Source organism: Nymphaea colorata, chromosome 7 (assembly GCF_008831285.2).
Source record: "Nymphaea colorata isolate Beijing-Zhang1983 chromosome 7, ASM883128v2, whole genome shotgun sequence".
In the NCBI taxonomy this organism is placed as follows: Eukaryota; Viridiplantae; Streptophyta; class Magnoliopsida; order Nymphaeales; family Nymphaeaceae; genus Nymphaea; species Nymphaea colorata.
Genome location: NC_045144.1, coordinates 8,035,509 through 8,148,027, shown reverse-complemented (window position 1 = coordinate 8,148,027; position 112,519 = coordinate 8,035,509). Strand labels below are relative to the sequence as shown.

The window sequence follows — 112,519 nt, the reverse complement described above, 5'->3', positions numbered from 1 at the left end:
TTGAGTCGAGCCCAAGCAAGTTCAACTCATTGTACAACGCTAGCTGTGCGGTGCTAGTCAAGCCGCTTCTTCTTTCTCTTTTCCTTCCTCCACTTGTTTTTTGTATTATTCTTCATTCCTTTTTGCTTCCTTCTATCTTTTCCTCTCATCTCTCGTTGGACCTGTTTTCACTTTCTTTCCTTTCACTTATTCACTGTTAAGTTGAAATACTAAATTTGGACCGACATATATTAATGTAAGTTTATTTTGCATCATTTTAAGACATTTGATTGGAATGCATTTTGGAGAAACGACGTCTTTTTTCCTATCTCTCTTGCTTGTTTGTGTAACAAAAGGTTTGATGTTGCTATGTTATCTTAAAAAATAGATCCCTTCTAGTTGTCATTATTTTTTTCTGTTAATTCCAATATATATGCTGCTTAATGTTTCTATTTCTTTCTCATCACCGTCATCAATGAACAACAATTTCTTTGCCCACATTAGCCAATGGAATTTGTTTTATGTACATACAAAAACTTTATTAATTTCCATTTTTTATGTATAAAAGCCCCTTTAAAATTTAAAATTCAATGTAATAGTGTTCCTTAATCAGAAATTTTGACTCCACCATGATGTCTATGTTGGATAGTGGTCATTGAGCCCTATCCGAATATCTAGTAACTGCAAAGCAGTTACTAGAAGTGCTCCTAAAGTATCTCCTAAGATATCTCTCAAGTAACCGCAGCTAGGGTTGGGGAAAACCTAAGGGGCTAGGCTTTAAATTCCTAGCAAGCTTTTCTTGAATGTATGAAAACGAGCCGTGAGCAGCCCTTTAGAAGTAAACCCCAAAACACTAACGTCTCCTTCTTCTTCATTCTCTTGTACTGGTTCCTTTTCTCTTCTTTACAGAAGTAACCGTTTGTGACTGCTGCACTTGTTTGTGGACAACACTTAAAAACGAAGGAGGCGGTTCAACACTTCCGCTGCTACAAGATCTGACTCAACAGTGGTATCAGAGCCTTGTTTGCGAGTTTCCAGAGACAAACATACAGATGAAGAGAAAAAGGCATATGAGTCATTTTCTTCTGATGATCTAATGGCTAAAACAATTATGTTAGCCTTCATGGAAGATGATCAAATCAGAGTCTTTGAGGATTGTCCAACTGCCAAGGATATGTTTGATACTATCGCTTCTAAATACAATACCATGACTGCGATGCACATACAGCTACTGCAAGAACAATACAATTCCTATAGGATGAAAGAGTCAGATAGTGTAATGGACCATGTCAACAAGATGTTGGTCATGGCTAAAGATTTAGCTGTGGTAGGGAATGTCATATCTGACAATATGCAGATCAGCACAATCCTGAACAGCCTACCTCCTTCTTGGGATATGGCAGTTACTGCTTTGAGTGTTCAATTTGATACACTTACTTTAGAAAAGCTTCCTATACAGTTAGCTCTACAACAACAACGTCTTACCAAGAGAAATAGAGCAGAGCTAATGACAGTCCAGGAAAAACCTGCTGGTAGCCATGTGCCTGTAAAACCAAAACAATTTAAAAATCGAAACGATGGCAAGTTCAAGGGCAATTATGCAGGTACTAAGAAATTTCAAGGAACTGTAGTGAAATGCTACAGATGCGGGAAGCCTGGACATATAAAGAAGAATTGCAGGACAAAATTCCCGAGTAAGAAAGACAACAATGGTCGGGGCAACTACAACAGAAGGAAGCCTCAAGAGGACTCTGACAGAGAAGTCATCTGTGTCGTATCAGAATGTCTGTTTGCAGATGGAGATCTAACTGGATGGTGGGTCGATTCAGGAGCAACTCGTCACATTGCGAAGACGAAAGAAGGAGTGATCCACATGGAAAATCTGAGTCCGGAAACCCACAAAGTCTATATGGGAAACAATTCTTATTGTGATGTCATGGGAATTGGAGCATATCGTTTAAATGTTGGGGGTATAAGTGTTGTACTTAACGAAGTTTTGTATGTCCCCTCCATGAGGAGGAATCTAGTGTCAGTTCCTGCACTAACTGGGAAAGGTTTTGAAGTACGTTTTATTCCAGGGAAAGTAACAGTAGGAAAACATGGAAGACTCATGTTTAGTGAAAAATTTGTAAAAGAACATGGTATGTTCAAATTGAATGACATGAATGAAGCTTCAAGTTCTGCTTATTTCGATTGTGCAATGAGTGTGAATGTAAACTTATGGCATGAAAGATTAAGCCATATAAGCATAAAAAAGATGCAGACTCTAGCACAACAAGGTTTAATACCTGACATAAATCTAAGTGATTTTACGAAATGCGAGTCATGTGTATATGGAAAAATGACAAGAAAACCATTTCCATCTGAAGTAATTCGAGCCACTGAATTATTAGAGATAATTCATACTGATATCTGTGGACCTTTCAGGGTCCAAACTCATAGTGGCAAGTTATATTTCATAACTTTTATTGACGACTTCTCAAGATTTGGTTACATATATTTAATCAGATATAAATCTGAAGCACTTGAGAAATTCAAGGAATACAAATCTGAAGTCGAGAGACAACTTGGAAGGAACATCAAAATCATAAGGTCTGATCGAGGAGGAGAATACACTTCTAGTGAATTCCTCGAATACTGCAAAGACCTTGGAATTAATAGGCAAAAGACAATGCCTAGGACACCACAACAAAATGGTGTGGCTGAGAGGTGTAATAGAACCCTCTTGAACATGGTGAGATCCATGTTGGCAGGAGCACAATTACCAAAAGTTTTTTGGGGAGAAGCTGTGTTGACAGCTATGTATACAATAAACCGAGGGCCCTGCAAAGCAGTCCCAACCACTCCTTATGAAAGATGGACTGGTATAAAACCAGATCTGAGATATTTAAGGAGATGGGGATCTGTAGCACACGTGAAAATTCTAGATCCAAAATTGGATAAACTAGATAATAGATCAGTGAGATGTATATTTATTGGATACCCAAAAGGATCCAAGGGCTACAGATTATATCATTCATCTATGGGACTTATAGAAAGCAGAGATGTAGAGTTCATAGAAGAACTCAATAATAAAGATTATGATCAAGTGGAATATTGAAATGATACACTGGATGATCTGATTTATTCAGATGAACAGTCTGGTAATGAACCGACTGGAGGTCAGTCAGGAAATGAACGGACTGGAGTTCAGTTTGGCAATAAACCAACTGAACAAGAATCGTCTGAGGAACAGTCAGGAAATGAACCGACTGAAGATCAGTTAGGCAATGAACCAACTGATATGAATACTTCATCATCTCAGACGTTATCAGGTCATAAAAGACCAAGAGCTCCTCCTTCATATTTAAATGATTATTATGTATATTTGGCTGAGGAGCTATGCTACCTAGCAGACATTGACGAAATGTCTGACAATCTGACATATGATGAAGCGGTAAGCTCACATGAATCGTCAGATTGGGTGAATGCTATGGATGAAGAAATTGAATCCATAGAAAAGAATAAAGTCTGGGAATTAGTAGATCTTCCTAATGATAGAAAACCCATTGGATGTAAATGGGTGCTAAGGAAGAAGTATAAAGCTGATGGATCAGTTGAAAAATTCAAAGCCAGACTAGTGGCGAAAGGTTTTTCCCAAAAGGAAGGAATTGATTACTCAGAGACCTATTCGCCAGTTGCAAAGTTCGCATCAATCAGAATAATTTTGGCTATCGCGGCATTCTATGACCTGGATATTTGTCAGATGGATGTGAAGACTACTTTTCTGAACGGTGAGTTAAAAGAAACTATATATATGACTCAACCGCAGGGATATGTCATCAAGGAAAAAGAAGACAAAGTGTACAAGTTGAATAAATCGTTATATGGACTGAAACAGTCTCCGAGACAGTGGTATTTTGCTTTTCACAAAGCAATTACAAAACTTGGGTTTGTTGCAAACCAACTAGACCACTGTGTGTACGTTTGGAAAAGTGGGAGTCTTTTCTGTATTCTATCATTATATGTTGATGACATATTACTAACAGGAAATGATAATGACATGATATACAAAACGAAGACTTGGCTAAACAAAAACTTCGAAATGAAGGACTTGGGTGAAGCATCCTATATATTAGGAATAAAAATCACTCGAGATAGAAACTCAAGAATTCTGAGTTTAAGCCAGGAACGGTATATTAATTATATGTTGAAGAAATTTCGTATGTTAGACTGCAAACCAATTGGAACTCCTATAGCTAAAGGAGCAAACTTAAGCAGGAGTGATTGTCTCAGTGAAGGACAACAAAAAATAAATGTTCCATATGCACAAGCAGTTGGTAGTCTGATGTATTTAATGCTTTGTACCAGACCAGACATAAGTTTTCCTATCGGTCTGGTAAGTCGTTATCAAAGTAATCCTGGATGGCCTCATTGGCAAGCAGTCAAAAGAATTTTTCGGTATATTAAAGGAACAAAAGGACTGAAATTATCTTATCAAGCAGATGAGCTAACTTTAGTTGGCTATTCTGATGCAGATTTTGCAGGTTGTAAAGATGATAGTAAATCCACTTCAGGGTATGTCTTTCTCTTTGGAGGTGGGGCGATAGCCTGGTCCTGTAAGAAACAGGGATGTGTTGCTCAGCACACACAAGAAGCAGAGTATGTAGCATGCAATATTGCAACTACTTTTGCTGTCTGGATAAATCGGTTCTTGAAAGACTTGAAATTAGATCTTGCTCATGAACCGGTTCAACTGTACTGTGATAATCAGGCAGCAATATCTCTGATGAAAAATGGAGCTGTTAGCTCAAAGAGTAAACATATAATGGTGAAATACTATTATGTTCATGAAATGATCGAGAAAAATGAAATCTCGGTTGATTACTTGCCTACCAATGATATGGTGGCTGATCCCTTAACTAAGGGGATATCTGAAGATTTGTTTTCAAAGCATGTAGCCCATATGGGGCTAAGATATATTTGAAGGTTGCGAAGGAAAAACCATTGAATGGAAAACCTCGCTGTAAACCTTGAAAAAGGTTTGAATTACGTTGGATAAGCCAATTAAGGAAAACCACGTAACAAACTGAGCAAAGAAAACCCACATATAGTGGAAGAAAACTGGCGGTCTCATGGCCAAGTGGGAGATGTTGGATAGTGGCCATTGAGCCCTATCCGAATATCTAGTAACTGCAAAGCAGTTACTAGAAGTGCTCCTAAAGTATCTCCTAAGATATCTCTCAAGTAACCGCAGCTAGGGTTGGGGAAAACCTAAGGGGCTAGGCTTTAAATTCCTAGCAAGCTTTTCTTGAATATATGAAAACGAGCCGTGAGCAGCCCTTTAGAAGTAAACCCCAAAACACTAACGTCTCCTTCTTCTTCATTCTCTTGTACTGGTTCCTTTTCTCTTCTTTACAGAAGTAACCGTTTGTGACTGCTGCACTTGTTTGTGGACAACACTTAAAAACGAAGGAGGCGGTTCAACACTTCCGCTGCTACAAGATCTGACTCAACAGTCTAAGCAACTTTTTTGAAACCATCTATATGAGAGCCATTATTTACAATTTTCCTAGGTGTGACACTAGTTTAACATATATCATTATACGACAATTTAATATGCAAAAGAAATCAATATACGACAATTTATTATTTACACAACTATGGAAGATTTACTATACATGCTATCCATACGATAGAGATTTATATCGACAACCATACAATCATTTATTTAAAGCTATATATAAGATGTAGTGACCTACGTATGTTATGTACACAATGACACATTATACAGTAGAAGCCATATATGCCGTAGAAAAATTTACCTAGACAAGGTTGTTCTTAGGAGAGCAATAACTTGTGACCAGTGGTGAAACTGGATTTTTTTCATGAGAGGATATAAGTATATGAATTTGTAATCTAATGAAAGCATTGTCGTGAAAATATATATATTTAAGCTCGCAGCCCCCTCCCCCTTTCACAATTTTAGAAAAACAAAATTTGACTTGTAAATTTTAAACTTTTAGTTTAACCTATTCAAAAAAAAATTGAAAAATTATATGTTGGTGTCTGCAACAAAAAAATTCCTAACTCCACCCAGACCTTTAAATTTCTAACAAAAGGGTACAATATTTCTTTAAATTTCAAATTTTAAGAAGCAGTTATATATAAAAAAAAATGAAAATTAATAAAGTTTGTATACATAAATAAAATAAATTCTATGAACTGGCAGCGGCACAACATGGCTCCCCTACCGTCTTCCTCTCCTTTTGTTTTGGTGGTGACACATGCTTTCAAGAACAAGATGTTCTTTGGACGGTACAGCAAACACCCTCTTAATTCTTGTTTGACTTTTCAACTTGTTCGTGTGCACTGATTTGAATTCCGATGCGAAATTACTAAAACACCCTCAGAAGAAGTTGTGATATTTTGACTATTCAATGCATACATCCCCTTTGTTCCTTCCCCTCGCTTTCTAAGTTCTGCAGCTTTCAGGATCAACCATCCACTCACCATTTGTTTGTTGTAAAGGAGACGGAAAAAACAAAAAAAAAAACAGAGTAAAAGGAAGGTTGCGCAACTCTACTAAAGATCATTCATCCTTGGAGTTCTTTTGAGATTTATGATCGCACTGTAATTTTTATACTTTAAATGAATTTTTTTTATTATTTCATAACATCAATCAACTTTCTAATTAATTAGCAAGTTGGGTGAACTGTTTGTGTGGGGATTGAAAAGTTTTTTTTTTTGTTAGACTTTTCCCGTCTTTCACAGCCACCAACATCAATAATTGTCCTTTTATTTTTTAGCACAAGTTTCACAACTTTAAAAGTTTATATGTAAATTAAACAAAATAGTTTAATATATATAAAAATTTTTAAAAAATTTATTTGACTCTTATTAAAATTTTAAAACTATAATTTAACCGTTGCTAGTCTGCACCAATCGATGCCCCATTGCAATTGCAATTGGTCCAGATCCTCTTTTTTATTATATATATATATATATATATATATTTTACCTTTTAAAATTTTTAATATTTTTCTAATTGTGCTGAATGGCTTTGGTTCCTATCGCTACGCTTCGATGCATTTTCAGGTCTCGGATCGGACCCGTTTTCCGCCTTGGACCCGAAATGCCTGAATGGCTTTGGTTCCTATCGCGCGGTTGGATGGATTTGGTATGTTTTGGTCAGACCCGCCCCGTTTGACACGTCCAGGAGTGGTCAATTTCTCATCCCCTGTAATATTAATTCTGTAGGGGTATTATTGGTATTTTATAATGTAAAATAGCGGCCTATAAAAAAAAGTCAACCTGCTGAACCCCTTTCCATTTCTTGACCAATACGAAAATCAAGCCATACCTTCTTCCTTAGCCACGTGGTCAAGCTCTGCCGGATTCACACGCGTCGCTGTACATAGAAGGCCTTTTCATTTATGTGCAACACAGTAGTTCGCTTATAATGGCTGCCTCTGACAAGTCAACCTTTTCGCCCCTCCTTCTTTTTCTTGAAGGTTTCTCTGATTGTATCCGAAGATCAAGCCTTTGTTTGCCTTCCGCCAAGTAGCAAAAGTTTGGTATTCCTTACACGCGTCGCGCAGCTAAAGGATGGGATTTTTTACATTGTGCATTCAATTGTCCTCTTTTGCTTTTTTAGTCCAGCTGGCAGACTATTTTCAAATACGTCTGTAAACACCAGCTAAAGGATGGGAACCGCAGAAATATGGAACGGCTGGACCCAGCTTCCTTCTTCAGTCGTCTTCTTCCAAAAGCCTTACCCCGAGGGGGAGAATTCCTGCGAGTCGTTCTTGGACTTCCCGGAGGTAGATCTCAGCGTCAGCTGGTCCGATCGCGCGAGAGTTGTGCGGTTGCTTCGACGAAATTGGAGAAGGTTGGCGGCGGCAATGAAGGGTCTGGGTCTTCTTATCTGTGGTGTCCTCTAGGACTCATCTAGTTTCTTTGTGGAGGCCGGAAGGTTGGCCTAATTCTTAAACTGAAGCTCTCTGAGAATATTACCTTTTTTGGAAGGTTTAGGCTTCTAAGGTTGGTGGCTCCTCCTCTTCTTCTTCATCTTCTTCTCCAAAGTTTCTTTTTCGACTTTGGGGGTGTCGTTAAGAGACTTGGGGTTTTGGTGGTTGCGTTGAATTTTCCTTCTATTCGGAAGGCCTGTTTTCCCGTTTTTATTTGATGAACGATTGCTTTGAGCGAGAAGTAGTTCGTGTTTCAGGGTTTACATTATAGTTTGTTCAAGAAGGATATCAGGATCTGTATTGTGAGAAACGGGCATGATTATCTTCTTTAGTGAATACTTGGAGTTCTAAGTTCTCGATTCATCGCTATAATGGCGTTGTTTCCTTGGCATGAACTGGTTTCCTTGTTTTTCTCTTTTAACCAACTTCTAGTTTTGGTGGATTCCACTTTCTAGTAAGAAAAATGTTTTTTTTAACATTCAAGAGCTTCGTGTAAGCATATCAGTTGATTAAAAAAAAATCTCTTTCTAAATACTTTATAATTTTCTGATGAGCAGCATCGGCTGCTTCTCTCTCTCTCTCCGAATGCATTTTTTCTGTTTGCTAATAATCTATTTAAAAGGTGGATTTGGGTCTGGGGACGTAGATGAATAAGCTTTTCCGGTGGGTTCTTGCAAATAGATGTTACTGTTGGTCTGACTTGCCATCGCACATTTTCTTGCCCACGAGTCTAATGAATTGAATGGTTGCAATATTTTTGACAGACTCCACAAGGTTTGATTTCAATAGGTGGGTCAGTTTGGGTTGCGGACGTGTAGGATAATTTGCTTCAAAATTGAAGGATTGCATACTTGCACGGGGTTTTCACCGGCATATGTCAGGTTGGTGGTCGTGCTTTGTCTCCTGCTTGTGATTTCTTTCCTTTTTTTTAATGGTGTCTTTCGTTCCTTCGAGGCGATAATGGGATGCATGAATTTTGGAAAACGGTTGTGCGCTAGGTTATAGGATTTTTTTCGATGGTTATACTACAAGATTTTGTTGTGATCAGTCTGCTGTAGCAATACCATTTGGTGTAGACTGGTTGGAGACTTGAATGGTCAAGAATTTCGCTCATGGCTGTCTTTGTCTGACTTCTAGTAGTTACGTCTTATCACAAAAATTGGAGATCTAAGCTTGAACGGCAAGGTTTTTCTACAGAATTTTGGTCATGATTGTTCTTTTCCTGCAAGTCTGGTCTAATGTTCTCGATAAGATGGTTCATATATGTGGTTGGATGATACCTGTCCTTACATGTCCAAATCTTATGTTGCTGATGCCTGTTCTATTTTTTATAATTTAAAATTCATCAGGTGAAAACTTCCTGCACATCAACAATCCGGTCCCATTCGTTTGATCAGGCTAAATCAGTTTAATATCTGAGGAGAAACCAGAGGAGCGTTTGAATTATGATCTGGTGGCAGTAGATATTGTTTTGTAGCTGCAAGTGGAAGCTTTTCACTTGTTTTTTAAGCTCTTCTGATTTTGGAGTTTGCTGTCTAAGAGCTGAGAAGTCCAAAGCTAAAGATTGCAGTGAAATTGTTGATCTGATTTCAAGTCCATAATTTTCTTACAAGGGAGCGCTTAATTTATCCTTCCTTTTCATTCCACAATAGCTGCTGAACCTGTACTGCTCAGGTAGATGCTACAGACGGTAAGCAGCAATCTGTTTGGCAGATCTCATCACATGGTAAAAGTTTCAGGTACAAATTCAAGCATGGCCAAAGATGCTGTCAACAATATCTTGCATCACAAGGGGATCGGTGAAATAGAAGAAAAGATTTCTTTCGCTGAGGAAACAATCTTGGGTTGGGGCACCGCCGCTTCTGTTTCTGCTGGGCAGTCCATGATATGGAACTCCAAACCGGAAGAAGCTTCTGAGTATCTACAGGTTGTTAGTGATGTTCAGAAGCTGATGAAAAGTTTGGAAAGCATGTCTCTCACTGCCGAGGTGAATGACATGGAGCTTCTCCGTCGTTCCAGCAGCGTTCTTGAGACAGCTATGGTTAGGCTTGAGGAAGAATTTAGTTACATTCTACAGCAGAACAAGCAACCTTTGGAGACTGAACTTTTGTCTTTCAGGTCGGGTGACGGTGATGTCAGTGAAGAAGATTCATCCAGTTCCTTTGATGATTATCCAGTTGATAATAGCCATGTTAAGGTTGAGGGATTGGGTGACTTCACGATTCATTTGATCAATCCAAGTGCAATTCTAGACCTAAGGTGCATTGCGGATCTTATGCTTCAGTCAGATTATGATCAAGAGTGCTGTAAAGCATACAGTAGGATCCGAAAAGATGCACTGGACGAAAGTCTCTTGATCCTTGGAGTGGAGAAGCTTAGTATTGATGAAGTTGAGAGGATGGAGTGGGAGATCCTTGATTCTCACATAAGAAAATGGATTCGTGCCATGAAGACATTTGTCCGTGTTGTTCTTGCCAGTGAAAAGCACCTGTGCAATCAGATCTTTGGGGAGCAAAGCTTGATTGGCAGCACTTGCTTTCTTGATGCTGCAAAAGGTGCAACTTTCCAGGTTCTCAAATTTGGTGATGCTATTGCGATCAGCCGCCGGTTACCAGAAAAGTTGCTTGGGATACTTGGCATGTATGATGTTCTGGAGGACCTGCTCCCAGATATAGATTCTTTATTCTGGGAGAAAGAAGCTTCTTTTATTAGCACTGAAGCTCATGAAGTTCTTCTCAGACTTGGTGAATCGGTAAAAGGTACCTTCATGGCATTTTCAAATGCTATTGAAAGAAATGTTTCAACCAGTCCATTCCCTAGGGGTGGGATTCATCCCTTAACCAAGTATGTCATGAATTACATAAAGGCTCTAATTGATTACAAAGACACCCTCGATTGCCTCCTTGAGATCAAAGAGGATGATGATGGTAGCAGCGTCACTTCTCTCTCTCCAACAGCTCAGAATCTTCTGGAGGTGGTCTCAATTCTGGAAGCCAATCTGGAAGCAAAATCCAGACTGTACAGGGATGATGCATTACGAAACTTCTTTCTAATGAATAACATCCATTACATGGTTGAGAAAGTAAGAGATTCTGATCTCTGTCTTCTCGGTGAGGACTGGATAAGAAGGCACAATAGGAAAGTGCAGCTGTATGCGACCACCTATGAGAGAGCCTCCTGGAGCACGATTCTCTCCTGTTTGAAGGATGAGGGTATCAACTTGTCCGGTTCGAGCTCTCATGCAAGGGCTGTCCTCAGAGAAAGATTCAAGGCATTTAACCTTTCGTTTGAAGATATTCACAAGGCACAGACATCATGGATAATTCCTAATCCTCAACTTCGTGACGAATTGCGGATTTCAATTTCGCTAAAGGTTCTTCAAGCTTACCGCATGTTCATAGGTCGGTATGGGCACCATTTGGAAGGTAGCAGACATGCTGATAGGTACATAAAATATACAGCTGACGACCTGGAGAATCTTCTGCTGGATCTCTTTGAAGGATCACCTCAGTCATTGAACAGCCAGCGCAGTAGAAGGTGACTCCTGCTAGGTGATCAAGAGCTGCTACCTCGCAATTGTCCCAAGCCTCTTCTCGATATGTTTGTTTCAGAACCATTGACATGTGATTATAAATTTTCAAATCAAGGTTTTGTTTGCATTTTAGTATCTTGTTCGTCTTCCACATGTTTGGGCATGTGAAATATTTGGGGCTGATGGCTTTGAGTTCTTTAGTTTTTCTTTTTTTCATATTGTAAACTCTGGAAGTTTGTATAGAGAACTGTTGCAATGTAAAATGTGGAGAAAATTTTGAGGTTTTCCTGCTTGCCAAGAACAGTGTCCGCTTGGTTACACGTCAGACATGCCTTGTGTCTTGCTAGTTGCTATTTGTTCAAATCAAATCAGTGCTCTGGATTTCTCTTTGTTTTCATTCGCGTGGCAATTTTCTTCTCTCCTTACTGTCATGCTTGAATGGAGTTCCTTCTTGATGCAATTATGAAACTCGAGGAATTCAGGTCCATGTATCAGGTTTCAATTCTGAAGAATCTGAACCATAGAGATTGCATGTTTTAAGAAAAAAAAAATGAACAAGACATTGAAAATTGATTTCTAAAGTCTAATTCCACATTTTGTTTAAAATTGCACTTGATTTTTCTCCAGGAAAATTGAATAGTGACACGTGGCTGGTACCCCCCCCCCCCCACACACACACACACACACATATATATATATATATATATAGAGAGAGAGAGAGAGAGAGAGCAGTATGCAGTAGGAAAGGGTGCGGTGCAGTGACAGGCTTACAAGTTTGAGGGTTCTGTCGAAAAGTTTGAACTTCTGGGTGCCCACCTCTTTCACAAGCCAAAACATGTTTTTACATTAGAAAGAGAAAAAGGGGTCACGTGGAAGCAACAATGTGAAGTGGCTTTCGCGTGTACAATCTAGAAAAAGGAAGAGATGGTCATGCGAGGCATGCACATTTGCACAAGCAACAACGTAAAAGAAAGAAATAGGCGAGCGAGCAACAAATGTCTCTGGCTCTCAATTAAAGTTGTGGCTTTCACAATCAGTAAAAAGAAAGAAAGGGTCATCTCAGCTTTGCACGTTCGGGTGAGCAACAATGTCTCTCAACCACAGTCATGGCTTTCATGAGTAAAATCAAGACAGAAGAAATGGGCCATGCTTGGTTCTGCAAATTTAGGCAAGCAACAATGTCTTCATACCAAAGTCGTGACTTTCGAAGTCGTAACTTTCACATGTAAAATCAAGAAAAGAAACATAGTTACAAAAAACTTTCTCGTGTTTCAAAATGCAAGGTTTTTCTATGGTTTAATACTGTGAGCTTTAAAAAAAAGGTACGAAAAAAAATATGGTAAGTTTTAAAAAATTTTAAAAAATAAAAATAAAGAATAAAATAAAATAAAAGGGATACCAATACCACAAGCACCAAAAAATAAATATATTTGCAACAAATCAAAATTAAAAAAATGAAAAAAAAAGAGTTTGGGATTAAAAAGTGCCAAAACAATGGAAAAAAAAAAGCATTTTCTCATTTTTAATGTTAAAAAACAGCATTTTTTTAAAGTTTCAAATGACTAATTCATTTATTTAAAAAACGTGTTTATTTGTGACTATGCTTTTAAAGAAAAAAAAAAGTGTTAACAAAGTCTCTCAATCAAAGTTGTAGCTTTCTGGCGCGTACATTTTGGGCGACCAACAAAGTCTTGTGGCTTTCACATGTAAACTGTAAACTCAAAAAAAAGAAAGGATCCGTGCATGTAGGCCAGCAACAGTGAGCCGTCGCTTTCGCATGTACAATCAAGAAAAGAAAGAAAGATTCAAGTTTTGTGCAGCAATGCCTCTCTCGAACAAAGTTGTGACTTTCACAATCAAGGGAAAAAAACATTTGGACGGCCAACAATGTCTGTGGCTTTCCCATTTTAAATCAAGAAAAGAAAGGGTCATGCCATGTCCTTTGAATTTAGGTGAGCAATAATATCTCTCCATCGTGATAGGAATTTTTCTTGTAGGAACCAAATAAAATTTTTCCAATTTTTTAGATACATTAAATTATTTTTTTTAAATTTACATATAAATTTTTAAACTCCTTAGAATCTTATGGGGGCCAAGGCCCTGACGGCACCCCATTTCCCCGCCCCTATTATCATCAAAAATAAAAAAAGGGGTCATGCCAGGTGTGCATCAAATGCATGTCAAATACAATATCAAGACCAAAGATGACAGACACTCTCAAGGAAAAGTGAAATTGGTTGGGTTAATATCCAATGACTCAATCCAAGATTGTCAAGGAAAAGTGAAATTGATTGGGTGTTTATCAAATGACTTTAAGGAGTAGTTTAGCAATAATAACCTTTTGTTATTGTTTCATGAATCTGTAAAAAAATAAAATAAAAAAAATAAATTTGTAAGACACTATAACAATTGTTTCATGAATCTACTCCAAATTTTAGGACATATTTATTTGCAACCAAGTGTTTTGAGAGTTTAGTTAGGCTGCCAGTATAGTGTTGGTCGATTTACTAATTCGAATATAGGAACAACTGACAAAGCGGATATACACAGTTACATTTGAATCAAATCTAATCCCTTGAGATCCCTAAACATTTTACCTTCCAAAGTGAGGCCCCAAGGATGAAAATTTATGCTCTAGAGGTACACTTTCTAATGTCACAAATTTATGCTTAAAAGTCCCAAGTTTTAATTGAGAAAAGCGTATCGTAGAGAGCAGTTTAGAGAAAAGTCCAAAGTCTTAACTAAGAAAAGCCGATCCTAAAGAGCAGTTAGGAGATGTCCAAGTGTGGCCGTGTTTGCTTGGGGCGCGTTCAGACTTGTTCACATCTAAGGCCGGGCCGATGCGCAGGCCTATTCACATCATGTTAAGAAATGCAGCCCGGGGGCTGTACACCATGTTTGACCTTGGCCCGGATGGGCTCAGCCCTTGTGGTTAGGTGGGTCAGTTAGGACAAGCTCAAGACTTTGACATTAATATACAATTTTTGTCCCTTGGCGCGAGACCAATGTATTTTCTTGCTGGATTGACGGAGAGACCCAATCATCAGCGGAGCTGCTTGTACGTGTATTTAGGCCTCAAACACACACACACACACACACAAAAGTGATATTTGGAAATTTGAAATGACCAAAATGCCTTTAATGTCAAAAAGCAACAACCCCTTATGCAAGGACAACGTGGGGAACCAATTTTTCCTCAAGGAAATAAAAAAATTTATATATATATATATATATATATATAGATATATATATATATATATATACACACAAAGGGATGGCTTTTGCCTGAGCTTCAAATCTAGAATTGTATATGCAAAATTCACAAACATGGTACCAATTGTCAAAGGGAAACCAGTAAGTCATCACAAATTGATCATAATAAAGAAATCAAATTAGAATTTTCTTCAGTTGGCACATTTTTCAAGGGGAAGATCAAACATAAGAAAAACGTTAATAAAACTGGATTCTACTACAATAAAAAGTTCATCATGAATTTGAGAGTAATAACGACCCAAAGACGACAGAAAAATCAATCCGAATACCAAATTCACAACTTGCACTAAGACACAATGAGGCAAAAGGTAACTTTTGACTTACAACGTTAAGAAAGTACTGTTTAGAGTTGTTTTTGACTTACAAATCTTCATCGACGCATGGAAGTGCGTCAATAAAACTTATTACCAACTTTAATCTAAACATCGAACAAAGATTTACCGATGTCGGAGCAAACATCGGTATAATTTTCAGTAATGTCCAGACGAGTGTCGTTAAAAATCTTTACCGATGTTCAGTTCAATGATGGTCAGACAATTATCACGGACGTTAGAATACTTGTTGTTAAAACTATTACCGACATCACATCAATAATAAGTTATTTAACTGTGTTTTCCAAGCGTCAGTAAAGACATTTACACTAATGCGTGCAGCAATGTGTGCAACGTAAATGTCATAGATAGTTTTCACCAACATTTTGTTTATCGACGTACAGTGTAAACGTCGGTGAACTCTTTTACTGAGGTTTTTCAGCCGTTGGTAAAATGCTAATTTTTTGCGAGCTATTTTTGCTGCCCAACATTTCCTTGAGTGGAATGGAGAAACAAAGCTGTATAGCACCACCGGCAGCATTTGGCAGCTTAAGAGTCACTTTAGTGTATTAGCTAAATGAACTAGAATTGAAAAAAGATTGATATCAAAAGTTATATTCCATTGTAGAGGTTACTTTAAATTTATAAATGCATTGTAAAAAAAAAAAGCATTGCCTTTTGACGAAGCAACATCATTTCGACAATGCCTTTTGAATTGGTTCATTCAGATGTTCACAATCGTGTTCTAATTATGCTTAAAGGTGACTACTTTTATTATGTTACATTTTATTGATCATTACACTAGATATCGTCAAATTTACTTTTTCAAGCTTCAATCTAATTGTATCCTTCAAAAACTTTCTTACTAAGATAAAAAAAAATGAACTTGAATCCAATTTCAAGATTATAAGAACCTACTCGGGAGGAGAATGCCTATCTCATGAATTTCAAAATTATTTGTAAAGAATCTTGTCCCAAAGAACCTCAATAAAATGGTTTATTTAAAAGCAAAAAATAGACATATTATTGAAATCATTTCAATAAATATTCCTAAAGGTCTTGAATGGAAGTCACTTGAATATTGGTTTATCTTATTAATAGAATGCTCTCAAGAGCTGTGTTAAATGAAACTTCTTTTTTAAAATGTTTCAGATATGATCTAGATTCCAAAATTTTTAGAATTTTTAAATGCAAATGGTAAGTCTTAGATGAGAAAGGAGAACAAGCTTTTCTCAAAGCTATTTTGTGTGCCTTTATTGATATCCTAAAACTCGAAAGGATAAAAAATGTTATGACGCTTAAGGAATAAGTTAATGATGTCTATAATTGTCATATTTATTCAGGGAAATTAATTTTGAAGGATGGCAAAGTCCATTGGTTACTCATTTTTGCCAGAATACTCTCTACTATAAAAATAATGATTATATTGATGTTAAGAATAACGATTTTAACTTACTAATGAAAGAAAATGTGGAAATGAATATTAAAAAAGAAGGAACAACCATTGAACCAATTGTTTATACTGAAAAAAATAGGTATTATCCTTTAGAAAAGTAAATGAAAACTGAATCAACATTTAGAGATTCAGATCAACGATCTATTCTTTGGAAAAAAGAAAAGGACACTAGGGTTACTCAATAGGCTTATTTTTTATGATTTGTTTTCCTGTAGATATGGAGTTTGTCTACTTGCCATACATTCTTATTTTGAACCAATTATAGTGAAGGTGAGGCTGATAGATAAAAGAAGCCATAAATCCTAGTATTAAGAGTTCTTAAAAAGTAAAATGGGTGGAAAATCTATAATTTGCCAATAAGAAAGAACTCATAGGTTGTAGATGAATTTATAAACTAAAAATAAAAAAATGAGAGTCATTAAATAAATACAAAGTTAGATTGATAGTCAAATGATACGTCCAAGGGACAAAGAGTATGGGTAGATTACAATGCAATTTTTACTCTTTTGGTTGGACACACCATCGCCGTAGCTATTATTTCAAACAAAAAGTGAAAATTTCTTCAAACGTTGAAGAACATATCTCAAACAAAGACCTTGGTGGGAAAGTTTATATAAGAGTTATTCTAAGTACAAAAGAAGTATTTAAATTGAGGAAATCATTGTATGCCTCAAGCAAACACCTAAAGTTCAGGGATGGGTCCAATAACATAATGTTATACATGGATTTAGATAAAGCAAATACTGTTTGGTTTGTTTGACATACTGGTGTATGGTCTGGGATAATGCAGTTACATGTGAATGGTACATTGATGAAAAAATAAAGCAAGATATTAAGGAGGCCAAAATTTTTCTGGAAACATATTTGAATGACCAATCTTAGATTTCTAACTTATTTGTTAGACATCCAGTTACCATATTGTACAAGATCGTGAATTATATCTCAAACTAAATTTGCCTCGAATATTATTGTTAGATCAAGTATAGAATATGACAAAGTAGCTCAGTATAAATATGTGCATACCACAGTGCATATCTTTTCCCATGAGTGAGTGTATACCATTACGGCCTATCACACCCAGTGATCCTTTGAACCATTTGAGCAACCTTTAAAATCAAGGTGAAGATTAATATTAAAAATATAAGATAAATTAATTGACATACAATCTTAATTTTGAAACCTTTACAATGAATAATTCTTGCCAATTTGAAAAGCCCAACAGTGTAAAGATGATAGTCAATAATGATACCTATAACAGATGCGAGATGGGGATGGGGCACACATCACTTCATCTAGCAGCAACAACACGACCAACAACAACAACAATTTGGCAAGAGCTTACTACATGATCTTCCTCAAGCAAACTTCTGCATGATTTCCTTAAGGCTCCACATATAAATTAAATTGAACATTGTGGGGAGATATCTCATGAGAAGTCCATAACAAATCAAGTACACTAACAAACATGACTTCTTGAGAAAGAAACCACACATGAAGGCCATTTCAGAAAAATAAAAGCCCCGCAATATTTGGAATAAAGTTGCTGGAGCTCTCTTGGCACTACAAAAGCACATTCCAAGAAGCTGCTTATCAAGAAGAAAACTGAAACTACACTTTCTGAAAGATGTATTCTGCTTTCAGTTTCTGGATTCGCTGTATGACTTCTTCAACTATCAAATTATTCATCAGACTTTCATGAGCAAAAAAATTAGCAGCTTTAGGCTTCGTAGTTCACTTTTAACCGTGAAGTATGTTGGCCCCTAAATCCACCACTGACATGTATGCTTTCTCACATGAACATCAACCTCTTGTGTTTGAAGTACCACAAGAATGACAAAAACATAAGTCCACCCACAACAGTCGAGATAATCAAAACCCAATTAAAGGCAGAAGAATAGTTAAACAAGTCGATTGGAATGTTCATCCCAAAAATTCCAGTCACTACACCAAATATAGCAATCACAAAAGTTCCCGCTGTTATCAGCAATTCAATCTGGATCAACTGGTTTCTGACATTGTCCTGCAAACCCGTAGCAAAAATAAGGATAAATATGAAAATGTTGTCATCAAAGCTAATCTGTCTCTATTTCCACATACCAATTTGATATTGATAAAATCTTCTGTGTCATCAATGTATTCTTTAAGCTGTAAACACATCATAGAGAAGGATTAGCCACATCAAGCTACATGTTTCAACTAAGAGAAATAGCTAATTTTGCATCATACCGAAGATAATTTATTAAGGGTATTGTCAATAACAACAAAGTATGCCTCAAGTAACATTTCCAGCTCCTGTATGTGCTCATTGTTTGTGCCTGAACTCCTTAAGCTTCCATGTTTACTTCGACTTGCAAAGCTGTATGAGTCTCTCTCTAGCTTTGGTGACCCAGAAGGAGAAGAAATAGGTGAAACAGGCGCAGAATGGAAAACACCTGGACCAGCAGCACAACTCAGGAAATGGTGATTGTTTAAGAAGTACGCTTCGTTCTGCTCTTTCTTCTCAGTAAGATACATCTCAGCCATGTCTCCATCGTCATTCATAAGCTGCTCAATTTCATCATGGATCTGCAAGATTCACCATGACAAGAAAAAGTTGAACATGAAGGGGTGGTGGTGGGGCGGTGTCTGTGTGAGAAAAAAGAGAGAAATAGCATGATCTTTGTGCAAGCAGTATTTTCCATGAACCAATCTGAGAATTCTTCCATAATGATTCAATGTAATAGCAAACAAACTATGCTAAATAGACCCAACCTAACATTTGATAATGCTAATGTTAAGATGTGTTTATATTCAGTTTTAGGTTTAAGAGGGTACTTTTGTAATAACTTTTCCTTTAGATGTTTCTCTTGTAACTTCTCTCTCTCCTCTAGTCTATATAAAGAGGAGTTAGGGCAGATTTCGATGTTAATCAAAGATTATTCTTTCTAATCTTATCATGGTATCAGAGCAGCAGCCGTCTCCTCCTCCTTGGCGCGCCGATTGAGCGGCGCCGCCCGCCGCCTGACCGCGCCCATCGCTGCGCTTCCTCCACCCGCTCGTGTCCACCCATCTCCGCCCGTCGCTGACCTCGCCACCCGACGCCTCTGCCAGTCGCTGTCCTGACCTCTCCGCCCGACGCCTCCGCCCGTTGCTGTCTTCTCCACCCGACGCCTCCGCCCGTTGCTGTCTTCTCCGCCCGACGCCTCCGCCCGTTGCTGTCTTCTCCGCCCGACGCCTCCGTCCGCTGTTGCAGTCATCTTCGCCGCTGCCCGCCGTGACTGTCACCTCCGCCCGCCGCCGCCGTCTGTCACTGTTGCTTCTCCGCTGCCGCTGCACGCTGCATCGCCCTTGCTGTCTCCACCATTCTCCTCTGCTCCGCCGCTGCCCTGCACGCTGATTTTCTTCTCAGCGTCTTCGCTGCATCGCCTCCTCTACTCCGCCGCTGCTCTGCACGCTGATTTTCCTCTCAGCGTCTTCGCTGTCGCCTTTGGTAATCTGTCTTCGTTCAGTTCTGTTGTTGCCTCTTCCAGCCGATCAGACTTATGGATTGCTGCCCGTGTTAACTGCTTCATGATCAGCATGTTGTCTTTCGATATGTGATTGTCTTCTTTTGCCTGCACTTCCTATTCCGTGGCTCGGTTTCCTCCATTGTGTTGAGCGATGTCTGAAATTAGCAGCGGCGCTAATACCTCTTCCTTTGTGTCGTCGGGAGAGATGAAGAGTTCCCCATTTTCCAGCTTTATCACCAAAATGGATGGGGGTAATTACGAGATGTGGGCCATGCAAGTAAAAAGAACCTTGATCGCTCATGAGAAGGAACATCTTATATTGGAGCCCGAGCCCGTACAGAAGGTAGGAAAATATACTACTTGGTTTAAAGATAATTCGTTGGTTATGGTATGGATTGTTGGTACTCTTACTCAAGACATTGCCAATGAAGTCCTCCATAAGGAAAGTGCAAAGGATATGTGGGATTCCCTTGCAGCCACCTATTCACAAGCAAGGAATGAAACCAGAATTATGCAGCTTCATCATGATATTCATCAGATGCGCCAAGATGGTCGCCCTCTACATACTTATTATTCTAGTCTCAAGTCCATGTTTGAGAGACTAAACAGCTACTTTCCTGCATGTAAGTGTGAGCAACAGAAGGCATACAGAGATATGCTTATGGTCGGAGTATTTCTGTCTGGATTAGACTCTGTTTATGAATCAGCAAAGAATCAGATGCTCACTAGTCCCTCGATTCCTCCTATTGATGAAGCTTATAGTAGGCTAAGCAGAATTCCAATCCCTTCATCGACTGTTCTTGATACCACTTCTGCTATGCTTGCTACTCGTGGCAGAGGTGGGTCCCTCTTTGCCAGAGGACGAGGATACCGTGGCCGTGGCAATACCCCTTCGCGCCCAGTATGTCAGTTTTGTCATCGCATTGGTCACACTGTGGATAAGTGTTGGCAGAAACATGGTCGTCCAGCTGTTGCCAATCAGACTGTTTTTACTGATTCTCCAGAGCAGCCTAAGACTCAACATCCTGTTTCCTCCAGTGAGTTACGTGCAGATGATATTATCTCTCAGTTGAGACACTTGATTGGAGATAGACCTCAACAAGCTCCTGATCCGACCACCTCTACTATCACTACTGCTGCCAGTGCATCTTCATCTGGTATGTATTCTGACACTACAGATTGGCTCATTGATTCAGGTGCATCGACACATCTCTGTGGAGACAAGGCACAGTTTACTTCTTATGTCCCTACTCCACCTGGTCGCTCGGTTATTCTAGCAGATGGCAAATATTCTCCCGTTGTTGGACTTGGAGAGGTCCAACTTACTTCATCATTACCATTGCAACATGTTCTTCATGCACCAGAATTCCCACATAGCCTACTATCTATCAGTCAGATTACCAGAGATTTAAACTGTCGTGCGATATTTGACTCCTCTTCTCTTGTGTTTCAGGATATACTGACGGGCAGGGTGATTGGCAGTGGCCGTGAACAGGGAGGTCTTTACAGGCTAGTGCATCCCTTTCCCTTTGCTGGATCTACCTCTGCAGGGTCGTCCTCATCCTCGGCTTATACTTGGCATTTACGTTTTGGACATCTACCGTTTCAGAAACTGCTGCATGTTCTTCCTCAGCTGTCTCCCAAGTCTTCTTTTCAATGCGAGTCTTGTCAGTTGGGCAAACACCATAGGTCATCCTTTCCTCCGCGGCCCAGTCGAAGTAGCCATTCTGTGTTTGAGTTACTTCATTTTGATGTTTGGGGTCCGAGTCGTACACCTGCTCTTCAAGGTCATCGATATTATCTTGTTGCTGTCGATGACTATAGTCGTGTTAGTTGGGTTTTTCTTATGAAGCATAAATCTGAAGTGGGTCATGTAATCAAAAATTTTATCAATGAAATTCTGACTCAGTTTGATACTTGTGTCAAAATTGTGCGCTCTGACAATGCTCTTGAGTTCTGTGCTTCCTCTTTGGAACAATTTTTCAGGGATAAGGGTATCATCCACCAAACTTCTTGTGCCTATACCTCCCAACAAAATGGGGTTGCTGAACGGAAACACCGTCATATTCTTGATGTTGCCAGAACCATTATCATACATAGCCATGTTCCCCATTCTTACTGGGGCGATGCTGTTCTCACAGCATGCTATCTTATTAATCGTATGCCGTCATCTGTGTTGGGAGACCTTATTCCTATCTCTGTCCTCTTTCCTGACAGAGACTTGTTTTCTGTTCCACCTCGTGTTTTTGGATGTGTTGCCTTTGTTCAGTTGCTTGGTCCTGGGCGAGATAAGTTGTCTCCTCGGGCCATCAAAACGATCTTTGTTGGTTATTCCCGCACTCAAAAGGGATATCGATGTTATGATCCTTCTACTCGTCGGTATTATGTGAGTGCTGATGTTACATTTTTTGAATCAACCTCTTTCTTCTCCCCAAATGGAACTCAATTAAGGGCGCCTGCATTAAATGATGAAGTCCAATTTCCTCTACCTCTCATGAGTTGTCCAAACCCAGTTGATCCACGTTTTGGGGCTGTCTACCATCGTCGTACTAAGCCTGCTGCGCCTGTTCAATGTGCACCTGTGCCTTCACCCAGCACGCCCAAGGTAATTCCTGACACAAACTCAACTGACAATGTTTTATGTAATGATGACATAGGAGTATGTCACGAGCATGTTCCTGCTCCTAATGAACTTGATGTGCCCATTGCTCAAAGGAAAGGCAAACGCAGTTGCACTTTGCATCCTATCTCTGGTCATTTATCCATGGATAGACTCACCCCTATGTACCGACAGTTTGTCAAGGGGCTGTCGGCTATTGCTCTTCCACAGAATCCCATGGATGCTCTCTCTGATCCCAAATGGGCAGCGGCTATGCAAGAAGAGATGGATGCTCTTCAGTCTAGAGGCACCTGGACCCTTGTTACTCCTTCAGTTGATGCAGCCATTGTTGGTTGCAGATGGGTCTTTACTATCAAATACCGAGCAGATGGCAGTATTGACAGATATAAGGCTCGTCTGGTTGCAAAAGGCTATACCCAAACTTATGGGGTTGATTATTATGATACCTTCTCTCCTGTGGCACGACATGCTTCCTTACGGATTCTCCTTGCTGTGGCTGTCAGCAAGAATTGGTCCCTCTCACAGCTTGATGTCAAAAATGCCTTTCTCTATGGTGACTTACATGAAGAAGTGTATATGCAGCAACCACCAGGGTTTGTTGCTGAGGGGGAGTGTCAGAAAGTGTGCAGATTGCGAAAGGCGATTTATGGTCTGAAACAGAGTCCTCGAGCTTGGTTTCAGAAATTGTCAGAGAATATTGAGAATGAGGGCTTCAGACGTTCTTCGGCCGACCATTCCCTCTTTGTCAAGAAGACTTCTACAGGTACGGGTGATAGTTCTTGTTTATGTTGATGATATCATTGTTACAGGGGATGATGATCAGGGGATTTCCAACATCAAGAATGTCCTTGGACAACACTTTGTCACCAAGGACCTTGGTGAACTACGTTATTTCCTTGGTATTGAGTTTGCCAGAAATCAAAAGGGCCTTATCATGTGCCAGAGGAAATACGTTACTGATGTTTTGCAAGAGACAGGGATGCTGGGGTGTCGGCCTGCATCCACGCCTATGGATATCAATACCCGCTTGTATGATGATGATACTGAAGATGTTGATGCAAGACAGTATAGAGGGATTGTTGGGAAGCTCCTATACATCACTGTTACTCGACCTGACATTGCCTATGCTGTTAGCAGAGTGAGTCAATTTATGGATAAGCCCAAGAAAGTTCATTGGGATGCTGCTATGATGATTCTTAGGTATCTAAAGAATTCACCAGGAACGGGACTCTTCTTTCAGAATGGTACCTCACTCACTATATCTGTGTATGTTGATGCCGACTATGCAGGATGCCCCTCAGACAGAAAATCCACTACTGGATTTTGTGTGTTTATTGGATCCAACTTGGTTACATGGAAGAGTAAGAAGCAAACTGTGGTTGCCAGATCAAGTGCAGAATCTGAGTATAGAGCTATGGCTCAGGGTACTGCTGAAGTTATGTGGGTTAGATCCCTGATGTTGGATCTTACTGTCGAAGTGCCTCTTCCTATGCAACTGTTATGTGATAACAAAGCTGCACTGTTTATTGCTAATAATCCGGCTTTTCATGAAAGAACCAAGCATGTTGAAGTAGATTGTCACTATACTAGAGACATGATTCAAAAGGGGTTTGTAAGTACCTCACACATTTCAACTACAGGGCAAACGGCTGATATCTTTACTAAGGCTCTTGCAAGGGGACCATTCCAAAGCTGCTGTTCCAAGTTGAGCCTATTTGACATATACGCTCCAACTTGAGGGGGAGTGTTAAGATGTGTTTATATTCAGTTTTAGGTTTAAGAGGGTACTTTTGTAATAACTTTTCCTTTAGATGTTTCTCTTGTAACTTCTCTCTCTCCTCTAGTCTATATAAAGAGGAGTTAGGGCAGATTTCGATGTTAATCAAAGATTATTCTTTCTAATCTTATCAGCTAACAAGAGCGTTCCACCATATCTTGTTGCTAAGTTGTAATATTTGAATCCTCATATATATATATATATATATATATGTATATGTATATGTATATGTATATAAGATGTCAGATGTTTCTAGATGGCTTAACACTAAAAATTCATCACTAAAAACATCATAAACCATTGCTAAAAGCACCATGACTCATCATTAATGCTCCTATGGCTACTGATTTTAGCAATAGATTTTTTATTTTTAGCTGAAAACATCAAGCGCCTAGCAGATTTGAACTTCAATATATATATATATATATGTAAAGAGAGAGAGAGAGAGAGACAATGGATAGCGCAAACTTTCCTAATGTAATCTAATCTCTCATTTATTTTCAATATATAGAGGGTAATCCCCCCCTTTATTTGGATGACTTTTATCTGTTTTTTCATTTTTGCTTTTTGTGATATATAAGTTCATATTCTTATCCATTGGTATTTTGTTTCTTATGCATATTTTGTGCTTTTTCTTGTGCCTTGATGGTTTGATCTTGTCAAGTTTTCTATTTTTTGATGACTCCATATTTTTTCAAAGTTTGGTTCTGATTTACCTGGTATCAAAGCAAGGTTCTTCTCATTGCTTTTTGCTGCCTGAAGAAGTATGCCAGTTTGTATAAACTATAAACTAAAGTATGCCAGTTTGTATAAACTATAAACTACATTTTTTTTTGAGCTGGCGTTTCTTTCCTCTTCATCTTCTTTTTCTATATTTTCATGAAAGATATGTAAGTTTCCAACTAAACACTTCTCATCAAGCTCACCCCAACTATGCAACACAGACATCAACCTTTGAACATCATATTGCAGGACAAGGTTTTTCGAGATTCACTGATGGCTACAAGAACCTTTACTAATCCTAACCAAGGCTAGATGGAAAGGCAAAGGAGTTAGAAGGGCGGTAGAAGAACAAGGCCATTGCAGAATATGAAAAGAAGTGGGAAGAATGGAAAAATGGCCATTACAAGGTATTGTCCTAGCTTATTGGTAGCACTGATACTTGTACTCATGCTAATTTACCTAAATTTAAGCTAATACATGAAGCAATGGGCCTAGTTTAGATATTGACCCACAATCTTCAAGAAAATGAAGTTCCTACAGTCGAGAATCCTTAGCCATTCAAAAGGTAGGCACACATGTGATATCTTGTGGAAACATGGTTAGTATAAAAATTTGAATGCCGAACAACAACTTTTTCTTGAAGCCACGGAGTTACAAGAACCCAGACATTTTTGTCATGTTTGTGAATCTAAAGAATGGGTTGAAGCACCAAATGAAAAAATGGCAGCCTTGTGTTAATGCCAAACACGAGAGGATTTAAGGAGACCTTTGAATAAGAACACAGTTCTAATTTTGGGCCCATCTGAATAATACCTATGGACTAATGGTTGTCTAGCACCTAGGATGAAACTAATCCTTAGGTAGACAACTAGGGCTGAACTATGATAAGACCTTTTAAAATGTTGTACAATTTTTATCATTGTGTGCTTGCTTGTTTAAATCAAATGGATCCTGAACTGTGTCACATGGACACTCCTAGAAGGGCATTGTACCAGTGTTGATATGGCTGAGCATGGGTGCAGGTACGGGACACAGCTTGGACATAGCAGACTCATATATTGTATATTTTTGGTTTACTTTAGTAATTTTTGCTAAGCAATCTATATTTTTACGAATATATACAATTAATCTGTGTTTGTTTGCTTAAAATTTTAGTGTTACAATATATATATATATATATATATACAGCCGTGCCCCTGCCTCCAGATTTTCTGAAAATGTTTTGCACTAATGCCTGTAATCCCCCCCCCCCCCCCCCCCCCCCCCCCCCCCCCGCACATACTTGCACTCATGTGACAGAGATCCTAAAAATGCATTCTCACATGCAAACTTATAAAAAAAAATTGTACATGGAACAACCAAGAAGATTTTTCAAAGGTTGTAGACGGTTTTTCCTTATATATGTAGAGGACATGAAAATCACATGGAGGTAAGAGGAAGGTATTCAAGGGAAAGGTTTTCTTAGTAAAAAAAATTCAAATGAAAGGCCTTAAAAGGTTGAAATATTCCTTTCAATTTGAGGTTGTCAATGAAAAGCTAACAACCCACCATAAGTATACTCTTGACTTACTTGTCAAGTATTGATTATAAGACTGCAGACTTGCAGCTGCACTATCTCATGTTCAGCCGGAGTTGAGTAATAACAGTGGGAAATAATACAGTGTATGTAGTTAATCAAGCATTACTTATGACCATTTGGAAGTTGTTAGGAGGATATCGTGATGGCTTAAGAGCACCAAAAGAGATTTTTGATCTATGAGAAAAGGAGACAAAAACATGAAATATTGATCTTAATGGCACACCTAAATGCAGATGGAGCTGGAGATCTTGAAGATTCATATCCAGCTATTATTTGTTTGTTGGTGGAAATTTAGTCTCATGGAGTAGTAAAAATCAAAGATCGGTCACAAAATCAAGCACCAAGCAAAGTTTCATCTTATGGCTTCCATCACATCTGAATTAATGGATTAGACACTTCTTTGCTCAGCTGGGAGAAGTCCGTTTTCCATGTTATGACAATCGAAGTCTCATCTCATTGAATCATATACAGCATGGAACTACAAAACATATTAAGATAGAAAAGCAGTTTACAAGCAAAAGATTAAAGAGCAAAGGGTAGAAGCAAGTAACATTGAGACAAGAAATTGTTCAAGATTAGGAGACAATGACTGGATTTTCTTATATTTGACTATCCTAAACAGAATTACAATCTTAAAGGGCATCATTCTCAGCCTTGAAAAGGAAAAAGGTACACTTAGATTAAGAAAAATCTTGATACAAAATTATCAGTACAGATATGACGTACGAGTAACATATCCCCAAGAATGAGAGGAAGATCTATGTACATTAAAATATAGTTCTTAACTCCCTCCACTCCCCCTCCCCCACCCCAAAAAAAAAAAATAAAAAGAAAAAAAAACAAAACAAAACTTGACATGGTGATAGATGAATCATGCCACGTTCGAGAAAAATGTCTTAAATCTGGTGGCTGCAAGCTTTTAGACTCATCAGAAATTTGTTCTCCAGAATTCACATGTTTAAGATATACTAGTCTTTCTTCAATGGCTCTTCTAGTAAAGAGCCATCTATCTGGATGCGTTGTGTTCTCTCAAAAAATTTTGGAATTTTAGCAGTATAAATAACACTCATGTTATCACAGCTCAAGATAGTCCTATTGTTAATAGAAACATCAAGTTCATCTACCAACCAGCAAATCCAAGTAATTTCAGCTGCGACTTGTGCCACAGCCAAGTACTCTAATTCAGCTCTGGAAAGGCTATTCTCTATTGTTTGTTACTTTCCCATAAGATGATGAAGTCTCCGAGAAAGACACAAAAACCAGAAGTGGACAGTCTACCATAAGGAGATCTTTCAAAATTTTGCATCATAATAATTTTTAAATTCTGCAAACTAGAAAAAAAAATCTAATAATATCTTTCACATGCAGAGGGATGAACTAACCTAGGAAATTTCATTAATTGACTTATCACATGGATTTCATATGAAATGTCTAGTCTAGTAATAGTCAAACATATCAAGCTACAACCAAGTTGTCCATACACCAAAAAATTTTCCATAGTGCTTCTCCATTTAGTTTCTCAACTCAATGTTTGCCTTTAGTGGAGATTCCACCTTGTTTTGTCATCAGCCAACCTTGCTCTGGTCACTAGAAGTCTAGACCAGTTTCATGCTTGTATTCTATAGGTGTAGTCCCTTTCTTGAATACGAAAGGTGAAGACCCAAAAAGTACTTCAAGTATCCAAGATCTTTCATCTCAAAAATCTGAGCCATTCTTCCTTTTGTATCATCAATTTTCATCAAGTCATCACCAGGAACAATCATCTACATACAGGAGATGTATATGATATTTTTACTTTGTTAAGGACATGAATAAAGCTCGATCATGGTATCTTTGTTCAAACCTGATCTCTTCCACTGAAGAGGTATATTTCTCTACCAAACTGCAAGAGCTTGCTTAAGGCCATAGATGTGAGAATCTTCACTAAAACATCACCGAATCACGTCTCTCCGTCTGAAAATAAGGAGGATGGAGAATAGAGAATAGAAGAAGGCAATGAAGGTAAGAGAACCGGCGGCCAATGCAGCCACACTATGCTTGATCTCTATTATTAAAACATAAACCTAATTAGGTTACAACAAAAAGAGGAATAAAACATGAAGTAATTACAAGAGGTGCCACCACTTAGACGTGAAGACATAAAAACGAAGTGGATCGGGTCTGAACAGACCCGATCCAGACCCGATCCCTTTACATTGATGCGTACAGACTTAACAGCCCCCCTCAAGTTGTGCATGAGATTTGATCATGCACAACTTGTTTTTCAAATCCCAAAAATGCTGCCCTGTAAGACCTTTGGTAAAAAGATCCGCTATTTGTTCACTGGTGGATATATAAGTAGGCAATATCTCGGCTTCTTCAACCTTCTGACGAATGAAGTGTTGATCAATCTCAATGTGCTTGGTACGATTATGCAAAATGGGGTTGAAGGCAATTTTGATGGCGCTTTGATTGTCGCATAGCAATGAGGACTGAACAATAGGTAGATGAAGCTCTCCAAGCAAATGTCGTAACCATGATGCCTCAGCTGTCCCTGCAGCCATTGCTCTATACTCTGCCTCAGTGCTAGATCGTGCAACGGCACGCTGCTTTTTACTGCTCCAACAAATGAGATTAGAATCAAGAAAAAGGCAGAAACCTGAAACTGAGCGTCGGTCATCAGGATCTCCTGCCCAGTCTGCATCAGTATAAGTATATATGCTATGTCCAAGAGAAACATTGAGACACTTTGTATAGATCAATCCATCCCCAAGAGTAGCTTTGAGATACCGTAAGATCCGCTTAGTAGCATCCATATGTCCTTCTGTGGGTGCATGCATAAATTGAGAGATCTGATTTACAGCATAGACTATGTCTGGGCGCGTAAAGGTAAGGTATTGTAACATACCAACAATGCTACGATAGAAGGTAGGATTTGAATAGGCAGCAGTTCCATCAGAGGCAGCCAATTTAGTGTTTAGAACACTAGGAGTAGTTATGGGTTTGCAATTAATCATACCTGCCCTGTCCAAAATATCAAGAGTATACTTATGCTGCGTAAGAGTCAATCGATCATTTGCTCTATCAAGTTCAACACCCAAGAAGTACCGAAGTTCGCCGAGATCTTTCATCTTGAATTCTTGCTGCAACAGATCCTTAACATAAGATATATGAGAAGAAGAATTCCCAGTTATAACAATATCATCTACATAGATAAGTAACCAAGTGGTAGCTTCTTCGGTATGATACATAAACAAGGAATGATCTAGAGAGCTTCGTAGAAAACCAGCTTGTTGTATATGATGAGAAAACCGATCGAACCATGATCTAGAAGCTTGCTTCAGCCCATATAAAGACTTGTGTAACTTACAAACCCATTTTTGAGGATCATGAGTATTGTAGCCGGGAGGTTGCTCCATGTATACCTCTTCCTTAAGAATCCCATGTAGAAAAGCATTTTTGACATCTAACTGATAAAGAGGCCACCCATATGAGACTGCAAGAGAAATAATCACACGTATTGTGCCCATCTTGATAACCGGACTGAATGTTTCATCATAATCTTCCCCATATTGTTGTGTGAAACCACGGGCCACAAGACGTGCTTTATGTCGATCAATGCTACCGTCTGGCTTATATTTCAGTTTGTAGACCCATTTGGAGCCCACAACATTCTTATCAGTTGGACGAGGGACAATCTGCCAAGTCTGACACTCATGCAATGCTGCCATTTCCTCATTCATAGCTTCAACCCAACATTTTTCCTTACTTGCATGGTGATAGGATTTTGGTTCGACCTTCTTGCTGACTTCTGTCATAAACAACTGAAAATCTAAAGAAAAGTTGTTATAACTTACCCACCGATCAATGGGATGTCGCACACGTTGGGACTGACGTGGGGCTGCATTAGGAGCTGATCGCCTAGAGTACACAAGGCCTGAGAACCGACTATGTATAGGTGAATCATGGGGTTGTGAGGATGAGGGCATGCTGTCCAAGGAATCTCTCACAAGTGTCTCAGCCTCATTAACATCTTGCTCCTCGTGCTCAATCAAACGGTCAGTCCCTTGTCTTAGGATTTCAGCATGCAGCCAAGTATCATAAATCTCATTTTTATCCTTGAGTGTCATGCAAGTAGCCTTGGGATCTTGTAACCTGTTTTCATCGAAAACAACATGCCGTGAAATATGAACACGCCCAGTTTTAGGGTTGTAACATCTATAACCCTTGTAGTTTTCTGCATACCCTACGAATCTGCACAAAATAGCACGATCTTGAAACTTGTTACGTAAGGAAACATCAACATGCACATAGCAAACACATCCAAAAACACGCAATTCCTCATAGCGTGGCTGCTCTTGATGTAATAAAAAATATGGGGATTTGCCATCAAGCAAAGCCAATGGCAGTCGATTTATAACATGCACAGCCGTATGAAAAGCCTCAGTCCACAATGTCATGGGTAAGTCTGTGTCATGCATCATGCTGAGCGCGCTTTCAACAATATGTCTATGTTTCCGTTCAGCAATTCCATTTTGCTGAGGAGTATGTGAGCATGAAATCTGTCTAGTGATCCCATTATCTAGTAGATACTCAGTAAATTCATTAGAAATAAATTCACCACCACCATCACATTGAAAATGCACAATATTACTGGAGTATTTATTTCGAACCAAGGCATGGAATTGAGTAAACAAACGGAAAACTTCAGATTTGTGTTTCATGAAGTGTATCCAAGTATGTCGAGAATATGAATCTATAAAAATGACATAGTACCTACTCCCAGAAGAAGAGGGAATTGGAGCAGGCCCCCAAACATCAGAATATATGGTGTCAAAAATCCTTGAAGCTCTTTTATTAATTGACTGAAAAGGAAGAGCATGGCTCTTACAAAGATGACAACTCGAGCACATGCTGGACTCACTGACTGAACTCAGACTGGACTTATCTAAGAGTCCGTCTGCAACAAGACTTCGAACAAAAGACTGACTACAATGAGCTAACCGACCATGCCAAATGGATGGCTTATTATATTCTGCGACATTGACTTCATTATGACTTGAAGAACATGAATCTGGAGGGTGAGGTTTGGACAGCTTTGGAGCTTCTTCAAGGACATACATATCTCCTTTGCGAGTGCCCTCAGCGAATGTCTTCTTGGTTTGAGCATCCTTGACATAAACAGAAGATGGTGTGAATTCAACAGAGGAGTGAGTATCATCAATAAGTTTGGACACTGAGATAACATTTTTCTTGACACTTGGAACAACAAGGACATTCTTTAATGGAATGGAAGAAGAACCCATGGATATTTGTGCATTTCCAATGTGCGATATTGTGTGATGGGAACCATCTCCCGTGACTACTGAGCCTTGATCTAAATAAGGGGAAACACTAGAGAGATTACCTGTGTCACCAGTAACGTGGGCTGCTGCTCCAGAGTCCACATACCACTCTCCTTGCTCATTTTGCTTCAAGTTAAGTTTGGATAAGGCTGTCATTAGAAGTTGCTGCACGTCTGCTGAAACCTTTGAAGTTGGATTTGATCCAGACGAGGATGGAGCTGACCCCGCTACTGTCCTATTCTCGCGCCTGACCTGACTATTCTTGTTCTGAGGATTGTGCCAACATTCTGATTTTACATGCCCCTTCTTGTTGCAATAGAAGCATGTCGGGATTCTCCTAGATGTGGCAGAGGTAGTATTCATGCCTGGCGGTGTTGGGAGAATCCCTCTTCCCATGCCTGTCTGAGGAGTCCAAGAACGAGTGCGATTTCCTTGCAGTGCGTGAGTTCCTGTGATCAATACATTGTGGCTGTTGGAAGGAACCAGATTATGTCGTTGAACTCGACTAGCTTCATGTTGAAAAAGCTTCGCCTTTAGATCTTCAAAAGATGGGAGAACAGGTAAGACTTCCAAGGCTGTGCAAAAAATATCAAATTCCGTTCCCAGTCCACTCAAGGCTTGTTGGACTTTGTCTTTGTCACTGACGGGATGTCCAATTGCAGCAAGCTGATCACTAACACTCTTGATTTCATTCAAATACTCCAAAACTGTACGCGTCCCACGCTTGATATCCTGAAATTGCCTTCTTAATTGTAGAAAACGTGCTTCCGAGACTTGAGAATATGTTGTAGCAAGGGTAGACCACAACTCTAGGGCAGTTAAATCATCATCAATACCTCCCAATACCTCTTCTGACAATGTAGAAGTGATATAAGCAACAAGAGACTGGTCGTGAGCCAGCCAAACTTCATATTCGGGATTGCTCTCAGGAAGAGTTTCATATTCAAAACTGATTTCACTTCCAGCCGAGGCCCCAACACCTTTATCTCCCACGACTGTCTTCTTTATTTCACGGTTAACATACTTTGGAGGTGCTGGAGTAGTCCCATCGATGTGCCCATACAGTCTATGGCTCTTAATAAATGGGACAATTTGGCGTTTCCAAGTCAAATAATTACTATGGTTCAGTTTTTGAGAGATGAGTTGTGAGAGAAAACTAGAGGATAGAAGAGAGGGAGCCGGCTGGTCCATGATTGAAAAAGAGGATTAGAACAGACGATTTGGGCAGAATTTTAGAGGTCACGATAGAAATTAGGGCAAATTAGGGCAAATTAGGGCAAACCGTGTGACTTAGGGCAAAAAACAGAATTTAGGGCAACAGAAATTAGGGCAAATCGTGGGATTAAGGGCAGAAACAGAGTTTGAGGATAACCACGGTAGAAAATAAGATTTAGGGCAGAATACTCCAAGCACGGCAGAAAATAAGATTTAGGGCAGAATACTCCAAGAAGAAATCACTCACCGGAGGACGATGTAACCTGGCTCTGATACCATGTGAGAATCTTCACTAAAACATCACCGAATCACGTCTCTCCGTCTGAAAATAAGGAGGATGGAGAATAGAGAATAGAAGAAGGCAATGAAGGTAAGAGAACCGGCGGCCAATGCAGCCACACTATGCTTGATCTCTATTATTAAAACATAAACCTAATTAGGTTACAACAAAAAGAGGAATAAAACATGAAGTAATTACAAGAGGTGCCACCACTTAGACGTGAAGACATAAAAACGAAGTGGATCGGGTCTGAACAGACCCGATCCAGACCCGATCCCTTTACATTGATGCGTACAGACTTAACAATAGAATGTTTAGGTTGCACACCGTTTCTTCTGAATCAAATTTCTCTAAGGAAGCTATATTACACTTCATAATCAAAATCACCATTTAAGAAAGCATTCTTCATATTTAGCTGATAGAAATTTCAATGCTTTAAGGAGGCCATTAAAAGCAACATTCATATGGCAGTCATGTGTGAACAGGAGAAAATGTTTTAAAGAACTGATTACAAACTGTTGATTATATACTTTGGCAACCAACCTTGCTTTATGAGGCTGAGTTTTTTAATCTACCTTTGTCATGATCTTATAGACCATTGCACCAAATCTCTCATTTTCATTATTTTTAAAGCATTTAACTCCTTTGGCGAGCATGAATCATAAGAAATAAATTGAGAGTGAGGGACTGAAACTCCTGAACTATGAATACCTGGAAAGGAGGAGAGGTGCTACAACAAGAGGTGATATGGGAATTTGTTCTTGAACCACACATTTAGGATCAATCTGAATCAGAATTAACATCTTACAGTTCAGCTTTTAGAGATTCAGAATGATCATGAAAAGGTATGTGTACAACCCTTTTGTCCCATCTTTTATATATTTGACTTGGTCCACTTTTTGTTTTTCATATTTGCTTTGAGAAACAGAATTATCACATTTGATCTCTCCAATGGGATAAGGCATTAGAAATAGAAATCTCATCAACTTGCCATTCTTTTCATTTGCATAAAATATGGTTCATATTCATGGAGATATGCCTTGAGAGACCCATTCATTCTCTCACCGAATCATAGCACTTATATGCACTGTTGTAAAAAACTTATCGTAAGCTGTGTTGGTCAGCCCAATAGATACGCCGTATCGTAAAGTATCGTATGTGTATCGTAAATTTATTTTTTTAATTCAAAAAATAGAAAAAAATAGAGAAAAATCAGATAAATCAAGAAAAATAAAGATTATGTTTTTTTAATGAAAAAACATGTTATACACAATGGCAGGCTTATTATAGCCTATAGGTATGAAGTTACTTCACAAACATTAATAAGTGGCCATAATATCATAAAGCAGAACATGAACTAAGACATCAAAAAACATAATTTATAAGATGATCTACATAATAAGTATGTCATAAGATCCATAACACATCAAAAAACCAAGTTTTACGTGCACTATACATCACATCACAAGACAAAATTGTTCGATGTTAATGCAAATAACAAATGAAAACAGTTTCATTCATAATCATTATCATCTCATTCTCATTTTCATCTTTAGTAGAAGATATAAACCCTCTTTATCTAAACAAGAATCAATCATCCACGCATAAATCTGCCCTCAAATTGATGATTTCATGGTGAAACTGATTATTCCTTTTGAAAATTGCCGCAATCTCCCCCTTCTTCAACTATTAGATATGTTAAAAAATGAAGAGGGAGGCAAGTTTTAAAAATTAGTTTGAAAAGGGTGGTTTTAACCCAATATTTTTCAAAATACACATGTATCTAGCAATACAAGGTGTATTGCCCTGTATCGTACGATACAGGTTGTGTATCGCACGATGCATGCGATACAGATACGATACACCACCTGTTTGCAATACAGGTGGTGTATCGTTTTCGTAAATTTAAAATGAGACAAAACGTATCGTACGATACATACAACACTGCTTATGTAAAAGATTGATTTTATAATATAATCTTAGGGTTCAACAGACAGTTACTGCTGCTACCGTCCTTATCCTTTGGCACTTCTCTTCTCCTTCTTTCTTGTTTTTCTGTGCATAAGTCTTCGGTGGATGACACCGTAATCTGATATTAGAAAATCTTAGATGGTATCAGCCAGGTTGCAGGTCGTTTACCAGAGGTATACTTCCTATTACTGACGATAATCTGATCTGTCATCTTTCCTGTCTTCTTATTTCTATTCTCTGTGATCTCTCATCATTCTTTACTTCCTATTACTGTTTCTGTTGGTATTCCTTTTAATCTATCTGATTCATGTCGTATAGTCCTCTCTTTAGTCTGTATTCTCTTCTCTCAGCACGTGTTTGAGATCTGCCCATAAGTCTGACCAGTCTCAGTAGGCCAACATCCCTTTTGACTAGTCAGTGGTTGACAGAAACAGGTTACCGTATTTGATCTTTTCCAGCAGGCCTCTCGTGCCCCTACCCCCCACCAAAAAAAAAAAAAAAAAAAAAGCCCCGCAGGTTTACAGAAAGCCTTCCTCTCTTTCCGCCACTTCCAGCAGGTTTTATCCCCTTCAGCAAGCTTGAAAAAAAAAAAAAAAAAACCCATGAGCTTTTGCTTTTTGCTTATGTTAGCTTACCTTGTTTGAAAGAGGCGTTGATAGGGGCTGATACTGTTTTATTGCTGATTAGAAATCTCCTTCTTCATATTCATCTTTTGTTTCTTATTTGTCTTTGAATTTTTCTAGTCTTGTTTTTGTTCCTCCCTTGTCAATGGATTGCTCTATACATTCTGGTCTGTCAGCCAACTTCTTGAATCAGCTAGTCACTGACAAACTCACTCATTCTAATTTCTTGACGTAGAAGAGGCAAATACTTCCGTTTATACAGAGTCAAGATCTCAATGAGCATCTTGATGGTTCCGCTCCCACCGAAGGTTATTGTACAAGAATCTAAGGATGAGAAAGGTGCCACATGTTCCAAGTTCACAAAAAATCCAGAATATACATCTTGGAAAAAACATGACCAATCTTTGGTTGCCTACATCACTTCGACACCCTCTCAAGAAGTATTGGCTACTCTTTCAGATGATTACACTGCAACAGAGCTATGGACTCATTTATCTCAGACTTATTTTCAGATATGAGAGGCACGGGTTCTATTTTTGAAAAAAACATTTCAGAATTTGAAGAAGGGTTTGATGTCAGTCATGGAGTATATTGGTTGCATGAAGGCCATCACCGATCAGTTGGCAGTCATTGGTAGTGCTATTTCAGATAATGACAAAGTCCAACAGCTTACAAATGGCTTAGGAACTGATTTTGACATGTTTACTATAGCACTGCAGTGTCTTCCGCAACTGCCCACTTTTGAAGAACAATGGGCAAAGCTTCTTTATCACGAGAATACCATGAAGCAGAAAGCAGAAGAGAAAGATTCAACCAGTTTTCATTCACTGCTTGCTATAAAGACTTTCGTAGGCTATGGATGAGGTAATGGAGGACACATCAAGGAGGCAGGGATAGAGGTCGTTTTGGCCATGGAGGACGAGGCATTTTGCCTACACCCTTCATTTTAGGGAGCTCTACTACAGGAAATCAAAAGTGAATCCCCACATGCTTCCGATGCAATAAAAGGGGACATGTGAAAGCTTACTGTTGGTTTAACCTGCAGAATAAAAAAAATGCTTAAGCCTGAATATAGACCAGTTAACTCTCAGGGAACGAGGATACCACCAGGAGATGTACATCAGGTCTTATTGTCAACCCTATCACAGATGACGTTGAAGAAGAATGAGCAAGGACAGTGGTATGTTGATTCAGGGGCAGCCTCACATGTGATGGATGATGGTAAATTATCTAACCTCTCTCATTATCTTGGGAAAGGTTGTATAGTTACGGGTGAAGAATTTCATCACTCCATCAGTCATATTGGAAATGCACAAATTCACATGTCAAAATCATCTCTTTTTTTGTCCAATGTCCTTCTCACTCCTAACATTAAAAAATATTGTGTCTATTACTAAACTTGTTAATGATATGCATTCAACCGTTGAATTTACTCCTTCTTTTGTCTATATTAAGGATCTTCAAAAGAAGGAGATGTTCGCTATAGGAGAAGTACGAGGCGGAGATATGTATGTCTTCAAGGAGAACCCAATCACCTCTTCAGTTTCTTTAGTCACTGTTCTTCAGTTGGAGCCATCAAAGTCTTCTTCAGAGTCGTCTTTTCAGTTCTAATTCGCCGAGTATCTCTAGCTATTGTAATAAGCCAAAACTCTGGCACGGTCATTTAAGTCATTGGATCATTCCTTATTTGTCTACTAAAAGAAAGGTATCACAACTCTTCTCCTCATATAGGTTCATGATATTGTTATAACAGGGAGTTCAAATGAGCATGTGGGAGAGGTAAAACAATTCTTAATGAAGATCTTTAAGATGAAGGGTTTAGGAGAATTGAGGTACTTTCTTGGGGTAAAGGTTGATAAACAAACAGGACACATTGACACTTATGCAACAAAAATATACTCTTAATCTCTTGGAAAAGACAGGGCCTGACAAATTATAGACCGGTTACTACTCCTAGTGTATTACATCAGAGATTAAGTTCTGAAGATGGGGAGGCTTATGCCAATCCTGTAAGATATCAAAGCATTGTTGATATGTTACAGTATCTTACATTTACCAGGCCTGACATTGTTTATGTTGTTAATCAGGTTTCTCAGTTTATGCATGCTCCAAGAGAAGGTCATATGGAGGCAGTGAAGCACATTTGAAGATATCTACAAGGCACTGTAACAGACGGCCTTGTTTACCATAAGAATGACAATGCATATAATGGACATGAGATAATCACTTATACAGATGCGGATTGGGCAGGTGATCCAAATGAGAGGAGATCGGTGAGTGGTTATTGTGTTTACATAGGGCATAATCTTGTGTCTTGGAGCAGTCAAAAACAAAAGGTTGTGTAGTACTGAAGCAACATACCGGTCAATGGCTGCAGGCACAGCAGAAGCTAATGATTTAGGGGAGAAGATTGCTTCCTCCGTGCTCCTATGTGACAATCAAAGCGCAATGGACATTGCTTTTAATCCCATTCAGCATAGCAAGACCAACCACATTGAAATCAATCAACATTTTATTCAACAAAAAGGTTGAGGAAAAGGAGATAGAGCCCCAACATGTTAGAACTGAAGATCAGCTAGCAGACTTATTTAATAAAGGATTAACATGACGACAATTCTGGTTGCTAAAGAACCAGTTGTACATGATGCAAGTCCATGTACAACTTGAGAGAAGGTATTAAAACGTGTATAAGGTTTGGGTCATGACGTCTGGATCTGGATCCAGATTCAGCTGTCATATTAGGTGTTATGCTTTCTCATTAATGGCATAGCTGTAATATTCTTTGTTTTTAATAGGACTTATTAGTCCATGGTGTAAAAGATTGATTTTACAATATAATCTTAGGGTTCAGCATACAGTTAGTGTCGTTGCCATCCCTATCCTTTGGCACTTCTCTTCTCCTTTTTTCTTGTTTTTCTGTGCATAAGTCTTCAGTGGATGACACAGTAATCTGATATTACAAAATTTTAAGACATAAGTGCATTTTATCTATCTTCACATTCATGTCCTGATTGAGGTTTATGTCACTTGTAGGCTGCAACTGTTTATAGGATCCAAGACAAGCATCTATAGCTATCATTAACACTCAAAGGCATGTTTTAGCTCCTAATACTAGTGTTGCAGTTGTACTCTATAGTGAGACAGGCAATTTGGAATGGTCTTTATTTCATATTGTATGATAAGTTTGTATCCATCCATGTAATCATACCTTTTGTACTCTCTGAGTCAAAGCAAGAAGATTGCTTTTCATCCTTCGTACGTGTTCTAGTTTCAGAGTGCTAATTGATGAGGCAAGGCCGTCTAGCACTGGGTAAACCTCATTTTCAAGATCTGTTGCCTGCAAACCATAGCCACAAAAGGTATAATAGTGAACACTGTAAATAAAGTGATAAAAGACCCTCAACAGTGCTGACAATCCAAATAATTTAACTACCATATGCCAAAGAACAAAATTTGAATCACAACCCTGGCAAACAGAAAAGGACAGGTTAATTTTCAATTTGCCTCTAACATGCTTAAGGTCTGAAATGTTTGCACAAATGAAAAGAAGTTTTGCTCATGGGAATAATGAACTTTCTTGGTTGTATTTGAAGTTATCACTCCAGAAGGTGAATGTTTATTGCACCCTGGGTGCACAAAACCTGGTCAGCCACTAAGAAAGTCTCTTCACTGCCTCAGCCTGTCAGCCATGCAGCAGGATGCACATTCTAGGTATCAAAATTTAGACTACCAGACATGTGGAGGCTTTTATGCAAACCACTTTATTAGCCATACAGAGCCTTCACCAGTGTTCATGATTGTGCGCATACAAGTAAACCGAGAGGTTCTTAATGATATAGATCAGATGCAAAATACAGGCAGAGATTGTCCAAAAATAGTTTGACTTAGATCGGCACATGTATGTCATTCAGATTGCACTAAAACCTAACACATTATTCTATATATAGAATATACATATATTATCGCTTTGAGAGAGAGAGAGAGAGAGAGAGAGAGAGAGAGAGAGAGAGAGAGTCACTCACAACCATAACACCCTCACCATGCATGTGGACACACACACACTATTTATAGGGCAACAAAGCAGGACCATCTTGCACAAAAAAAAAAAAAAAAAAATCCACCACGTTCACTCATCAATGCACAATGCTGGGAAACTAGACATATAATATCAGAGGCAACATGGAACAAAAATAAGTTTCTTCAACGTAAAAGAGACATTATTGATGTCTTGTATCTAGTAGTTATGTACCTGAGAATCTAGAAATGTGCAAGTTAATTCAAGAGCTACCTCCAAGGCCCTAAACTCAAATGGCAAGTCATCTGCAAAAAAACCATTTTACAATGAAACCTCCACAGAGTTTATGTATAATGGTAATATAAGAATATGTAACCAATTTTGAATCAGTTGGCATCAAAATATAAGGATAGGCAACCAATTTTGAATCAGTTGGCCAAGGAGAAGTCACCAGTCAGGTATCATGAAAGGTTGAAAACTGATAACTGAAAATTTTGCAGAAAAAAATAAAGTATTTCTGGTTTGGTTGTACCGAGTTCTTTCCGAACTGCAAGGCGTTTGCAGAGTTCCATCTGGTACTGTGTCACACAACCATCCAGTGAATTCAGGAGAATAACTTCATCGGACGTAATTATGCACCGAATCTGCTCAAGGTTAACTACAATTGCCTTCTCTCGGCCCAGTATAGCAGAGGGATAAACAAACAGTGGATCCAAAAGTCGAAGGTCTCTGGCTGGGAGATTGCAACGTCTCATCAATGTAAACTTATCAATCTCCAAAACCTGTGAAGTCCCATCCTTGTCAATCCGTGTCCATGATCGACTACCATGGCCTCTTTTCTTCACACCCAAAACGTTTACCCCTTGGAACAGAGGTCTAATGGCAGGAGTCGATTTATTTGCAGGCCCAGTGGCAAGTAAATTAGAATGACCAACAGAATGAAATTGTGCTCTATTTTGAGACATCTTAATGAAAAAGTATTTCCAACAATTAAGATGAAACCAACTTCAACGTATCAACACATTCAGACCCGAGCACTTTATATTTCTACATTGTGTCGAGTCTATAGCAAATAGTTCTCGTCAATGTCATCAATGAGGGTCATGTACATCCCTTCCCCTGAAATGAGCAACTGAAGAATGGCTATCCTCGTGAAAAAGGATCCCCAAACATCACAATCCCAATACAAAAACGGAATCTTTCTTGTCCGAAACTTCTGAATCCCAAAGTCATCTCATAGCAAACTCCGCCTAAAGTTCACGGAGGACAAAAGAAAGAACCAATTACTGCAGCAGTCACTTCTAAACATTCCAATGTTTCAAAAATATATGAACATCAGCAATCTCCCCTGACTCCTATCCTGCTATCTTTCACCATGCCAACCATTCACACATATGTGGAAGACTGAGAGCACAATGGAAAACGTTATGATCGAGCGATCGAATAGCCTTATAAATCCACCAAAGTATACAGCAAACAAGTTTATCTCGCTCTTCAAGATCACTAGGAGAACCAAACAGACACGGAGAAAAAATATACTAAACGAGTGCCCTCCAGACTCCTAACTCAGTTAATTGCCTCCTTTGACATTTCCAGTGAGTTCATAGCATACAAGAATATGAAGTTACCGATGACAACAACCAGTTACTTCAAAGTTCAAACCTTCCATATATCATCTGCTTCTGGCAACAACGGACGAGTGGTTCTCTTAAGCCTGAGCACCATTGCAGAAACCGTTAGTCTCAACATCAAGACTTCTCAAAGGGAATCGAAAAGCACCAAATAAAAAACTAAATTGCTATTTGGAAATGGAAGTCAACTGAAGCTATAATTAAAATCTATAAAAAGAAAATAGCACAATTACCTATACCTAAACTTGCAGGCCACCAGACAACTGATGTTTATGAGCACGCAAATCCAAAAAGCCAAAAAGGTAACATCTATGCGTCCGGACGTCACGGAATATCCACTGGGCACCTCAGTTTTGAGATCGCAGAGGCCAAAACATCCCGCCTGAGAAACCGTGTTTCTCAAAGATAGAGACTACCCACGTCGAGAGATAAGGTGTACATGCTAAAAAACGATGAACCCACCAATCGAACACAAACATGGAAGCATTTATGTGTATAGAATCTGAGACGCAGGAGCCAAAAGGATACCTACCATCTAAAACAGAAGCCTTTTATGAACGTAGAGACAAAAATGGGCTGGTCCTCTTGGAAAAAATAAATGGTGGTGGGGCACACCTCACGTCTCCATGGCCTTTCAATAATAGTAGGAGTTCTGAATAATAATATAGTCGGTTTCCTTCCACATGGTTCCACTTCCACCATGTATAACAGAAGAACGGCGCGAAGTCCTAAAGAGAGATTAGCTTCTGCAGAGTCCGCGAAGCTATTCGTAAAGTTCTTATCGCCGTATAAAATATGCGACGACAGTCAATTAAGTTGTACAGGAACTCGAGCCAACTAACGAACTCCCTTGAACTCTTACAATTAAGCTTGACCAAGATTAACATTTATAGTTTCAATGAACTTGACTCGATTAAACTCAAGTAAGCAAGTTAAATAAGGTTATCGTTTGTTTTTATAAATTTTAAATGTAAAACTAAAAATGGTCAAATAATGAATTAGTAAACAGTGTTAAACATGTTGAGCTCGAGTTAGGACTTGGTTTATCGAGCTGTGCTCAAGTTAACCTTATTCAGCTCGACTCAAGTTAAAGTTGAGCTCGAGCCAAGTAATACATGAGTCCAGTTGACCAAGTTCAAACTCGACTCACCAGGTATACAGCAGTAATTGGGGCCAGACTGATCGTCAACTGAACTAAATTGAGTTTGCCTCGGAGTGACCCTGAGTTTGACTGATTCCGAGGCAACTTGCGTGAGTCAGGAGATGACCAACGAATTAATCAACTTATTTTTCATCTCTATATTTAAAAAAATAAATAGAAACTAAATTAAAATAATTAAAGAGCAGAATAACATGGTGATTGAAAAGGTTGAGGCGGTGCTTGTTGGCTGTTTCAGCCAGAGGCACCAACTTACTTGCATTCATGTCGCGTCCATTTTATAAAAGATTAGACGATCATGGCATCAATTCATCTTCTTGACGTGTCCATTCGACAGTTGGTAGAAAAGTGACTTTGAGTGGACAATGCTTTCTTGAGAAATAAAAAGGATAAAAGTGAATTAAACCTCAGTAAAACTCGGATTTTATATATATATATATATATATATATATATATATATATATATATATAACTAGAACCAGTTGGTCCATTATTTTTCCGATCTCACAGTCTTTTTATCAATTCTTTGCTCTAATCTTTTCTTTTAACGACCATCATTAATCGGTGGAACCTAGAAAAGATAAGAGACTTGGAAAGCCATTAATCCTAAAATAATATTGGTCCACTGTTGGTACATCTTCGTTGAGAAATATGAGCGCAATCAATAGAAGCTCTAAAGTGTGCTTGCTTTTGGGTAGATGCGTGAGATAGGGCTTATGGTGCATCGATCACACATTTGTGCATTATATGATGTCATCACACATTTATGCAGTATATAATATACTAAACGTGTAATATGAATGCAAGCAACAATTCTTATCTTATGTAATTACTTTCATTTTTTGAAAGCATGAATTAATGTATAATCTTCTTTAGCTTCTCTAAACCTCTAGGGGCACTCATGTGACAGCCATCCAAGTGGGAGGCAACTCCAGGGCTTAGCATTTGAACGTATATATATGTAAGTAAATTGCCCAGTAATTCAACTATTACACACATTACTAATATTAATTACACATTCGGCAAATGTCTTCTTTCATTCAACTATATTTCAGGACCAGTTGGTGGCGTCTCCTTTCCCTAGGCCCTGCATAGACCACATCCTATTGCACCTAGAAGAAGTAAAGAATTCCAAGCAATCACTAATTAAGTTCATTTACAAGGGAGACAAGACATGCCACTTCACTTCCTAACCACAGCAGATTCACGCCACCTTTGCAAGGGAGACAAGACATGCCACTTCACTTCCTAACCACAGCAGATTCACGCCACCTCATTCCATTGAACAGTTGAGGATTTCCACAAGTCAAATCAGCCACTTACTCTTTAGTGTTTATTGGACAATCTTGCCGGAAAGGGGACAAAGCACATATCATATTCGTTTGTGCTTGGTACCAATCATGGCGACTCATTCTGGAGAAATTCTCCATGCCATCATGGAGATTTCTTTTTTAAAATATGTTGTCTCTATATTAACTAGCTCAATAAATTTTGCATTCTTTTTATATATGCCTACACATTTTTATAAAGCATAAACGTATATGCATTTTCATAACATTGCAATAAACGCATTTGTTCAAACGTTGTCATTCAAGCATGCAATATAAAAACTCTGTAAAATGCATAAAATGTTAGCCTTATATGAGTCCAATATAATAGCCTCACATAATTGAGTTGATATTCTTGAATGGTTCACAAATTTGTCTTGTTAAAACTTTGAGCCCCTAAATGGTCGCAGATAAATTAAAGTTAAATGATGCGCATGCCTTCATTCGCAGACGATGAAAATTAAAGCATGTGAAAGATAATTTATTCACTATACGCTTGTGAATGTGCACCCGGGTTTTTTTTTTTTCCTTTTTTTTTTAGTTTTTGCCTTTATGTGTTTTATCTACATTTAGTTTACAAATAGATTTTCTTGTATATCACTACTGTTTTACCTTGCACTACCGTTGGGTAGGCTGGTTCATGTTACCAACCAACCATTGTACTAAAAGTTTTCTCAAGTTCTTACTCTTGTTTCCCTTTTCAAGTGCTTGAAGGAGTTTTTTTATGCAAGCATGAGTTGGAAAATGAATGAGCGACACCCCAAAGAAAAAGAAGATTTGTCACCCAGTTGTGTTCTCAAACTAATGTGATTTTGCTGGATTTAGTTGGTTAGAATACTCTTGTTATTTATTTGATGTGTTTTTGAGCTCTAATTTATAACTCGATGAGTTCCAAGAATGGTTTGTTTGTGTATGTGATGATGTCTAAAGTATTAAGTTAGTTATCTTTAACACTCTGATGGAGAATAGGTCTCATACTTTTTATTAACCATCATTCCATACAAATGATACAAAGAACTATGGATGTACCACTAAGCGAGCCGAGCTCGAGCTTGAGCTCGACCAGTTCGAACTCGACTCGAGTACCTATAGCTTTGCTCAAGCTTGATTTGAGCTTTATTAGGTGAGCTCGACATGCTTAACCAAGTATGAGCTTGAGCTCAACTCATTTAAGCTTGTGTCCTTTAATACATATTTTATGCTTAAAATCTTCACATTTTTATTTAAGCCATTTAAGTTTTTGAAATTTCAAAAATAAGTATTAGTGTTAAACGAATCTAATCGAGTCAAGTTCATCCAACTCAAATTTGACTCGTTTACAAAGTCGAGTTATCAGTTAAGCTTGATCTCGACTCGTTTAACTTACGAATCGAGCTTGAGTCGAGTTTAACCAAGCAAGTTCGAGTCGACCTCAAGTTGGCTTAACTCGTTGAGCATCCCTACAAAGAACACAAAATGAGTAGCAAATAATGTAAATGAAAAGTAGCACATATGCTGTTTCAAGTACTGGGCCATAGTTTAAGGTAGACATTAAATGAGCATGCCTATGCACCCTCTCTGGATTCTTCCAAAGTCACACCTCTCTCCCAGTCTAGCTTGAACCCCTTTTAACTAGCCTTGCCTCTTGGAGGCAAGCTTGATCCTGCTTCGGGCAAGTGCTAGGTCCTCACAACTATACCCACTCCTGATTAATCAATCCTTGGTCTAGTCTATATAAAACAAAATTAGTACCCTTTCTATTATTAGACCATGAGAATGTTCCTTATTGATCCTCTGCCATAGCCATCCTACAATCAGCAAGAAATTTATTAAACTTCCTATGTTTGCATTTGATACAATGTTGGATTAAAAGGTGTGTGGAAACCATTTGATGCTTTTATTGCTCTTCCTAGTCAAGTACAACCACAAAACCACATTTCCCTCCCTCTCTATCGCGCTGTCTCTCTCTCTCTCAAACATTCTTGTTCTTCTACAGGTGGGTATGGAGCTCTTGAAGAGCTTTTGGTTTGGAGGTGATCACTTGGGCGCAACTTGGGATACACAATAAACCGGTTCGATAATCTTCTTCTGCAATGACGTGTTAACTCTTGAAGAAGTCGTTGCTGTGCATTGAAATAAGTCATATGTTGAACGTTTTGCAGGTTGGACTGCTCATCGTCGATGGCTACTACAACTCTTTTTTGAGCTTCATCGGCAAGGCTGTGTTCGTTACACCTTCTCAGCGTAACATAATAATCTCTGCTCCTAATGCCAAAGAGCTAGTGCAGAAGCTCGAGGTGTGGATCTCTCTCTCTCTCTTTCTCTCTCTCTCAATGAATTCTATGCTGCAGGATTACGCACCAGAGCACGATTGCGTCGTGCCAATGGCTAGCTGGGAGACGGAGAAAATCGAGTGCAGCACATCCTTACATGTGGGGAGATTGCTCGATGATTCGTGCCTTGTCTTAAGAACTTTTGTGGGTCATTCTCGATGGGCACGGAATGTGCATTTAACGGTTTTGGCGATAATTTCTAGTAATACATGAAATGTTGCTACAGCATAAACTCTCTTTCTCCTCTCTGTGCAGGGCTGCTTTCTATTAACGTGGCCATGTTATAGTGTTGGCATGAATTACTGTGTAAATGTAAGGCTGCATTACAAAGAACCATGACTTTTCTGTTTTTTGAAGAGCTATGGATGTTACTGTTGAGGCTGGGGAACCCTTGGGGTCTGTAGAATACCTACCTGAGGCCGAGACCTCTACCCAAGACCACTCGGGGAAGCCTAACTCACGACAACAAATAAAAAACAACCATCCATTACACTGACAACGCCGGACAGGACCCTCGCTTGACTCAACAAACTCTAAAGATTGACACGACGCAAGCAAAACACCATTAACACTAAGACTCTTATAAGGAAATAAGTGATCAACCTAAGCCTTCTGGCCGACAAGCTTGATCTTCGATGGAGGAAGGCAATGGTGCCAGTCGGAACCGCCGAGGTATGGTGGAGCTGCTGGCGACGCCTGGGGCACCGTATGGACTCGGTCGCCTGTCGAGGGATGATGGCTGTTGCGTGAGGCCCGTCTTGCCGAAGGGAATAAGGCGAACAGAGACGGCCCTCTTGGACGACGGATGACGAAGGAAGACTGCGGACGCTGGACAGTGTAGCGAATGCGGGGTGCGGAGCGAGTGGCGCCTGAGAGCTCGGCCCTCCCGGCCGATGGTCGCGTCGAAGGAACGCGACCCGCTTTGGTGGATGAGATAGTTTGGACAGCAAGTGGCAAGACGCCAGCTGAGGGTGGGTATGGACTGAGGGGAATGAGCGCCTACTGGGAAGAGTCTCTTGGAGAGGGCCTTGGCTCAAGGTTCTCACGGCTGGGGTATGCTCGAAATGGGGCTAAGCCTAGGGATGGGTGAAGGTTGAGGAAGACGACGTTAGGTCTGGCTCGTCTGGATTGTGGAACACTAAAAGGGACGGGCTATGATCAATGGTGAGTTATGAAGGGGATTGATCCTAGTTGGGACTTGGCGAGATCATAACTCGGGTTTGGGGTTCCTAAGTGTCTCGGGACCAAGGGTTGGGATTAATGAGGTTATCGGTAAAGGATGAGGAGACTACGAGGGTAGCTCGGGAATGGCTGGGGGTTTAATAAGGTAGTTAAGGGGGAAGTTAAGGCTAAGCTCGTAAAGGGAGAATTGACCTAGCACGGGAGTGTGCGTACCTGGGACTTGAATGCTCGTCGGGACTAGAAGGGCTTGGGCCTCACGATGACGACACGTGGTATGATGGGCGGTGGTTGAGGGAGGCTTGATGGTGCTTGGAAACTTGAAGGGCGTGGGCCCTTGATGAGTGACGCGTGGCGAGATGAAGGGGAAGTAAGAGAGCCTTGACCGCTAAGGCCTAGGAACACAGCGAGGGAGGTTAATGCACCTAAGAATCATCACCGCACACTTAATGAAGCTCGGGAGGTGGAACGCCTTCTTGGGCAGGGTCGACCGATGACCCGTAGGAGCTGGCCGGAGTCCTCGCCGGGAATGTAGCAGCGGCGGTTTGTCCGGCCGGGCCTCTTGTAGGGACTTGACCACGCCGAACACGGTGTAGCTTAATCCGTTGACTCCGCCTGGTCAGGGCGATTCTTGCTCGGCTAACTGCTTGAACCTTGCCCCTCTCCTTCTCGATGCCACTCCCAACTTAGTTGGAGAGCTCCCTTGGCACCGGGCTCGCACTTAGGATTCCACGTAGTGATGTAGAAGCAACTGGCCGCCAACCAGCCACACCCACCCCACTTAGGTCATCGAAATGGAACCGGCCACACTCCTTGCCGACCTTTCCGGTCGCGGCCTCCTTGGTTCGTACAAGGGGGCAGCTTCCTACTAGGGATGTGCTTGGCAATGTCGCCAAGACTAGGGTGCTTCCTCTTTTCCGACCAACCCTTCTCCCGATGTGCCCGGGACAAGGATTCGCCTACTAGAGACGAAGTAGTGCCTAGTTTTCTAACACAGAGGGGAAAGTACCGGGAGAGTTCGGTACCTACCTTGGTCCTCACACGCCGGATTGTCGTTCACGGTGTAGAGGGTAGAACCACGGCCACTCCAACACGTCCTCCCGAATCCTTTCAGCCTCTATCCACCCTTCGTTGTCAAGGGGAATTGCGAATGCTTTGGGGTAAGCGTAGGGACAAGCTTCAATGGTAACCTTCCGGCAGCTACCACGTCCACGAGCTCCTCTGATTCTCTTGGGCAGAACCACGGCCACAAGGAGGTTTACAGTTTACACTCCTCTATGGCGGGGAATACATGCCTTCATGGCGGGGAGTACACGCCTTCAAGGTGGGGATCACACCTCTCGGGTGGAAGAGAGAGACGAAGCTACTCAAATAGATTCCTTAATATGATAAAAAGATAACTTGTTACACTACGGGCAGGTATATATACCCGAGCGTCCCGGTTCACAACGACTTAACCCGATACGGACTAGAAAAGACGGAAATAGACATGACTCTACATTTTAATTCGACTCTTGACTCTACACTTGACACTTATGCTTGACTCTTGGCGCGCCTAGCATCTATCCCTAAGGCGAGCCTACACTCCACTCCTACTGACACAACTTAGACTCAATCAACCGGACTTAGGTAAGACTCGGCCCAGGTAAGGATCCCACTGGCTCAGACGGGTCCATATTGGTCTGATGGCTTGGGTCGTTCTCTGGGTTTGCTGCTTCTTGGTATAGTTCCACGCCCGTTGAACGGTACCCTATGTTGGGTGTTGCGGCTCGTTCGATCTATATTGACTGATGGATGCTAGTACTCGGATTGAGGCTCACGATCTTCCTTGTCAGTTCCGGCCCTGGGACTTCCTTTCTTTCTTTAGGCTTACGGCCTTCTCTGGCCTCCAGTTGGGCTGCCTCCTCCTTGAACTGGAGTTCTTCCTAGAATGCATCCGGTTGTAGCCTCTCCAGGGGGTGGCTAATGGTTTTGTCGGGCTCTTGTGACAAGTCCAAGGCCTGCCTTAGCGTTCCCGTCAGCACCTCTCGGCTGAGTTCAAGAACGGCTCATAACAGTTACTCTAATGTCGTCAATGGTTCAAATTTTTGTCTCTCTTTCTTCTTTCTTCTTCGTCGGTCCTCTTTTCTTGTTCATTTTCCAAGTTTCATAGGCCTTAATGGCCATGACGGTGTTTTCTGAAAATGCATTGAGACGGAACCAATCTTACCTTGGTAAGGGCCAGTGTGAACATCCGGAACGCGTTACTGTGGTTCATGGCCAAATTTGTCGCCACCTACTCAGGTGGCCGAATGAATCAGTTAAGAGACTAAGAAAATAGCAAGAGCAATTAGGAGCTGTAGAGGTGGCATTCACTATGCGCGCTGTTTGCTGATTTTCGTTTCATGGTTTTGGTATGTTGGAGCTACTTTTGTGGTATTATGATCGATCCCTTTGTTCAGTTTTCCATACGCGTGCCTGCACTAAGCTGCCGAATCTCTTTCTGTCTCTAAGGTGGTGTAACTAATGTTGCGAAAACGACCCCTTATTGCATCTAGCTTTTAATGTTTTGAATAGATTTGTGGTTCATATTGCAACAAGTTCAGAGTTGGTCATGCAACCTGAGAGCTTCCCATCAATAATTTCCATGGTTCCTCTGCATTGACGGTATCATGGGATCTTAATCAGTCTATTTGGTTTGTAGGTTGTTTAAACTATGATAAATCTTGAATCTTGATACATTTCAAATGATAACATGATTAGAAATTAATCCATACCCTCCATGTGTAGTAATACCTCGTTCGTCAATCCATCGATCCATCGAAGCTGACAAACAAAAGACCATTCGGAGACCGAGGGCAATATAGAGTTGAGACCACATTCTGCAGAAAATTTCTAAGAACGTTGAGAGTTGAGATAGTTTTTGACTTGTTTGCCGAATTGTTTTGTAGGGAATTTTCACTCAAGTATTTGCTTAAATTTGTGTACGAATCATTTGTTTTCAGCTATGGATTAGCTAGTTAGATATAGGCTGCTTTTATACTTTCCTGACAAGTAAAGCACATGGTATGTGTGCATCATTATGTGGCCTCATGAAGTGCATGCAAAGAGGTGATCATTGCAAGGAGAATCTCGTCAACTGTTAAAACGAATTGCAAAACTATGGCTAACCAAGACAATGATCATGTACATGAAGTACACTAAAATATCTTTGAGGGCTTTAACCTTGAACCAAACTAAATATTGTGAGCTTTTACCATTGAATTTGCTTCTGAAGTAAATAGATGCATTTATTGTTCTTATTCCATATCATATAGTTGCATGTTACATCTGCATCTACATCCTACTTTTGTAGGATAGTTTGCCTTTAAATGGTTTAATATTATTAAATAAACTAATAAAACTGGTTTAAAGCTAACTATCTAAAGTATGACATATAGTTCCTTTTAACTGAAGAATGTCTTGAGACATTATCTCTCCAACTTCATTCGAAATTTAGGCTGATTTTGCTAACATGCTTATAACCACAAAACCTTGGCCCATGGTAAAATGCCCAAAATGCTCGACAAGTTTGAAGTATACAACACTAGATAAACCACATACATATTCCCATCAGTGATAAAATATTTACATAAGTGTTCAAAAGAGCTTCAACGTTAAATACAAAGCCAAGTGTGTGTGTGCATTGTGTAGAGTATCCATAGAAGCAAGTACATATGTAGCATCATGTACACATCCATCATAACAAAAAGAAGCTCAACAAAATCAAATATGCCCCTTGCACTTCTTTGAGAGTTTCTTGGATTTTTTAATATCAAGGGTCAAGCCGAGACGTGGCTCGACCTGTACAAACAACAAGAAGAAATTTGTAGGGCCGCAAATAAAATGATAGAAAATGAATACAGCAAAAGACATGAAGAAAAAAAAAAGACAATTGTTTGGGTGCTCAACTATAGTGAGTAATGGAAACCACAAATGAGCATGACATCAAAAAAGACAATTGTTTGGGTGCTCAACTATAGAGAGAGAGAGAGAGATGATGATGATTGATGAGAGTTTTGATAGAAATCATCAATCCATAATGAACAACTTATTCAACTCATCATGAATGACAAAAAGAAATACTTTGAAAAGTTCAATGTGTGATGTTTTTAGTTTCCTCTCACCATCTTGATAGATAGACATGCAAACAATAAGGTGCATTCTATCCAACAAACAGAGACGCAATAGTAACAGAGAGACATAGATTTGCAAGGTACAGAGGAAACACATTTGAACATCACATATTGAACTTTTCAATATGTTTGGAAAAGGCCCCTAAGGGCCATTTGATGGCCTAGCGATATCCACTGGTTCTGTGAATATCATTCTTGTCGTGCTACATGACATTTAACTTGAACAATGTTATTTTAAAGACAGTTTATATCATTAATATTAACTATAAAAATTTCTCTCATTTTGTAGCAGTAAGACATTCTTGACTCCTTGCTCTTGGAGCTTTACTTTACAGCTTTGAATATCATTCTCTTGTATACGTGTGTCTGTGAGATACAGAGTTTGTTTCTTGGACATCATTCCACTACATATTGAACGAGTACTGTAAGGATTGTAATGGAACATAAGCATTTCATATGTCAACACAAAATAAACATGTCTAAACCAAAATTAACAGCACCATCAAATAAAACGTATCTAGAAACTGCATGAATATATCATATTCAAAAGAATAGGCAGCACGCTGAAAAAATAAACATATAACCAATAGAGGATAGCTTTAGAAGAATGTGTTTAAATAGAAAAACTTGAGTATATGATTACTGACCCATTTGAATCTCAAAGGGACATCCTAATGCTTTCTTAAAACACAATGATAAAGTACAACAGTAGAACAGCCCCAATGCATGGTTGATATTTAGTAAAATCGGTCCAACTTGAAGGGAATGAAGATGTATTTGAAGAAAAATGACCTAAAAACTCAAGCTATTATATTAATTAGTATGAATCCTCCCTAATACACTTAGGTGTGAATCATGCCAGACCTTGTAACTGAATCGGCATCAAGTAAGGACAATGCAATGTCATAAATCCCTCGTATGAAATTTCATTCATGTAAACATAAACATGTGTTTACTCAAGAAAAAGGGAGACCATGGATGCGCGAGAAAGCGTGTCCTGTTTTAGCCCCGTTATAAAGCTGAAAATGTTGAAGACAACATAATTATTTTGTTCCTAATAGATAAAAGAAAGACATGGAACAGGCGTAGTTAGCCGTGCTGAAGAATATGTACCATAAAGACGTTAATTAAACCAGGCGTTAACCCAAACCAAAAGCAAGGGAGAGACCGAAGGCAGCCTGGGTCGACGCTACAAGCATAACACATAGTGTATCAGACCACTTAGGCAGGTGTTATCTTCTTTTACATAAAATAAAACTACTTATCATGAAAACATAATTACAACATAATGATACAATTAGATGGCAGCAAGCAATCATGGAGGCTGGAACAAAATGTTTGAGCTTAGAGAAAAAAACAGCTAATGACCTTCAAGCAGACGTGCCATCTCACTGTCTTTCCTTTCAAGTGCAGACTTAAGCTGATTCAATGAGTAAGTCATTTCCATCAGCTGTTCACCCAAAGACTGCAATTCCTTATTCTTTTCATAGATTCTAAGTGTGAGGTCTTCTACTAGAGTGTTCTTCTTTTGTTCTTCCTCCTGTTGGATCTCACTAATAGTCTTTAGATCACTACGATGAAGTTGTATGTTTACATAATCATCAGAATTGTGATAGTCATCTTCCTCTGCTAGCCATGCATACATACTTGAATCACACTTTTTTTGACTCAATCCACTCAGTTTTACCACGGCACCTCAGCTCAAATGACTTCTCAAATGATATGGCACAATAGAAACCTGTCCAATTCTTCTCAAATTCAACAACCACCATTCCTCGAAAGCCCAGTGCATCCCACATAAGGGTTACTTTTGCTGGGTTGAATTCAGAAAACTGTTCCTTTAGCTTTCCATTAGTAACATAAGCCTCATTCTCCAACGCAGTTGGTATATTAGCAACAATAGCCATCCAAGGCCATACAAATCTCTCTTCCTTAGGTTCTAGTTTTACATGCTTGGGAGGTCTAGAGTCAATCATGGGTGGCCCGGAAGGCTTCAGCTGTTCTGCATCCTCCATCAAAATCATCTCCAGTGCACGATGTTTGGCAGCCTTTTCCAAACTCTTAGGTGAATTTGCCACTCCATTCGCATGTTGGAGAATCTCTTTATATCGATAGTCCTGCTTTTTCTTCCCCAAACAAAAAGGGCACTTGAATGTCCCATCTGCATTCCTTCGAAAAAGTCCTCCTTTCAGTTGTGCATATGATTTCTGAACTCGATCTTCAAGTTCTGATTCACTGAAATCACTATTTTCATTTGAAGACATATCCAGTTGCTTCCCCAATGCTTAGAATAGCTGAAATCAGCAACTTGATGGTAAACTTCGCGATGCACAGTAAACAACTCACAAAGTCACTCTTCCTGCAAAATAGAAACTTCAATTCTCAGAGCTAGCAGCCTAATACCGATGCCTACATTGCATGTGACACCTTAGGGTTCCATTTCAACACCACATCATACAGAAACAAATGGAACAAGAGCCAGAGAAGGGAGAAAGAGAGAGAGAGAGGGCAGGGGGAGAGATAGGTTGGAAGCAGTGCAGAGGGAGTGATGGCCTGTCGCAGCTTTCACTCATCGCCTAAATTTTCACACCAGAGGTGAGGGTGTGCTTGTTAAGGTGGATGGCCAGTCGTGACGCCCACGTGGATTAAACAAAGCCGGCCCCGAAGGTCCCCAACTACACCTTGGGCCCCCGAATCGCCCATCCAATGAGACTGATGGTGAACAACAAAGGAACTCTACTCGTACTCCTCGTTTCGCCCATAGTAGCCAAAACCGGACATACTATGAGTCTGATGGAGAAGAAGAAGAATCCCCTCCATGTCGTTCTAGAGCAATTCAGAGACATGAACCCAAGCGGACTCCCACAGTCCGATATGAGTTCCCTAAGTTCAATGGAGAAGGATTGAGTGAATGGATGTTCATGGCCACGAGGTACTTCATTTGTTAGCACGTTCTTAGAGAAGAGTGGATAGAGACAGCCACGACGTATATGTCAGGAGACGCAACTTCTTGGTATATGTGGTTTGATCATAAGCATGTAAATCCAACCTGGGAACAATACAAGACTAGTCTTCTATTAAGATTCGGAGACTCCACTTACATTGACTACGATGATGACCTAAAGAATTTGGTCCAAACAACAACTGTTCAAGCCTACCAAAAACAGTTTGAAAGGCTTGCCAGCATGGTCCAGTGGACAGAGCATTCCCTCATTGGTGTTTTTAAAGGCGGTCTCAAGAATGAGATTAAAAATTGATATGAAGACCCAGCGTTATGGCAGCATCGATGAATGTTTTGCCATGGCAAGAATTTATGAAGAAAGATTGGAAGAAAAACAAGCACTCAAGAAAGCTCGTAAGTTTGATAAGAGGAAACCTTTGTTCTCCTCAAGTTCCCATTCAAAGAGGAACGACCGACCTCCCTATCCAAAGAAGGGAGACAACAAGACCATCCAAGGCCACAAGCCTCCAATAACGTATATCACCGAGGAGGAAATGGATGAACTGAGGCGCAAGAAGTTGTGCTTCAGGTGCAAAGGAAAGTGGGATAAAGACCACCAGTGTAAGACCTTCACCAGGCTACAATTGGTTGACAGTTATAGTTGGTCAGTTCAGATTCGAAATTCTTTGAGAGTGGTAGTTTTAGTTCGTTATTTGGATTTTTTGTACTAGTTTAGACTGTTTAGTCTTGAGGAATTATCCGGCAGTTGCAAGCACTTGGACCTTTGAAGACACAGATCAGAGGACAGCTTAGCAGTCGGACTTCTCAGAATTGATCTTAGCAAGTGGATTTCTGAGTTAGAGTTTCGGTTTTCTTCAGGGTCATCCACGGTTTTTCTTAGTGTTCTTCACGGCTAGTCTTGCTCACTTTTAGCAAGAATAGGGCTTGTGCACATCGCACATCCGAGGGTAGCCAAGCTCGAGGTGCGTCACTGAAACGTCAGGCGGACGTGGTGATTTAGTCTCTACTCCTTGAGCCCGGCCAAGAGTGCGGTGTGACTACCGAGGCACTAGGTGAGTGCGGTAGTAGGCGGGCCAACCCGTCTCCCTTGCCTACGAACACACGAGCAGCGCAGTGGCAGTGTGGAAGTCAGTAAAAGTGTCAGTGTAGCAGTGTCAGCTTAGAAGAGTCAGAATTCAGTTTTTATGTTTAACAATTGGTATCAGAGTAGCCTTGAGGCCGTCCGACCTTCCTCGGCCTTGTCTCCCTTTTCCGTTGGCATCATCCGACGCGCGTGGCCGAGTCACCTAAGGCGACAAGCAGGCGCTGCCGTCTTCCTTGCGCTAGACTCCTCGGCAACCTCGAACGCGTCACTAGCCCTCGGCATCAGCGACAGGCGGTCGCCCTACCCCAGGCCGACCTTCTTCAGCCCGACGGCCATGGTCATCAGCTCGGCTAGCGCCTGCAAGCACGCGACCGCGTTCTCTCGGCACTAGGCAGCAGGTGGCTGCCTCTTCCGTGGACGACATCTCGGCAGCAGGTGGTGGCGAAGACCTGGTCCCTTATGGCCTACCTTGGCCCATGAAACCGGTGACCCTCGGCCCTCCTCTGCGGGTCCCGACTGCAGGCGGCATTCCTTCTTGCAGTAGCTACGTGGAGGCACTCCTCAAGCGGACTTCTAGAATTGTAGTTGAGATACTCGGGGATACGGTTTTCTCCTCAAGGTCCCTACTCGTGAGTTGCCAAGCAAGCCTTGGCCGGTAATGCACTTCAACCCCCTTGTAGCTCACGGGTGGTAGTATTAGGATTCCTGTTTAGTTTGCTTTCATTTAGTGCTTTAGCCCGTTTTCGGCCTTAGTCCTTGTTCGTGGCACCTCAGAGGCGCAAGTGCCAAAGACACGACCACATAAGGCTTGACCTTCCTATTGAGAACGGGCATGGTTAGCTTGTGGTTGTTGAATGAGTTGTGACTGATTGAATTGTATCAATCGTGTTTGTACTAGCCTCACACCCTCGTAGTTTGTTGTAGTTGGTTTGGCCTAGTTAGGTTTTTGGGATACCCCTCATGTACTCACTTCCTATCGGGTTTAGGGTTAGGGTTTAGGGGCCTCATGTCTTGTCCTGGCTCAGCAGTATGGTTGACCTATGCCACCAAAATGGGTACATTCCAGAATATAACTCCTTCTAGCTAATCCTAAGAGAAATATCCTTATCCTATATACATTTAAACTATAACATAACATATGTCAAATGTATATATGCATATACAAACTGCACACGTGTGTGTGTATATATATATATATATATATATATATATATATATATATATATATATATATATATATATATTATCATATCTACTAATGTATACATATACATTAATAGATATACTATATATATCTACATACAATACTATATATTATTGTAAATCAGTATTATATATATATATCCTCTATTGCTTTGAGAACCCTTTCACCAAACTTCTCTCCGACCTCTATTTCTTCATCATCCATGAAGGTATGGATTCCTGCATCCTTGAGAGCTTTATAGAGCTTCCCTGTAAAGCCTTTGTGGGTGTCTTCTCTCCTGAAACTAAGAAAAACTCCGTATTTTGAAGAGCCAAGAGAAAAGGAGGAGGATGGAACCAACGCTGAACTCGAAGAAACGGCCATGGCTAAACTCCTCCTAAAGGTTCCAATGCATGGAAAGGTGGATGCCAGTGAAAGCATATTTTTACAGATATCTAGGTCACCATGTCAGTGAAGATTGTGTTTTACTGATGTCCAGAGGAAAATATCATTGCAAATGAGTATTCATCGATGTGTGCCGAGAAAATGTCTTTGAAATTTAGCTTTCAATGACAGCCGAAGTGAGGATGTCAATAAAAATATACTTTTCACCGACCCGTGTTCATGCTCGTACCAGTGAAAGTAGATTTCGATGAAGAATTACCAACGTCCAACTGCCGCATCAGTATGTGTTTTCTCTTCATCAAGCATTGTCTAAGGACATTTTAATAAGACTATTTCCAATGTCCAAAACATGTCAGTGAAAGTTATCACAATACTTTCACTGACATTTTTAAGTAGTTTCTTTACTAACATTTCTCATGCATCAGTAAAAGCTTCCCTTACTTTTAACTCTGCTTGAGCCCTTCTTCTCCTTTCTTCTTCTTTCCTCTTTTCCATTTTCCTCCCTCTTTTTCTCATTGGTGGTCACTGCAATTTTTCGGTGACTCTGGGTGTGCTTCCTCAATATTAGACATCTAAACAACAAAAAGTAGGGTTTTCCATTTTAGTGTTAGGTTTTTTTTTTCGATTTATGAATGATTTTAGGTTATGACATTGTCTTAGGGTATATATCTGAATTTTTTTGGTAAAATTTCATTGTTTTGTTATAGTATTTGGCTGTGAAACTTTTGAATAATGTTTGTTAATCTTAGTACTTTTGATTTGATATATTAATTGCATGAAATTCCACATAATCACAAAACCCCTAATTTTTTCCTAATTATTATCCTTGTCAGATTCCGGTGTCATACTTTGAACATGTCTAATTCTACTATACATGAACTTGGTTACAAGATATTACATTGATTTCTTGTCATTTTAATGTGTTTTATGATGTTTGAATGTTTTCAGTTCCTAACTTTTTACCCACCCAGCAAGTATTTGACGAATTGTTTAAATGACTAAGGACTTAAAATCTTCTTGAACTGCTGGAATTGAAGCTCCATTTATGAATTATGTAGCATGTTTCATCGTTAAATGGTGCAATTGATCATTTGTTAATGATCTGTGAGTTAAGGATAAGATAATATTTGTTTTGTATATATGTTCAAGGCATTACTTTATGATGTTCTTTGAAAGATATAAGATTATGGACCTAGATTGTTTAGGTACTTAATTGAAAGATTGCATGACAAGCTACCCAATGAGTATTAATGTGCATGAATTAGAAACCAAATAGTTAAAATATATCATTCATAATATGGAGAGTTCATCTTATTGAAGTTGTTTGTATAGGTCTATTACAAAATAAATAATCGAAGTTGGATTACAAAAAAAAAAAAACAATTTGAAAAATGTAACTGGTGTGAAACAATTTTTTGATTTTGTTATCGCATATAATGCGATCGTGAATGGAAGAATGAGATGTCCTTGTATGAGATGCAATAATGTCTTCATTCAAGCAGCTAAAGATGTCATCGATCACATCATATGAAATGACTTTATACATATGTTCGTTGGGAATATCATGAGAAGAGAAGAATTTCACATGAATAAACATCGAAAAAAGTTGTCGAAAACAGTTAAGGGTTACTCTCGGACGTATTCCATATACAACTGGATGCATCGTCTTCTCAAAGAGCATATAGTACTGAAGATGGTCAAAACAACAACAACTATAAAAGATTGATTAAAGACGTTAAACATTCAGTATATCCATAGTGCAACATGATAATGCGTGAAATGTATTAATTTTTAATATTACATTCATGCAATTTTGATGTGATTTAATGCTTAAATCTCCATGTTTGTGTTTGTGTAGGGCTCAAGGAGTCACAATTCTAATTGGGATTGTAATCGGAGCTAAAAAGAAGAAATTATGTGTAAAACATTGAAATTTGGCTCCCAAGAGTAAAATCATTTTTTATGTTAAAAACCTATATTTTTTTGTTCAATTTAGGTCTTTGAATCATATCTCTCATTTGCTTAAACTTAGGTTGTGCATTTCGTTTTGATAAAATTTATGTTTAACTAAAAACTAGATACATTAAGTGGAATGAATGGAAATAAGGTAGCAATTTGAAATCTAGCATTAATGACGGATTGCTTTTGAAAAAAAAATTAAAAACCCCCTACACTAACTCTTGAGAATAGGAGAAGCACGACCAAGAGCTCTCTCTCTCTCTCTCTCTCTCTGCTTTCTCTTGGTGAAGCATGAGGAGGAAGAATCTTCCCCTGGCTTCTAGGTGACATCCCTTTGGTGGAGCTTCACCCCACCATGACCCATCTTCCATTAATGTCTTCTTCTCTCTAAAACTTGTTAGCCTAGCTCAATGGATGAAGAATGGAAGCCAGTGGAGGATTCTAGAGGTCGTATGAAGTCTTCAATCTGGGATACAGGGGAACCTCTCCTCTTTCTAGGTAAGTTTTAATGATTTCTAGCATTTCACGTTAGATATTAAGTGTTTTTCATTGCTCATTTAGGGCAGGATTTTAGAATTTTTCTAGTTGTAGATTTTTGTTTTTAGGTAGATTTCTTTAAATTCATTGCTCGGGTCGTCTCCCTCATGTATGTTTCATATTTTGCTTATTTACGTTAAGTACTGTTAGTTGTATTTGTCAATTAGAGTAGAATCGCAAGAGTGGTTGTGTGGTCTCGTGTTATAGTTGTTGTTTTTAGCATTTTCTAGCAAGCTCAACCCATCTTCTTGCTGATTTTGTTTAGTTTTTCACCGAGTGTCTTAAACTTTTGCATATATGTTCAATCTTGTTGATTTCTTTAGAATTTTGCATTTGCAATCAAGTTTTACCTATGTTTGGGCTTGGGAAGCTAATCGGCAGCTTGATAGTTGTCTTGTTAGATTCACATTTGCAATCATGTTTTAGCTATGTTCTGGGCTTGGGAAGCTCACCAGCAGTTGATAGTTGTCTTGTTAGGTTGTTAGTTGCATTTCACCACATTTGGTATTTATTCTCTTTTAATCATTTTTCTTTTCAGCATTAATTATATGTTTTAGTGCATGTTATTATAGAATAGGCAGTAAATAGTGTGTCCAAATAGATGGTTTTATGGTTCTTAACTAGGTGGAGCTTGCTGGCCATGGACAACAGCTCTTAAGTTTAGTTTCTTTTTAATTCCTTAATTTCTCAAGCATTAATTTTGTGTGTTTTAGTATGTCTTAGGTATAGACCATAGTCATACTACTGTTTAACTAGTTAAAGTTGATAGAATTTAAGTGTTAATGACATTTACTTTATATTTAGTAGCTAAGATTGTTCACTAGTCATTGTTATAGGTTTTCAATTAGTATAGAATTAATTTAGAGTAGTTAACTGTTATGTTTACTTCAAGTTCTTGTCTTTTTTAGTTGTATGAATTAGTTATCTTGCATTTTGATTCATTTTAGATTAATCATAGTTAGATGCAATGGTATATGCTCAATTTAATTGTGTGTGCTGTTACTTACTGTATTTTCTAATTTTATATTAGTGTATATGGACATTAGTTTGTTGCTTATTGTATCTTGGTTGTAATTTTTGTTGTAGAATGGTAGGATCAATAGTTATATTTCAATTATATTAGTTTTTAGATAGAAAAAAGTTGTTAATCCTTATGTGTAGTTAATTTAATACTGTGTGCTGTAATCCTTTGTATTTTCTAGTAAGTGCAATGCATACCGATAGTTTCACTAGTGTAGATTTAATTTAAGTAGTCAAGTTGTAATTTTTTTAGCTTAAATCATGTTTTTCTAGTGTAATTGATGATTATTTTTCATTTCAGTCATTTTTTATATAAATATTAGTTGGCAACTAATGGATATAATTATTTTTAGCTTGCGAGCTGCTACTTGTTGATTTTCTACATTCTAGAGAGAGAAAGTCTACCATTTTGTATTAGGTGTTGATTTTGATTGTATTTTCTGTGGTTTATAGTGTGGTTTAGTAGGGGAAATAGTTATATATTGTTAAAGTTAAATTCTAGATGAAAATTAGTTGTTAATTGGTGAGACACCTAGTTTTTAAATGGGAGCTGTCCTAGAGAGAGAAAATGCAAGATCTGCTTGAACATTTGTTATTGTGGTGTGTCTCGCTCTAGCTAGTTTGGTAGTTTAGAATAGTATGTTTTAAAATTTATAGTCCGTAGTTTTTAGTTGTTAGCTTTAAGAATTTTTGTATTCAAGCAATCTACATTAGTGGGTTGTGTAATTTTGAGTTCACACGTAAAATGCGTCGAACTAGTCTATACTTGTGCTAGCCAGTGTTAACTAAGTCTAGATGCTTTTGACGTAAAAGACACTAAAAGCCGGTTGTACTCATTGAGCATTGAATTATCATGTGGACTTTTAATTTTGTGTACTAGAAATACTTCAATTGAGTAATTTTGTGCTTGTTTTATATTGATTCTTCTTAAATTTGTCATGTCTTGATTATACAAGTCATGATATTCAATTGTTGTCTCCAACGTTTGACATGAACTCACCACTTGTGAAATCCATTAAAAGTATAGCTGGTGTATGGTTTCACTTTGTATTGTAATACATTGTTAATTTTATATATGTAAACATGGATTGAATTGTATTGTAAAATTGTATATGTATCCAAAATCACATCACATCAGATTTACAAATATGAGTTTTAATATGGTTGTTTCATATAAAAAAGTATGTGTAGATGAATTGACAAAAGCTTTGGTTTATTGTTTGAGCTGCTAATGGATGTATTTTCTAGGGCAGCAGAGCTGCCAAAGTCGGTTTATGAGGCAAAGAAGATCATTGTAAGGGTTCAATAACAAAAAAATTGATATATATCCCAATAGTTGTATGTTATTCAGGAATGAAGAAGCAACAAAAGATATATGTAATAAATTGTGGCACTTCGCGATAAAAGAAAGATAATGAATTGAGGAGGACAAAGGCTGGTAAACTTCAAATGACACTGATGACGAAGGTCTCTACGAAAGTTGCAAAATATATGACATGACATAGTGACCAACATGTAAAGAATGGAGTCTTAAGGCACCCAACATATGATGAAACATAGAAGAACTTTGATGAGATGCACCATCATTTTCATTAAAAGCTCGAAATGTGCACTTGAGTTTAGTTTGAACCCATTTAAAAATTTCAATTCAACCTACATCATATTGCATGTTTTGTTAGTGATATATAATTTACCATATTGGATGTATATGAAATAACCTTATATATTGTTAGCATTAATCATCTCAAGACCAACAACTCCAAATACAACTGGCATAAATGTCTACCTACAACTACAACTATTGTTGGTGAATTAAAACTATTATGGGCTAAAGGAGTATGTGTTTTTTACTTTCATAGATGACAACATTTTCAAATGTGTGTCAAGTTATTGTAGAATATACACGATTTTTTTTAAGATATGTATGCATATCGGGTTGGAATATGAAGGGTAAACTAGCTTGTCTCGTCCGTTATAAAGATATATGTAGTTGCAAATTAAAGCTAGTAAAAAGATGTGTTGTATGAGTTATTTTAATTTGATGGTAAAGTGGAGTTAAAACCACTTTCCCAAGATTATAGGGTCAAAATTGTTGTGGATATGATGTTGAACACATATATGGAGGAAAGACTCAGATATAATTGAAAAAAAAAAAGAATATTTTGTTCACTTTGTCATATCGAAAAAACAAACACATGTTTGATGGTAAAGTGGAATTAAGACATGTTTCCCGACACATGATTATGGGGTCGAAATTGTTGTGGATATGACGTTGAACATAGATATGGAAGAAGGACTCATATATAATTGGAAGAAAAAAGTATTTTTGTTTACTTTATTTATATGTTATGCACATAAAAAAGAATGTATGTGATAAAATCATTGCTACATTATTAAATATATATAGCAAATTGAAAGATCATTTGCATGCTAGAATGAACTCAAAGGAAATGAACATACAAGAATTAGTTCATGCACGACAACATCCAAATTCGGATAAGTGGATACTTCCTTCACCATGTTACAACATGAACATGGATAAAAAAAGATATATTTTGTAATGTGTTAAAATTTTTTAACAATTCGAGAAGGTTATTCAAGAAACATATCACGCAAAGTAGTTGTGAGAGGACACAATATTTCCAATCTAAACAGTTTTGATTGTTATGTGCTCCTACAATAATTTCTTTCTTTGGCTTTAAGAAAATCTCTACCCATGAAGATCAGTCGCATATTGATACAATATTACGAGTTTTCAAAAAATTGTGCATGGAGGTCATAACAAATGTTGAGTTACAAGAATTAGAACATCAAACTAATTTAACACTTTGTCAATTAGAAATGATATTTCCATCAAGTTTTTTTTAATGTAATGATGCATTTAACAATTCATTTAGCAAATGAAGTTTGATTGGGTAGACCAATATAATACCAGTTGATGTATCCTACTGAGAGGTATGTTTTTTGTTTTAATTTTTGTTTGAAATAAGTTGTGAACAACACTGCTCATCTTCACACTATTACTTTTTGTTTGTATCATATGCTTATTTAAGTTAAAAAAAGGTATATGTGTAATAAAAGTCAACCAGAATAGTCAATTGCAATGGATTGCTTGGTGTATGACATTTTTTTAACATAATGCAAATGTGTATAATAAAAATGAATAGACCTGAAAGGAATGCCGAAGACATTATTGTTAATCCAAAAGATGAATCCAGTATGGAGAGAGATAGACATCCATTAGGCATATAGAGTTGGTAACCATGGACACCTTAACTTGCCAGTAAGTGCATACTTACATACTATTTAATCATAAGGTTGTTTTACCATATATTACATAAGAATATTCTGAACTTTACTTGTGTATAATATACTGTTTAGATAATATATATTGATATTGTCACGTGAACTTTTTGTCTCGTAGGTGACACTTGAGGTCAATTACCAAACAATACGTGAAGAATCCCAATGGCATACAATGTCTCTACAAAGCAAAGTTTCTAGATTAGTTTGAAAAACATGTATGGTTCATACTTATTTACATATGTATTTAGATTTATATTATTTATGATATTTACATATGTATATGTAATGTTACAGGTTAGAAAAAAACATGATCAATGAAATCAACATATAGTAGAAGATATTGTTTGGTTGTCTCAATTCTCAAACAGGAATGCATTTAGATATGAATGATTCATATCAAATAGATTCAGATATAATACAAGAGATAAGTATATATACATGAAATACTAGAATAGTGGTGTTTTTGTTGATGCACATACTTTCAATGTTGGTGAAGTTGAATATTATGGATATATCACTGATATAATAGAGTTTAGTTATTGTGAGAGACTAAAGTATGTTATATTCAAGTGTGAATGATATGATGTCTTGATTGCACGTCGTAGAGACATTAAAGTTGATAAATTTGGATTCACATTGGTTAACATCAACTACATATATATGAAGGATGAACCATTCGTTTTAGCATCCCAACGTCAAATAAGTTTTTATACAGAATATCCAGTTGACAACAATTGGCATGCTGCTATCAAAACATAACAAGAGACTTGTATGACAACATTACCAAATTTATGTGATTTCGTGTTTTAGAACATCAGCTAAAAAAATACACAGATGCATGCTAAACAAAAGTATTTACATATAACTAGTATGCAGAGCTTTGCAAGTTTTATGGAGAATGTAGTAAATGATATTTGTGTTCTTGTATGATATAACCAAACATATTAACTGATAACTTGTCTTGTAATATACAGTTTAGGGAAAGTTCATAGCAGCCATCATGTGCTAGGTTGTTTATTGCTACTAGGACCACTAGGAACTCGAACTACTAAAACCTTGAAACCAATGCTTTTATTGTAATCTCACTCAATCATCACATTCTTCTATCCAAGTAGCTACGAATAATTACATTCTTTATGATATATGTTATTATATTTTGTAGGATCAACTAAAAGAGCAACTCAAAACGTTGTTTAAAGGTATGCAAGATACACTAGAAAGTAATGAAATCTACTCATATGTGATGGGACAAGAGATACATGGCAAAGTATAGATGATGAGGCTTAGTTTTAATCATTGCAACATGTAACTGTTTGATTTGAAAGCAAGTTAATATTTATATATATATCAATTTTTGAAACTACTTATGTCATATGTGAATAAAAAAAAACACATTTTCACCAATGCTGCATCTATAAATATTAATTGCAACACTTGGTCAAATGTTGGTGAAAGTATTACCGACGTCTGTGATTGTGTCAACAAAAAATTTTAATGGTGTCTAGTGCAATGTCGATAAAACTTTTACCAACATCTAGCTGGATGTTGTAAAAATTTTTACCGATGTCTAAAAGGTGTTGGTAAAAATTATAAAGACGTCAGTAATAATTTTATTTACCTATGTGTGGTACATGTCGTGAAGGATCTACATCGATGCACAGTGCAATGCATGCGCTAGAATGCCAGTGATGATTTTGACCAACAACCGTTGCAGACGTCGGAAAAACTTTTATCAACACATCTTCATGTTTTACCGACAGTTTCTGGCTATCAGTAATTTTTCGGTTTTTTTGTGGTGACCCCTTAAGGAGTCCTTGGCAGCAAGGACACTCATGAAGTGTCCAATGAATCTGCCTCAAATATTGACTCAGGTTCATAGAACAATAGTTATAATGTTCTATAAATCTACCATATTATTTGGGGCAGATTCTTTAGACACTCTCAGAGTGTTCTTTCCACCAAACTGCCTCTAAGTCCCTTTCTTGTTCCTGCTTTTCTATTCTATCAACAGAACCCTTCTCCTTTTGCAGTACTTTGAACTGATTACCATATGGTAACTCTGCCCCATCGCCCACCTTCGACTTAGTGAAGATGGGCTTCTTGCCCCTGCACAATATGTTCTCTGTGCATTCCTCCTCTTCTCTGTTCCTCCCTTTCTCTAGCCTCCTCTTTTCTTAGAAAAATGTTTCCCTTTCCCTAGCCTCCTCTTTTCTTAGAAAAATGTTTTGAGGATGAGAATTATAGCCCCATAAACTCTGACAAAATCAGAGTCTGCTTTCGAACACTAACACCTAAGAAATGGTTTTCCCCACATATATGCAAGTGAATCCACAATACAATAATGTCTTGTCCAGAACAATAATGTCTTCACCTTATGATTAATTGAAAGTGCCATTCCTGGTTTCTAGAAACTCACAACCAACAATTTCCCTGCCAATTACTATACCATCTTCTCGGAGTATCGTTGACAACTCTTCCTTGATCTCAACTCAAATCAGAAAATCCCCTCTTCCCAACATTGCTAATAACCAGTTCAGTTCCTTAAAATCAAAAGAATATTCAGTACTTGTGTTTGCAAGCATCCAATGGCTGCCCATCGGAACGTCCCAAGCTCCTGTAGGGGCATTTTCTGTCGCTTCGAGGAGGCAGGTGTGGGCAATTGCCAACATAGATTAATAAAATGTACTTATTTTCATATTGGTACTGGTAATTTTTTTCATTTATATATTTTTTCCCCTTAAAAATTTAAAATAATTTGTCCCCGTAGTCAGAATTTCTGGCTCCGCCTCTGCCGCGTAAAATAGAGCAATAGAAGAAGCCCAGCTCAGGAAGTTGTCAAGCATGTCAAAGGTCAATTGATACATATTTTAAAATAATTAATAAAATAAAACAATTCCAGTATTGATTAATTCCTCAAACTAACGCACAGAAAACACCACCTTTATTCAAATTTAACCTTCTCCTTCGGAGGTTGCATTTAGTGAGCAGTTGAAATTAACTTTTTTCAGTGTTTTTCTCTCTTCTAAAAGTTTCAACTACTGTACACGATGCTATTAAAGACATATATATATCTAAACAATGTTTCTATTTCGTGAATAATATTTCATAAATCTTCCATAGCAAGTCCGAGTTTTGAGCTTTTTTTATACTTTTGAATGAAGTCCGAGTTCCAGCTCGACTCGTTTAAACCCGTCTCACTTGGCTCATACATATTCTTCTCTTAAATGAAAATGAAAATCACAAAAAGGTGTTAAATTAAAATAATAAAAATTATTAACATGTTTCCAAAGATTAATAAACAAACAGGACACAAACCAAGTCGAACTCGTGTAACTCAAACTCGATTCATTTGCAACTTGAGTCCTAATTCAAGCACAAGTTGATCTCGGGTCGAGCCTTGACTCGACTCATTTTATATTCCTAAAAAAGTCGTACCATTACTTGCGCCTCCTTCTTAACACTGGTTGGCTAATGCTCTGGTAATCATATTAAATCACAGGACCACTTTTTTAATAAATGTGTCATATGAATGGATTTGGGGTTGGCGAAATCTTAAAAAGGTCAACATGGTTGACGTTGCACTGCTTTCTGCAACACGTTTAAACAGTCGACATTGAATAAAATATGGATGAAGCTATCGATTCAATGAATCGGTTGAGTTGGTTGTGAATTTGATAAAAAAAAAATATTAATTATATTTACTAAACAACAAAAAAGTATAAAAATATGATTTTAAAAAAACTTTAGAAATCTTTAAAAACAATAACCAAGTAGTGTATAACACATGGCACCATTGTATAGGCCAATAAATTGAATTTAGATATGAATCGACCATTCTGAGCATGACCAATTAAGATTTTTGGTGAAATCAATTTTTTCTTAGTTAGCGGGTCAGGTCAGGACTCCTAAATCCGCAGAGTTTGAACCAGGGATTAGCTGCCTACCTACCGCTGACCTAACCAGTTGACCCCTCAAGACTACGAAAATGACGTATTGATATCAAACTATATTATATAAGCCAACATGTTGAAGAACTACCAACATGAGTCTGCCTATAACAAACATAAGTCGGTTATATATTCGGGGGCTTGAATATGTTCCGGTGTCCAAATTTACAAAAACGACCTCGGTCATTTTTGTAAAAACATATTTGTCTTTATGGATGCTTAAAGTGGGCGCTAACAATACTATTAAAACGTGACTGCCATGCGCGCGGGTCATAATTCAAATCTCATAAATGTGACTATCTGAGTAAAGTCCCCTACCAAGCTCAGCCTCAACCTGCATCATTCTTTTCCCTTAAATTCATTGGAAAACTTAAAAGGAAAAATGAATAGGGGTCGTATGGTACTTAGAACAGACTTTTAATGTCCAATAATTATACTCAAAATTTGATGTAGATTTATGAAACACTATGTTATAGAGTTTTATGAGTTTACCTTATTTTTTGAGGCAGTTTCATTAGACAATAACAATAAGGTTTCAAGAATTGTACTCAAGTTGTTACTCCATTGGTGGTGTAAAATCATTTGATTTGAACCATAACTTTGAAGAACTTGTACTTACTTCAACTAGCCTCAATGATAGTACTCGTTCATAAGATTTTATATTTAAAGGGACATTTATATATATACAATGTATATAATAGAACAAATATTTGAAAGTATTATTATAAAGATAAAAAAAAAACATTGAGAGGCTAGTGTGAGGAACTTTCCACATAAGCCCATATGTGACGCTGTCGCTGCCCTTGACTATTGTCATAGTACGAAGTTGAACTGCCATTTGAAAGATTGACTTGGGTTCGAGGGAAACATGTTGCCTTTTGAGTGTAAGGATAAAATTATCATTCAAATTGTATGCTTTTGTCTTCGTAAAAGGCTGAATCGGATTTAATATACTTTTTTATTGCTAGGTTTTAACATTTATATTTGAATAAGTTTAAATTAGCGACTGACCGCCTACCAGCCACGACCAAACCAGCAAGGCCACATTCTGCTTTTGAAAATCGGCACTCGGATATGGAAGTGTTTGAATCCCCAAACAGCGACTTTCCCTAACCACCCATGACTTTTAAGACAGTTATAATTGAAACTACCTGAGTGGCATTCCCGTAGTTTCTTTGAATCGCAGGGTGAAATTAACGTCCGCCTTCCATATATAAGGCGCACGCCGCCGGAAACGGAACGGGACGAGGGAACGCGGCACCTGGGAAGCTTGCTTCCTTCCGCAACTGCTCTTACGTTAATTACAATTGTACCCCTTTGCTTCTCCGTCCCTCCCTCCGGGCTGCTGCGCCTGCGGTGTGATCGATCGATGTAGGCGGCCATGGGCAACTTGTCGAGCTGCTTCTCGGGGAAGGAGGAGGAAGACAGGAGGGCGGGGAGGAGGAGGAAGGTGCAGAGGCGGCCCTCGCAGGCGCAGGAGGCGAGGGGCCCCCCGGGGTCGAGCTCGAGGTGGAGGAGGGGCGACCGGTCCCTGCGGAGGGACAAGCTCGAGGAGGCAATCATCCACGAGCAGGCCCTTGCGGCCGCCCTCTTCCTGCAGCAGCAAGGCGCCAACGGGCTCCTTCCTGTTGAACGATCGTCATCTCTCCGGTACCCGGTTAACTCCGCCCCTGGCGGCAGCAAGAACGCGCTGCCGAGGAGCTCCAGTTCGCGCGCAAGGTCCCTCACCGATCCGCTCTTCCAGCCGCAGGAACTCGTCAATCAGGCTAGTTTCTCTCTCTGTCTCTCTCTCTCTCTCTCTGTCTCTCTCTCTCTCTCTCTCTCACACACACACACACACACACCCCTTCTCTCTGGGGAGTTCCGCCATGTTCCTAGATCTGATTGCTAATTGTTCCTCTACGGGATGGATCGCCACCATCCGAAGCGATTGCTTCTGTTTTTCTCATTGATTCCGGACTTTTAACTCTTTGTACGCGTTTAGAATTGAATATCTTGTTACTTCGCCCGCTTCTCTTCTGATATAATCGATGGGAACTCTGTTTGGATTTCCGAGCAAAATTCCTTCCTTTTCTTCTATTTTTTTCATTGACATGATGTTAGGTCTCGAGAAAAAAAGTTTATTATTCCTGAATTGAATCTTTTCCTTTCCTCATTTTCGGTTTGCGGTTGTTTTCTTCCTTGTTTGTTTCTTTTCTAATTTTCTATATAAGGTTATATTCTAATTGTTTAACCATTTCTAAAACGGTTGTCTTTTCTCATCGGCGGACAGTTCAGGTCTACGTTTGCATCAAAGAATTGTCACGAACGGAACTAGGAACCTTATATAGACCATGAAGAGTAAAATTCTTGGCTATTAATAATTAAATGTCTGCTGATCATTTCTCATCCATTATGATGCGCATACCGAATCGTCTGGTGTAGTTCGACAATCTGCATACTACCATAGAGTTGGCAGCTTTGTGCGGCTCAGAATTGGTTATTTTTTTAGTCTCAGGGCATCCCCAAGAAATGCTCATTGGATCATTCGTGAGCGTGCGTGGTGGGAAGAAAAAAAAGAAACGGCAGCTTGATTTGGTGTGCCAAACTCAAAACAAATAGAAATTGTCAAGTTTAATATCCCACCTTCTGACACGACGGCTTGAATTTTAGACCTTACGGAAAGAGTTGCCAAACCAAATTGGCCATGTATAGGTCTTTAGTTGGACTTCCAAGAAAGAGTAGTTCTAATATCCTTGCTAAGTAGTGGCTTCGACTTTCATCAGGGGTTTCTACAGAAACTGATTTGGACCTGGTTTGGGTTGGACAACAGAGAGGTTTCAGTTTGACTCTCATATAATGCTTTTGATTGGCTAATGAAGTCGAACGCGAAAGGGTATACAGGCCTAGATTTTTGTGCACTACGTTTCCAGTTTCTCTTCTCTTCCTTTGTTGCGGCTCGGGAATGGCCTGGTCCTACCTCGTCTGGGTCCACATGGATCTGGACCCAGACTTGGACAAGTATATCAACAATTAGCTTGGGACACTGAGCATTTTGACGTGCATAAATTTTCTGCAATAATATGACATTATAGTCTTTACAGTTCTCATAGACAACTTCAGGCATTTATGAATCAAATTGAGTAATTCTAGGTTGATTCTTATTATGGTAGTTCTGAATGCATGTCTTATTTTATCTTCCACGTTACTAACTTTTGGCTGTGCTTCTTTTTTGTTATTCGAAGTATTTTCCTTTTGCAGTACTCATAAACCTTGTATATGTCCGTACATTGTTTAGTTGTTTCTATATATTAGTGGAAGTCATTGGGTACTTTGCGTTGCAGCATTGTAGCCACGGTTCATGTGATTCCATGTAAATGTGGGCAAAATTATACATGACTTCCACATGTTTGTGCATCGACATGTATATGTGTGCATGTGCCCCAATGGCTGTATATGAAAACTACTTTTTAGGGATCTTGTTTAACTGCCGAGGCATGTCTATAGCAAATCATGGTTGATGCCCAATGACCTTAAAAAAATAGGTGGTAATTCATAGAGCTAGCACGAAATTCCTTTTTTGTGAATTTGGAATGGTAAGTGCTTAAAATTATTTACTAATAGAAGAAAGGGGCTGCTGATTTGGTCATCAAAATATATGCCCGCCTGCTATTTCTGCTTGATTCGGGTGGTTGTACACAGGTTCAACTGGATGTGCTTGGAATGTTTTCTTGTTCTTTTTTTTTTCCGAACCATACATTTTTTGGTCTACCAATTTCATCCCTATTGGAAAAACTCTGAATGGCCACCAGATGGCCTATATTGGATCACCAAATCTAATTCCCATAGGCCATAAAAGAAGAAAACATTTTTCCTTTTCTATTATATCTACAAAGAGATGTGGACATATTCTGGATACATATTACTAATTACTTGCATGAACAAATGGGAACTAGCTATGTGTACTATTAGGATTGTTGGTGCCTAATTTATTTATTTATTAAGAATTAAATACTTACAAATTTTCTTTTCAATTTGTCCCAAGAATGTTGAAATATTGTTTGAAAGCGTGCTGCTAGTGAATTAGCTGTTTCTAAACAGGTAATCAACAGGACAAGATTAATAATTCTCTCTGTGTTTGCATTATTCACTTATCATGAACCCCATTATCATCACAACATGGACCTCTTGACGACTTTGTTAAACTGATGTAGTCATATTTTGGGAAATGGTTGGTAAGCTGACCTGGTTCAAGTGCTTTAGGACCACGGGCCCCTGTATGATGGTGTATTGGTGTCAGAATAACTGGTCTAGGAGTGGTACTTCATCACCATTCAAACTGGGACTTAAGAATGTGTACGACACTTAGCTATGTCACAGGAGTGTACTGCAAGTATAGATTTAAGTGTCAGTGCTAAGCACTTTAAACTTAGGTTTGGGGACATGAGACATCTCTCTCTTGTACTTTTCCAAACTTCTTAATTTTGCTTGATTTAGTTTGTTTTTAACTCAGCTTTCATTCTGTTTTGAGAGTTAGAATAATTTATTAACATGTAATGCTTTTATTTATATCACTTGTTTATTTAAATGTTGCTTTCATTTTGTCTTTTTCTGATATTTTGCATAAATATACACACGCACACACACACACACACACACATATATATATATAACCCCTGGACTAACATTAACTAAAGTTGCCGTGTCCATACCCACATCTTTGTACCTGTACCCATGTGACATATATAATATATATATACACACACATACATTACATAAGATGTATCATGTGGACCAATAGTTAACATAAAAATCACAACTTTTTAAATATAAAAACTGTGAAAGAATTACAAAAAACTGGAAAACTTAGAAATATGAAAAATTAGGAGAACTGCTTAGTGCTTCCTATGAAAAGATGAGTTGAATTGCATAAATAGGAATTACATAGAAAAGTAACAAGTGACAAACATGAAACATCAAATTACCAGACCTTGCATAGTAATTGAAATGTATCCATTAAATCAATTTAAGGTCCCTAAGACATATGAGACTTGAGAGTAAAACTTCAAGTATATGATTAAAATTCTTTACACTTAAACCCTTAGAATAGTCAAAGTAACTATCTATTTACAATAAAGACATAAGAAAATTCACTAGGTTATTTTGCACCACTACGTTCTTTTATACCACTTGGTTCTTTTGCTCTACTAAGTTGCTCTTGATGTGGTGATTGTACAACTAATTATGTTGGTGCAACATCATCATCTTTCACATCAAGGTCAATATTCTTTTCTAATTTGTCATCTTAATCTTCAGACTTGAGAACAATATTTGGCAAATGTAGACTTCTGTTGTTAACTGCAGCCCTTTTCCTTCTTGTGGTGAACTCCTCTATGAATTGTTCACATAGATCTGGAGCCTTTTCAAGTAAATGCATGGTGGGTCTTGGTGGCACAAGACATGGACCACCATCTTGTTAGCTAGTGAGATGCGACTTAGACCAATCAATTATAAAAAAGGGTAAAAGTAAAACATGTTGCAGTTCTTTTAGATATGTCGAACTGAAAATATTAATGTGCAAAAAGATAAAATCTTTTGGCAAATCCAACCATTGTCACATCTAGGTCAAAGGTTTAGAAAAGAAAGAATGTTTGATCATTGATGGCTACGCAATCAATGACAAGATTTATTGCACTTTCTTAGTAAGAAAGCATAGACACGTGGTGTGTGTGTGAAGGAGAGAGAGAGAGCGGGGGGGGGGGGGTTGTTTGTAAATGATGATTACACACAAATTGTCAGAAATCAGGTTCTCCTATCATTGTGTCATGTCTATTTTGGCTTGCTTAGTCCAGAATATTTCGTTTGAGGACCTTTATTTAATTAGACACACTTGGACCTGTTTTCAATGTCTTATATGTTCTTACTGAATATGTTATTTTGGGTTATTTCTTCTTTGAACAGGACCTGAAGATTGACGACTTAGAGACAAGCAACTTTGTTCTTGTCCATGGAGGTGGTTTTGGCGCCTGGTGTTGGTATAAAACCATAGCACTTCTAGAAGAAGTTGGATTTAAGGTCACCGCCATTGATCTAACTGGTGCTGGAATAGATTCCTCTAACACAAACAACATTACAAGTCTTACCCAATATGTCAAACCACTTACAGATTTTCTTGAGAAGCTTGGAGATGGAGAGAAGGTTAGTTGTTTCTCTAGATTATTTACCGCATCTGCTATTTTGCAAAGCATGGTATACAAGTAAGCAAAGTAACATATTTATCTGTATGATGGCAAATGACATATGTTCATTTCTTATGAATGCATAGGCACCTGCATTAGAAAAAACAAGTCATTAGTTATTACTGAATTTCATGAACTATTTAATACCATCTACATCCTTTAAATATTTGTCCTATCAAAATTGGAACACAAGTCTTGTCTGTATGGTGCTGATGGCTTCACTTTAGAAGGAATGTGAGAGGGAAACTTGAAGAATGTTATTGCTTAATATTTTCAAACATGTGTAAAATTTAACACCTAATATCTTCTGGCCTTTAATTGCATCACAGTGCTTTTCTTTTCCTTTATTTTAGAGTGAAGAAAATCTACAATTTTGCTTTAAAGTCAACATTTGACCAAATCCTAGTTTCGCCCATATTGCCTAATTTTTTCAGTCAGAATTGTGGCATGAAACTTTTATCTAGGAGTAAGAAGTTCAGAAGCATTTGAGTTCGATAAAGATTGGAATTTCAGCATGCCGAATAATTTAGTGTTTGAGTCCAAAAGAAAAGGTTTTCATTATCCGACTGTTTATTGTGATCTTTCCCATGTTGTTCATGCCCCTGGTATCACTTTGTAGGGCTTAGGTATTATCTATATCTGCCGTTGAGCAGTTATTTATGCTTTTGGCCAAGATAAGTTTGTCAGAGGGTTCATTTACAAAATCATTTCACCTTTGTATTTAATAAGGTGGACTGCTCTGTGAACTTTTCTGGAGGAAATGAGTGACATGCGGTGAATTATTTTCTTTTGATGGATGTATCCTTTAAAAAGTACATAGAATTTATCGTTTGCATGGAACATCTACTGTGGTAGTCTTTTTTCTTTTCCCCTCAAGTGAGAAATGCAGAAAATGCATCATCGAAGCCTTCCTTAGGATTAAAAATTTGAACTAACCGAATATTTTTTCCTTAAAAACCTTTGCAGGTGATTTTAGTCGGCCATGACTTTGGAGGCACTTGCATGTCATATGCCATGGAAGCTTTTCCGAGCAAGATTGCAAAGGCTGTTTTTGTTTCTGCAGCAATGTTGACCAATGGGAAAAGCACCTTGGACATGTTCTCTGAGCAGGTCTACGTTGGAGAAGTACAAATCTGTTCCTATAATTCATGGGGTTGTGCATGCTATGAAGTTCTGATGTGGTGGCAATTAACTTGATAATTTTCTTCATAGGTTTTCTTGAACGATATTAGCACATAGGCAGTGGTTGGTCAAATATTTGCACTTGCACTCTACTATTTTCAGAATTAGCCGCTTCATGGTGAAATTTTTAGTTATTTTAATCTATAATTACTTCATTGTTTAACTGCATGGCCTTGTTGTTGAGTAATCTCTGAATCACTAAGCTGTTGCTGTCGAATCACTATTTTTGTCATAGTTTGGCATCTGAACTGATGAATGACATGTTGCATCATGTTGCACAGAACTGTATGTGGTGGTTTGGGATTTTTGAGACTGCAATCTTTATCTGAGTTATTGAATCCAAAACCCTTGACCTGAGTACGTTCATCCTGGTCAGTGCAGAATGCAGACTTTCCTGTTATTCACATTTGTTGACTTGCATGAAACTGGATCTCAGGAGGCTCAGTCAGAATATTTGGGTTGTTGTGAAAATACTTTTTGTTATCTTGAAAATAGTGGAAAATACTGATGATTAGGAAGTTAAAGTATCAAGATATTTCCATTAAGATCTAAAAAAATTTAATAGTGTTGCTATAATATTGTAATAACATTACCATGTTTGGATCTATGTTGTCCAATGATCGTCTACAGTGCCAATCTTGGCTGAACACCTGGATTAGCTGTTCTAGACAACTTCAAAGTTCCTAGGCGTTGCTTAAGAGTTAAGATGCTTAGATCTAAAGTTGGTTCTTTTTTCCTTTTTTTCTTCTTTTTGGACAGATTTTTTTCTTTTTATTTTCTCTTGCAGACTTTTTTCCCACTTCTTTTATTGTTGTGACTTTGCATTAAAAGTATATGTGTGTGTACATGTGCATCCATGTGCTTGCATGTGCACGTGCATTCATAGCTATATTTACAGCGATAATTGATGTACTACTGTATTTTGAATATTTGTTTGTTATTTTAGGTTTTTAGGCCTGCTTTGCATATGTATGTAGTATTTTCTTAATATGTTTTTCTTTTTTTTATTAGAATCATAATAGCAGATAGTTTTATGACAAGCAATGTTTGCATGGAAGCTGTGATTATATTGAGAATTTATATTCCTTCATTTTATTTTCTCATTAAATTAGTAATTATGGGCTTTTTTAGCTTTTAGGATTTTGATTTTCATGGCACTTTTATATCCTATGCCTTTGTAATTTTATGAACTTTTGGCTGCCTTGACAGCAACGGTTGGCACAGTTGGATAGCTGTCCTTGGCATGTCTAGATGATTTTGAAATGAAGTATAAATTGTTTTCTGACTTCCTTGAACTTTTGGGATTGTCCTCGGATGGGCTAGTGAGATAATGATCAATCCATTCTGTCATTTTTTCTCCATCTAGCTTTTGCAATTTTTCACTTGTATGGTTTCTTGTTACAGCTATCAAATTTTATCACTGTTTTTAGGTTTTTACTGTCAAGTGTGTGACATTTGCAGGCTGGTCCCAATGATCTGATGAGACAGGCTCAGATATTCATATATGCAAATGGGAGCAACCACCCACCAACTGCTATTGATCTGGACAAGTCATTGTTGAGGGACTTGTTATTTAATCAAAGTCCTTCCAAGGTATGCATTTCTTGCTTAGAAGTAGAATGTCTCCTTTTCTTTCTGAGGGGTTATTCAGAAGGATTTGATTTTCTTAAGCATGTACTTGAAGATAAAGATGTCCAACTGAAGTATCACATTTTCTTCTTAACCAGGGCATTTGTCTCTCTTTCTTTCTCTCTCTCTCTCTCTCTCTCTCTCTCTCTCTCTCTCTCTCTCTCTCTCGCACGCACACATAGATTGCCGTTGGTGAAAGCAATCCAGTGATCTCACCAATTGATGTGGCATGATTTTCAAGGTGTTGCATGATTTCAAGAGAATTGGTTTTCCATGGACCTGTGCATTCCTTCTTTTAATTTGGAAGCAGATGAAATTCCTTTTTCTGGTTTCAGGTTCATGGACCGTTGTCATTCATATTTTTGTTTGGGGAAACCAGAAACATAAATCTTATTAGTAAAGTTCAATTCATTTAATTGTCCAACTTATAAAAATACAGCTAATTTCAATTTTATTAAGGGTCAAACACGAAAAATGAAAATGTATTTGACTTGGAAAACATGAAAAGTGTCCATCGCAGTGAATTGACATTTGTTTTGTCTAACAAATTGATCATAAACAAAATAACTTATCTAAAGATTCTAAACAAGCAAAAGAACAATATGAAATTGAAAAAATAAAAAAAATAACATTTTCTTCTTTGCAAATGAAGTTGGTGTTATTGCTTTGAATTTCACATTGAAATGAAAGATAGTAAGAAAAAGTAAATAACAAGAGGGAGTTTTAAATATTAAAAGCAATATGATATGGTCACCATATTTTTTAACTAAAATAAGAAAATGCATAAGGTTAAAACAAGGGAATTTCAAGACTTAAAAGTGTTAGTTTTTCTGGAAGGGACCTTTAGAAGAAAATGACAACCTCTCTATCTTGATCAGTCTGCCCTAATCACCTTTCATGGGTTATAATCATCTACAGAACAAAAGAATAAATCTACATGAAATTTACACTATGCCGCTGCCCAGGACTTAATGCATGACCAAACAACATTCCAACGGGTCCAATGTGGATCCAGATCTTGATGGACTACAAAACAAAAAAAATGAGTTTGTATCTTTCCATCAAGCTGTAAACTCGAAGAAGGATAAAGTCTGTGAATAATGAGATAGAGGCACTTCATGAGTGTGGGACTTGGGAAATAGTATCAAGGCCACCTGATAAGAATGTTGTAGGTTGCAAATGAGTGTATAAGATTAAGTACATGCCTGATAAAAATTGAGGAAGACAAGGCAGCCTGGTTGCAAAAGGGTTCACCCAACAAGTAGGATATGATTATTGTGAGACCTTCAGTCCAATAGTTCATATTGGAATTATTGGAGCCATTCTAGTTCTTGCTATGGAGCATCAATGGCCAATTAGTCAAATTGATGCGAATAATGTGTTTCTTCATGGAGATTTGAATGAAGAAATGTACATGGAGCAGCTGCCGGGATATATAGAAGGCAACCCAAGGGGATATGCATGTAGGCTAAAGAAAGCTATCTATGGCCTAAAGCAAGCATCAAAATCATGTTTTGATAGGTTTTCCATTGAAATCTAGGAACATGTTTTTGACTAGTCAAGACTGGAACATTCATTCTTCATTTACAGTAAGTCTGACATCACTACTTTGCTTTTGATTTTGTGTTGATGATATTATCATGACAAGAAGTTTAGAAAGTCACATTAAAGAGATATTTGGCATATTGAGTGAAAGATTTAACATGAAGGACCTTGGAGCCTTGTGATATTTCCTTGTTGTTGAAGTGGACAGAAGGACAAATTGCACGTCACTTATGCAGTATGCATATCTAGTAGATGTTTTGACCAGGGCTGGTTTGAAAGACTACAAGCCTAAAACCACACCAAGCATTCTCAACTACAAAATGAGTGCTCAAGATGGAGAACCATATGCAGATGCTATTGAGTGTTGAAGTTTAGTTGGTATGTTGCAATACTTGACATTTACGGGGTTTGACATTGTTTATGTAGTTAGTCAGGTGTCTAAGTTCATGCATGAACTTCACACCATCCATATGGAGGTAGTTAAGCGCATTTTGAGATATTTGAAAGGGACGTTGGGAGATGATCTAGTGTGAACAAGTCCAAGAGCTCATGAGTTGACTATGCACAGATACAAATTGGGCAGATGATTATGTTGAACAAAGAACAGTTTCAGGATATAGTGTCTTTATGGGAGAAAATTTGGTATCATGGAGCCGTAGAAAACAAAAAGCTACGACTTGTTTGAGCACAAAGGCTTAGTACAAAGCGTCAGACATTTGTTGACAGAATTTGGAGGGAAGATTTTTCATTGTGTTTTACTATGTGATGACCAAAGTGCCATTAACATGTTATCAATCATGTCCACCACAACCATGTGAAGCATATCAAAATTGACCAAATTTTTATCAGACAGAAAGTAGAGGAAAAGAAAATTGATCCTGAATCCATACCCACTGAATATCAAATAACAGATCTTTTGACGAAAGGGCTAACAAAAGAGAGATTTGTCTATTAAAAGGCAAGTTGTCCATGGTTCAATACCTTGTGCAACTTGAAGGGAGGTAAAAAGATGTCATATAAAAGGTATAGTACAATTGTTTTCAATCTGTAAAGATCCAAAGTTGTATATGGTTTTGAATTATGGACAACTTGCCTTTTAATAAGCCAAAATCTCTCTTTGATTTTCAATGGGCATGAATTGGGGATCAATTTTCTTTTCCTCTACTTTCTATCTGATAAAGTGCTGATCAATTTCGATGTGATTCGCACAATTGTGGGCAGGCTTGAAGGATAAGTTAATGACACTTAGGTTATCACACAGTAAAACACAACAAGCGATGTTTTCTCTAACTTATGTCAAGAAATGTCTGACCCATGTAACCTCACTGCAGCTGCCATCGCTCTGATACCATGTTAGTTTTTCGATTTCCAAAGTAAATCAACCGAGAAGATCGAGAAGAGAGTTTGGAGAAGGGAGCTTCAGCAGAAAATGGTAGCCTCTCTATCATGATCAGTCTGCCCTAACCACCTTTCATTAGGTTATAATCATCTACAAAAAGAAGAAACAAAATCTGCATGAGATTTACAATATGCCACCACCCAGCACTTAATACACCAACCTAATTAAACAACATGGGATGGGGATCAGGTCTAAAATGTATATCCGAGTCCTGACAGACTAAAAACAATTATATGATGTCTTTTATATGACATCCTTTCAAGGGGGGCCTAGTTCTATATGCCTTGATTTAGGTTCCTCCAAATGTTTAAGTCAAGTAGCAGGTAGACTGTAATTACGAAGTCCAACTAGGATAACTGACTCCAACACCATCCTAACTCATCCAACACATACATCCTGGACAGGTTTACTTGCAAGCACCTTTTTTTTTCTAGAGATGTTTCTTCACTGACCTCTCAGCAAACTCAATGAGTCATCTTGTGATTTGTCGGGGTTGTTCTGGATCTGGCTGTAATTGAATCAAAAACAGGTTCAATCAGTTAGATGCAGGATTGGAGAAGTCAATGTTTTCATGCCCTCAAGTCAGCCAGGATTCTGCCAGGACAGCTACGTTTAAGTCAATTATTCAGCTGGGTTACCTTGTTTACTTAGTCTAGTTTTCTTTTGCTTGGTAGTGCATTGTTACTTTTCAGTTTACATTTAAGAGTATATTATGTACACATGCTAAGATTTGCGTGCAACTAATTTTACTTATACATTTTATTAAACTTATTGTTAGATGTAATAAAACACTTGTATGTTAATGTATTACGTTTTTGTATTAAAAAGTATGTACTAGAACTTTATTATTGATTTAAAAAAAAAAGGCCATGACACACCCAAGTTACTGAGTCTACTGTTAGCCAACTGATATGTTTGAGTCCCAAGAACAGATTCATCTTCATATCCAAGTGGGAAAGCCCTAAAAGTTCTGGCAACCTTTGCTGCAGGAAAGAGAGGGGCTACTTATTTCACCATGAATTTTTCATTTTTGAATTGTCTTGACATGAAAAAAATAAATAAATAAATAAATGTACCTTTGCACATATGGGCATTGGCTTATGCCTAACCGCTCTAACGTGAAGATATTTTGAAAGAAAGTGCTATATCTGACTAGGCTATGATACTATGCAAGCATTGAATTGTTTGTAACATGTTTATCTTGTTGTTTGTAATGAAGTTCTCATCTAATGTGGCTGTGATTGGCTGTTTCTATTAAGGATGTTGCTCTGGCATCAGTCTCAATGCGACCAATCCCATTTGCACCAGTCTTGGAGAAACTTTGCCTTTCAGATGAGAAATATGGTTCAGTGAGACGATTTTTCATAGAAACAACCGAAGACAATGCGGTTCCTCTTCCTGTACAAGAGAACATGATTAAGGTGAACCCTCCAGAGCGAGTCTTCCGGGTTAAGGGCAGTGATCACTCTCCATTCTTTTCCAAGCCTCAAGCTTTGCATAAACACTTGATTGAAATAGCTAAAATCCCTCCACTACCTCCCGGATGATGTACATGCTCACGAACATGAGTATTAGTTCCAAGATTCAGCTGAGGGTTTCTTGTCTGCAGATTAGATGCTTGAACGCATGCAGAAACAAGCGTGGGGGCATGCTTGGTTTACTGCATGTGGTTGAACTCTCTCTCTCTCTCTCCTTTTCTCCCTCTCTCTATCAATGATCAGGAATTAGGATGTAGATTATTAAAGATGAATATCTTTTAATTTGGTTATTTTTTCATGATATATTACTGTCAATTCATAAAATTTGTTCGTGGCACAGAGTAGTTGCTTGGTATTCCTCAAGTGATCCTTGATTCTGCTTTATATCAAATGGACACGCACAGGTAGGCATTATACTTGGAAGGCTTCAGGTTGGTATTTCTTGAATACTTCAATGTATGATAATTGAATGGGACAACGTCAATTTGTTATTTACAGATTATAAATGTACTACGAAATAGTGTGGGCCAGGTTGAATGTTTCCGATTTTTGCTTCATCCACTGAAGGGACATACGTCACATTATTTGTTTTTAATTATTCCTTATCGTAGGCCCATTGACTTGACAGGAGTCGGTGAAAATCCAGTTGTCAGTTTGATTCTTTAGGCACTACTCTTCTACACTATAGGCACCCAACCCTTTGTCCCCTTAAAGCATATGGTTAGCTTTTGGTGTTTCAAATGCTGCCACCACCACACTTGAAGTTGTGCATTTGGTGGCCCCTATTTTGGGCATAGAGAATTGACGACTTAGGGATTCGAAATAGAATCAAATTTCGTTTGTCAATTTAATTAGACTTGAATGAATATAACTACGATAAACGTGAATTCGATTCTGATATGGGATTAAATTTAACTAGCAAACTGAGTAATAGTTTTAAAACTGAAATATATCATGTCTGGTTTGTCAACCCTGAATAATCATTTCCAGCAGTCAGACCTCCAAAGCAAACTCGTCACAATCTCTCCCTAAAACAATATGCTTCCTCAGCGACTGTTTCATTTTCCAAAAACGGAGAGGAGCCAACTAATCCGGTAAAAATAAATCTTCGAGTATAACCAACCGGGTTGAATCAGGCCCAAATTCATTTTCAGTTAGGGTCCATAAGCATTTAAGGATCCTAATCTAGTCTGTTGCTGCATTTAAAATCATAAGTGGAGATCATTGTCCAAAATTGTGTCCAATTCTATGAACAGAACCCGATTTGTCTACAACAGATAAGGAAAAAATTGCAGGATGACATGTTCATTGATAAAGCATATGAGGGCAATAAATGGGTTGAGTATATCCGGTTCAATTGCTTAAAAAAGTTGGGCATGACGGATCCAAGATTGACAGGCCTGTGGGCTTAGATCGGATATAAAATCATGATTTCGGAGATGAGCCGGTCTTTTAAGCAAAAACTGTGGGCTTAAAACCATTTCTACTTGGTACGCTTGTGTTTCATCCAACTTTCACGTCAAGCGATAATTTATTGTAGTAAACCCGCGTCAACAATTTGCTCTGCATAGCCTTCATTAGTGATTTATTCCCATGTATTAGCATGTAAATCCTTATGATCCTTGCAAAACCCATCATTATCCCTTTCTTCCAAGAAGTAATTTGGATTGTTTAAATTGTCCTGTGACCCAAAGGATTCTTGATTCCAGCCAATCCCTGACAATCAGCTTTCTTCCATTTTTGATTCCCAATATAATCTTTGCATAGTTCCCCAAACCTGCTTTGAATGTTCTTGTTGGTGCTGTGCCCTTGATGCTTGCTGTTGTTCCTGAGTTTCCAGATGGCTAAGTGAAAAGAATCCTTCCAGCATTTGTCTAAGAAGCTATCCTTGAATTTCTTTTTTGTGCCACCACTCTTAAACTTTGGATGAGGTTTGATGGTGGGAGCTCATGTCTACCAAAGCGCTCAAGAACAGTTCGCCACACCTTCTGTGCTGTCGGGCAAGTGAAGAAAGGTGCCGCTCGTCTTCAATAGTTGTAACATCTTGATGCTAGCTGAAGACCATGGTTTTGGGCATACTTGTCAAGAGGAAGACGCCATTTGACCCCAGCTTTGGCACAGGTGCAGATTTGCGAATGCTGTGCCAAACGCATCTCCTTTAGATCTCCATCTCAGGATTATCCTTCCAGACCAGAGAATCCCTGGTCTGAGCAGTGGAATGGGGAGGTCAATCGCCACAGATTGAAGAAAATCACCGACATAATTGACTCCCTCCTCCACGATGTCTTTCAAGGAGAGGTTCGCAACAGGGACCCACGCTACTGACATATATATATATATATATCAGAATATTGATTTGAACATAGAACCTCTAACCTGCATACCAATTTGAGCAATCAACTTTTTTTTATAATTTCATGAAACACATTTTATATGTTTTCCTTCTCGAACTTAACCAAGTTCAATTGAGCCAAACTCACTTAACTCGAGTTCGACTCAGTTAGGTTGTCGAGTTTATTTCTTAACTTGAACTCAAGTTTCAGTCAAGTTTTTCGAGCGAGTTCGAGTCAAGCTCCAGTTCACTCGACTCATTGAACAGCCCTATTCAAGATTTGCTTTTTCATATTCTAATATGAAAAAAGAAAAATCAAATCTGAATTTTAATCCAAAATCCAATCGATCCAAATCTGAATTTTAATCAAAATCTGAATTGTTGAACGGAATTTGGTTGATTTTCAAAATGTAATAGCATTACATATATGACATATGTTTAAACAATAAATCTGATCTAGATTCATATCCTAATCAGACTATATATTTACATATGCCTGAATCTAAATTCAAATCCAATCCGATGTTATGTCCTCAATCTGAATCCAATCAGATTTCTTAATCGAATATTTTTTTTTTTCACATCCTATTTTTTTAGAATGGTTTGATGGTATATCTAATCCAAATCGGATATATTGACATCTCTATACACAAGACTTTACTTTTCATAGCCTTTAGCATTTTAGCAACAACATACTCCACGCATTTGCATATACAGATATGCCATGTCTTAGAAATTTTCTGACTCCACACTATGAGGTGAACTCATCTCTTCGATTTCCTTAGCTCCTTCTTTTCCAAGAACTTCTCGGTTCTCATATTGTATTTCGGTCCCATGTTTGACTTGCCAAAAAATGAGACCAAATCGTCGAATGCCTCTACCTCAACTTCATAGTCCCTTCCCCCAACTTAGACAACTAAGTTTTGATACTAATTGTCTCAGCTGTTCTTCAAGTCTACAGGGTGCAGCAGTCCCCACTCAAATCAAACACAAGGAAGAGGAAAAATAAATGTGGTGAATTCCGAGCAATTATTATCATGTGCATAAAGAGAACTTGGATTACATCATTTTCATTCACATTTTTTGGCTTCAATGTGTGTTTCATTCTTGAACGCTTAGATCAAAGTAATTCCCAATTTAGACATAAAGACGCAGAAGGACTTTAAAAACCACATGTGCTTACATAAATATTAATATCTTTACATTTTAAGCTATGTCAAGGCTCATCGAAAGTAGATGCAAGAGAAGATTCACTTTTCCTAAACTTAGGGACGTACTTTTTACTATACTTGATTAGACGTCGACATTTCCATATTCAAATATGAACAAAGAAAGTATACGTGATATTTTAATATGAATTCAAATTTGAATCTGAATTCGATAGGATGTCATTTCTTAAATTCAAATCTGATATGATATTTTAAATTTGATGTCATTTTTTTTATATCTAATTTTTTTTAAGCAATTCTGTCGGATAATCTAATTAGATTTATAGACTTCCTTGTATAAATTATTTCATGTCTCAATAAATCTTTTCGTTTCTCTCCTTGAACAAAAGGAGGGTAAACATTGTTGCATGGACTTAGAAAATGAAAAAGGAAAAAAAAAAAAAGAGGGTTGTTCAAATTGTCATAATCGGGTTAGGGATCCGGTTCTGGACCCGCCTTATGGACTGATCCATTAGAACGGGAGTCCAAACCGGAAAAGGAGAGGGAACCGTTGAAGGAAAGTTTTAAAATTGAAGGGTAATTTAGTCATTTCATTGTAAGAGCAGTTCCGATTTCGTTCAATTACGGGGACGATCGGTATCCTTTTCATTCGCCTCGTTTGCTCACCTTTCTGCCCTTGCTTGTGATGTAAATATCAAATATACCGCTCTCCTTTTCTCATTATTTTTCGCGACTCCTTCGATCTACCTCGGGTGCTTGCTTCAGGGGCGGAGGATCTCTCTCTCTCTTTCTTTCTCGCTCTCCGTCTGCCTTGGAGCAAATCCTAAGGTGTTTCTCTCTTTCTCTTTGGTCCGTGGTGATTTGTCTTTGTGATCTATCTGATACTCCGTTGTCTGAATCTCTAGTTTCTGCTAACTAAATTTGATTTCGCAGTTTCTTCTATCCCTTTTCGTAGCCCCGAGGCATTGATGAGAAATGAGATTTGGGGATTGGATCTGCATTTCTTTTTTGTTGGTGGATGGCCTCTCCTCGTCATGCATTCTGTGATGTTCGTGATTTATGAGTTTCCTACGGGTGGATCTGTGCTTTCTTGTGCGGATTCAGATGCAGGATTCGAAATTTTTTGTTGTTTTCCTGGTCCCTTGATGCTTGTGTTTGTCGTCGCTGTCGTGATATACTTTATGAATGGTTATGATTGGATTTATGTAGATGGTGTCTGTTTCTGTGATTGTCTGCATGTTATTTCCAACTAGAACGATTTGCGTGAACGTGCTAAGCGTACTACATTGTTTTCCTTTTCGTCTCTTTTCATTTTTTTCCCTCTATTTTTATTTACGCGCAGCAGTTGATCATTAATGGGCTTTACATATCTGATCTCATCGTATAAGAATGTTAATCTGCTTTCTCTTGAAACTTCTGTGAACTTCAGAAGAATGCCAATTTTATTTATATAGTCGTCATATTATCGTCGTCGTTATCATCATCATCATCATTATTATTATTTTTCTCGTTATTGCTTATGAGATTTGTAAATCCATTGGCGAGAGCTTCTCCATGTAAAAGTGTGTAACCGACCCATTAGTTTCTCAGTTTCTGAAATTATAAATGTTGAAGGAAACAGTTAGTGGATGATGATAAGTTGGTCTGTTCAAACTTCAAATATATACGTAGACTCTGGGAAAATATTTCACGGTTTAAATTCATCAACTGTGGTTATCAAGTCTTGTATGATTTCTTTCTTGGGGAAAGGATATTCTGGGACGAAATATTACTGAGAAACCAAAAAATTTAGAATGAGATTACCCTTAAATTTACCTATCCTCATTCTGGAGGAAATTCACCCTCAGTTAGCTTTTCTAAGGTGACCGAAAATATTTGTACACTTGCTAGTCCTTTACGCATGATGATTGTTTGTTGGGTTTTTCTTTCACATGTTTTTTGTGTCGTGTCTCATAATTTAGTGGCGATTTGAGATCAAGTCAACACCTGTGCATGCCACCCATCAAGTTGGACCAAAAGATCTAGTCCGCTAGAGATGGCAGCATACCAATGAGAGAACATTGTCAACCCTGACGGAGGACTTTTGTTGCCGAGTGCCCCAAGATGACATTGCTTGAAGTTCAACCTGCTCTTACGTTTGGTACTTAACTGATATACCAAAACGCCCTGGGGTGATTTTTGTGCTCTAAATTACACGCATAAACCACCAAGATTCTATTATAACATCATTCATCGTAATTAAACCGATGCCCTTAGTTGCCACACTAGGATGACTCTCATCCTGGTGCTAATTCCAGAAAGCTTCTTTCAACCTTTGGCAGCTCTTGCTCCACTACAAGTAGCCCTTTTCTTTGTTTGCCCTCTAAGGCTCCGATTAAGAAATGGAGATTGCTCTGATATCACCAAGAAGTGTGATTTTAGTGAATAAGTTAACCACATAAACCTTCAGGATTCTTGAATGTTGTGCTTTGGTATTTACTCCCAGATGCTAATTTGTTTGACTTTTGTTTGGGGGGGTGGGGGTGGGGGGGGTGCGGGGCGGGGCACACAGGTATGTTTGGTTATAGAATAAATTCTATATATGCATGGCAGATGCAAAAACTCCACAATCTGTTGTTGTGGAATCTGCCGGATCTCCAACGTGATTCCATATGATAAGTTTAGTACTTTGTCAGTATTCTCCATCGATGCAGTTATAGTGATGAGCTATTTAGCTTATAATCACATAGTTATATATGAGTAGATCTATGTATGCAGAAAAAGGCCCATTTCTGAGCAATACAACCTTTAAATAATGCGGTAATGTTTCTTTCTTTCTTGAGACAGTTCCACTACAGGTTATCTGTTCTATGAATTTCTAGATGGACTTTGGTTCAAACCTCCATTGAATATTTTATTGCCATGAAATTATCTATCCACAATTGGCATCAAGACAAGGAAGAACTTAAAGGTTATTTTGAAAGAACGAGTATTAAGGTTCATGAATTTATGGGTTGAAAAAGCCTTTGCAAATTACAGGCAACATCTACTGTTTTTGAACCAATTAAAGTAAAAGAGTTTCTTCTTGTATGTTAGGACAGAACAATGAAAATGCACATATTGTGTTTGGGAGGTTTCCGTTGGGCTTTCTGCTGCAAGCTCATACTTTGTGGTTGCAGCTAAACAAAGTTTGCAAATGGTTGTCTTTACTTGCACTGGATTGTATTTATTGTAGTCAGTTCTTTATGTAAATAGCTTGCTTCAAGCTATTTCCCTTGTGAGTTCATGACTTTGTACTTGGCATTGTAAAACAAGGTACATTGTTTTTGCCCCAATTGGAAGTGTTCACATTTTGATTTGCTTGGTACCTGTGATTGTATGTGCCTCTATAGCTCATTCAGTTATGTTTATTTTTTTGTTCATGTGTTAATTCAATGACGCTTAGGCAAATGTAGCAAGCATGCACCTTTGTGTATATGTGAGTATATGCAACTAGGTCAGTAGGTGTCAATCCGTGTCTGTGGGTGTGAATGAAACTCTGAGGTGAATTGACATGTGCTTGAATTCCTAAAATTGTTAATTAGCAGATAAGACTTGCATTTTATTATCTTGCTGCCTTAAAAACTAAGAAAGGCAAAAAGAGAGCATGTCTGCCTCTGTTTAGGGTTGCCTTTGACTGCGTGATCTTAAGGATCACAACACATGGACACTAAAGTAAGGTCCACGTAGTCGTGTCGCTGTACTCATACCCAAAATGGGTACTTGGACACACTTGGGTACTTTTTAGATTGAAATTGATCAAAACTACTTAATTTTGCTTGATTTATTTTTTTCCAACTCAGTTTTCATTCTGTTTTTTGGAGTTAATGTTCATTAGCATGTAATGTTATTATTTATATCACTTGTGTATTTATTGTTGCTTCATTTTGATTTTTTACATTATTTTGCATATATACATATATATCCTACCATACCCTGTACTCACATTTTCCAAAGTTTTTGTACCCGTACCCATGTGACTTAGATTGCAACCTACAATCACATTCGGACTGTACCTAAAGATTTAATGTATACTTGATTTTATTGTTTTTGTATAGGTTTACTTTACATAGAGATGTGTATATGGATTGTGACAGTAAGGTCAGAATATAGGACTACAACCTTGCACTGGCATCCCCACTGAATTTGATTGTGCATTGTGAGACAATCTGTAGTGTGCCTGGTAAACATTTTGAGCAAACCAAATAGGAGTTGCTTGTAGTTGGGTTATTTACAATAAAAATTTATAGATTTCATTAACCAAGATGCTGTGCTCATTTCAATCTTTTAACGGGCTAGGAGTTGCTTGTAGTTGGGTTATCTCAAGTGCAAACTTGTTTTTGTAAGCTTCCAAACCTTGTATGGTTGTAAATGGATTCAGAAGATCAAGTGAACAGGAAATTGGATAGGTAGAGGAGAAAAAGACTTGCACTTCAGAACTATCTTTGTCATTTATATCTTTCTAATTTCTATCGTCATTTAACTCATGAATTTATTGTTATTTGAAATCTGTATATTTTTTTCATTTTGTTCTTCTCAAATAAATTGATAACTGTTTAGAGAGACCTTTTCAGGCCCATAGTCTCCATAATATTTAGGGAAGATGGGTCGCGGAGTCAGCAGTGGAGGTGGACAGAGTTCACTTGGTTACCTATTTGGTGGTGGTGAAGCCCCCAAGCCTGCAGCGACCAGCCATAATCCACCTGCGCCAAATCCCACCGTCATTGCAAGTGATGGACCCACCCCAAAGCCAACTGCTTCTGCCCCACAAGCTGATGGCAAGCAGATCCCTGCTGGAATCCATTCAAATGCTTCCAATAACTATTTCCGAGCAGATGGCCAGAACAGTGGAAACTTTCTTACAGTATGTCTTTCACTTTCACAATCTTGATCCTCGGCTGCAAGATGTCTTGCTGTCATTAAAAATTCAATCGCCATAGCTTCTGTTTAAGATTGATTTTGGTATTTAATGCTCTCTAATGTTTAAAATTGATTTTGGTATTTAATGCTCTCTAACTTCCCTACAATAGATAATCTTGTCCGTAATTGCTGATGATGACCCTACATTTTCTTATTTTGGGACATCATTCTGTGACGGGAACGTAATGCAACGTTTCATAGGCCTGCTTCCCTACTGTCTCTTGGAGGGGTTTTTTTTTTTTTTTTTTTAATGAACAAATCAATTTTCACTGCATCCCTGATTCCTTCAATGAAGCACTAACTGGTACACACTTTTTATGAATCTCTAGGATCGACCTACCACAAAGGTCCATGCAGCTCCTGGAGGTGGATCTTCTCTTGGGTATCTTTTTGGTGACGGCAGCAACTGAGGCTCATGGCTGCATTTGCTTCACAGCAAAAAAAAAAAAAAAAGAAGTTTGTTTCAATTTGATTTCGCTCTTGTTGTCTGCTTAATCCTGCCAGAGAAGAGCACCTAATGAACTACAATTTGTGTCTGATGGTGATCTCTGAGGAACTGCTAACTTCCCCTGCAATTTGATTGAGAGGCACTTATATTGTCATATTGTTACAGCGCTTAGAAAGTCTAAATGTTCGACGGCTGAATTCCAGAGATTCAGAAACATCATGTGGCATCTATGTCTAACCCCATGGAATTTCTATCCCCTTCCTACTTAAAGTTTGTGGGTGCAATACCGTAATATGTTTATATGTTGAAATACCATCAGCTTTATCTGGAGAATCGGTATGGAGGTAGATCCTTCTGAAGTAGTTGTCTTCAACTAGGAAAGCACTTGGTTTTACTCGTGAACAATACTAATACAACGTAGCATTGAAGATCAGTTGGATTTGACTTCCCTTGTTAGATGAAAATATTGTTCAAAATGAGACCTATGCCGTGATAAATTAAGAAGGGTTAACTCACACATGGCTAGAAGGTTGGTTTAAGTGGTTCGAGTTCGAAGTGCAAGAATGAATACTTAAGGTAATAAATAATTACTGGTTTGCGACAACCGCTTCACAACCATGCCTGGCAAAAGCCTATAAAGGAAAAAAAAGGAAAAAACGATCTGGCAAAAACTGAGTTTTTTAGCTATATATAAACATGCGTAATTCAACCATGCCTAACTATTTTTTTTTTACTTTTTCTTCTGCAGTTCGCTTGTTTTTGTTTATGCCAGCTTTGCCAATTGAACAGTGAACAGTAGTACTTCATCTCAATGTCATACATATTGGGTATCCGTACTTGAATGATATGCTATACTGCGCAATAAACACAAGCACAAATATCGTTTTATTCAAATATCATCAACACGAGGCTGATATGGCTTGACTCGGCCCTGCAATGGCCAACACTTTGAGACCCACGTGTCGGGCACTGTAGAGTATCCAATTTAATGTGTATCGGCTGGTACACGCTAATAGGCACGAGATTGATAGCATCGAATCACCAAAAATAACACTCTTCCCATATTCAAAGTGCAAGAAGGCCAGTTATGCAAAACTAGAACCTTTTCTAGGGAAGTAGAATCAGGACTATGATACTGTAGCTTCACAATGGCTTTTCCAGGGCCTTTAATCAGGCATCAGATACAGATACTTTTCCACTTAATGTTTGAATTATAGCTTCCAAAACTTTGATCTCTTCATCTTTCCTTGCAATCACCTCTTGCTTGGCCCTCAGCTCTTCCATGTGAAGTTCAAACACCTCTTCAGACCAAAAGAAAGGACATATATTAGTGTGAGGAGCAGTATATATACATATATATATATATACACATATATATATATATGTGTGTGTGTGTGTGTGTGTGTGCGTGAGAGAGAGAGAGAGAGAGAGAGAGAGAGAGAGAGAGAGAGAAATCATGTAAGCTACCATAGCATCACCTAGTGTAACCTGTAAAACTTCTTTCACTATCAAGATAGGAAAGACACGTTAAAGGGGAAATATCCAAATTCCAAACACTATGACACTGAACAACCAGTCTTGAAGACAATGATAGTAATGTAAAAGCATTGTCACAAAAACCTGCTTTTTTCAAAAAGAAAAACCATTTTATACGTCAAAAATATGTCAGTTGAAAAAACTAAGTTTTTTTTTTAAATCTTTTTCATAATTTGCTGAAATTTTCTCTAGTTTTTGAACTTTACCGTATTATACTCTAGAAAAATCTCACCATTTAAAACCCAAAAATGATATTTGTCACAGAGTATTGTGTAAACGACATTTCTGATTTTAGGGATGAAAGGATTAACCCATAAAATGTTCTGCAGTCATGTCAGTGGAACATTAACACAAAGAACTATAAGGAGTGACAAATCCAAGACCCTAACAGAACCTTTCGCTGCACAAATGAAAGTGCTAAAGGAATTCAAAGGCACCGCTTGGTTCAACAAAGAGTAAGAAAAGACACTTAGAATTCAAAGGCACAATCCACAAGCATAACAGAGGGACCAACAAAAAGAGCATATCTGTGGTATTTCTGTGCATCATAACAGCTTCTTAAAGGGTTCCTAGCCAAGTCCATCATAGGGTACATAAGAGATTAGTTGTAAACTACATTGTTTTATGCAGAAAACTACCTAACTTTCAACTGAAAATGTGTTGAACCAAAAAAATTATCATGGCTACTCTTACAAGTTTTCTTGGTCTATTGACTGCTTTCTGTTCTCAGAGGGAAAGGACCACATCCAAAATGGAGAAATTCTACAGGTCAACAATTGTTTGGAACATTGAAATTGTTGATAAGGCCAAGATTTCTCCAATATGTGTGGATACTCTGCAGCTGTTAGCAAGCATGATCCAAAATAAATGTTGCAATTTGCTTTAGAAAAATGCGATTTAAGGATATCGTTTAGCACAGTCAATTTCCAATAATAAGAGATAAGCCTGAATAAATTGGTTAGAGACAACAAATGATGCAATTATTTATCATTTCTCAATGCAATTCAGAAGATCATAGTAATGCTGCATATTCAAGATGCATCCTTAGCTTCCTGATAAACTGATTTTTATGTATGTGTGACAGATTATCGTAATTGTATATATAAGGCATACTTGTTGTATTCTCGAGCTCTTTCGATAGTTCCTGTGCATGTAACTCAGCCGCTCGCTGGCCTGCTTCAGCCTGCCGCTTCTCTGCACGAGCACGTGCGGCTGCTGTTATTGCAGCATCCAGTTCCCGCTCCAATGTTTCTACTCTCTGCTCAAGGGCCTGCAAGTAACAACTTCTTCCCATATGAATTGTACTACACAGAGGCAGAACAGACAGACACAGAGACGGAACTAGCACAGAGATATCATCACTTCAAGAACGCCTCAAGACATCCTTATGATTCAATGATAACTCCAATCTTGAAATTGTTTCACAGTATTTTCACTAGAAAACACAAATTTTTAGTATATCTCTGGCGTACCTTCCAGGTTGCCATGTCATAATCTCAAATATGTGCACGATTTCTTGACCAATTTTGATGCACTGAACTATAAAGACCGTACTAATCACCATGAAATTCAAATGGGCATCAATCCAAGAACTTAAGGATTTTGCTTCCACAGTTTAGAAGCTGAGCGACATTGATATGAAACACTAACAGAGAGCATGTGAGAAGATTCAGCAAAGCGACACTCTTTGACGAACAAACCCGGAGTGAAAGCAATCAATCACAGATAGCAGTGTTGTAAGGCTAGGAACAAAGAGGAGAGAACAAAAAACTTGTATTGCCATTTTGCCACGAGAGACGTCCATCAAACTAAACGTGGTTTAGCTTCCTAGGATCAATTATCAGATACCTAAAATTCAGAAATTCGTCTTCTCACCCTGAATTTCAGAAGTCATACATCTTAATTTTGTCAATTCCCAACGCATTGTGGTTGTAGGAAAAAAAAAAAGAAAAAAAAACACGCCATAGAATGGAAACCTAAACTCATGAACTTAACAGATCATCCGCACCTCAGATTTTGGGGCATAAAGTAGGGCCATATTTGAGGACCATTCCCGCAGCAACCTACGGTGGCACACAATTCATACGCTACTCACATCTCAACCGAGAGATTCGGTGACTTCCTTGATCATTGCATTTTCTAATCTATTGTATAGGCATAATTTTCAACAAATTTGCTTTAGAAGCAAGTAAAAAGCCAAGGAAACAGAAAGAAGATTAGGCTAATTCTTAGCTTACAAGTGGTTAGTTTTACCTTGATTGTCCGAGCCTGATCGGAGACGAGCGTCGCCTGAGAGAAAGATTCGTCGTCGACGAAAACCGCCTTCTTGACCAGCATCTTCTGAAGAGAACCGAGGGTCGTCTCCATTTCTGTTAAATTCACTATCGCCGCTTTCCATCTCTCTAATCCACTAGCCTCCATTAGGATTCCTCAATCCTTCTTCTTGTTCTCCTCCTCTTTGAATCAAGACCCGTACTTTTCTTACTTAAGAACTCCCCAGTTTCTTCTTATTCTTCTTCCCTCCTCTTCTTCCCACAGGATTGAGATTACCCAATTTCTTGTGCGTCTGCTACCTTCCACTGAGTTAAGATTCCGCAAGCCTCCTCCTTCTGTCCAGAAGCAGCCAACTCCTTCTTCCCCTCCTCGTTCCAACGCGTTCAGGGGCGTGTTTGGGGATCTGTCCAGTCAGAGACTCGTCGAAACTCGGTGAATTTGGTGAAGAGCCTGATTGGGAACAACCATTCCCCACCCACAGTTAGACCGAGATCCAGATCTCCATCCCCTATTGGCAAGAAGCTGGCAATCCATTAGTGAGTGTTTGATGATATGAAATTTTGGTTCTAAGAATAGAAATTGTAGAATTATAATTTCTCTCAAAATTTAAGGTTTTAATTTTTTTAATTTAGCAAACAAAATACCTCATTTGTTTGATAACTCTATTTTTATTTTTTAAAAAAGTGAGCATTTTGATTCTAAAATTCTAGAGATTTAGCTGTAGCAAAGTTGGTGTTAAAACCAATATCTTTCATGTATAATAACATTTTGGGTTTAGAAGTTTTAGGCTAAAAGCAGTTTCCTCTAAGTAAGTAAACATTAGAGCAAAACCCGAAGAAACCTAAACTTATCCTCAGGCTGCCCATGATCCTAAAAACTAACTAATAAAGCTGTTCTCGAGCCAGTCTCAAATGAAATTGGCTTGGGTGGGAGGATCGCTCACCTGAATTGAATTCGATGTGGGAAAATTCTTAGGACTATTTCTATGTTTGCATCTCAACTACATTCCCAATTAAATTAATCAATATTCACATGATTTAATATGGTAATAATTACATTCATTTGAATCCAATCTATTGTCATTTCTAAAGTTCTTCATTCAAAGAAAGATGATAAAGTGCCTTTCTAGACATTGCTTATGATCTTCAATTTATTAGGAGGTTTAGTACTCACCAGGCAGAAGAAATGACTGTAGACCACAGCGGAGCTAGGGGAGCAGTAGGGGCCATATCTCCTCCTCCCTCACCCTCACATTTTGAAAAATTAAAATGTACCCATTAATTTTTTCAAAAATTACGATGTAGTTTTATACAAATATTACCAAGAGATAAGAGTAAAAAATAGAAGTCAGCCGTTATGATTCAATGTGAGTTTGCCCCCAATAAAACTTTTGAAAAATAGGCACCCTCGTAAAAAAATTTCAAAAATTGTATTCATCCCGTCATATGGGAGCCCCTCCCACCTCAAAGAAGTATTATGTAACAAATTTACTTTCTTTAATTTGTACCTCTCTTTCAAAAGAAACAACTCCAAGTACTCAGCATTAAATGATTTAGAGATCTTCGTATAGTATTTATTGCTTAGGCAAACTATTATCATGAGAGTTGTAACGAAATGACCATAATAATATTCAATGTTCTTGAGGTGAGAAACTAACAAGCCCCACGAACAGGATGTGTTCATGCAACGCCTCAACTGAGATCATATTCTTTGGTTTTGTGCACCCCCCTTTTTCTCTCTTATGTGTGTGTGTGCATGCGCATGTATTTAAATGCAGTCGTAGACAGCGAGAATCGACATCTTTTATGGAACAACAAACCTCTTCTCTCTCCTCTCTCTTGATGGTGCTCTCCCTTCATGGCACTCTTCCTTGGCATGCCCCTCTCCCTCTCTCTCTCATTCACTCCTTGTGGACTGCTTAATGAAGATGGCAATCTCTCTGTTTCTCTTGTCTCTCTCTCTCCTTGTTCCTATCGGCCTCTCTCTCTCTTACTTTATATATATGTGTGTGAATAATGAGGTTGGCTATTCAAAGTCACCCAACCATCTAGTCAGGGTCATTCATCTCAAACAGATGGAGCGCTGAGAGAAAAATAAAAATAAAAAGGTGTGAACCCATACTAGATAACGAATGTGACCATCACCTTTTTCTTCTTGTTTTTCTCTAAACCATCCATCAATATAAGACAGAGTCAGCATTCAGTTATATATATCAAATTCTATAAGAAAACCAAGATCAACGTTTCAAATTCTTCAAAAGCAAGAGATTATAAAATCACATTCACACATCAAATTTCAATAATATTCTTTTCGGGCATATAAGGTTGGACTTCCCCACCTCATTCATGAGCTCAAGTTGGAAAAAATTATCCAATATCGGCCGTCAACGATGTGTGTGTGCATGAGATAGAGAGAGAGAGATAGAACTTTAACATTTAAACACGTGAATTCAATTACACGGCAACCTTCATTGTTCTCTCATGTGCATGACATTATTATAGTGACATAGAATGCAGGGTTAGATGCGAAAATGGCACAAACTTGGTTCATAATAGGCATTATTTCGAGACATCAAAAGCAGACATTATATTTTATAGACATAAAGGGTCGGGTGAAAGCTTCAACTTTTTAAGGAATGGTTGATTTTCTGTACTCTTGAGAATTGATTTTAAACTCTGAATAAATCAAACTTAAAATTTTTAAATTGAGCACAAATAAAACATAAGGCTAATGGGACAGTCCAATCCTTTGCAGGTTCTCCGTGTCTAAAATTCAAAGCCATTCAAAAAAGATTTTTTTTTGTACAAACAAAAAAGAAAATTAAAAAATAAAAAATAGAAAAGGACACTTCTTTTTTTATAATTTAAAAAAATGCCCCATTTTTTTTTTAGACGTATGATTGTTGCATGCACCAACCACGCACGCAACTCAAACTCTCCTTTTACGTTGCAGGTGCGACCTTGGATCTACAGCACCAACAACAAATTTAATTGGAGCTTGATGCTCTACCGGCATTTGACTTGTTTTGGAGGTTTGAAACCTTGCTCTATCTACCAGAATTGGACGCGCAGCTCAAAATGCTGGACACTGGGCCGAGCTGGACTGGTCCAAAACTTAACAAAGTTGGGCTCGGGCTGGGACGAAGCCCTTGTTGGCAGTCCAAACTCAGTGTAAGTAGGCCTGGGCATCACGCTGGTCCGACTGATAACAAGTCAGGCCCGGGCCGGCCCGACTTGGAAAACTCGAGCCCGAGCGTGCCGGCCTGATTAAATTTTAAAATCTATTTTTAATATAAAATAATATATAAATCTAATTAATTGTAATAAAATATTATAAATATTTAAAAAACCAATTATCGGGCTCACCCAAGCCGGGCCGATAGGGCCAACCCGGGTCCTTTTTTCTCAGGCCCAAGGCCTGAGTCGGGCCGAGCACCGGGTACCTGACGACGGCCCGACCCAATGCCCAACCTTAAAAGGAAGGCATAACGGCCTTACTTGCACATTTTCTCGCGTGTCCTGTTAACATCTTGACATGATGAGCATGCCTCCTTAATGGTGGCTTCTACAGTCTACATTAACATAGAAAACACACTGGCTCTTGGAGCGTCTCACTTCACTTGTAGACATTTCAAATTTGGATCCACCATCCCATATTTGACATAATTTGGACTTTGGACCTTGGACGCCTATTTCTTTTGTATTTGAATCTGTATCCATTTATATGTTTTGGACCCAATATAGATTTTGGATGGGTCCCACAACTCAAACCATCCAGTTCTTGCCCTTTAGATTTGGCTCTTATTGATAACGGATTCGAATCCAACCTTGACGAATCATAAAAAAAAACCTTAAGCCGCACCACTTCTTTTCTTTTTTTCAAGTGGGACCTACCTCTTCCCCAGGGGGTTGGCGCAACGATCGGGCGGTGACTGACAGGTGGCCATCAATTTCTTTGTGTTGCAAATGAAGGGGCCATTGACATGCAAGCTAAGGCACGACACGTGCTGCACCACTTGTTTTTCTTTTCCAAGTGGGACCCACCTATCTTCAAGGGGTTCGGCACAAATGATCCGAGTGAGAGCTGATAAACAGCCACCCTCTGTTTCGAATACTTAGGCATCAATTTACTTATGCTGCAAATGAAGGGACCATTGACATGCAAGTTAAAGCAAGACTTCTACTGCACCATAAAGCACCGAAAGCAGGTGATATACACTCGTGAAAAAAAGAAGGGGGTTGAAACATTTTATAATTTTTTTATAAAGATATATACATTTAGGACTTTTTATATTTTCATCTTTTCTTTTTCACCCTTTTAAAAATCTCTTTTTTCACTATTGGTCATTACACACTTATATCTAGGTGTTCAGAAGTGTCCATGTAACCAGCTTCAGAAAGCTACATCTTTCATCAACCAAATCTTTTTCGGACAGATTTTCAGTTAGCCTCAATTAAACTTGCCCCAACTAGACCTACTTTGAGACGGTCATAACACTCAAGTTAAAAAGTATATCATATGTTGTAACAATTTAAATTATAAATGTTTTGTCATTCATACAAGGTAGGTAGACGTAAGTTTCCTATTAAAAGAAAAAAAAAACTTCTAATCACATGGCCTCGTCATTCCTGTGGATCGTTGAAGGAAGGCATTGGGAAGAAGAAGACAGTGATCCAATCAGTACTGTGCCATTCCCTATGAGATTTCTCGATCTACCATTATATATATATATATATATATATATATATATAATATGTGAAGGCATCGGTGATCCACAATAGTTATTAATAGTACCCTTCACATGAAACCGCTTTTTCATATTTTTTGACACTTTTTATTTTTATTTTAAGAGCAAGCTAAGATTTGCCACATGCCTACAAAAATTTCTCTTTTAATGATATTATTATTTCATATGTGCGCCAAGAAAATACTGGATTAAGCTTTTGTCCATACATAAACATTATTCCATAGACTAAGAAAAGTTTGGATGATTGGACAAACATATATTATAGTTGATTCCCAGGTTTCCAAATAAAAAAATTACATCCATGCAGTGTTTTATAGCCGCAGATTGAGATCTGGGGTGTTTTCTAATCACCATTTCTGGATCTAAAGTCCGACACCCTCTCCCTCGGACCTTAAATCCATATTTTTTTTTAAATGTAGCGCGAATGTGAGATTCATGGATTTCAAATCAGTGTCACATAAAAGTAATCTTACTTAAATCAGCCTCGGATCTAAGATCCACTACAAAACTAAATCGCAGTAATATATGGAGAACATCTTCAGTGCCATTAACTTAATTTTCACATATTTTTTAACAAAATCATCTGTATTTACCTGTTCTCCAACAAAGAATATAATTTTTTTTGAAGAATTCAAACTTTTGGCAGGAACATGATTGAACGCATTTCCGACGAACTTCTTTTGATGTTTTGCTAAAACCAATTCGAACGATGAACTGGACATGCACATGCTTACCAGCACAGAACCCATTTGCCTCATTTCCAGAGGCCTCTGGCGAAACCAGTTTTCTATAAAACTGGGTCTTTCATATTATATATATATATATATATATATATATATATAAACGGTTAACGTGGCTGGGTCTGGGGCAAGTCTCCGTTACAAAAGAGAACATGCTTTTATATATTTTCCTCTATTTTTGTATTTTCAGGAATTTTTTTGGATTATTATATTTATATATATAATGTATATATTTGTACATATACTTTCAAAAATGAAGTGTTTGCAGGCGTACTTACAACCTTGTGACATAATTGGGGCCTCAATTTTTTTATGTTGTACAGACCTTCTTATCTTGGTTTCACATGTTGGCTCACGTGGATTTTAACGTTAAATTAAATAAGCAAAACTTATTTTTCTTTTTATTAATCATGCAGCCATATGACCTGCTCGCATCTCCTCTAATGATTTATTTACTAGGGCCACAACAACAAGGAGCACACTGTTTAACAATATATAAAAGAAAAAGTTTCTACTACTTTGTATTGTTAAAAACAGTGAGAAAAAAGTGCATCTATAATGGTAGTTGCTTGACCATGGTTTTTATCTAGATGCATTTTCAGCTTTTAACAATATAAAATAAAAATAACCATATGGCTATAGATGTAGCTAGCTGACTTCAAATATGTATATATATATATATATATGAAAGAAAGTTGATGAAAACCAAACTGTTTATGTAACAGACAAAAACTAGACTCGTTAAAACTAATTATTAAAGCCTTTTTTTTGCAATCTAACAATATAGATATGACCTTAAGAGTAATTTGGAGAGAAACATATATTAAGTTAGTTATTTTTTTTACTTTAATAATATTTTGTAAAATAAATGGGGCTTTTATGACATCAAAATTTTGATCATAGGAAGATCAATTTTTTTTTTATAAAAATAACTTGAACTAAGATATAATTTGTATTAGCTTAGTGCTTGTAAAAATATTAGGGGGTTCACATTTTGTTCAGAATCTTTTAACACAAATGTAAGAGATCAGGTTTTTGTCCCTTATCTAAATAGTCCCATATTTACCTGTCGCTTATACATACGCCATTAGGTAAGGGTCAAATACCAGACCACTAGAAATTAATTGTTAAAGTATTTTTTACATAATCAAACAATATAAACATAATAATGTTTTAGTAAAAATCATATACTAAATCAGTCATTTTTTTAGTTTAACATAAATGTCTGATGGAAGAAAAAAATGTTTTTTTTTTTGAAACAGCATGAATTAAAACATGTTTTATGTTGAATTAGTATTTACAAATGCAACACATTTTGTTTAAAATCATTTTTTACAAAGTTTAAAAAGTCTGGATTTTGTTCTTGAGGTAAGTAAGTTATATATATATATATATATACAACATTCTTTTGATCAAGTGCGTAGCGAATGGTCAAGTTATTGAAATAACGGAAACGGTTGTCGAACCAGAAATTATAAAAGGGCGTTGGTCTCCTTCACTCCTTCCCCCCAAGTCGCAAGGTATGGAACCCCAGACCCCTCTCTCTCTCTCTCTCTCTTTCTCTCTCTCTCTCTCGGTCGCTTACTCTGGTTCGTTTGCCAAGAATGGGGAACAGACACGAAGATTTTGTGTCTGCGTTTCCTACGAAAAAGGAATTTCTTCAACTTGTTTCCTTCGAACAACGATCTTTTTGCTAAGTTATTTGCACTCAGAAAACGTTTTTTTGTGGCTGCGTATCCCTCTCTCGTTCTCACTCATTCTCTGACGCCCAAAAGGGTCGCCCACAAAGTTGTTGATCGGCTTTGCCCTTCCTCTTTGCAGGTGTCTTCCGCATTTCCTCGCAATTTCGAATCTGTGGGATCACGTTGCTGAGGAAGAGGTAAATGCGTTTCCCCTCTTTGCTTCCCCGTCTTCTTCTGTCGTTCGTCATTAGATCATATGTTATTTCTCAAAAAGCAAGGTTTTGTGGGGTTGATCTAAGAAGATGTACCTGTTAGTCGATTCGATTCGATTCGGCTTCTTCTCTCTTTCAATGGCGGAATTGGTCTTCAGGAACGGAAAAAATTTCACCCGTTTCCCTTGAATGCATTGAACATCTGTTTTTCTTTTCCCACTCGTGAGCAACTTAACATCATCGCAAGCTCTCCACATCATAGAAAGAGAACGGACTCATCTCCTGCTTTATCAGATTTGCCTTTCATTCATTTTGTGAAAAAATGATACTGCATTTATTTTTTTACATATACAAAAAATTTGAAAATTAAGCAGCTCATTTTAAAGAAACATTTTCATAAAAATTTGAAGAGTGTTTGACGTATTAGGTAAAATTAGTTCGAGAATGGGACTGAATTTTTTAGTTCATTGTTTTTCCTAAAATGTGAAAATCTGAATGGTGAATGCGCAACATCGCAGAGAAAAAAGAAAAAGACTTCCGCCTGTTTGAGGTGTCTGCAGACCCATGTTAGCAATTTTCTTTGGTCACATTTTATTAGTAGTTTTTATTAGCTTTGGATTTAGTCATAAAAATTTTAGGGAAGGTTTAAATATTTTTCTTCCTTTGCCATGTCAGGACCAGTCTCCTAAATAAGAGGTTTGGTTTCATAGCTTTAGCTGAATGCCTTACCAGTTGCAGCTCTTGTAATGATTTAGTAGTGGCTACAAGAAGAAGGAGCACATATTTTACAATATATATATAGAAGAAAAAATTTCTACTCAACACACACACACACATATATATATATATATGGAATGATGATTGATAGTCAGAATTTCGTTGAAATAGATGAATGGATGAGAGAAAAGCGAGAAAAAATATAAGAACTAAATCATATTTTTTTTTCTTTGTTTTTCAAAAGTTGTAAAGGTAAATGACCAACAAAATTTAAAACCTAAATGATTGGCCGAGTAACAAGAAGAAAACTCGATTACTTTATAAATTTTATTCAACTTTCCTTTTCCATTATTTTACAAGAGAAAAAAATGAAACATGCCAGTCTTTTGATTTATTCCAAAAAGTGGCAGCTCCCATAAATTGAGCTATAAAACTCACTCAAGGTCATTTAACCCCTAGTTAACGGCCTTTTTTAATTCCAGATATTTGTTATTTCGAGAATATGTTAACATGAATTTAAACTTATAAATTAACGCTAAATTACGGATGAGGAAGTAGCTTATTTGTGATCTGCCTCTAAATTCTGCGCAGGTGTCGAGTTGCAGATCACCCTCGCCAGTTTCCTAGCCTCCTCCGCCGGATCCAATGGCGGAAATTCAGCCACTGAACGGTCTCGGTCAGGAAAACCCACACCCTTACACTCCTCTACTAGCGGATCGCCGCCCGACAGTCAGCTCTCCTCAACGCAGACCCATCCAGGTCCTTGCCTCTGTGTTACTCGCAGTCGTCGGCCTCTCTGGTCTTCTCGTCATCTGTAAGATCCAATCATCAAGGCAGCCACTGGTCTTGGAGAAGAAGGACGATCGCCCCGAGCCATTGGCATTCTGGCCGGTGTCGAGAGGGAAGCCAGAGGGAGTTTCGGAGAAGGCCTCGCTCATATGGCCGTCTCCGTCCTTTACCTGGACGAACGCCATGCTCGCCTGGCAACGCACCAGCTACCATTTCCAGCCTGAGAAGAACTGGATGAACGGTACCTTGATATTTCTGCCCCTCTTTACCTCCTCCATTTCTTTCTCACTTTTTTTTTTCTCGATTTGATTCTAGTTTCCATTTTTCCTGCTTTGCTTGGGGTTGCTTCTTCATTGGCTGGCGGTCTGTGCTCGTTGTTGGCATTTCCGGACGACATTAGATCCCAATGGTAAGCAATCGATTCAGAGAATCAAAACCTCATCTACTTTCTTCCCCGGTCTTTCTCTTGTTCCCAAAGAACCTCGAACAATCAACCGCTATGCTGAGAGTCATAACTGCAATTGGCATGGTCTGAGTCGCATTTAGCAAACACAATCAGTTTCAGATTTCAACATAGAAAGCTACAAGCCGCAATTCGACCGTGGGTCTTTGATCTTTGAAGCTAATCCAAAACTCGTAATCATCTGGAAAAGAAGGGACAGGGAAATAATAAAGGGGAAAAGGACATGCTCATTAATTATTGTGATGTGGTGCTAAAAAGTTTTGTATCTCCTCAATTCATGGATGAACTTTGATCTGTAGGGCCACTGTTTTATATGGGCTGGTACCATCTGTTCTACCAGTACAACCCTGACTCTGCTGTGTGGGGGAACATCACATGGGGCCATGCCGTGTCCAAGGACTTGATCCACTGGCTGTACCTGGACCTAGCCATGGTTCCCGACCAGTGGTATGACATCAATGGAGTCTGGACCGGCTCCGCGACCCTATTGCCGGACGGCCGCATAGTGATGATCTACACCGGCTCGACGAATGAATCAGTTCAGGTCCAGAATGTTGCTGTGCCGGCAAACTTATCGGACCCACTCCTCCGCGACTGGGTCAAGTACGAGGCCAACCCAGTGTTGCTACCCCCTAGAGGCATCCTCTACGATGATTTCCGCGACCCGACCACTGCCTGGTTCGCCAAGGATGGTAAGGCCTGGTACTTGACCATCGGGTCGAAGGTCAATACGACCGGCATTGCATTGGTCTACAAAACTACAGACTTCTACAATTACGAGTTGATGGAGGGGGTGCTGCATTCGGTGCCGGAGACGGGCATGTGGGAGTGCATCGACTTCTACCCAGTCTCGACCACGAGCACGGTGGGGCTCGATACGTCGAGCAATGAGACAGACGTCAAGTACGTGCTGAAGGCTAGCCTGGACGACCTGAAGAAGGACTTCTATGCGCTGGGGTCCTACGACGAGGCAAACCAGACGTGGACGCCGGACGACTTGGAGATGGATGTGGGGATCGGGATGCGCTACGATTACGGCAAATACTACGCCTCAAAGACGTTCTACGACCAGTACAAGGGCAGAAGGATCTTGTGGGGCTGGATTAGTGAGACGGATAGCGAGGAAACCGATCTGGAGAAGGGTTGGGCTTCGTTACAGGTAATATAATCCATCCTATAACTACTAATCCGGATTGAGTTGAAGTGGGCCAACTGCTTCTGTATATAATTCACTCGTTTATATATAGTCACCCATGTGCACACTCATATACTCAAGGATGGATAGTTGACGCGTTGTGAGTGTATTTAGTTGAATAAGTGAGAACGAGGTATATGTCGTTCCAGGTTTATGTTCACTTTAAATTTTAAATTTTAAGTATAAAATGACAACACGTATTTGGTAATCCATAGCCTCTTTCTTGTTTGTGATGATGAAACTTGTTTCTTTTAATCAATCCAGACTATACCGAGAGTTGTCTACCTCGACCTGAAGACAAACAGCAATTTGATACAATGGCCGGTGGAAGAGGTGAAAAGACTTAGAAGGACAGAGTTCTCTTTTGAGAACATCACTGTTGCGGCAGGATCTGTCCTACCATTGAACATCACTCCTGCAACTCAGGTACCCTTTTCCTCCATCTTTTTAATGATTCTTGGTATATTCAAGGAGAGTACATGTGATTGATTCTTTTGTGCCCAACAGTTGGACATCAACATTGAGATGGAATTTCCTTATTCAGAGAACATTACAGAAGCTGATGTAACCTACAACTGCACCACGAGCGGTGGCGCTGCCGATCGTGGCATTCTTGGTCCATTTGGGCTGCTAATCTTTGCAGATGATAACCTAGTTGAACAAACTGCTGTTTTCTTCTATGTCGCCAAAGCTTCCACTGGTGACTTCAGGACTTACTTCTGCCATGATGACTCCAGGTAAGTCTGGTCATGTGTTTTGCGGATTACTGAAGCTAATAGAATTAAAAAAGGTCCAACATGGGACAAACAAAACTCATTTAAAATTCAGATTATAGGTATTTTACTTAATTTCACTGGAATCAGCGGCTTCTGAAATGCAGAAGAAGCAATCCCTTACTTCAATCGCAGCATATACGCCACTGTCCTTCTTTGACCATTAATTTCCTTGCCTGATCACCATACTTTTTTCAATGGGGGCAGGTCGTCAAAAGCAACGGATCTTGTTGGGTATACATATGGAAATACTGTGCCTGTACTCTCTGGGGAGAAATTATCGATTCGGATACTGGTGAGTAAATTTTGTTGATTGTTAACATTGTTGATTGGCAGTATATCTCAGGGAATAGCATATGAAGTAGATGCCCATGTCGTCTAGTGTCATGTTGCTTCTGAAAGATGCAATAACATTATTAATATGAAACCGTCTAGCAACTCCGAATTTTATGCATTATTGTTTGCTGCCTCTCCAAGTGAACAACTTCCACTCATCTGAGTTGAAGTATCTGGAACAAGTGAGCGCCACTAAAATTCAGGTAGTTGGCAACCAGAAAATGCAGCACATGCTGCGGAGAGAGAACCTATTTGGAATTCCTTTATGACAGGTTGGACGCATTGATGTGGAATTCATGTCCGACAGGCATGAAAACCCAGTCGTCATGGGACAAAAGTCCTCTCATTTTTTATCCAGAGATGTAGATGTGAAACAGGTTGGACCTAGCAAGGTGTGAAGATTTTAAATCCTTAAACTACCACCATCCTTAAGACTACTGATCTTTGAATAATATAGATGCTAAGATAGTTCTTTGAAGAATGAAGGATAGCCAGAGTGTGCACAGCTTTAGAAGTTGAAATCTTAGTGATTGTAGACAACCCGCTTGAGGAGTTTTTTTCCATAATTTTCGTTTCAATTATCACTGAGTTTCATTTTTTCCTCTCTTGCATTCGTTGCCAAAAATTCGGATCATGAAGATCCATAATTGCTTTCCAGGTTGTCACACGTGCCCAGCACTTAAGCGCCATTGTAGGCCTAGTAGCGCCCTGTTTGTGCCCATTGAGATTACGTATCCCCTGGGCGTCCAATGCGAGACACATATGACCATATGTCGTCAGTAATTTCTAAATATCATATTTTTACTGCAAAAAGATTGGGAAAACAACAAGGTAGAATCTGTGAGACCTGGAAGATACAGGAAATTTGAAGATCTAATCGGCTGTAAAAATTGTCTACTTGCAGGTTGATCACTCAATAATTGAAAGCTTTGCCCAAGGTGGTAGAATGTCCATAACATCTAGAGTGTACCCAACAGAGGCCATCTATGGGGCAGCTCGTGTCTTCCTCTTCAACAATGCATCTGTTCCTATCACCACTACCAGTCTCAACATTTGGCAGATGGACTCAGCACATATTCATCCATTTTTTTCGTAGTGCAGTAATAGTACTGTCTATTTCTTTATTCTTTTTCTTTGGAAGTCCTCCTTGGCCATAAAACGTGAGGCTTCATGATGGTCGAGCATTTTTGGAGAAGGAAGCCCTTACGGGCACAAAAGAGAAGATGTTGTATTGCATGCCCCTTCTAAATTTTGGTTTGAATTGTATGTGTCATCTTCTGTATCTTTTTCTCTACGTAAAAGTTTCATTCGGCTTGTGAAACAGCCTGAGTTTTTCGGACATCTCGAACTGTTTTGTACTCTACTTATTGTTTTCTTTGATGTATGAACTCTGAGAGGTTCCGTCTTGTTCACTTTATTTCTAGCTCATGATCAAATGATCTTATTGTTACGGCAATGTGTTTCACTGCCTTGACATAGTGCAGTCAGGTGCGGCTGTTTACCTGCCACTCAAGGTTCACGTTACCAAGGCCAAAGCTAGAGGTGTACAACTTGGGGCTAAGGTGTATGACCTAAAAGGCTTTATTGCTGCTGCTTCCAAAGGGTTCAATTCTAAGTTTCTCTTCAGTCTTCACACTCATTTGGACCAAAAAAAAAAGAAAGCAGAAACAAAGCAATGCAAGATTCAAGGTGGAAGTTGTCCAAGCCCTAAGGTGGAAGTTTTTAGCATAAATTTCTATGTTGGTGGTAAATCATGCCAGAACAATTGGAACTCAACATAACAATATGTTAAAATTATGGTGTCATTAGAATTTAATTTAGAGTTGAAAGTGGATCCAGCTGAAAGTAACGATTAAACTTATAAATCTATTAGAAACCAGATTAGAAACCAAGGTGGGATCCAGATTATTAGTACATCTGAATATGACCCACCACCCACCACACCTCAAACGACCAAGATCCTTCTTTTCTTATATTTTTTTGTTCTTCTAACAAAAAGAAACTGCATCTGAAATGCAAGATTTAGCCGCAGTGTGGATTGCATATAACCTTTTGTTTGTACCTCCACCCTCAAGGCTTGTACCTTCTTAGACTTGCGCAGAAGGTGGTGCCCATGCAATTTGAAATTTGACTGTTTTTGTGACAATCAAAGCCCTACCCATTGCATCAAACCCCCTAGTGCAGCTACCAAGAAACCTGAGTAACCTGAATACAATTAGAAGACAACATGTTATTTTATGGGTCCAATCTCAGATCTGACTCAACATGACGTTACCAAAAGCGAAAAGAGACAGCCAGACAGGACATTGTAACCCTCAAAGCATAATTTGTCATGCTTGCGGTTCATCCCTCAAGCTACATCATTTGTCGTTTAAGCAACATTTTATAGAATATATATAGTCTCATTTCTTCTACTTGGTGATCTTTGATCTTCTGTGGTAGTCATTTCCTTGCCAACTTGTATCTGGTAACCAATTAGTTTATAGATCTAGTTTTCCAAAAGATGGTTGGCCTTCCTCTTTTCAATGTAGAAAGGACACCGACCCTGTGAGTGCCCACTGCAGTGCTGAAGTAGTGAACCATGTAACTCTGTTGATTGAAGGTTTGAAGAAATATTTTGCCGAGAAAACGGGGGTCCGTACACTTCTTTTTACAATGAACGCATGGGCAAACTGTTGCCAAATGCTCACTATTTTCTAAACAGTCTCCAGTTCTCTCTCTTCTTTGTTTGCCTTAAATTCTAAAAGCTGACCACACTTTCGCTCATTTTTTTTTCGTTTATATCATAAAACCTTGGCTATAAACCAACAGTTCCTTAGAAAAAGCTTGTTACATATTAAACCGCCATAACGATTTTTTTTTTTAATGAACGAGGAAAAAATAGCGCTCTCTCTCTTTCTCTCTCTCTCTCTCTCTCTCACACACACACACACACCTACACAGGCAACAAAAGTTTAGTTATGAAAAGGAATGAATGCACTAAAGTTGAACGCCTAATCGCTGCATACTTACTGCAAGCATGAATTTGGAAGACTAGAACACATGGGCAGAAGATCGAATTAGGCTTGTTGTCAGAATCCTACGAAGGTTTGAGCGAGTCTTGGGTGATTTTTAAGTGGAAAGTAGAATGAAGAGCAAAATCAACAAAGCCCAAGTTAGTTTTAAGGCTTTCTTCCTTCCTTTGAACTCGTTATGTTGGTGTAAAGTGCAAACAATAGATATTTGGCGTCTTTTCTTCCCTTGCATGCTGTTGGCGTTACCCATAAAACTGTAAAGCCAATGACCATACATAGACACAGACTTTTTATTGTTCTTCTTTAACGGTGATGGTAAAACCTTGAGCACTCGAAGTAACCAGGACAATGCACCATGAAAGACTCAAAACCTGTCAACAGTCGATTAAAATGGACTTAATCTACTCGGCAGACTGCTATGCTGCTAAAGATCTAAAAATGGTGGAAATTTTTTAGTTGCATAGCTAGTGGAAACAGGTCCCCCCACTTTTAAGGTCCTCCTCTCATCCTCTACGCACGCTATTTTTTCTGCTAAGTTAGAAATAGCTAGTCATATGCTGAAACTCCATATGAAGACAACACATTGATTGATCTAGTTTTCAAATCTAGGAAGGATGACTGAGGAACAGGTGCCCATAGTTTTTTTTTTTTTTTTTTGGTTAATGTTTACTTAAAAGAAAACCGCCTTTAATAAAAAATCTCAAGACATACCCTTATATCCCCAAAATCCTAACTTGCTTCACGGCTTGGATAAACGTACGATATATCCTAGAACTTGCTTCACGGCTTGGATAAACGTACGATATATCAAAAATTTTGAATAAAATCAGATGTTCATTGTCAACTATTTTCTATATCCTTGTTAAAAACATTTCCTAAAAAATTTGAATCAAATCAGATGTTCATTGTTAACTATTTTCAAGCACCTCCGCCACCGATTTGTGTGAAGGTACTTGACATAGTTGCAATCTCCCCATGTAGGGGTGGAGCCAGGGTAGAGCCCGCCGGCAAGGGCCCTTCTCCCACCTCAAAAAAAAGGAAAAAATACATGTAAATTCTAAAAAATTTCATTTGTCTTACATTTTGAAAAATGATATTTCGGTCGATGTTAAAATTTAGAAACTATAATTCGACCACCCTCTTTCAGACTATGCTCCTGTCTCTATTCCAATAGTTTGAAAAGTTTATCCTGAGGCCTTGAGCAAATACATGCATATTAATAAAGGCACGACACACATATGAGTAAATACACAACCGTCTGCAATGATTCAGAAACTAATACACAGATCAGGATGACTCACCTCCTCATCCACAAGCCGACGGTGTGCAGAGACACAAATTATTATTCTGCACCTTACAGCAACATAAGAGATGGAAAAGAGAAAATAAATTTTGATGGGTTAAAGAATATGCATGTGACTTCAGCTTCTCAATCATAGGTACAAATACCTATGCAATCATGGCAATGTTGTTAAATGTGTTGAAGCAAAGCGAAGCGTTAGGCCTCTGAAATATCAAATGAGGCGGAGAGCCCCGAGGAGAAGCGAAGCCTAACTTGCTTCAGGTCCAAAATCATTAAATCTATAATATCCATAAAATAATGTTAAGAAAAAGAATAACTATTAAATTAGCAACAATGTGAGGAAACTTATTTGCTCATGTTATCAATCACAAAACGACATTGGAAACATGACAACTCAAGCTTTTTTGGCTGCTCACAACTTATAACGATCAGCGTGATCTTCTTAGCTCCAAGAGACAAGAGAGAATTAAATTACTGTTTGGTCAATCAAAATCTGACGTTTATATTTATAATCCGAATCTGAATTTGGAACAAGATTTTGCCAATTTTCAAAATGTATTAGAATTAGATACATGATATTTGTCTAAAAATGAATCTGATCCAAATCCAAATCTGAATCATATTTATGTATATCCAAATTTAAATCCAAATCTGATCGGACATCATTTATTAAATCCGAATCCGATCCAATTTCTTAATCGGATTTATATTTTTTTTTTCATATCTGATTTTTTCGGATTGGTTCGGTCGAACATCCCATTCAAACCAGATATATTAACATCCCTAGGTAAGATGAGCATGCCAGTGCTTACCTATGAACCAATGCATATTGGATGAAACGAATAAAAGAATCAAAACTATCCACAGATTATCAACTATATTTGTATATTGGTTTCATAGGCATGCAAAGAGAACATATTTGCACACCATTTTTCACAAAAAAAAAAAAAGCTTTGTTAGCAGCGAGAGGACTTAAAAAAACCTTACCTCACGATTCACAACATTGAGGCGCACACATCAGGTTAATTTGCGCCTGATGGAGACGCTTTGATGCGTTTTCCTTAGTGAGGCAGTTTGATGCGCACGCTTCATGCCTCGAAGCATGCACACTTAACAACACCGAAGCACACACACTTAACTACACCGAGTACAACTCTTAAGATGGGCAGCAAACTATGATGGTCTTACACTGTCCAGAATCCCTTTTTGTCTTGCCTCTTTCTGTCTACAGAATTTTCTGGGCACCATCAATATTTCTGTGCCAGACAGCACGATAGCATCTTCATTTTGCATTCAAATGTGTTGCGGATATTGCTGGGTGGTCATTCTTGTCAACATTGCTTCATTATAGGATGGGGCTCTGATACATACTGGAATAAACTGTTGCCTGATTTTTCACTCCTGAGGTGCACGAATGTAACCATTTCACTGCTAGTTTAGACTGGAATTAAGCTTTGGCGTTGCAGAACGAAGCAAATTGCTAAATCACAGCAAAGGTCTGAGCCATGACTTCTCTAATTGGGTAAGTGGCAACTTTGCATGGGTCCTTTATTACTTGATGTGGTATCTTGGAAGTTGGAATCATTTCTGCTGCCGGCAGTGGGACAGGTGAATGTTGAGCATTGCCGGCATTCCAGGAAACGCCGGTTCGAGCCATGGTGGTCTGCCGAATGTTATCAAATGCCGGAAAAAGGCTCACTCAGTGAATGTTTTAGGGAACTTGGTACTTACTGTTCCACCAAACCTCGTAAAAGCCTTTAAAAGGATACTCGACGTTTTTGGCGATAACGACTACAAACGATGGTGGAAACTTAGAAACTCTCGAAACTCTCGGCACGAGGTTGGTAACTAACAGGCCTTGTGAAGAAGGTGTGTGTTTGCAACAGCTAAAACGAAAGTCCTCTCTCTCTGCATGAAGTGGGAAACTAAGAAGCCTCGTGAAGAGGATGTGTGTATGCCTGCAACACCCTAAATCAAGAGTCCTCTCTCTTTCTCTTTCTTTCTCTCTTGCCTTCCCTTATTAGTAGTCTTTCAAACCCACCATCCATTCGTCTTCTTTTTCTTTTTTGCCCTTCCCCCCACCTGACTGCTTCCTGGGGTCATGTTTGGAGGCCATGGC

General features: G+C 38.3%; 6 protein-coding genes and 1 pseudogene across 11 annotated transcripts; 4 read left to right on the top strand and 3 right to left on the bottom strand.

Moving 5' to 3' along the window:
• The first annotated feature begins 7,674 nt into the window (after positions 1-7,674).
• Positions 7,675-11,744, top strand: LOC116257886 (exocyst complex component EXO70E2-like). Of its 2 annotated transcripts, XM_031634897.2 has the most exons (3): positions 7,675-8,001; positions 8,693-8,809; positions 9,278-11,744. In XM_031634897.2, exon 3 carries the CDS (start codon positions 9,607-9,609, stop codon positions 11,467-11,469), a length of 1,863 nt encoding a protein of 620 aa, XP_031490757.1. In that variant the 5' UTR covers positions 7,675-8,001; positions 8,693-8,809; positions 9,278-9,606; the 3' UTR covers positions 11,470-11,744. The 2 variants fall into 2 exon arrangements, with proteins under 2 accessions (XP_031490757.1, XP_031490758.1); XM_031634898.2 differs by lacking the exon at positions 8,693-8,809.
• A 6,107-nt stretch (positions 11,745-17,851) lies between these two features.
• Positions 17,852-42,279, bottom strand: LOC116257512 (magnesium transporter MRS2-B-like). Of its 2 annotated transcripts, none has more exons than XM_031634343.2 (7): positions 41,980-42,279; positions 40,648-41,829; positions 40,350-40,420; positions 39,309-39,437; positions 18,727-19,065; positions 18,598-18,645; positions 17,852-18,520 (listed from the first exon to the last, which is right to left on the bottom strand). In XM_031634343.2, the coding sequence occupies exons 2-7, from the start codon at positions 41,078-41,080 to the stop codon at positions 18,290-18,292; spliced, it is 1,251 nt and encodes a 416-aa protein (XP_031490203.1). In that variant the 5' UTR covers positions 41,081-41,829; positions 41,980-42,279; the 3' UTR covers positions 17,852-18,289. The 2 variants fall into 2 exon arrangements, with proteins under 2 accessions (XP_031490203.1, XP_031490204.1); XM_031634344.2 differs by having other exon boundaries at positions 41,986-42,279.
• A 10,959-nt stretch (positions 42,280-53,238) lies between these two features.
• Positions 53,239-54,334, bottom strand: LOC116257107 (protein INVOLVED IN DE NOVO 2-like; annotated as a pseudogene).
• A 15,174-nt stretch (positions 54,335-69,508) lies between these two features.
• On the top strand, positions 69,509-82,035 carry LOC116257811 (putative methylesterase 11, chloroplastic). 2 transcript variants are annotated; one of them, XM_031634802.2, is made up of 5 exons: positions 69,509-70,046; positions 74,222-74,458; positions 75,466-75,609; positions 77,143-77,274; positions 81,514-82,035. In XM_031634802.2, exons 1-5 carry the CDS (start codon positions 69,663-69,665, stop codon positions 81,799-81,801), a joined length of 1,185 nt encoding a protein of 394 aa, XP_031490662.1. In that variant the 5' UTR covers positions 69,509-69,662; the 3' UTR covers positions 81,802-82,035. The 2 variants fall into 2 exon arrangements, with proteins under 2 accessions (XP_031490662.1, XP_031490661.1); XM_031634801.2 differs by having other exon boundaries at positions 69,510-70,046; positions 75,466-75,624.
• Positions 82,036-85,901: 3,866 nt separating this feature from the next.
• Positions 85,902-90,773, top strand: LOC116258099 (protein SPIRAL1-like 1). 2 transcript variants are annotated; one of them, XM_031635215.2, is made up of 3 exons: positions 85,902-86,061; positions 89,826-90,115; positions 90,501-90,773. In XM_031635215.2, exons 2-3 carry the CDS (start codon positions 89,855-89,857, stop codon positions 90,579-90,581), a joined length of 342 nt encoding a protein of 113 aa, XP_031491075.1. In that variant the 5' UTR covers positions 85,902-86,061; positions 89,826-89,854; the 3' UTR covers positions 90,582-90,773. The 2 variants fall into 2 exon arrangements, with proteins under 2 accessions (XP_031491075.1, XP_031491076.1); XM_031635216.2 differs by having other exon boundaries at positions 85,951-86,061; positions 89,812-90,115.
• A 708-nt stretch (positions 90,774-91,481) lies between these two features.
• Positions 91,482-94,941, bottom strand: LOC116257078 (uncharacterized). Its single transcript, XM_031633693.2, has 3 exons — positions 94,409-94,941; positions 93,269-93,425; positions 91,482-91,920 (listed from the first exon to the last, which is right to left on the bottom strand). Exons 1-3 carry the CDS (start codon positions 94,574-94,576, stop codon positions 91,790-91,792), a joined length of 456 nt encoding a protein of 151 aa, XP_031489553.1. The 5' UTR covers positions 94,577-94,941; the 3' UTR covers positions 91,482-91,789.
• Positions 94,942-101,417: 6,476 nt separating this feature from the next.
• LOC116256979 (beta-fructofuranosidase, soluble isoenzyme I-like) lies at positions 101,418-107,495 on the top strand. Of its 2 annotated transcripts, XM_031633544.2 has the most exons (9): positions 101,418-101,436; positions 101,738-101,795; positions 103,119-103,557; positions 103,717-103,725; positions 104,079-104,938; positions 105,239-105,400; positions 105,482-105,711; positions 105,955-106,042; positions 106,988-107,495. In XM_031633544.2, exons 3-9 carry the CDS (start codon positions 103,173-103,175, stop codon positions 107,177-107,179), a joined length of 1,926 nt encoding a protein of 641 aa, XP_031489404.1. In that variant the 5' UTR covers positions 101,418-101,436; positions 101,738-101,795; positions 103,119-103,172; the 3' UTR covers positions 107,180-107,495. The 2 variants fall into 2 exon arrangements, with proteins under 2 accessions (XP_031489404.1, XP_049934529.1); XM_050078572.1 differs by lacking the exons at positions 101,418-101,436; positions 103,717-103,725 and having other exon boundaries at positions 101,645-101,795.
• Positions 107,496-112,519: the final 5,024 nt, after the last annotated feature.

Excerpts from the sequence above, each read along its gene's own strand:
- LOC116257886 (XM_031634898.2), top strand. The coding sequence starts at position 9,607 with ATGCTACAGACGGTAAGCAGCAATCTGTTTGGCAGATCTCATCACATG.
- LOC116257512 (XM_031634343.2), bottom strand. The coding sequence starts at position 41,080 with ATGTCTCAAAATAGAGCACAATTTCATTCTGTTGGTCATTCTAATTTA. Across the intron at positions 40,421-40,647 it reads TGCAGTTCGGAAAGAACTCG|ATGACTTGCCATTTGAGTTT; the intron begins GTACAACCAAAC and ends GTTTTTTTGCAG. Across the intron at positions 19,066-39,308 it reads TGACTCAGAGAGTACAAAAG|ATCCATGATGAAATTGAGCA; the intron begins GTATGATTACAT and ends TGAATCTTGCAG.
- LOC116257811 (XM_031634801.2), top strand. The coding sequence starts at position 69,663 with ATGGGCAACTTGTCGAGCTGCTTCTCGGGGAAGGAGGAGGAAGACAGG. Across the intron at positions 70,047-74,221 it reads CGCAGGAACTCGTCAATCAG|GACCTGAAGATTGACGACTT; the intron begins GCTAGTTTCTCT and ends TTCTTTGAACAG. Across the intron at positions 77,275-81,513 it reads TTAATCAAAGTCCTTCCAAG|GATGTTGCTCTGGCATCAGT; the intron begins GTATGCATTTCT and ends GTTTCTATTAAG.
- LOC116258099 (XM_031635215.2), top strand. The coding sequence starts at position 89,855 with ATGGGTCGCGGAGTCAGCAGTGGAGGTGGACAGAGTTCACTTGGTTAC. Across the intron at positions 90,116-90,500 it reads ACAGTGGAAACTTTCTTACA|GATCGACCTACCACAAAGGT; the intron begins GTATGTCTTTCA and ends ATGAATCTCTAG.
- LOC116257078 (XM_031633693.2), bottom strand. The coding sequence starts at position 94,576 with ATGGAGGCTAGTGGATTAGAGAGATGGAAAGCGGCGATAGTGAATTTA. Across the intron at positions 93,426-94,408 it reads ATCAGGCTCGGACAATCAAG|GCCCTTGAGCAGAGAGTAGA; the intron begins GTAAAACTAACC and ends TGTTACTTGCAG. Across the intron at positions 91,921-93,268 it reads AGAGCTCGAGAATACAACAA|AGGTGTTTGAACTTCACATG; the intron begins GTATGCCTTATA and ends TTTGGTCTGAAG.
- LOC116256979 (XM_031633544.2), top strand. The coding sequence starts at position 103,173 with ATGGCGGAAATTCAGCCACTGAACGGTCTCGGTCAGGAAAACCCACAC. Across the intron at positions 104,939-105,238 it reads AGGGTTGGGCTTCGTTACAG|ACTATACCGAGAGTTGTCTA; the intron begins GTAATATAATCC and ends TAATCAATCCAG. Across the intron at positions 105,401-105,481 it reads ACATCACTCCTGCAACTCAG|TTGGACATCAACATTGAGAT; the intron begins GTACCCTTTTCC and ends TGTGCCCAACAG.